A 119008-nucleotide genomic window follows, 5' to 3' on the forward strand; every position below is an offset into this window, starting at 1 on the left:
CCCACTGCGCTGTACTTTGTTGAAGTCACAACGGGTTGGACAAAGAAACAGAAAAAAAGAAACTCCTTCTGCCCCTCCACCCTGGGACTGTACCAACATTTTTAAACAAAGAAACAGGATACAATATGATTAGAAATACACTATTTTGAGCAAATATGTTTAAGCCTACTTTACAATACCCCATGAATGCATTTTCAGGTTAAAGTTTTAACGGATTTTCAGTATTCCACCTACGAGGATTTTCATGACCTTAGAGGATTTTCTTCATCTATTTTCTAACTTTTAATAGTCGGTTTTGCTTCTTCCTTTAGCATCTCTGCAAGCCGTGCACCCATAGCGAAGAAATACAGTCATAAAACTACAGTATTGATACCTCACTTGCAAAGTCTTAAAGAAGCAAAGGATAGTCTGAACTGATCGAAGAGAAAGGCATGATAGGAGGTAGTTCAGTCAACAGCTTATCCGTAGTTATTTGATACCTTGACAGCAATCGCAGAACGGAATTTTATATATTCATCATCGACCAATAGCAGACAGGAATCCTAGAGACGTAACTACGTAACAAAATATCTAGTAAAATAAAACATCAGCTATAAAAAATATTTTTGTGGGAACAGAAATATGTTAGGCAAAATATGTAAAAATTAAGTATGTAACTTGGTTTATTTAGAATACAAATTCCAAATATGATTATATAAATAATAATAATATTCGAATGTAAAGTTCATACTCAGGTAAAAAAAATATTGGGAGCTAGATTTTTAGAAAATCCCCCTATGTTCCTGTCTGGAGCCTTCGCTTTGAAAATGAGAGTCCACTAGTGATCCCAAGAGCCAAGAAGAAATCCGCCAGTGTTTTCCATTGGGGCCCTGGTGCTGTGGAATGCTCTTCCCCCTGAGATTGTCGTGGAATAGTTAGTCAGAGCTTGCTGACAGAATGAGGACACGCTTTTTTAGACAGGAAATTCTAGAGTTACTGAGAAACCGAGTTTAGAGAAACAAATGTCATTTCTGACGTGAAACGGAGGGTATAAGAGCTAACGTCTCCGAGAGACGAACGAGAAACGCTGTGGAACTTTGATGAATTTCAATAAACGGCTTTCTCCTTTTCTCTCCTATCGTCTGCATGTGTTTTGGGGCGAGGCCCATATACGTTCGGCTCCAAAATAATTCGATCTGCAACCTCAGTGGAAATGTTTAAACCTAATCTTAAAACACACTTCTATTCTATAGCATACGAATAACCTCTATTTCCTGTTGACGAAATCTATGTATTGCAACATCTAGTGCAGCTTGGTCATCCTGGAAGGGAAGTGAAAGTGAAAACATTGTAAGCAGTTTTCTGTATCGCGGGATCTACTGTATTATTCTTACCTTAGTTCCCTTTAAAAGGGTTGTCCTTACCTTGAATTTTGTGGTCTGGTTGTAGCTGAACCTACCCCGGACTATATCAACCCTGAATCAACTCTAAACTTCACCGAAGTCGAAGAAGTTATCCAGAAGATAAACATCACGACACAACTCGTCGCTCCTACTGGTAAGAGGACCGATGAAATCTAAGTATTTGAAGTCTTTCATCACCGACAAACCAGTTTTTGTCTCCATTGTAGGACCGGTTGATGGTTCCGCATCGCGATCGGGTGACCATTCGGCCAGCGGAGATGTTTCAGGGGACTCCAGTGGGAGCGGATCTTCTGGTTCTGGATCGGAAGTTTCCTTCAGCGGAGACTCCGGCGTCCAATCCGGAGATCATTCAGCTTCTGGTGACCCACAGGGAGCCGAAGGAGGGAGCGCCATTTTCACCTCGGGGGACTCCTCCGGTGCTTCGGGATCTGGTTCTGGTTTTGTGGCATCAGGATCAGGATCTGCCAGCGGCAGTGGGGACTTCAGAGACAACATTGTGATCAATATCGTAGACGGAAAAGAGAAAGAACTGGTGATCTCGACACAAACGGAGCAGGAGTTAGGTAGCGGAGTCTTGTGGACTTCGGGTTCTTCAGGATCCGGAAGCGTGTCCGGATCCGGACTTTTGTCTGGGTCAGGAAGTGGATTTTCTGGTGTCACCTTTACAGACAATAACGCCATTGACCTGACGGTTATGCAATCTGGAGATCAGGAGTTGCAAGGATCTTCTGATATATCCGGATCAGGATCTGCATCAGGATCAGGACTTTTGTCTGGGTCCGGAAGTGGATTTTCTGGTGTCACTTTTACAGACAATAATGCCATTGACGTGACGGTTCTACAATCGGGAGAGCAGGAGTTGCAAGGATCTTCTGATATATCCGGATCAGGATCTGCATCAGGATCAGGACTTTTGTTTGGGTCCGGAAGTGGATTTTCTGGTGTCACTTTTACAGACAATAATGCCATTGACGTGACGGTTCTACAATCGGGAGAGCAGGAGCTGCAAGGATCCGCTGATATGTCCGGATCCGGATCGATATCTGAATCTGGGATTTGGTCCGGGTCTGGCATCACTTTTACAGACAATGGTGGCATAGAGGTAACAGTTCATCAGTCTGGAGAACAGGAGTTGCTAGGATCTGCCGATGTGTCCGGAACAGGATCGGTATCCGGGTCAGGGATTTGGTCTGGGTCTGGCTTCAGTGGATTTTCCGGCATCACCTTTACAGACAACGGTGGCATCGACTTAACAGTTAGTCAGTCTGGAGAGCAGGAGTTGCAAGGATCTGCTGAAATGTTTGGATCGGGATCGGTGTCTGGATCCGGTTCTGGGTCAGGCATCGATGGATTTTCTGGCGTTTCTTTCACAGAAAACAGTTTAATCGACTTGACAATCCAACCGCCGGGAGATCAGGAGTTGTCTGGACATCATCCGCTTGTATCAGGCTACCCCAGCGGTTCTTCAAGTGGTTTTCCATCCGGTTCGTCCGGTAGTGGTTCAACCTCTGACACGCCTTCACAGACCGAAAGCAATGTGGTCTTCCTAACAGACGACGGTGTCAAGGAAGTTACAATGTCTCCTGTGGATGGTCACGCCGAAGAAGGACGCGGGGTTGTCGAAATCAGCGGAAGTGGTTCTGGAGTTCATCTTCAAATCTCAGGCAGTGAAAGTCCAACGACTGCTGGATTTTCTGTTTCTACAAGGACCTACCCAGACTACAACGGACCATCTGGGCAACAGGAGGAGGCGACGGTCCTGGTTCTGACTCCGGACCCAACTTTGGTCAGCCCGACCGCGGCACCGTCCGTTTCACCGGCTCCAGAATCAGAAGACGGTACGTAGCTTGCGGTCCTCTACCGAAAATACCTGAAACTCATACTTCTGGTTTTGCTTTAATCCTGAAAGCAGTCCACGGTTGTCCCGAGGGTTGGTTGGAGTTCCTGGGAAGCTGTTACCTGCATTTTTCCGACAGGCACACCTGGTCGGACGCCGAACAACGTTGCCGGGAGCTCGACGCTCACCTGGTTAGCATTACCTCTGAAGAGGAACAGCAGTTCCTCAACTGTAAGTGTTTTTTAGCATGTTTCAGGGACTGTAGACCCCCAGGATATAACATTATTTGATACTGAGGTGAGGATTGGAAGGTGAAATTGCTGTATGGCGGGGGATAGGAGCCTATGCTTATTAGCTAATATGTTCGCCAGGCCTCGTGGCCAAGAGGATCAGACCCTGAATCATGGCCTCCTTTGTCCCCGTTGTCCCAAGGGCAGAAAGGGGTTCGCGCTTTTCTTTTAAAAGCTGTTGATGTCAGTCACCAGAGGCGTGTCCTGTGACCGGTTGGATTTCCTGTTGATGCCTTTCAAAATAAAGTCCTGCAATTGGTGGATTAAGTGATAATAGGCGAAATATCATTCCGACACGCCATGACATAAATCCTTTGGCACGAAACATAATATAGATGCAAATCACAAATCTTTTCATCACATATGAAAACTTTGGAGTTTAAAAAGTTATATTTTTAAAAAGTATAAAGAAAGTACTACTTACATGTGTGCATATGATTGAATAACGTAAATGAATGCAAATTAACTTTGGATTACCTTTGGTGTGACAAGACGGAAGCTGGTCAAGTGGAGTAGAGGGTGGATGCAGAGAGTGGGAGGAGTATTCTTTTGGCCGCTGTATCCTGGGGGTTCTACTGTAGCTCAACAAATTAGAATAGTTTTTGCGTACTTATTTATCGTTGATGCAGTATAGTGGGGAAAATGTAGTAACGAGGTTCCGAAAAACTCATATACTATATTGTAGATAGAAATGTCATAAGGTGGGGTCACTGTATTTCGGGGGTCCGCTGTAGCTCAACATTTTAGAGATGACTTGCTTAATAAATAGTTGTTAATGTAGTATAGTGGGGGAAATGCCGTCAATAGGGGCTAAAAAATATTGTACATAGTACCGTAAAAACGTTGTGGGGCGGGGTTGCTGTATCCCGGGACCTACTCTACCTTAATATTTTAGAGACTTTTTTTGCGGAATCGTTTGTTGTTGATGTGGAATTGAGGGTAAAATGTCGTAAATAGTGGCTGAAAAACATATTCTACATTGTAGAGTGAAAATGTTGTAAGGCGGGGTAGCTGTATCCCGGGGGTAGCCTGAAGCTCAACATTTAAGAGACGTTTTTGCGTAATTACTTGTTGTTAACTTGGTATAGTTGGGGAAATGCCATTACCAGGGTTCGAAAAACGTATTCCACATTGTAATGTAAAAACGTCTTGAGGCGGGGTCGCTGTATCCTGGGGGTCTATTATAGCTCAACATTTTTAAGATGTTTGTTGTGTAATTATTTGTTGTAGACACGGTATAGTTGGGTAAACGATGTAACAAAGGTCCAAGAAAGCTTGTATTTTACTTCGTAACGTGAAAATGTGGTAAGGCGGGGTCGCTGTATCCTGGGGTCTCCAAACATTTTGCTTTTTTCCCCCCAGCGAAAGGCCAAGACTACGAATGGATCGGTCTCAACGACAAACAAGTCCAGAACGAGTTCCGCTGGACGGACGGCAGCGCTTTGGTGAGTCCTCGCTTTCATGTCTCGTTCAGTTAGTCTTTCGACGTATCCCGCATTGTCTTTTTGCGTTTGGTTTATTTAAAGCCTGGGTGTCAAGAATGCGGCCCGCAGGCCGGATCAGGCCCGCTGGGGGTTTGAATCGGGCCCGCTGGCATTCTTGGAGAAATCGTCCCAAAATATACGCAGAGAGGAGATGTGACAAAAAGGGAACACGCTTTATTGCATTCGGGACACGTTCAAAGTTCTAGGCGTTCAACATTGATATTTATAGTGTTCTCAAATAAAGTTAAGATATCTCGTGAAGGTCGTCGCCTCTTGCAACAACGTCCTCTCACGACCTTCACCAGATGCCTACCTAATTATCATGATTCATTATCCACATAACAACAGCATTCGCTGAAAGAAGCACAAGAGAAAGTTAGAAATGGCTATACCGGATGCCACCAAAGCCTTTCTTGGTTTGTCCAGTTTGCGTCCCAACATGTACTGTCTTGTCTTCCTTTCATGTTTTGTTAAGTCAAAGCTTGCTACATTTCACGTTCTTGTCATCTGTAATGTTTCCCCAGTTAGAGTTTGTTCAGTTATATTTCTTGTCCTGTCCACGTGCCACTCTTATTGTGGTACAGTCCGCATATAGCAGAGGCGGTCACACTATGGCCCGAGGGCCACATGCGGCCCCCAAGGCTTTTAAATCCGGACCTCCAATCAAAATTGGTCAAGATATTATGACACAAGTAAATGAAATACAGAAGAGAAACATACAAGAGAAATAGTACAGAAAAACGACGACAGCGATGCTATATTACAAAAATATGACTACTACTACTACTATGACCCCAGAAACTCTACAAAAATGCAACTCAAATACTACTTTGGAAATACTTCAAAAATACAGGTAGTATTACAGAAATACTACAAAAAATACACTATGGAAATACTACAAAAATACGTCAGAAATACAACCAAGGAAATACTACAAAATACCACAGAAATATTCCGTGTCATGATTACTGATGTGACTTAGCTGTGCCCGCTCATTTGGCACCACCCGCCACGGGTTCTGATCGGCTCCCTGTCACTATTTGAACCCGGTCCTGTCAGTCCCCTGTTGTCAGTCAGTCTGCGAATCTCCGTGTATACTAGGCAAGCCTTTTTTCGACCCTGAATCCCGCCTTTGCTCCAGTTTGTCTTCAGCTACGATCTGTTTGGATCCTGAACCACGTCTGCTCTCCCATCCCGGTTCACGACCCGTTTCTGACCCCGACCAGGTTTTTGCTCACCTGTCCCGTCTATCGACCTGTTTTTCCATCCTTGACACCGTCAATGCTCGCTACGGAAGATCCACTTCCATGTTCGGATCACAATCCGAGTACGTGAGCGACTTGCTTCCTGCGCCCAGCTTCCTGCAGCCCCTTATCTCTCTTTCAATAAAACTTGTGGTAAACGTCACGCAAGTGGGTTCTGTTCCCGTTCTGGCCCTGACATTACCGATTCATATCAGAAATTCTCCTATGGAAAAACTCCAGAAACACTATAATTAAACTTCAAAAATCAAACTACCGTAATACTAATGATTGCAGGAATATGTTTGAGGAAATACAACTACAGTAATATTACAAAATAAAATATCAGATGAAGTGCTTAAAAACAGGGAATTTATATATTGTCTTGCTTTCATTTGATAAAACACGTAGCTGTCTGCATGTCTATTTAAAAAGGAGATATTGGCAAGGTCCCCCAGGACGGGTCCCTCCTGTCCATTTCTGACGCTTCTTTGCGTCGGTCCTTTTGGAACCGGAACACGAGATTCCCCGAAGGAGATTCGAAGTGATCGGCCATTTTGTGTCCCTCAGACGTACGAGAACTGGAGACCCAACCAACCCGACAATTATTTCAACTCCGGCGAAGATTGCGTGGTCATGATCGGCCACGAAGCCGGCCAATGGAACGACGTCCCCTGCAACTATTACCTGCCCTTCTCCTGCAAGACCAGACCGGGTAAGAAGTCCTAGAACTGAGATCTTAAAGTGGTCCCCTGTGGCCCCCTCAATTTGATGATTTTATTGAAGTGTAATACTTGAAGTGGCCTCTAGGGGCCCCCAGTGGCATTTTCCATTGCGCAGGACCAGAGAGAATAAAACGGAAGAAATGACTTTCTTCATTGAATTGTGAAAAAGTGGCCCCTAGAAGAGTCTCTACCTCCCCGTATTGATTTATATATTCTTTATATATTCTTCTTCTATGGTCAGCAGGGTGCGGAGCGCCCCCATTGGTGGATCACGGCTCAGTGATGGGCGTGGCCAAAAGTCGCTACCCAATCGACTCCAAAGTGCGCTACCAGTGTGAAGCGGGCTACACACAGCGCCACCTAGCGCTCGTTCGATGCCTGGAAAACGGACAGTGGGAGCTTCCTAAAGTACAATGTATACAAAGTAAGTACACAAAACATGAGATAGAGATAGATAGATAGAATGGATAGAATGCTAGATAGATAATGTCTAGACAGATAGATAGATGTCTAGATAGATAGATAGATCTTTAGTTAGATAGATCTTTAGTTAGATCTAGATAGGTATATCTTTAGTTGGGTCTAGATGGATTTAGATAGATCTTTAGTTAGATCTAGGTAGATCTAGATAGATGGATGGATAGATCAAGATAGATAGATCTTTAGATAGATTTAGATAGATATATCTTTAGTAAGATCTAGATATATAAATAGATCTTTAGTTAGATCTAGATAGATAGATCTTTAGTTAGATCTAGATAGATAGATCTAGATGGATAGATCTTTAGTTAGATCTAGATAGATAGATCTAGATAGATTGATGGATAGATCAAGATAGATAGATCTTTAGTTAGCTATAGATAGATGTATCTTTAGTAAGATCTGGATATATAGATAGATCTTTAGTTAGATCTAGATAGATAGATCTTTAGTTAGGGGTTTTGGGGTTTTTAAGGGTTATTGATCTATCTTCGTTATTCATTATCCATTATCCGTTATCAGTCAGTTCATAATACGCTACAAAGCCTAGGAGCCGGGACACTTACTCTCAGCCAAAAGGCCAAGCTAAGGTCCTAGCCCTAAAGCCTTGCTGCGATCATTGCGAATGCACCGTTCCCGGAGGTACTGCAATACCGGGCCGATGCGTGGAGTGGACAGAGCAAGCTCATATTGTAAAAGGCAGATAGATAGATCTAGATGGATAGATCTTTAGTTAGATCTAGATAGATCTTTAGTTAGATCTAAATGGATAGATAAATATAGATAGTACTAGATAGATGGACAGAGATAGATATAGATACATTTTAGTATGATTTGTTAAAAAAATTAATGAAAGTTCAGTAAACCCTCAGGATCCGGCATCCCTGCCTTATGTTGTTTCCACTTTACAGCAGGGGTGGGGACACTTCTGGATTTGGGGGACTTTTTTAGTATTTCTAGTTTTATGATATTACTTTGATTGTCAATCGTTTACGGTCATAATACTTAGCGAGGGTATCCATTTTTCCACCGTCTTTGTATTTCTTGATAATTGGAAGCTTCATTTCCATGGTTGTCATGTTTTGCTTCTCCACTGTAAGTCTTGGGACTTAAAGTTATTTAATATACGACAAAGAAATTACAGCGTAGTATCTCACTCTTTCTTAAAGTCTTTATAAGATATTGAGAGAGAACGGCATCATGGGGTGTAGTTTAGCACAAAACGTGTAGAGAAAATTGCTCTCAATCCATTTGGTTCAGAATCTAATTCTGTGGTTACTGATTCGGCCAGCAGGCGGTGCTCACGGTTTCCCACATAAAATGGTTCCAAATAGCCTTATGTTGTGTATATAGACACACGACTAAACAATGCTTGTGGTTTGTTTCCAACAAACTATGTTTTATTTACAAGACAAGGAATATTGAAACAAATGAAAGAATAAAGAACATTGTTGACACAAGAACATGCATTGTTAGCGAGGGGGGAGAAGTGTGGGGGGTGTCTTTTAGCAGAATGAAAGAACTGATCAATATACCCAGCTTTAAGATAATCAACTTATTTAAACGATCAGGAATGATTTCATAGCATGCCATTTTGCTCTGAAACTTGGCCTTCTTTGTCTGCACGGTCTCAGGAGGGCAAAGGCCAATCAGGGCTCCTTTTTCAGAAAAAAAGAGGCAGAAAAGCCTTCGCACCTCTCCTTTAAAGGCTGGATGATGTCAGTCACCAGAGGCAAGTCCCGTGGTCAGTTCACTTCCTGTTGATGCTTTTGAAAATAAAGTTCTCCAATCGGAGGATCGTTATTGTTGTCGATAATGGGGAGAACTTCATGCGAACACACAACGAAATAAATCTTCGCTCATGTAACATGACACTTATGCAAAACCATTTGTTATTGTCACGGTTGCCATGGCGCCCAATTGGTCCCTGCCGTGTGGCGCCAGGTTCTATCACAGTTGCCACAGCGTTTTTGCCTGTGTTTTTGCTTTTGTTTTGCCAAGCCCTGTGAGTCTCCGTTTTGCCTGTGTTTTTGCGCTTGTTTTGCCAAGCCCTGTGATTCTCCGTTTTTGCCTGTGTTTTGTTCTCACCCCGATCCGTTTGATTTTGACCACTTCCTCATTCCGATCAATCTACTTCCGCGACCAACGATCTCCGGATCGAGTGTGCGCTCGTTCCTCTTCTCCCCAATGAACTGTGAGTAACGTTACGCGAGTGGGTTCTGCTTCCTTTTTCCGGTCCTGGTTCCTGAGAGTTGTTAATGTGGTATCGTGGGGAAAATGCTGTATCCCCGGGTTTCACTCAACTTTTTGGAATCCAAACAACAATTTTGACTGTTCCTCAAGACCAAAACCAAAAAAAGAACCTCCAAAACTACCAGGCTGTCTTTTATGTTTCTACTTGCCATTGAAAGCCGATGCTAACGCGGAGCTCATTGTCAACAGGTGGCGCCAACAGGTTACACAAAAGATCGGCCCCCAGCCGAAATCGGCGGCAGACGGGAAGTCCATCTGAGCAGGACTGAATGAATTCCCAATGAGGACCCCTGGAGTGGAACCCCAAGCTGATGCCTGACCAAAAATGAAGCATTTTGCCCAACTTCTGATGTAAATACAAGCTCTCAAATACGTTTAGACCCCCCCCCTCTATGTTATTTATAGAATCTAATTTATAGCCGTTGAGGAATCAACACAACATAAGGTTTGGGATCGCTAACGTTAGCATGTTGCTACACGTTTTTTGTACTTGTTTTATCGTGACTACTTTCAATTCTGAGGATTAAATGATGGCCATGAGCAGTTTGCTGAAATCTCTGATCTAAACGATCATTTCGAAAGACAAAACTCAAAAACGGATTGTTCGGATGAGAGCGGGGGTCTCCAAGTCGAGTTGGGGGCCGCCTGCGCTTGGGTCCGGGTGAGGTCGGGGACGAATCAGGTTTCCGCGATGATAGTGTCCTTTCTTTCGAATTTGTGACACAAAATTAGATTAAAACGTTGTATAAAATATAAAAATCCAACAATTGGTCGTAGATTAAACCATAATACACTAGGGCTGCACTTAAAGGGACAGTGTGTCAGTAAAAATTAATTCATAGATCAATTATGCATTTTTTTTCAACAAAAATTTTGAGATTACCATCAAGGGATAGAGACCTTTATGAAACATGTTTTTCTGCAGTATTTGACCTTACATCTCAAACTCAATTTACCTGGGGGGCCACCAGGTCTGGGGTCTGGGTGAAGGGGGGGCCAGATCGGGATTTCCACAGGGGGGGTCTGATAAAAACAATCCACTATTCTTAAATGTCCTTTTTGCAATTGACTACACTTAATAACATAAACAGTGCTAAAAATATTGGGAATTAAATCGAAAATCATACAATCAATCATAGAAAAAAATCCCTGTTTTGTGTGCCTAACCCTAATGAGACAAAAACGAGCGCTACAACGCGCAAGGAAGAATATAAACTACAGACACTGAAAGTGACCAAAACGCACTTTTTCCCTCTCATTTTTTGGCCTGGCCTTTTGAGAAGGAAAGGGAAAAAGGGGGTGGGGATCAACCGTTGGGTAAAAAATGAAAAAAAGAATGGAAGAAGAAAGAAAAATGAGAGGAAAAAGGGACTCATAAAAAACAGAAAAAAACGTTGGGAAAAGAAGAAAAATAAAGAAAAAAGGTACAAAAAAAAGATGAAAAGGAAAGTGAGAGAAAGAAGAATGACAAAAATCAAAACACTGTCCCTTTAAGAACAGCGGAGTGTTTTTATCAGAGCTGTTTTTGTGGAGGACCCCGCGGGGCCCAGCCTCACCCGGATCCGACTCAATTGACTTTGGGAACCCCGCTTTATACGAATACGAGAAAATGATTCGTCTTAACGAGACAAAGACAAGAGACGATTGATGTCACGGACGTTTTGAGGGCTGGGGTTTTTTTTCCACTTTTGTCTCGCCCAATAAAAGATCAAATATGGCCTTTGGTGTTATTTCATGACGTGATCATATATATATATCTCATCTCATCTCGTCAGCTGCACCGCTTATCCTCAGTAGGGTCGCGGGGGTGCCGGAGCCCATCCCGGCTATCATCGGGCAGTGGGCAGAGGACACCCTCAACTGCTTGCCAGCCAATCGCAGGGCACACGGGGATAGACAACTCACTCGCTCATTCGCATCTAGGGACAATTTGGACCGGCCAATCCACCTGACATGCATGTTTTTGGAATGTGGGAGGAAACCGGAGTGCCTGGAGGAAACCCACGCAAGCACGGCGAGAACATACAAACTCCGCACAGGAAGTCTGGAGCTGGATTTGAACCCACGTAGGAGGTTCCCAAGACATGAAACACGGTGGAGCAGTGGTTAGCACGTGTGCAACACAGTTCTGAGGTCATGAGATCGAACCCCCTGTGCGGAGTTTGCATGTTCTCCCCGTGCTTGCGTGGGTTTCCTCCGGGCACCCCGGTTTCCTCCCGCATTCCAAAAACATGTCAGGTTGATTGGCCGAACCGAAATCTCCCTAAGTTTGAATAAGCAGGTGAGTTGTCTGTCTCTGTGTGCCCTGCGAGATAGCTGGGATGGGCTCCAGCGCCCCCGTGACCCTACTGAGGATAAGTGGTGCAGATAATGGATGGATATATATCCTCCTTGATCTCATCATATATATCTCTATGACGTGACTTGTTTTGTATAAATACGCTATACAGTTATTCAATCATTACATTTTTAAGTAGTTATTTGATCTCCGTTATTAATTACTTTTTTGATTTAATGACTAGGTATTTAGTTATTTAATATAATAATACAATAATAATATAATATCATTTAATATAATATTGTTTTTTAACAAGAATCCTTCAAAGGATACGCTTAATAATGATATATTGTCAGGACCAGATTGGAAACAGGACCCACTCGCGTAACGTTTCTCACAGGTTTTATTAGAAGAAGGGAAAGGGTTGCGTTCACGATCCAGGGTTTGCTGGACGCAGGTCGCTCTGAACGCGGAAGTGGGACTTCCGGGGCGAGCGATGGCGGTGTCGGGAACGGAAAAAACGGGTCAGTAGCCGGGATGGAAGGGCAAAAACACGGTCGGGATCGGAAACAAGTCGAAAGCTAGGAGAGGAGAGTAGACGTGGTCGAGATCAAAACAAGTCGTAATTCGGGACAGAGAGCAGACGCGGTTGAGATGAAAACAGATGGTAGCAGGAGGCAAACAGGAGCAAAAAACAGGACAGGCAAAAAAGGGCTTGCTGTGTAAAAATGGAGATTCGCAGATGGACCAACAAAAGGTGACTGACAGGACAGAGCTGAAATACTGAGAGGGAGCCAATCAGTCAACAAGCTGCAGCTGGCGCCACACGGGCGGGGCCAATGGGGCGCCATGGCAACCGTAACATATAATATTGTAAAACTGTCTAGAATCTAATTCGATGGTTATCAGTTACACCAGCAGGTGGTGCTCACGCTTTTACACACAAATTGATTCGAAATAGCCTCATATTGTATTTTTAAATAATAATATTTTTGATAAGATAAGCAAAATGTCTATTTTCTATTGATGGGTTGATTATTATATATGCTGCATTTATCGTCATTATTTGAGTAGTGTACATAGAGTATTTAGTTATTGGATTACATTTGATTATTATATATATTCTTAATTATATTTTTGACGATTATCATTGAGTTATTTTATATAATACTTATGAAAAAAGGTCTTATTTGGTGTAAATGTTTCCATTTTTACTATATGTATCAATAAATTTTCCCTTTACTTGAAAAAAATACTTCAAAAAAATAATGAAAGAATGCAAAAGTTTGCGATACTAGATACACAAGATGATATCATTTGAAATACTTAAAAAAATACTGATAATATATTCCCAATAATTTCCCAGAAACATAGAAAGACAAAATTCGAGACCGATACTGCATTCGGATACTTTTAGGATATTCGATATTTTTTGGCGAATACGTTATAAAATAAATACCAACCAAATGTTTGGTTCTCAAATTTTATTTCTTAGTTCTTTCATTTCAGGTTCCTGGAAGTACCGGTATTCGATACTAAGAAAAGATACCTGGTATCAAAATTCTTGTACTAGCATCGGATACTATCGAATGTACGGATACTTTGGAAACGATACAAGATTCTGGTATCAGTAACCGACACTAGAAATGAACAAAATGTCCATTCGGGATCAGAATTTCCATTTTAACGGCAAAAAACAGCAATGCTAACATTAGCTTACGTAGCGACGTCGCCCCGCCCACCAACCATTTGCACCAATCAAATCGAGCTAAAGAAAAACATTAGCTTACGTAGCGATGTCGCTCCGCCCCTCAGACATTTGCACCAATCAAAATCGAGTAGAGCTACGGAAAAAACATTAGCTTACGTAGCGACGTCGCCCCGCCCCCCAGACATTTGCACCAATCAAAATCCAGTAGAGCTAAAGAAAAACATTAGCTTACGTAACGACGTCGCTCCACCCACCAGACATTTGCACCAATCAAATCGAGTAGAGCCAAAGAAAAACATTAGCTTACATAGTGACGTTGCCCCGCCCACCAGACATATGCACCAATCAAATCGAGTAGAGCTAAAGAAAAACATTTGTCGTGAATGTCGTACAATATGGAAGACGCTAAAGCTGGCGACCAACTCCCAAGCTAAAGCTAGCGCTCATTAGCTAGTTAAGGCTATTGCTCGTTAGCTGGCTAAAGCTAGCGCTCGTTAGCTAGCTAAGAGTAGCACTGCTTTACCTAGCTAAGAGTAGCGCTGCATTAGCTAGCTAAGAGTAGCACTGCATTAGCTAGCTAAGAGTAGCGCTGCTTTACCTAGCTAAGGCTAGCGCTGCGTTAGCGATAGCAGTAGACGCCAAATTTGCGCCGACGAGGCGGGAAACCGAAGCTACGTACGCCCGGCCGCGGCGGGCCGCAGTTAGCGCGCGGCTCAACGATGGGATAGCGCACGCTACCGTCGGCGAGCCAACCGGCGTCGCAGCGGTCCAGGCCTTCTAGCTTCCACGCGGCGTAGAGCTGGCCCACTTTGGCGAGCTGGCTAGCGTCGGCCGCGCATGCTAGCAGCGCTTCCGTGAAGTTGAGCTTGCTCGGGGTTTCCAGGAAGTAGACGCTTCCTGCGGAAAGAAAGAAGCTGAAATTAGCTTTAGGGCAGTTAAGAAGACAATGCTAATTAAGGATTAGGCTAAAGCTAGCTTTTAGCAGAGAATAAGACAATGCTAATCACTGGTGAAGATAAAGCTAACTTTTGACACAAAGAAGCACTGGACAAGATGCTAGTTTTTGCGTTGAAAAGTAGCTTTTACCTCAAATATAGCAACGCAAGTTTTGCTAGTTTTGTTGTAAAAATGAAGAAAAAACAACTTGATGCTGCAGTTAATTATTCCTCCCCCTTCTGTCACAGTTGACAGTCTTTTGTCAATCAACTACGATAACTTTTACATGTTTGGGTGCTTAAGAAAAAAAATCCGATACCGTTTTCCTAAATGTGCGATTTGAAAAACATCGCATCACGCATGATGGTGATTGTAGGGGGAGGAATGAGTAACTGAGCCCTTTTATATTGTTTGCATGTATTCCTTGTTCAACTATGGACACTTAATATTGTTTACTTGTAGTTAAGGCAAACAGATTTTCCATCTGTGTTTATTTCAATAAAGACCAGATCACATTTGATGGTCGATTTCAGGGGGAGGAATAAGTACCTATTCTCATTTAAATTTGGTAACATTTAAAAGTTTGGGTGCTTTTAGTTCAACCTGTCGATGTTTTTCATCTGATATTGAAAATAAACAGATCACATTTAGTTCATTATTCCTCCACCTACTGTCAACCAATCTTTATTCAAAAGTTTAACTTGTAAATAAAACATTTAGTTACTTATTCCTACCCCTTCCGTCAGTATTTGCATGCTATGCTCATTAAAACATAATAACTTCCGAATATTTTGTGAAAAGTGATTTCAATTGCTCTTTGGTTCTCCTTAGGGAGAGGGTTCTGTTACTTATTCCTCCCCTTCCTGTCAATGTTTGCTTGCTCTCGTGAAAATATCGAAAACTTCATTTGTTTTCTGAAACTCGTTTTCGATTGCTCTTTGGGTCTCCTTAGGCAAAGCGTTCTGTTACTTATTCCTCCCCTTTTTGTCAGTGTTTGCACGCTCTCCTCGTGAAAATACTGAAAACTTCATTGTTTTCTGAATCTTGTTTTCAATTGCTCTTTGGGTTTCCTTAAGCAGGACTTCTGTTACTTATTCCTCCCCTTTCTGTCAGTGTTTGCTTGCTCTCCTCGTGAAAATACAGAAAACTTTATTGTTTTCTGAAACTCGTTTTCGATTGCTCTTTGGGTCTCCTTAGGCAAAGCGCTCTGTTACTTATTCCTCCCCTTTTTGTCAGTGTTTGCACGCTCTCTTCGTGGAAATATTTAAAAACTTAATTTGTTTTCTGAAACTTGTTTTTGATTGCTCTTTATGGCTCTGCAGGCAGTTAGTTCAGTTACTCATTCCTCCCCCTTCTGTCAGTGTTTGCACGCTCTCTTCATGAAAATATCGAAAACTTCATTTGTTTTCTGAAACTCATTTTTGATTGCTCTCTGGGTCTCTGCAGGCGGAGGGTTTTGTTATTTATTCCTCCCCTTTCTGTTAGTGTTTGCTTGCTCTCTTCGTGAAAATATCGATAACTTCATTTGTTTTCTGAAACTCGTTTTCGATTGCTTTTTGGGTCTCTGCAGGCAGTTGGTCCAGTGACTCATTCCTCCCCCTTTTGTCATTGTTTGCATGCTACCCTTGTCTGATACAGGATTAGGATTAAAATATGAGTTACTTTTTAAAGAATAGAAGTAATCCCGAGTTATATTACAAGCGATCTGACCTTTAACGGAGGCGGCGAAGCAGAAGGCGTCGAAGCGGCGGAGGAGCGGATGGGGACGGCCGTAACTGCGCACGCCTGGCGGCGATTCCGTCCCGCCGCACGCGTGCCTGGGGGCCGTGACGGGGTAGCGCACCGTGCCGTCGGCCAACCAGCCGGCGTTGCACCAGTCTAGCCCCTCCCCCCACGCCGCCATCAACTGCTCCCACGTGGCCAATGAGGCGTCCTGGTCTTGGCACGCTCGCCGGGCATCCTCGAAGTTCAACCAATAGCGGCCCTTCGCCGAATGGTAGGGGAAAACCACACCTGCTGGCGGGAAAGGGAAAAACTTACGGGTCTTTCCCCTTGTTCTCTCCTCTCCCTATTGTTCCATTCTGCTTACTTCTTATAAGTTCTTTTCCTCTTGTTATTTTCATCTTTCCTTTTTTAATTTCTTCTTTTCTAATTTTTTTCTGCTTCTCTGTTTTTCTTCTTATCCTTTTCTTTTTTCCTTTCATTTCTTTCTTTTTTCCTCTTCCTTTTTTTGTTTTTTTTTATTTCCTTTTCGTCCTTCTTTGGGTCTTTTTATATTGTTTTTTTTTTCCAGCAGTTTTATTTTCTTGCCTTTTCGTATGTCATTCATAGCACCGGTGGCCTAGCGGTTGGAATTCAGTGATCTTCCTTGTTTGATTCCTGATTTGTTTTTTTTCCTTTTTGTCTTTCTTTTACTCTTTTTGTTTTATTTTTTCCTTTTCAGCAATTTTCTTTTCCTGCCTTTTTGTAGGTCATTTTTAGCACCGGTGGCCTAGCGGTTGGAATTCGGTGCTCTTCCTTGTTTGATTCCTAATTTTGTTTTTTTCCTTTTCATCTTTCTTTTTGTTTTATTTTTTCCTTTCTTTCAGGCGATGTTCTTTTCTTGCCTTTTCGTATGTCATTTATAGCACTGGTGGCCTAGCGGTTGGAATTCTGTGGTCTGCCGTGTTTGATTCCTGTTGCAAAGTGACCTCAAACTGGACTCATTTCTAATCCAAAACGAGAGGAATAAAGTTTTCCTTCTATTATTCATGAAAATGATTCCTTGATATAGGCCGCGGGTGTTAAAGCTGTGGGGCGGGCGGGGTCCTCTCACCTCGCAACTCCAGCTCCACGGTGACGCTCTCGTCCTCCAGACCGTCGATGACCTCGCAGCGATAGCGCCCCCTGTCGGCGAGACGCAGACGCTCGATAATGAGCGACGAGTCGCCCGGCGCCGATCGGCGGAGGCGAACTCTTCCCCGGAAATCGCCATAGCTGCGGTGGCGCTCGCCCAACGCCACCATCACCTGGGTACACAATTTCAACAAAGAAGAAGAAAATTTTAGTTTCCAGAGTAGAAGAAGACGATGTTTGTTTTTGACGTTAGAGAAGGTGATGCTAGCTTTTGGGGTAATAGACAAAGCTATTATTGTGGTTATGTCGGAAAAATTATGCTAGCTTTTTGGGTAAAAGACAACGACAATTTTTGGTAAAAGACCATTTTTTCGACTCAGGGCAACAAGTTAGCATAGAAGACGAGGAGGTTACTTTATAGAATCTAAAGCTAGGTTTTGGCTACCTGCGTTTCCATGGCGAGGGACGCCGCCTCCTCATTGGCCGGCAACCGGGACCACTTGACCCGTGTCTGGCGAGGGATGCCCACGTGGGGTAGGTAGTGGAAGCGGCAGGGCAAAGTGACGCTGCTGCCCCTAGTGGCCGAAACCCACGACTGCGGGGACTCCACGTGAAGGCGCGCGTCGTTGAAAGAAACTGCAGAAAATAAAATAAAACTTTTTTTTACATTTGTAAAACAAAAATTAAAACACAGATTAACATTTTAATCATTCACTAAAGAGTCTTACATACAAATTGTTTTATGAACTAGGTTTTATTATTATTTATTTCCCGTCGTGTACCCAGAAGTTAAAAAAGCATGCAGAATGTGTTAAAATTGAATAACCCATGTAATTAGTCATAACACATGATAAATAATTGGAATCATTGCCCAAATATTTTAAAAATTAAATTTAAGTTAAGTACAATAATAACGATTAGATTTTAAAATGTGACGTGCATACTCTCTCTGTCGGCGTTTCCATGAGTGACGTCACGATAGTAGAAGCCATTGTTGTAGTTCTTTTGGGCGTCAGCGGCGGGCAGGTGGACAATCCCGCAAAGGGCCAGCAGGAGGCGCCAAAGACAGCGGAGCATGTCGCTGAAAGACAAAATTGCCTACAAATAAAGATTATATGTCAAATTTACATCATTTTCTTACTTTCTCAATGAATTAATCCGTATAAAATATGCAAAATATGAATATTTACGGAGTGATTTTAGTCTTCCAGTAGCAGAGAAGAAGCCATTTTTGAGCACAATTGAATTTTATTTATTTTATAAATATTATGTGTTAATCTTTTATGATATCATTTATTTTTATACAGTTGTTTTCTAAATATAGTCAGTCATCGTGCATTTCATATTTATATTCTAAAATGTATATGACAAACGCCCTTATTATTGTTATGTGCCATTATAGTTTAGCTGAAAGATGTTATTTATTTTATATGCATTTTCAATGAATTATTTCTAATATATGATCATTCATAATCATTTATTTGTTGTCCCCAATAAGCATTTTCAGTTTCATTCAAGTTTTTGATATTACATCTAATGCAATTAACGTATTAGACAGTCTTTGTAATATAGTAATACTATGAAATTGTAATCATAAAAATTATTGTTATTTATAAAGTAAACTCTTTCGTTTACCCTTTGAAATTAGTGAATGATACAATCTTTACCAACATTAAATGATGTATAATGATACAATTAGTTCATTCAATTGGTTTATTTATACATAGATAGAGAGAGAGAGAGAGAGAGAGAGAAAATACAGAAAAAGAGAAATAGAGAGAGAGAGAGAAATACAGAAAAAGAGAAATAGAGAGAGAAAATAAAGAGAAAAGGAGAGAGGGTGAGAGAAAGAGAGAGAGAAAAATACAGAAAGAGAGAGGAAGAGAAATACAGAAGAGGGAGAGAGAAATACAGAAATAAAGAAAAAATAAAGCATGAGAAAGAGAAAAATACAGAAATAAAGAGAAATAACGAGAGAGAAATAACGAGAGAAAAAAAATACAGAAATAAGAGAGAATACAGAAATAAGGAGAAAGAGAGAGAGAGAAAATACAGAAATAAAGAGGAGAGAGAGAGAAAAAAAAATACAGAAAAAGAGAAATAAAGAAATAAAGAGAGAAAAATACAGAAAAAGAGAAATAGAGAAAATACAGAAATAAAGAGAAAAATACAGAAAAAGAGAAATAAAGCGAGAGAGAGAGAGAGAGAGAAAAAATACAGAAATAGAGAATACAGAAATAAGGAGAAAGAGAGAAAATACAGAAATAAAGAGAAAAGGAGAGAGAGAGAGAGAGAAAGAAAAATACAGAAAAAGAGAATTAGAGAGAAATAAAGAGAAAAATACAGAAAAAGAGAAATAGAGAGAGAGAGGGAGGGAAATACATAAAGAGAAATAGAGAGAGAGAGAAATATAGAAATGAAGAGAAATAAAGAGAGAGAGGGAGAGAAATACATAAAGAGAAATAGAGAGAGAGAGAGAAATACATAAAGAGAAATAGAGAGAGAGAGAAATATAGAAATGAAGAGAAATAAAGAGAGAGAGGGAGAGAAATACATAAAGAGAAATAGAGAGAGAGAGAGAAATACATAAAGAGAAATAGAGAGAGAGAAAAATATAGAAATAAAGAGAAATAAAGCGAGAGAGAAAAATACAGAAATAAAGAGAGAGAGAGAGAGAAATAAAGCGAGAGAGAAAAATACAGAAATAAAGAGAGAGAGAGAGAGAGAGAGAGAAATACCGAAATAAAGAGAGACAGAAATACAGAGAGAGAGCGAAAGATCTGCATTCTTTTCTGAATATAATGAATGAATCAGTAGAATCAAATATCCAAAACCTAAATATTTATGTGGCAGTGGAGTGGCAAAAGCAGGAGCAATTCTAGAGCAGAAAAAGAAAAAAAAATGGAGTGAAAAGAAAGGCAACTTACCGCGAGAGGAGGAGTATCGTCCGCTTGTGTTCTCGACAATGGGGACAAATACGAGACCTGCGCGCGCGTTACCTGGCTCCGCCTCCTCGTCGATGACGTCATCGCAACACGCTTCACCATTGCCCGGTGCTAGTCAGAGAAAATCCTTTTTTCTTGGATCAAATCATAAATAAGTACAATGATTTTTTCCCCCCACACATTTGTAGGTTTAATAATATTAGTAATATGATTATGACTCGATTATTGAATTCATTTTCACAAGCTTCAAAGGTGCCAATTTAGCCACTATTTGTAGATTGATTTCAATTGAATTCATCTTTTAAATCATTATTAATACAAGTCGTAGTATTACAGTTACTATATTATTGAATCATATGATATGGATAGATTTGATCATTTACTAGTTTCAATTAGGCAAAGCAAGTCAAAAGTTTATTTTATGAATAACAATAATATGATTATACTTCTGAGTATTATAATTACTATTTTATATTAGAGATCAATATAAAAAATGAGTGAAAGTGGTAATTGGGACATTATAAAATAACAAATACATTATCATGAATAATAATACATTAAATTATTAATAATTAAAAAATACATACAAATTATAAATACAATTGATTAGATATTTTAGGTGAACTACAATATTAAATAATAATTAAAGATTGAAATATAAATAATAAATTATAATTACGACATAAAACAACAAATAATCACGTATACAACAAATATGCTAATTAGATCTTTCAGGTGGACTATATTATACATAAAAAAAATATATAAATATTGAATGATAACTGTTTTATATTTAGAAAATATATATATAATTTTTTTTTTAAATAATGTGAAATAAATCATAGATGATCATACAGGAAAAAAATAATATACATAAAAACGATTAGGTCTTTCGAGTGGATTTTATGCTTTTTAGGATACAAATATATAATGATTATAAATAAATAAATAAAAATAAAATAAATATAAGATAATTAAATTTTCAGGTGGACTATGATTGTAAACAAGTAAGTGAAGTAACAAAATAAGAAAAATAAATATAAATAAGGAATTATGATATCAATAAATGAATATTATATAATTACAATATGAAAATGATGAAAAACACTAAATATAAATCAAATAAATGCCTCTTCCAGGTGGTCTGCATTATCCCCCAAAAATTGATAATATAAATTGTAAATAAATATATATTAAAAATAGATCAATATAAGATGGAATCCAATAATGAAAAGGTTTAATAGAAATGATAAATACACCTATAGTAACAAAATAATAACTATAATACAATAAAGAGTAAATATTCTTAGTCATTGAGGAAGACTCTGCAGAAATCAATTCTCCAGCCAACTCAGCTGTTCGTACTTGTTCCGGAGCGTTTCTTTTGCCCGGGGCCACAAATACCAGCCAACCCCCCCCCCAATTGTCATAATGGGCCGTCGTTGGGTCGCGAGACCCCCTCCCCCTGACCCCTTGCCGTTTGGTTTTGCAACCCGGACGTCTTTTTGCCTGACGACCAGTGTTCCCTCTAAGCTGCGCGCATGCGCATTTGCGCACTGCTCGCACATTCTCAGCGCACGAGAAAATCGAGCCGGCGCACAAAAATCAGGGCTCAAAATTACTCATTAAGAAACGACTTCAGTCAAAGTTACGGTTTATGAAGGTAAAAATACGCAGGTTCCCCTGACGCTGTGTTCGAAACGCGGTGTTTGGAAGTCGAAGGAGAACGAAGTTGAGTAAAGTCAGTAGAGTTGGTCGAGAAACGGCTTCTTCGGCTCGGCTCACTAAAAGGAACCGGCTCTTTCAGGTCCCAAACGGCTCTTCAGGTTGTTTTTGCTTCTTTAATGCCTACACGACCAAATATGATGTAAAATGATGCAAAAAATGACTTAACGGAAGGGGGGAAATAGAACAAAAAAGGAAAAAATACCAAAATGAAAAAGTAGTGAAAAGCTGAGAAAAAAAGAAACAAAGGGAAGAGAAAAAAGAAGGAAACATTTAGAAAAAAAAACAGAAAAAAAGAAAAGAAATGTGGGAAAAAAAGCAAATAGAGAACAAAAAGAAAAAAGTAACAGCTCCGACAAAATGAACACAATGAGATTTTTTTTAAAGGAATTTAAAAAAGGGTAGAAAAAAAACATGGGAAATAGAAGAAAAAGTTTGTGTTGCATTCAAATAATTTCCAAACATATTAAGTCAATCTTGTTGCCAACATTGTACTTCCACTCAGAAATGTAATTAAATACAGTTCTGTTTCGTGCAACCGACTAAGTAAGCCCCCAAAAATGTTAGTATGATGCCACAAAATATATCAGGAAATAAAAAGAAATGGATATCTTGTGAAAAAATTGTAAAAACAAATGACGTTTGTAAGCCATTGTGAGTCAATTCATTCAAAAGAGAAAAATCATTTTGCATTGCCGGAAACTCAGCAAAATGTCAAGTTTTGGACATGTTTGATAATGAATTATCGTGCCACACTTGGGATTGCCGTTGCTCACTGTTGTTTCAAGCGTTGCTCAACGGCTTTGTGTGAACGCTCAGACCCGTAAGGAAAATGACAGGGAACATTGGTGACGACGCTTTCATGACCGAAGCGGGGAAGGGGAATTAGAGAGGAAGACCCTTTTAAAACCACCGTTTTCGAAATATGGGAAAGGGATCGTGGGAAGAGTTGAGAAAGATATCCTTAACCCCTTCACGATTTCTCTGTTTTTGCACATTTATCACTCACAAAAGTTTCAGACCACCAAAGCCATCGAGACAATGCCAGGAAATAGAAAATGCACTTTGGAAATGGTGATTCCATTTTTGGGGTTTCATTCCCTAAAGTTATTGCCCCCTTTTCTGGCCACCTTTGGGGCGGCAGTCGCTCAGGAGGTAGAGCGCTCGTCTTGGGATCAAGGGATCCCAGTTCGAATCCCGGCTCGTCCGTGTTATATCTGGAAGTGTCCTTGGGTAAGACACTGAACCCCTAATACCCCCAATAAGCAGGTGAGCGTCTTACATGGCTGCAATACAAGGCCGCTATTGGGAAATGTGGAGCACATTGTAAAGCGCTTTGGGAAGTCATTGACTATAGAAATGCAGATCATTTCATTTCCATGACACAAATGAAACGTTCCCAATAAAAAATGATGGTATCTACCGTTTTGCGCAAGTCGAATGTTCGTATGTAGGGGAGCGTCTGTATAGCATTAAAACAAAAAGTCTGAGGAGCCGTAAGAAGCTATCTGCAGTGAGCTGAGCCTAAAAGCGGCATTTTTCTGAACCGCGAGATTTGTAGGGGGCGCTGACACTTCCGAAGACACACGAGAATGATTGAGAGCAGGCGTGTCACTGTCATTTTCGCACACTTTTTCTTATTTTTTTTTGCTAGTCTATAGCAGTGTTTTTCAACCTTTTTTGAGCCAGAGCACGTGTTTTTTTTTTTTTACATAGGAAATATTTTGTAGCACACCACTAACCAAAATAATGTCATAAAATGACACTGAACAGTATGTCTAATTACAATATACCGTATTTTCCGCACTATAAGGCGCACCTAAAAGTCTCAATTTTTTTCAAAAGCTGACCATGCGCCTTATCATACAGTGCGCCTTATATATGGCTCAACATTAAATCCGCAAGGTCTCGCAACTTACGCAACAGCCGCCGACTCGATTTTCCCCGATCGTGGAGTAGTCCGCGGTGTATGCTGGGATTTATATACCGGCGTTTCATTGGCTAACCAATGTGTCAATCATCATTTGAATCGATCGCTATTGGCTAAAGTTATTCGGACAGGCTAGAGGACCGAAACAAACCCTGCAATTGGCCGAAAAAGATGTGTCAATCATCCGTTAAATCGGTCGCTATTGGCTGAAGTTATTCAGAGCCTCAGATAGGCTAGAGGGCCGAAACAAACCCTGCAATTGGCCGAAAAAGATGACTGAATAGCAAGCTTGCTAAACTACGTCATCAAGAAACATGTTTCATTAGTCTGTATTTGTAAACATTTGACTCTCCTGGATTTACGACACTCACGGTTGTAAGAAGACCATGATTGCGTATCATTACTGAACGTGAGAACTTAGGTGAGCTATGCGGCTTTATATTTTCCCGGTGTCTTGTTTTAGAACCATCTTGATGTTGCTGTGATGAGTTGAGTGAATTCAACTCAATTCCAAGTGTTTATTGTCATAGGCACAGTAAAGTTGCGAGCGAAAAAGAAAATAGAAACTAAGGAATGGTTGGCATTTCTTGAATCCCAAGACTTTAACCTTCCGAATGATATTTGGAACGATGAATTTGAGTGACATCGTACGGACACCGCATCCGCACGTATTCTCGACGCGTATTTGCTTCTTTGCAAGCTTTGGGAATGTTAATAAGTTGGACTGAACTATCTGACTCTTTTGTCCACTTTCCCATTGTAGCGCCTTATAATCCAGTGCGCCTTATCTATGGAAGATATAGGACCAAAAACTATTTTTTGGGGGTGCGCCCTATAACCCGGTGCGCCCTATAGTGCGGAAAATACGGTAATTGATTATTCCCCCATTTTTTACAGCAGACACTTGACAATGACATCATATTTGCAGAAAATAATTCATAAATGTTTTATAAAATTTTAGAAAGTAACATTGGATCATTTCTCACGGCACACTAGTGTTTGAAAATGGTCGAAAATCACTGGTCTATAGCACCCGACTGCCAAGAAATATGGCAACAATTTCAAGCACTTCACCCAAAACTCAAGCATTTTTGTTATTGAACACATGTTAAAATCGCTTTTACATATTAATACATGTTAATATAGCTTTTTCAAGGATTTCAAGCACTCGTACCAACCCGATGATAGATAAATAACATTTAAGATCCCATATTCTTAAGAGAGACTAAAAATTGGGATGCTCACCTCAAAATGGACATTTAACAACGGCTGGAGAAAACGAGTTCCTATTCGCGTGTGGAAACAGAGAAAGAGCACGCCGGAAGAAAAGCTCTCACGTGGTTCTTCTGATTCTTTGAGCTATTTATGGAAAAGGCAGACAAAAGGAAAGAAGCGCCTCTGCATTTCCCATCGAATCTCATCTCATCTCATTAGCCGTACCGCTTATCCTCGTTAGGGTCGCGGGGATGCTGGAGCCCATCCCAGCAATCATCGGGCAGTGGGCAGGGGACACCCTGAACTGGTTGCCAGCCAATCGCACGGCACACAGGGACAGACGACTCATTCGCCCCATTCACACCTAGGGACAATTTGGACCGACCGATTCACCTGAAATGCATGTTTTTGGAACGTGGGAGGAAACTGGAGTGCCTGGAGGAAACCCACGCAAGCACGGGGAGAACATACAAACTCCGCACAGGAAGTCTGGAGCTGGATTTGAACCCACGACAGGTTCCCATGACATGAACTGTGCCGCACAAGCGCTAACCACTGCGCCGCTGTGCTGCCCTCCCATCGAATCCTATCGCATATTTTCAATAATTCTGAAACACAATGCAGGGTTCGTAAAAAAATTCAAGCACCTTTTAAAGCACTTTCAAAACTAATTTTCCCAGGACTGCTAAAAAAAAAATCCACCTTAACTTGATCCCCAACCTAATTTCCAATCCTTAAATTGGTTTAACACTTAACTTACAGCACCCGACAAAAAAATGTCAAAAAAATTGAAATTGTTATTCGTTTTGTGGATTGGCAAATATTTTCATGTATATGTCATTTTTTACAGATCCCCTGCAAAACATGAAATGACTAAACAATCTGATGCATACGGTTTAATTAGTATTAATAATATATCATTAAAAAAAACTGAAAATTTGAGGCATCGGTGGGAGCCAAAAGATACGATTTTCTAAATAAAGCTGTCCTCTTGCACCAACCATTAGGGGGCGGTGACACTTCACATGACAGAGCAGGTGTGTCAGCGTCATTTTCAAGTCAAGTTTATTTGTGACGCTCTTAATCACAAAGAGTTGCACAGACCACAGATTATTGCAAACCACAGACTATTCTGACAGCATCCCCTGATCTAAAACCTACAGGAGGGCAAGGAAAAACTCAAAAATCTTAGGATGAGTCGAGTCAAGTCATGTTTATTTGTAGAGCCCTTAATCAGAAGGAGTCTCAAAGGGCTGCACAGACCACAGAATATTGCAAACCGAAGACTATTATGACACCATCCCATGATTTAAAACCTACATGAGGGTAAGGGAAAACTCAAAAACCTCAACATGAGGAAAATGAAGAAACCTTGAGAAAGGACCGCACATGAGGTCATCCCCCTACCCTATTTTCCATTTGTCTTCATTTATCGAGTAGGCTACAGTCAGACGGCCAAGTAACATGGCAAAGGCAACAATTTCAAGCACTTCACCCAAGCATTTTCCAGTCATTGAAAACACAGCAATAAAATTCAAGCATTTCAAGCACTGTCGTCCAGTTTAAGACCCCTGCTCTTCGTAGAAGAGCGTACCCAGAGAACTAGAGTTGTTCTCAGGGTTGGGTAGGGTTACTTTAACTGGATTACTTTCAATGACTTTTGGATTACTAATACCAAATATGCTCATAAAAGACAAAAGAAACTAAATATGAATAAAATTACTAAATTTTACAGACTTGGGGAGTAACAGAATCCATGGAACGGCAAAAAGCTGTTTGGATTGATTTTCATTTTGTTTCCGTCGCATTTGATGTTCGTTTTGCCGGAGATCAAAGCCAGGAGAGAAAGCTTACCACGTGTTGTGAGTCATCATTTGATTCCTATTTAGTTTCTTTTGTCTTTTATGAGCATATTTGGTATTGGACTAATCCAAAAGTCATTGAAAGTAATCCAGTTAAAGTAACCCGACCCAACCCTGGTTGTTCTAACCTGGAGCCGTTTCCAGCACCGATGTTCCCCCACAACCAGAAATTGGCCCCGAGGACCACCGCAAAGTCAATAAAGCTGCTCCAGAGGTTAAAGGCTTAGAAGAAGAAGAAAAAGGAGCCCCCTCCCTTGACATCTCGTTTCACCGTCGGCAAGGATGAAACGGCGCCCCCCGCCACCCCAGACAGTACTCATTACCGACAGCGCCGTACTTTCCCGACTATGAGGTGCACCCGAACGCCACAAACTGGCCTGAAATTCGAACGAGTGCCTTTCGAACTTGGCGTCGTTACCGTGTTTGCGAAATCACAGATCAACGGCGAAAACAACGATTCTCGACCACCGAGAACGAGGTTGCTTATTATTCACGGTTCGGCGATGGCTAAGCCCGCCCTCAAACGCTGTGAGCCAATCACAGTGCGTCGGTTTCACTTGGTTCCCTTTGTCTTGCGTTTCAAACTTTAAAACGGTCGAACGGGGTACATGCGGAAACGATACCAAGTATCCCTAAAGGCTGGGTGACTATCACCAAACGGCAAATCAATGAAGTCAAACCAGTTCGCCGCGGTAGCCTCTATCTCGGTATGTTTTTTTTTCGTTGCAAAGGAAGCGAGCGGTTTGATGCTACTGTGCACATGCCGCCTGAGGATTTCCCATCATGCATCATTCCGGTCAGGGGTGAATTTGAAATACACGTGGTCTTAAAAAACATCGGATTTCATGTGGTAGTTGTAGTGAAAGGAAGTCCGTCTCTTTTTAGAGAACCGGCTTTTTCGGCTCAACTCGTTCAAGAGAGCCGGCTCTCCGACGGCTCACTTGCTTTGATGCATTATATTACGAATTACGATCTTGTATAAAGAAGTTAAGAAAAAAATGAAGTAAAAAAAGGAGAACATGAAAAAAAGACGGGTTTGTGGATATCCCTTTAATCGGTATATTACCAACAATAATTTAATGCAGAAAATGAATGACTAATTTGAGTAAGAAAATTCTACTTAATTTTATTTGCATGTATTTTTTCCTTCTACAGTGGACGTCCAAGCGACTTCATTTTTTAACTTTTTTTATAATAAATCTCATTCATGTCGAGCAACTCAGGATCTCACAACAAAATGTTCATGAACAATATATATGATATAATGAAACACATGTTAAACTACATAATATAAACACGTTTGAAAGAAAAAAAATATGGTGTAAGATTATTTGGAGCCCTGGAGCGCAACAAGTATGAAAATCACTTTCCCTAATGCTGTTCTCTACATCAGTTCAGAACGACCGAATTACTTCCCACAATGCCTGTATCGTCATTCCGTTCACAAACCGGTTTAATGTCTGACAATAGTCTAGCAGCCTGAACCCAATGACTACAAATAGTGTGATCATGAGAAGACCTTATGCCTCTTCATACATCTGTATGGTATTCTAGTGGATAGGATCCGGCACTTTCCCTGCAGGGACCCGGGTTCGATTCTCATCGCATTCAATGCGATGGTGATGAGGGATTGATTTTGACTGATCAATCACGGCATATCCCAAAAGACTTTTTTTGTGGTGCGCCTTATAGTGTGGAAAATACGGTAAACTCACCGTGGAGTCCAAAAACCTCGACGGGACTTTAATGAGGTGGAGAAGATGCTGCCGGATTAGTCCTTCCCTGGGGACCAGGAAATGCTAAACAGCCAAAAATGAACCCTGGCGTGGCTTTTTTTCCCCTTTTAAATGGAAAAAACAATGAAATCAGTCAAAAACTAGATGGAGAACATCCAAACATTTATTATTTCTTTTTTTTAACCGTACAAAAGTGAAAAGAGTTTTGGGAACACTTCACAAAACCAACAAGGAAGAGAATTGAAGCATTGTTATTCCACTGTCTTCTGCAACCCCCCTCATGCATTTTTTACGAATAAGCGGGGTTATGGACCCATAATTCCTCATTTACATGGTGTCGATTGAGGGGGGGGGGGCCTCGGTTCGAGCGGATTAATCTTGGTTTACCTCGGCATCGCTTTTCTCTCTCACCAAAAATATGAAAAGTGCCATCAAAGTGGATGAAATGTCTCAGTAGCATTCGAGAAGGGGAGGGGGCCGCTCATGGGAACGCCTCGATACGTCTAAAATACATAACTCGGCTGAAAGCGTCGCCGTGGTAACCATTTATAGAAACAGTTTATATACATCCGGAGCGGTTAAACCCCCTTTGGGGAACGACAGCGCCCTCTAGAACTAAGGATGAGGCAGTGCAGGCACAGGTACGAATATACAACAAAAAACGGGGCGTGGCGGGGTGGTCCGGCCTACTGCTCGCATCCCAGCAGCTCCATGCGCAGGGTGATGCCCTGGTGCCACTCCCAAGGCAGGATGCGCACGAATCGGGCAAAGATGGCCGGCTCGAAAAGGTTCTTTTTGTGCACGTTGTTGTCGCTGTTGCCGGGGAAGATCTGACGAGGGGAAAAAAATAATCATCAATGTTAGGAAAAGAAAAGCAATGACGGGCGGTCCCTACAGTTTAAGGTGAGTTCAATTGATTTGAAGAAGTTATTTCTGATAGGAAAGAGAGTGCAGATGGGTTTGGAGGAAAGGGAGAGTTGGGTGTCATTTGTGAAGCAGTGAAAAGAAATGTTGGATTTAAGGAAAATATGGCCTAGGGGGAGGAGGTAGGTAATGAAAAGAGGCCCCAGGTCAGAGCCCTGGGGCACACCCATAGTGACTAGAGGGTCGGAGGAGGATAAATTGAATTTTCTGAAATTAGTGGGGTCTGTAAGGGCCCGGTCACACAGCCGTTTGCGGCTGAATCACGGCCAGAAATTTCTGCCTTTGAGGCGGACGCTATTGGACGCATTGAGATCGCCATTCAGACGAGATACAGCGGTGCTTAACACGAGGTCGGAAATTCGCGCGCGGGTGGCAGCGCGAAAAAGTTTTGCGCTGCTCAATTCTTAAGAGCGCGGGTACACAGCCTTGCACGGGCGTATTGAGGCTGAACCACGGCCAGAGATTTCTGGCCGTGAAGCAGACGCTGTCAGGTGCTGTTGGACGTTTTGAGACCTCCATATAGACGAGATACAGCAGTGCTTTACTCGTGGTCGGAAATTCACACGCTGCTCAAAACGTGTTAACCGCGGGCGGCACACGGGTTAATGACGCGGAAATGACGCGGAACGACGTGCTCTGGCCGCGGCCAGGGCGTGGGTACACATGGGTAGGACGGGAAATTTCAGAGGGTAATCGTGGGTGGAGCACGGTAATGGCAGGTTCTGCGCCTGTATCGCGGTGTTATTACGTGAAATTAGCGTGTTACGCGTGTGACGTCAAACGCCTTTCTCCGCGTATATACAGCGCGATTTGCCGAGCACACGTCAGTTGTGCTCGAGACATCAAGGGGTGGACATAGATCTTTGTCACCGTAGTGACCTCGTCTTAATCCATTTTTATTTCTTGACATTTATTTTCAAGATAATAAAATCAAAATGAAAAACTATTACAATAATAACATATCGGCTTCTTCGGTGCCATAGCTTGAAATCTTGATCTTCACGGGACTGTGTCTTGAGCGGTTATGATTTCTACAGCCCGGTGTTATGCCGAGAAATACATCCCTGCCGAGATTTGCATCCCCTCGCTACTACAACCACTTTTACCTCGTTTTATCTCACTTTTAGGGAATGTAATGGCGAACATATGACCAAAACCACTTCGTCTTGGATTTGTTGGGAATGTAATACAACTTAAACCATTCCGTCTTTGTTTTTGTTGTGAACGTAATCAAACGGTAAATCCTCCCCCCCTCGCGTGAACGCGCATTCTGCTGCGCTTCCAACGAAAGCGATCGTATTCTATATAAAACGCTTATCAAAACTATAAAGCGAGCTAATTATAACAATTGGGAGATCCTAGTCTATATAACGCGTTTATTTAAACAATAAAGTGCGATCGTATTCTACAAAATGCGTTTGTTAACGCGGATGAAAAAGTCACCAACGTCAATGCACGCTTCCAACAAAAGCGTGAGAATGCGCGTTCACGTGAGGGGGGGGGGTGATTTTGCGTATGAGTCGGATTTGGACACAACACCGGCTCGGGAGCTTTTATACCCGTGGTCCACATGAGAAAATGACGCAGAAATGACGCGATGAGGAAGCGGAACATTCGCCGGCGTGTTTTGGGGGCATAACACCGATGAACAGCGGGTTGGCCAATTTTGCGCATTTTCCATCGCGGGCAACCACGGGCAAAAAAAACAAAACGCAAAATTTTACCCGCGATACAGACGCAAACGGCTGTGTGACCGGGCCCTAAGGCAGGAGTGGAAATATTGGAGGGGGTTATAAGTGATGCCAATTTAAGAGTCTGCTGAAATAAAAATTCGGGTTACAAGAAAGATTGGGCTTAAAAAAAGCCAACCTGACCCGGCCTCGGGTATAAAAACCCCGAATCAGACCGATGGACTTGATTTGAGGGACCGGGCTTGAGTAAAGCCGAATTTTCACATCATATTTGTGAGGCGGAACGACCTTTTTGGCCGACTCTGAAAACAATGGGGTCTCCCTGCCCATCTTCCAAGCCAGACTTTGCACAATAATGGGTAACTTTCGATTCTATTATCATGAAAAGCACTTCTAAATAATAATCACTTTTACTATTATTATTTGTTCACATTTTTATCTAATCGCGTTTACTATCCTCATCCTCTTTCTTTGTACCACCTTTAAAAAGATAATCATAATAATTGAGAATAATCTAAAGTGGACTCAATTGAAATTGAATACGTATGTTTCTCTTTAACCCGTCATGAAATGTGAATATTAGTTTTATTTTGAAATCATTTTTGTACATCTATTATAAATTCTTTTGATAATATATTAAAATGACTCTGAATCCATCGGTATGTTTTGCCCTGATGCATTGTATTTATAAGGCAATCATTTTTACAAATTATTTCTAAATGTTTCCGTGGTGCAGTGGTTAGCGCATCGGCCTCGCACGCGAAAGGTTCCCGGGTTGAGACCGGGCGGAAGCGTTTGTTGGATTGGAGAGGGATGGGCGCCGCCGGGCTGCAATTGCCCAAGACGCACCACGGAAAATGCTGCCCCTACCACACATGTGCTTCATGGATCCAACCAACCCTATCAGTATACCCTTATTTGTAATACTTATATATAAGAAGGGTCAATCAAAAATAATTCTTTCTTTTTATTTTATTCATTAGCAAGATGCTAAAATGATTGACATATATATTGCTCTTTTCTTAATACTCATATACTTTATAACAGGGGTGTCAAACTCATTTTAACTCGGGGGCCACACGATAGAACAAACATTCTGTCGGGGCCGGACTAGTAGATTAAAGAGAAAGAAAAAGAGAGAAAACAGAAAAGAAAGCGTGAAGGGTAGAAAGAAAAAGAGAAAGAGAGAAAGAGAGAAAGAGAGAAAAAGAGAAAAAGAGAAAAAGAGAAAAAGAGAAAAAGAGAAAAAGAGAAAAAGAGAAAAAGAGAAAAAGAGAAAAAGAGAAAGAGAGAAAGAGAGAAAGAGAGAAAGAGAGAAAGAGAGAAAGAGAGAAAGAGAGAAAAAGAGAAAAAGAGAAAAAGAGAAAAAGAGAAAAAGAGAGAAAGAGAAGAAAGAGAGAAAGAGAGAAAGAGAGAGAAAGAGAGAAAGAGAGAAAAAGAGAAAAAGAGAAAGAGAGAAAAAGAGAAAAAGAGAAAAAGAGAAAGAGAGAAAGAGAGAAAGAGAGAAAAAGAGAAAAAGAGAAAAAGAGGAAAAAGAGGAAAAAGAGAAAAAGAGAAAAAGAGAAAAAAGAGAAAAAGAGAAAAAGAGAAAAAGAGAAAAAGAGAAAAAAGAGAAAAAAGAGAAAAAAGAGAAAAAGAGAAAGAGAGAAAGAGAGAAAGAGAGAAAGAGAGAAAGAGAGAGAAAGAGAGAAAGAGAGAAAGAGAAGAAAAAAGAGAAAAAGAGAAAAAGAGAGAGAAAGAGAGAAAGAGAGAAAGAGAGAAAGAGAAGAGAAAGAGAGAAAGAGAGAAAGAGAAAGAGAGAAAGAGAGAGAGAGATACAAGTACAGTGTCTTTGTTCAAGGCACCTGACTTTGGCAACATCAAGTTGACATTTTTCTACCTGCAGCTCGTTTTTCTCTTGCGCTTCTCTGAGTGTTGTCTCGCGGGCCGGATTCAATCCCTTAGCGGGCCTGATCTGGCCCGCGGGCCGCCAGTTTGACGCCTGTGCTTTATAAGCACATCAATGAATCTATTATCTGTAGTATAACTCCTATTCTAATAATATTAGATAATACATCAGGTTATCAATTTATAAATTATTTCTCTCCTCTAACCATTAATTACATGACTAATAACCTTTATTTACAATCCTATCAAATAATTCTATGAAATAATTCTATAAAATACTACATTTAGTATGAATACATGACTGTGAAATTGTATTGATAGCCAATCAATTATTTCTTCAATATTTACCGCCAATTATGATACTTAAATGACTTCATACTTCATTATAGCTCTTTTTATTTATAGCCTGTGAATTAATGACTCCTTAATCATTTTTCTTTTCTATTTTTCATTATTTGTAATACTAATGATTATTAGTACATCAGCTGAATCAGCTAGTTATTAATTTTATAATTTCTCTATTAAATAATAAAAATACTTTTGAGGAATCAGTACGATTTTTTACAATCCGTTATTTCTTTATTATTATTCTATTTATTTTCTTGAACAATAATCTTAAAATGGACTACAAGTACGACTTCTGCCTAGCACTCAAAAATGAAGTGGCCGCAGAGACTTTTCCTACACTGCCCTCTAGTGGAAGATTATTGAATTGTCCCGCAATGGAGGAAAAATTTATAGGAAAAAAATGGAAGGCTTCTGTTGAAGTGGCAGCAGAGACTTTTACTACACTGCCCTCTAGTGGAATATTATTGAATTGTCCCGCAATGGAGGACAAATTTATAGTAAAAAAACTAGAAGACTTCCGGGTTCCCTTAACTGGGTGACATTGAACTGACCTTGTCCTCTTTGGTGACCTGGTCCTTCAGAACGGTCCAGGTCTTGCCGTCGTCGCTGTGGGCCACTTTGAAGGCGGAGACGAACTGGACCGTCCCAAAGTCCTTGGCTCCCTGTGTGATGATCCCCGTCAGCTTTTTGGGGGACTTCAGGTCCACCTGAGAAGAAAGACGTTTTCGTTTTGTCTCCCGATTGGAAAGTGCGAGAAAAAAGTTGAAATGGTCTGCATTTCTAGAGCGCTTTTCAAGTCACTGAAGACCTCCCAAAGTGCTTTACAATGTGCTTCACACTTACCCGTTCACACACACATACAACAATATAAAAGAAAAACGAGAGAAAAGAAGAACAAAAGGAGAAAAAATGAGAATAGGTAAAAAAAAAAGAAAGAAACGAAGGGAAAATGTGAAAAAAGAGAAAAAGACAGAGGAAGGAAAAGAGAAAGAAAGAAGGAAAAGGAGAAATGAAGAAAAAAGGGAAAATGTGAGAAAAGAGAAACGAAGGAAGAAAGTGAAAGAAAAAAGAAGGTGAAAATAAAGTAAGAATGTGAAAGAAGGTGAGAAAGAAAGAGAGAAGAAAGAAAGAGGAGAAAGAAAGGAAGAAAGTGAGGGAAAGAAAAAAGAATAAAAGAAAGTTATAAAGAAAGCAAGAAAGAAAGTGAAATAAAGTAAGAAAGAATGTGATAGAAAGTGCGAAAGAAAGAAAGACACAGAGAGAGAAGAAAGAAAGAGGAGAAAGAAAGGAAGAAAGTGAGGGGAAAAAAAGAAAGAAAGAGAATAAAAGAAAGTTAAAAAGAAAGCGAGAAAGAAAGTGAAATAAAAGTAAGGAAGAATGTGAAAAAAAGTGAGAAAGAAAAAGACAGAAGAAAGAAAGAGGCCAGAAGAGAGAAAGAGAAAAAGAAAGATGGATAAAAACACATTTCAAGTTGCCTCGTACACCTTTTTTCATGGGCCAATTCAAGCACTTTCAAGGCCAATTCTTAAGGAAGAAATCAAGCACCGTACAAAAGCACATTTTTCTTGTTGACTTTGATGACCAAAATTTAGGTGGCTATCTTGCTGCTAGCACATATTTTGTTCCATTTTGAGCTGTTCCTATCTAGGATCTTTTTGTGTCAATGGGCTATAAACTAACATGAATTCCGCCACACTGCCTCAACTATTGACATCATACTTATTTACAAACGCGAAAAAAGGGCAGGCAAGTCCGGCCTGCGGGCCATTTACAGCCCCTAATCTTTTTATTTACTGGCCTGGCCAGTCTGCCTCATTTGCCAAGAGACTGTTCCTTTTTTCACAGAATAGAATATCAAGAGGCACTGCCAGACCAAAATGCTTGCTGTGAAAAGGTGAAGCAACCGGAAGCAGTTTTAATGGCACAGCGGCGCCTTTTACAAGGTCCTGTGACTGCAAACCTTTGACGGAGGGTGAATGTTTCCAAGACTGTCATGAAAACAGTCGCGAAAAACTCGATTGTCCCTCTCACATTTTCTGCTTAACAAATTGGCCCCCCACTTTCTCAAAAGTTTGGACACCCCTAATGTAGCCTGATAATTGACTTTAACACAGAAGACCAAAAAAGAGGGCAGCACGGCGGCGCAGTGTTTAGCGCGCGTGCAGCACAGTTCGGAGGTCATGAGATCTAATCTCCTGTGTAAAGTTTGCATGTTCTCCCCGTGCTTGCGTGCGTTTCCTCCGGGCGCTCCAATTTCCTCCCACATTCCAAAAACATGCATGTCATGTTAATTGGCTGGTCCAGTATAGGGTGTCCCCTGCCCACTGCCTGAAGATAGCTGGGATGGGCTCCGGCACCCCCGTGACCCTACTGAGGATAAGCGGTGCAGATAATGGATGACTATTTTCATTTATATTTCATGTTTTTTTTTCAGGGATCCCTGCTAAACATAAAATGACTAAATCATTTGGTGCATCATTATTGATAATAAATCCATCTATTATCTGCACTGCTTATCCTCAGTAGGGTCACGGGGGTACCGGAGCCCATCCCAGCTATCTTGGGCCAGTGGGCAGGGCACACAGAGACAGACAACTCACTCGCTCATTCCCACCTAGGGAGATTTTGGTTAGGCCAATCAACCCGACATACATGTTTTTGGAATGTGGGAGGAAACCGGAGTGCAAGCAAGGGGAGAACATGCAAACTCCACACAGGAGATTCCATCTCATGACCTCTGAACAGTGCCGCATACGCACTAACCAATGCGCCGATGTGCTGCCCGCATGGAGGCTTATGGGAGCCAAAATAACCAGCCCTCTTCAGTGAGCCAGTTTTCTATATAGAGCTGTCCTCCCGGGTGCGACCAGTAGGAGGCAGTGGCATTTTTTTTCATGCACTTTTTACAAATTTCTTGATGAGAGTCAGACTGACGGGAAACGTGGCAACCATTTCCAGCATTTTCAAGCACTTGATCCAAAATCTAAAAACCTTAGGTCAAAATCCAAGCATCCGGCATCCCGAGAGTCTTTACCTGCAGCCACTCGGATCTGCTGTTGGTGGCGGCGGTCCAGGCGTTGCTCTTGCCTTGTTTGTCCAATCGGGCGAAATGAGGAGCCCAAGAGAAGGCCTCCAACCCCCACGTGCGGAAAACGCTAGAAGCCGTCATCTGCCCGTCCGCCACCAGGCGGGACTTCAGCCCCATCGGCTCAGAGCAACCTAATAAAAGGGGGCGGGGACCATATTTTTATAGATGCCAAGGTGGCGCTAAAATCGCATCGACCCAATAGCTTCATCGTTCACAGACAAGAGGTTTTTTTTTTCCCTTTTTTTGGGGTGGGACCCAAAAGAGGAAGAAAAAGAGTGAGAAAGACAAAAATAGAAAAAAGGCAAAGAGAGAGAGAAAGGGGAAAAAAAAACCAAAGAAAACGAATGAGAAAGGATGGAAAAAAAGTGAAAAGGAGAATGCAAAAAAGAGCAGCAGGGGGGAACCCAAAAGACTGAAAGAGGAAGAGAAACAAAGACTGAGAAAGACATAAAAACAACAGAAAAAGGGGCAAAGAGGGAGAGAAAGGAAAAACAAACAAACAAGAGAAAGAGCATGGGAAAAAAAAAAGAGTGAAAACGAGAATGCAAAAAAGAGCAGGAAGAGAAACAAAGACTGAGAAAGACAAAAATAGAAAAAAACTGAAAAAAGGCAAAGAGGGAGAGAAAGGAAAAACAAACAAACAAGGAAAACAAATGAGAAAGAGCATGGAAAAAAAAGTGAAAAGGAGAATGCAAAAAAGAGCAGGAGAGAAAGAGAGGGAGGAGAAAAAGAAAGAAAGCAAAAGAAAACAAAAATGTAAAGAGAAAAAAAGATCGAAAACGAGCGAGAAAGACAAATAGAAGACAGAAAAAGGGCAAAGAGGGAGAAAAAGGAAAAAAGAACAGGAAAACGAATGAGAAAGAGCATGTAAAAAAAGAGAAAAGGAGAATAAAAAAAGCAGGAGTGTAAAAGAGGGAATAGAAAAAGAAAGAAAGCGAAAGAAAACAAAAAGTACAAAAAGAGGGATCGAATAAGAGCGAGAAAAAGGGCAAAGAGGGAGAGAAAGGAAAAAACAAATAAGGAAAACGAAAGAGAAAGAGCATAAAAAAATAGAGTGAAAAGGAGAATGAAAAAAGAGCAGGAGGGAAAAATAAAGAGGAGAAAAAGAAAGAAAGCGAAAGAAAACAAAAAGACAATAAAAAGAGGGATCGAAAAACAGCGAAAAAGACAAAAAATAGAAAAAAAAACAACAATGGAAAAAGGACAAAGAGGGAGAGAAAGGAAAAAAAAACAAGCAACCGAAAGAGAAAGAGCATGAAAAAACAGAGTGAAAAGGGGAATGCAAAAAAGAGCAGGGGGGAAAAATAGGGAGGAGAAAAAGAAAGCAAAGGAAAACAAAGGTAAAGAGAAAAAAAAGAGGGGTTGAAAAAGAGCAAGAAAGAAAGCCAGAAAGAAAATAAAAGGAGAGAAAGGGAAACCTTTCAAACCCCTTAGTGGAATATTGGACCACTGGATGGCACTGCATTGTTCGAAAACCAGTGCCAAATGAGCACTGCGTAGCAGCAAGACATTAGACAAACATGGTAGATATTCCACTATACAAATCAAACACATTTCTCCAGCTATCATCTTTTTTCTTAAATATCATAATTGCTAGTTAATATATTTTTGCATAGTATTCAATGTTTTGTTTTATTTCAGTACCTCTAGGGGGCAGTCAATATTCCGCACTGTCCCTTTAAGTGATTTACCGTCCAGTTCGCATCCCACCAGTTCCATTCGGAGCGTGCAGGCCTTGCGGCAAACCACCGGGATGATGCGAAGGTACTGGGCCACCACGGGAGGATCGAAAATGTTGGTCTTGGTGCCCTCGTTGTCCCCGTTGCCCGTAAATATCTACGGCGACAAAACCGGAACGAAAAAACAAACGGGTGTCAGAAAGAAACGGACACGGAAACGAAAAAATGACTTTTAGTTCGGGTGGGACGTCACTTGACCTGGTCAAGCGGAGTAGCGGGTGGATGCAGAGGGGAAAGGAGACAGCGGATTCGAATGGAAACTGGTTTTAGGGATTGTCACACCCTTAGAAGATTGCCTTGGCTAATTCTAAGCATCTTTAAAAAAATGAAGCTTGCAACTACGCCTCGGGCTTTTGAGAATACTACAATGATACATAGAATAGAATATCACCTCAAAAAAGAAAAAATTAAAAAATAAACAAAAATTTCTGGCTTTTGTTTAGCAATAGCCGTTACTATGGCGACAGAGATGCTGATTAAACATGATTCAAAAGGATGGGTGCCGAGCGATTATGGGATTTCTGAATTGGGATAAGGCTTTTAATTTTTTGCGGCTTGGTCCAGACAGGTTTTTTGGTTTATCAACCCCTGGGTGCCAGCCGGACGGGGTCATCGTGGCCTGTGCAGTCCTGAGACATTTTGGGATTCAGGCCGTCACATTTAAATAGGACTTGACTTCAGGTGCCTCTTCATATTTTTGGAGCATTGCAAGCTTCGTTTCCATGGTTATCATGTTTTTACTTTTCTCTATAGCATCACTGCAACCTTTGGACCCATATACAACAAATAGTGTCCCAAAATATTCCGCTAACTCACAAAAAACAAGTCTTTGTGGACCATGGAAATTCTAAACTGAAGGGAGAACACAGCATTGTGGGAAGTAGTTCAGCCGATTGGTATATTTATGGTGCCGTGAAGCAGACCCCTACCAGACCAGCATTTTCGACCAATAGCAGACAAGTATCTAGAGACTCGGCTTGTTAAACGCATCAAACCTGCAAAATAATGTGTCCGTGTCTTATCGTGGGGCAAATGCCGAATAGTGAAAGCTTAGGGGGGTTACTGTAATGGCACTCTCACATGGTCTTTCCTCTGATCCGGGGTCCTGTAGATGGTGTAGGTGGTTCCATCCAGGCTGGAGGCCACTTTGAAGGCCTTGACAAACTCAGAAGTTCCCACCCGACTGGCGCCCTGGGTCACCATGCCCGTCAGACGCATTTTCCTCTGCAGGTCCACCTGAAAGATCATCCGCCCCAGATAAATATTAGGGAAAATACATACAAAATGGCTGGAAATTTGAAACACGTTTCCTATCTCTGATCTCTGATCTTTTGGGCTGCTGTAAACTGACATGAATTCTGCCACTCTGCTTTAACAATCCACGCGCAGCTTCTATACGTCAAACTTGTTTACAAAGGCTGCTGATCCTTTGCTTTTTGTTTGACTTCGTTTAAATCTTTTTTTGCGTGTTTTTCAGAAGATCAAGAGTCTAAATTGGTTAAAGGGAAAGTGTGTATTATTTAGGGCATGGTAGTGGTAGAGAATGTCATTCAAAATGAGAATTAACAAAGTATACCTCTTATGAACATGCATTTCTTTCATTGACATAACATGAGGCTTAGCTAGATGGACATGAAATCATTGTCCATTATCTTCTTGATATGGACACTCAAAAAACGGTCTGTTTTTCCTTTACTTTTTTCTATTTCCTTTTTTTTTGCCTTTTTCATCCCTTTAATTTTTATATCTTTATACTCTTTTTGTCCCCCCCTTTTTTCTGTCCATTTCCTAGATTTATTAGTCTTCCCCCTGTTACCCCACCTTCTGTCATTTTTACCCTTTTTTTATACCTTTTCCTGTTATCCCGTTTCTTGTCTTTTCCCTACATTTTTCAGTCTTCCCCTTTTTCCCACCTCTACCCCTTTCGTTCACCTTTTTCCTTTTTTACATTTCGTCCCCCTTATATCCTTTTTCCATTTTTCACCCCTCGCCCCATTTTTTTTTTTTTTTTTTTTCCTCTGTCGGCCATCTTAGTCCTGGCCGCGTGACCCCCCTTCTCAAGAGGGGAGCTTGTGCGCTTCTCCTTTTAAAGTGATGATGTCACTGTCACTGGTGGCGGGTCCTGTGAGCGGTGAATTCCAAGTGATTTTTCAAAATAAAGTTCCCTTCCTTGTACATTTTTCTTTTTTTCCCCATCTTTTCTTTCCTTTTCTTTTTGTAAAGGCCAGCCCAAAAAAAAGAAAAAAAAAGCTGCTTTATGGTCACTTTAGTCTGTTGTTTGTATTCTTCCTTGAACTTAGTAGCACTCGTTTTTGATTAGGCGATAGAATACAGCAACGTCCAGTGGTCAAATTATACACAGTGTACATTTAACTTTGACATTAAGGGCAGGGGCCACAAACTAACATCCTGGGAGCCCCAAGTTTAAGACCCCCGCTCTACGATTAGGTTTTTGGAGAGTCTGACCTCCAGCCAGGGGTTTCTATCGTGAGGCGCGGGACTCCAGGCGTTGACCAGGCCCTTCAAATTGAGGCGGGCCAACTCGGGGCCCCAACGTTGCAAGCCCAGGAAGGTGTAGCGCACCGAAGAAGAAGAAATCTGGGACTCGGCCACGCCGCCGCCCTCCAGGCCCAGCAGAGAAATGCAGCCTGGGGCACAAAAAGTCCTTTTGAGGCCATTTCAGGAAGAAATGCTATTTTCAGGTCGCCCCTGATAGAATAATTGGAAATCTATAATGCATTAACTACAATTCTGAGCATGAAATAGAACCTTACAGTTGAATAGTATTTCCTTACTTCAGAGAACCATTACACTTTTGTTTGATGTTCCTTGTTTTATGATGGCGTTTCCCTTTTTGTCACGCAACAACTCTGACTATAGTTTGTAATAGAATAAAAGGAGTTTGCCACGGTTCTGGTCGGATGATAAGCAGGCCCTGAACTGATTACATCTCCTCATGAGCTTAAATTATATGTCTCTTGTCTCTCATTCAATGTTTACCCTACACAGGAGATCAAAATAAGAGAACAACTCATTTTGAAAGCATACCATCTTCACTGTACCACAGTTAAGACGATTTACTGCCTACATCATGGTACTACACAATTTGTTTCACAAAAAGACTAAAGGAATTTCAATTCAAAATAAACTATTTTACCGAAAATGATCAAAATTAGAGAACAATGACTTTGGCATTGGGAAAAAATCTTAACTATGATTTGGTCCATTCTTCTTCCAGCCTCCACCACACTTCAGCGATTATAGAAGATTTCTTGACCTCAACTTTGTCACTATGGATTTTCCAGAGGTTCACTATAGGGTTGAGATCAGGACTCAGAGTAGGTCGTGCCATTCATTCATGCAAGTTTATTCTTGAGCTGTTTTGGTGTGTGACATGGAGCATTGTCCTGCATGAAGATTGAAGGCTGACTGGGCCATGAACGCAAGTAAGGAAGTAGGTTCCCTGACAGCTTGTTCCAAACCAAGCCGAATGTTATTACTTCGCTGACATTTAAACTCGGGGAAAACAAGCCTGGAGTTTCCTGTCCAAACAAATGTATCCTCATTACGTCGATAAGCTCCGACTTCCGCAACAGAACCACGAGCGGTTGAAGGTCCTGATATACATTTGCGTTCACACAGCCGTGTAGCTCCTTCAACTTTCGCTGACTTTTTGACACACTTTGAGTTTAATCTTTCTCTTATGCGACACCGAACATTAAGCTGCCCATCAGACCAGAAGTGAACTCAGGAGCAGTTCTCGGTCTCTTTAGAAGGGCCCACCATCTTGCAGTCAGTGAAACTGGCAGTTCAAATGCCATTTAAATAGGGGTTGACGGATCATCAAGGAACTTCGCTCCATGTGCTAGATAAGTGAGAAGCACCTGAAAGGTTTCTCTAATTTTGATCGGTGCATTTTTTGACAAAATACAGGTGTGTTATTGAAATGCCTTTAGTCATTTTGTGAAAAAAAGTGATGCAGTACCAGGATATAGGCCATTTTTCACAACTTGAAACGCAATAAGACAACTCATCGCAAAAAACCCATTGTTGCAAAGTATTAAGGATTGATCATCAGAATATATAACTGAACTTTAAAATGAAGTTTATTATAAATCATATATATGACATCTGCCATCAGTATGTACCTGTATTTACTCATCTTCATTCATGCAATGTTTGCATTGCCTCGTCTGCTACAAGCCACGTGAACTCCTCTTCCCACCATGCTTCTCATGTACGTTTACGTTTTGTAGCGTCATAAATTGTGTTAGCTTCTTTTGAATCTTACTTCTGGGGCTGAAGTTTTGGCTCGATTCCTAACCACTTCTCCGTTTTTCTTTGGAAAATGATATGCAAATGAGCAACCTTATAATGCTCGAGAAAGTCCGGAAGAAGGAAGTTATTCGATGCAGGCTTCTGAATTGCTGCAGAGTATGCAAATTGCCAAACCAACCGAAATTTCCAAACTGAACGAAGATTTTGAAATCGGAATATAGTTGTTGGCTAGGGCAGCACGGCGGCGCAGTGCTTAGCGCATGTGCAGCACAGTTCATGTCTTGGGAACTTCCTGCGTGGGTTTAAATTCAGCTCCAGACTTCCAGTGCGGAGTTTGTATGTTCTCCCCGTGCTTGCGTGGGTTTCCTCCGGGCACTCCGGTTTCCTCCCACATTCCAAAAACATGCATTTCAGGTGAATCGGCCAGTCCAAATTGTCCCTAGGTGTGAATGAGCGAGTTGTCTGTCCCTGTGTGCCCTGCGATTGGCTGGCAACCAGTTCAGGGTGTCCCCTGCCCGATGATTGCTGGGATGGGCTCCAGCACCCCCGCGACCCTACTGAGGATAAGCGGTGTAGCTAATGAGATGAGATGAGTTGTTGGCTACCCGGGCGGAGAAGTTTTGTAAGTTGTATGCCCGACGTAAAAGATGCACTGCATTCAACTGCGGAACAGTGGAGATGGTATTATTTCAAAATGATTCAATTGTTTATAGGTTGCTCTCCAATTTTGATCCCCAGTGTATATATATGGCAATTCCACGCACATTTAGACCCCTATTAAAGGGTGTTATCGAAGCAGAGTTAAAAACCTTGTAGCCAATCAGAATGCAGAAAACAAAGCAAACCGGTGAAAAAGCAAGACTAAAACATGAACGCTGTCATCGCCAGGGTCAACAATCATTTACGTTTTTCGGTTTCCCTCAAACGCGACTTACGCAGCTGACAGTTTTTGCCGACGTAAGGGGACGGACAGCGACAATTGAAATCCCCGTTCAAGTCCCTGCAGCTGCCTCCGTTCTGGCAGGGCTGCCTGGCGCACTCGTTCACGTCTGCGGATGAGAAATACAGAAAATCATTTTAGCACCAAGCCCAATCGTTGACATCTATTGGATTTGGTGCCGATTTTAATGTGAGTTGATATCATGCTGGGGAGAGAACAGCTAAGAAGGAAAAAGCAGGGACGGCTATTAATATTATTACGAGACCGATGATGGGAAAAGTGGAAAATGGTGCGCTTATGTGATTCATTTCCAGCCTACGCCCTGTGGAGAAGACACACCATGACATTTTCCTTGCGGATGAGTCGAAAAAGGGGGAAATCAGGCCACGGTGCAGGTTCTCGTGACGCCACTGGGAGGCGCTAGTGGGCATTCATCAGATTGTTCCATCTCACATGCTTTAAAACAGGGGTGTCAAACTCGTTTTAGCTGGGGGCTACAAGAGCTAGAAAAAAAAAAATCTCACGGGAGCCGGACTAGAGAGGGAGAAAAAGAGAAAGAGAGGGAGGGAAAGAGAGAGCAATAAACAGATAGGGAGAACAAGGGAGACAGAGTAACAACAGTAAGAGAAAAAGAGAGCGCCGAATGGAGATATGAATGGAGAAGGGGGAAGTGAGTTATAGAGAGTAAAAGAAGGTGAAAAAAGAGAAAGATAAAAAGAATAAGAGAAGTGAAACGACAGAAAGAAAGTCAGCAGGAGAAAAAGAGACAAAGTGAGGTGAGAGAGAGAGAGAGAGGTCGAAAAAGGGAAATAAAGAGGGGGAGAAAGAAAGAGAAAAATAGAAAGAAAGAGAAAAATAGAAAGAAAGAGAATTAAAGTGTAAATTAGAGGGAGAAAATAGAAAGAGCACAAGACAGAGAAAAAGAAAGAGAGTGAGAGAGAAATAGAGAAAAGAGAAAAAGAGAAAGAGAGAGTGAACAGGAGAAAGAAAAAGAAGGAGAAATAAATAAAAAAAGAAGCGATTCAGAGAGGATTGGAGAAATACGACCACAATTGTTTTGCAAGTGTTAACTGGCTTTGGTGACATCCGGTGGAAATATTTAAAACCACAGCTCATTTTCCTCTTGCGCTTCTCTCACAGTTGTCTTGCGGGCCGGATTCAAACCATTGGTGGGCCTGATCTGGCCCGCCAGTTTGACACCTGTGCTTTAAAACATGCAGGAGCAAGCTCAAATAGATGACGTCATATGGGGGGGGGCGCTAGGAATTCACTAGGGGGCGCCAGCCTGCGAAGGTTAAGACTTCAAAAGATAAAATAAGATAGCTCGTCAGGATTAATAGGAAGAAATATTCACATCATAGTGCTTTAAATTTGGCCTAAGTTATGAATGTAATGAAATAGAATAGTATGTGGTAACAATAATACAATGGAGAGATGAAATAACATTTAGCAGCAACACATTTTTTTAAAAAGTCACAAAATCATAGATTTTCACAATTTCATTTTGCAAAACGAAAAAAAAAAATCTCAAGTCACAAGAACTGTATTTGTGCTCTTGTTTAGGGTGGTAATGGCCCTGGGGAAGAAGTTGCCACTAATCATAGAAATATTAAAAAAAAAAAAAACACGGGATACAAGAAATCCGTTCTGAGGTGGGTGGGCAAGGTGAAATTGCCATTTAGCGGGGGGTAGAAAAACACTACATTAACATTTTAAAGTTATTAAAAAAAAATGGAGCCTTTGAACCTCCACAAATTCCTCAAGATTGTTGTTTCCCATTTGCTATTGCGCCTCCACATCCAATTTTTTCACACCGGCAACAGAAGACTCATGATAGATAGATGTATAGAGACAAATAGAGATATGTGTCTAGAGACATGGATGTCCAGAGAGACAGAGACAGATAGAGATGGGTGTCTAGAGAGATAGAGAGATGCCTAGAGAGAGATGGAGATGTAAAGAGAGAGAGAGAGATGGAGATGTAAAGAGAGAGAGAGAGAGAGACAGAAAGAAAGAAAGAAAGAGAGAGAGAGACAGAAAGAAAGAGAGAGAGAGATATAGATAGAAAGAGAGAGAGAGATATAGATAGAAAGAGAGAGAGAGATATAGATAGAAAGAGAGATAGGTACTTTATTCATCCGGGTAGGGAAATTCACACTTCCAGCAGTATCCTTGTGTCGAAAAATAAAATAATGAAATAGAAGATATAGAACAAAAAAATACCCAATAGTGTGTAAATAAAGAGCATTTAAATAGTGCGCTAGAAAATACACACAGTCATAAAAATAGGGTAATATGCAAATGTGGGGGTGGGGTTTAATGTGGGCTTTTACTCCCCCGGGTGGAGTTCAAGAGCCTCATGGCATGAGGAAGAAACGATCTCCTCAGTCTGTCCGTGGAACACACATATTGATAGCATGGTGTTGACGTGTATTCCTCATTTGGATCTTTTAAAAAAAGGTAAAGAAGTTTTTTTTTTTGTTTTTTTTTGCTAGTGGAAAAAAGGAGAGAAGCAGCATGCGTGTTTGCAAGCAGAAAGTTGTAAATAAGGGGAAGGGGACAACGCAGCAAGCACTTCCTGCCGAGGTTACCTGTTCTTGAGCTTAAATCGGCCCCGGAAATACCTAAAAAGATGCCACACAACAAAAAAAAGACATAAAATCCAGCAATGTGATTGTGTACATTAACACGCAGGCGATATTCTGAATGGAAACAGAACAATGCCGGTATGCGAGAGTATTCCAATTGAAGCCGCAAAGCACTGTGGGACTTGTAGTACATAGACGAATGACACGCGAGAAGTCCAAAACACTTGCTAAAACAGCCTTCTGTGTAATGGTTAATTGATCTGGAGCATAGTTTTTTTATCTCAAGGCTTTGGCGCATCTCTTCCGTTGGTATCACGCCTCTGGGAATTAAATCGGTGTGATAAATCCCGCGGCGAAAAATACCACTGATACATCCCTCCCCATAGACTGCAAGTCCACAGTTGTATCCATTTATGTATAGTGGAAATCACAGTTGCATCCATCCGCGCATTATCCTTTATTTCATTTGTGTCATGATGTCGCTCTCGCCCTTGTAATCCGATTACTCGCAAACGCCATGTCTACGAGGGTTGTCGGTTCGGGATTGCTCCAAAATCTAATATTCCCTTTCCAATGGGATTATTGACTATTGAGGAGTAGAAATAAATGTATGAATAATATCTACAAATGTATCCTATAAAAATAAATGAACATAAATTCACCATGCATAACCTAATGAGATAGCTAGATACTTTATTCATCATTTATTCACACTTCCAGCAGTATCCTTGTGTTGATTATTAACAGATGAACAGGATGGCCTCGGGGTGCTGTGTTGTAGTTTGGCAACAGCAGAGTGGATGACGTCACACGCTAGGCCAAAAGTTCGACGTGCCTGCGGCAGGTGGAAATCTATGACAAAGTCAATTTGTTCATATTTTTTGCATGCCTTTTGTCAATTATTGAATTGGTATTTATTTTGTCGTGTACTTTTGATTTATTTGATATTTATTTTGGTATTTATTTGGTTGTGTTTTGTCATGTTCTTGTAATCTGAACTGTGATCTTGTGCTTCATTTTTTTCCCGGTATTTCTGTTTTATTCAGTATTTATTGCATAGTTTGTCATTTTTATTTTAGTATTTTGTCTCCAATGATGTCATTTATTTATCTTGTCATGTCATTTTGTAAACTATATGGAAGTTATTGTTTATTTCCTCACAACGACATGTTATTCAAACGAGGGGGCGGGTCTAACTGCCTGATTTTGTTTACCTATTGGTTGATTGATGAGCCAATCGTCCACTGCAATGCCTTTCTTCCCCATTAGGATGAGGGAAGCAAGACATTAGCAGCCGATTCATATGTCATCGATCGACTTAAATCGTTGGAATGATATTTTGCTGAGACAAAATACATTTAAATAAATAAAATGCACGGTAAAATGCCAAATGACAAAATGTATAATGACATGAATCAATTGCATTGGTGTCAGGCATCAGAGGCAACATCATAAAAAAAGAGAGAAAGACAGACAAACAGAAAATAATAATAATAATAATAATATAATATTTTCTTGTATTGTCATTCTGTGTAACAATGTACACAGAACGAAATGTCGATTGCACCTGACCCGTTGTAGCGAGCTGATGCAGCCGCAGCCAACAGAGGGCGCCGCCGACCACTTTTTAAGTCTTAGGAATGACTCGGCCGGGGCGCGAACCACCGACCTCCCAGTCTCAAAGCGGGCGCCTTACCATCTAGGCTACTGAGCTGGTATAAGAAAGAACAAGAGATAGTGAGAGAACAGAGGAAAAATAAGAGACCAAGAGAGAAGAAAATATGGGAGTGCAAAAGAGAAAGACAGAATAAAAAAAGACAAGATATCGGAAAGATATTGAACGAAAGAGTGAAGAGAGAATGAACGAGAGAAAAGGACAGACAAAGAGAAAAGAGAAAAAAAGGATGAGTGAAAGTGAGAAAAAAAAAGAAAATGAGAGGGGTTGAGAGACAGAAAGAGAGAAGAGGGAGTCAAAAAGGGGAAGAGAGCAAGATAAATAGAGAGTGATAAATCGGAAAAAGAAAAAAGGTCAGAAATAAATAGAGAAAAAAAGAAAAAAGAGTGAAAGTGAGAAAAATGAAAAGAAAAAGATGAGTTGAGAGTCAGAGAGGAGAGGGAGTAAAAAGGGGAAGAGAGCAAGAGAAATAGAGAAAGAGTGATTAATCGGAAAAAGAAAAAAATTCAGAAATGGAGAGAAAAAGAGTGAAAGTGAGAAAAATGAAAGAAAATGAGAGGGGTTGAATGAGAAAAAGAAGGGGAAAAGAGGAACAGAAATAGAGAAAGAGTGAAGAAGAAAAAATGTCAGAAATAAGAAAAAGAAAGAGTGAAAGACTTGCAATGGAGGGCGATACAAATCCACATGAGTCGCCACCAGTTGCTTTGCCAGCGGCGCCCAACTTTGCCACCATCAAGTGGACATCGTTATAACCGCGGACGATTTTTCTCCTGCGCTTCTCTGGGTATCATTTCCCGGTCCAAATAAAAAACCTCGCGTCATACAAATTCCTTTTTTGTGTTCATTTATTGACGCGGCTTGAACCTTCTGTGTGGAGTTTGCACGTTCTCCCCGCGCTTAGGGACCAAAGAGCCCCGACGGCAGCCATTTTCACTCTCGGACTCACCGTTTTGACAGTGGACGCCCTCGAACCCGGGCTGGCACTGGCAAACGTATTCGCCGAAGACGTCGCCGCGTCGAGAGACCCCCGTGGCGGCACAGACGCCATCGTTCTTGCAGGGGTTGGGCTTGCAAGGACCTGGAGATTACAAAAAAGGATTTCATTTGGGCCTTTTTATCACTCACTAAAGGTTTCACATCACGGAAGCCATTTGAATGATCACACAGAGACAAGACAAAGACTGCAGGCTTTGCTAACCTCACATTAAGACACTGGCCAAAAATGGCCTCCATGAGAGAGTTACCAATCGAAAACCACTCTTGTCACATAATAACACATTTGACTATAAAGGATTTTATACATTTGACTATAAAGGATTTTAAGAAAATGGGTTATGAGTGATACGAGAGATTGGGAATAGTGCGTCTAGAACACAGGTGTCAAACAGGCGGCCCGCGGGCCAGATCAGGCCCGCTAAGGGATTGAATCCGGCCCGCGAGACCACACACAGAGAAGCGCAAGAGAAAAACAAGCTGCAGGTTGAAATATGTACACTTGATGTTGCCAAAGCCAGGTGCTTCTCACAAAGACACTGTACTTGTATTTCTCTCTCTTTCTTTCCCACCCCTTTTCTCCCACTCTCTGTGTCTCTCTTTTTCTCTTTGTTGCCCTTTGTCTCTTTCTCTATCTGTGTCTTTTAACCTCTTTTGCTCTAACTTTCTTTTGTCCTTTTCTCTCTTCTCTTTCTCTCTTCATACCCTTCGCGCGCTCTTTTCTATTTTCTCTTTCAGTCTTTCTATTTCTCTTTGGATTTTTTTCTTCCTCTCCCTTTCTTTTCCCCCTCTCTCAAAACTTTTTATCTTTTGTTTCTCACGCTCTCTCCCTCTCTCTCTTTTTCTTTCTTTGTCCCTCCCTCTTTCTCTTATTTCTTTATCTCTCTTTTTCTTTCTCTTTAATCTACTCGTCTGGCCCCCGACAGAATGTTTGTTCTATCGTGTGGCCCCCCGAGTTCAAATGAGTTTGACATCCCTGTTCTAGAACTATAGTTAACCTTGTTGTTATTGTTGCTATTCTTATATCATAAGTGTTATTATTAATATTACTACAATTGTTGTTATAACATTGGTGTATTTGGTGGGGAAGATGAGCATTTTCTTCTTACTACCCCTTTCCAAACATTATGTAACGTTATTTTGTTGTTGAGTTATTGTTTTTGTTCTGTTTTTATTTTAATGTTCGAATAAAGTTTTCATTCATTTATTCATTCAGGTCAATTATGTTTAGCAACAGGGGGGCAATGACTTCGATTATGTGAAACCAATGTGAGTAATAAATGTGCAAAAACAAAAATTAAATCTGGAAGGGGGGCAAATACTTCTTCACGGCACTGTATAATACTAATAATTTTAGAACGCAGGTTTCGAACTTTACCTTTCTCCGTCTCGTTGCACGTTTCTCCCGTGAAGCCGTCCGGGCAGACGCAAAAGAAGGGGGCTCCTTCTCTAGCCACGCACGTGCCGCCATTGGAGCACACGTTGACCTTGCAGAGATCGCCTGTGCACAAACAGTCCAAGAAAACCGGAGTTTATACATACTTTCTGGATTATTTTTCAGGTAATACTTATTCGAGGGCGACACAACACACTCTTTTGTTCAACAGCAGGGCCCGACAACTTTTGCTGGTTTACCCCTGCCGCATCAAACAGGTGACCTGCCAATCCCTTAGAACGCGTCCAAACATCCCACTATCCTTTTACAACACCTCTCCACTCCTTCCTATCACCAACAAGAGCTCTAGCTTCCATTATATTTAGACCTGCAGTGCACTCATAACACCATCCATCCACGTCAATGGCGGCCTTTCTCTTGGTCTCCTTCCATTGACTTCTGTTCTGTATATCCTCTTCAACATTCGCTCCTCATCCATCCTCTCCATGAGTACTCTCTTATCAACACGCTTGTTCCACTACTACTCCAGTTCTGTCTCTCACAATTTCATTCCTCAATCTATCCAATCTTGTCACTCCTAACATACTCCTCAAACACTTCATCTCAAAAACATTTCATTTTCCTTCTTAAATCTGCGTTCAGGCTCCAAGTCTCTGCACCATACAACACAGTCGGCACAATCACACTCTCATACGGTCCCCTCTTAACATCCATACTCATACTCTTGTTGCTCATCACTCTCCTCAGAGCACCCAAAACCTTGTTGCCTTGATTCACTCCGTGCAATACCTCGCACTCCATTCCACCAACTGCAGCCACATCACAACCCAAGTACCTAAAGCTTTCAACTTCTTCCAGCACCAGTCCATGAAACCTTATTTCACGTGAGCACTTCATCACCTTACTCTTCCCAACATTCACACATAACTTACGCCTATCACTTACTCTTCCAAAATAAGGAAATCTAACAAAAAAAAATCTCAATGGGGAAATTACCGTATTTTCCGCACTATAAGGCGCACCCCGAAAAAAAATGTTTTTGGTCCTATTTTTGACATACATAAGACGCACCGGATTATAAGGCGCTCCAATGGGAACGTGGACAAAACAGTCAGATAGTTCAGTCCAACTTCTTACCCCCTTAACATTCCCAAAGCTTGCAAAGACGCAAATACGTGTCGATAACACGTGCGGATGCGGTGTCGGTACCATGTCACTCAAATGCATCGTTCCATCATTCGGAAGGTTAAAGTCTTGGGATTCAAGAAATGCCAACCATTCCTTAGATTCTATTTTCTTTTTCGCTCGCAACTTTACTGTGCATATGACAATAAACACTTGGAATTGAGTTGAATTTAAAAATAGACACTTCATTCCATCCATTATCTGCACCGATTATCACAGAAACATCGAGTTCAGTCTGAAACAGGATGCAGGGACAATATAAAACCCGGAGTAGCTCACCGAAGTCGTTGTGTTCATAATAATGTACAGCCAATGTCCTCATATCCGTGAGGGTAGTAAATCCAGGAGAATAAAATATTTACAAATACAGAATAGAAAAAAATGCTTTCTCTATGCCGTCAGCCTCGTGCTATACGCATTCATCTTTTTCGGCCAATTGCAGGCTTTGTTTTGCCGTTTAAGCCAATGCCAGCCTGTAAATGATAAAAAGGATCCGCCCCCTTGACCTCGAATAACTTTAGCCAATAGTAATCCATTCAACTGATGATTGACACATTGGTTAGCCAATGAAACGCCGGTAAATAAATCCCAGCATACACCGCGGACTACTTGGCGTTCGGGGCAAAATCGAGTCGGCGGCAGCAAGTTAGTTGCAAGACTTTGCGACTTAATATTGATCCCTATATAAGGCGCACTGTATTATAAGGCGCATGGTCAGCTTTTGAAAAAAAATAAAGGCTTTTAGGTGCGCCTTATAGTGCGGAAAATACGGTAATTATAATACATCAAATATAACCTTCAAAAAATACAAGATTTAAGAAAACCCAGCAATCATCTATGTCATCATTATTACTTATTTGTTTCTCAAAATGTTTGTACCGTTCTCTTTAAATTGTAATCTCCGATTTTTTGTCTTTTTCCAGAGAAAGAAGTGTTAAATCGCCGCTGCCATTCTAAAAAGATTTATCTCCATTTTTGGCCATTTTTTGCATGAAGGGAATGTTTCCGACAAAAAAGGAAAAAGCAATTTAAGATGAAATTTCATTTCAATTTAAGATACATTATATTGAAATAACAGTAACGATATACAGAATAGAGTCGGAGACGAGAAAGGTAACCATTAGAATTCTCTGCATCGTAATTAGCAAGGACCCGATTGCCGGTTTGGTTCTCCAGTGACGCCAAAACAAGCTAACAAAAACGCCTCACCTCCAACAAACAGACATCAAAGATTAGCCAAAATAAGCTTTCCTAGACGTTTCCTTCTCGGCCAATTTGGAACGGGGTTAGACCTCGTGTTCCAAAAGCTGCAATTAGAAGCCATAAAGTGCAGTTCGCTTTCGGATTATAGCGCATAAAACCGGACGCCGTCGACGCGGGTTCCGAGTCGGAATCCGTTCCAGACCAGGACACTTGAATGCTCTGGGTTCAGACATCTTTTCCCAAACATTGGACGCATGGTGTTAAAAGGCAACGTCTCTGTAGCTGATTCTATACCCGTGTTTAACACTACACAGGGCACACCGCACAGTAGGACGAGGGTGCCCTCTGTCTTACGACAACAAAGACAAGCATTCACGTATTTAAAAATACAATGCATGCATAATGGAGTTTACTTGCAGTAAAATGAAGTATTGATGACCAAGTAAAAAACATGCATGGAAGCGAGCGGCAGCCTTTCCAGCAGCTCCATGTTATTTTGCTCTTTTTGTGATTTATTGTTTTTATTGTCTGCTTCTATCTTCGGTGTTTTTCGTCCCGTTTGACAACGACACTTTGGATGACGACTCCTTGCCCTGAAGAATTCTCGTGCCGGCGTGATGAGGGGGCCCTATCGTGGATGCAAAGCCGGAGCTAAGGTAAGGCTAAGCGGCTAGCAGCGATTTAAGCCTTCGGTATTGTCCGTAATCATGGTACCAAATAAGGCCGACGAACTGGCTGTGCTGGTGAAAAACAAAGCGTACAGAGAGTGCAGTTTACTGTGTTTTACGGAAACGTGCCTCACGTCTAGCATACCGGACGCTAACGTGGAGCTACCCGCCTTTAGCGCTGTTAGAGCAGACAGAGACACAAAAGCCTGCGGGAAGCGGGCTTGTATCTACGTGAACACGAGGTGGTGTAACCCTGGGCACAGAGATTTCCATCTGCTGCAGGGACGTCGAACTTTTGGCTTAGCGTGCGACGTCATCCACTCCGCTGTGGCTAAACTACAACACAGCATTCCGAGGCCATCCTGTTAATCTGTTAATAATCAACACAAGGATACTGTTGGAAGCGTGAATTTCCCTATGGGAATGAATAAGGATCTATCTAACCATCTCTATCTAAGTTCAAAAAGTGATGGTGCCCCTTTAATCCGAGTGTTTAAGGGAGCCACCCCAAAATCTCATCCATCAAACCAATTCATATCAAACTAAACCCTCAAAATTCTCGTCCTGTTTCTGACCAGAACAGAATGTAAATCTAAATCTCCATTAAAAAGTTCAAAATGTCTTGCTTACAAGCACTTACCAAGGATTTCAAGCACCCGTGCGAACCCTGTACGGTCCAGCACAGATCCCCAAAACATTTTTTGCTGTTTTTAACTTGGATGACTAAAATAAAATCACCATCTTGCTGCTAGCACATAGCTGTTCCCATCTGTGACCTACCATTTTCATGTAAATAGGCTGCTATAAACTGACATAAATTCTGCCATTCTGGGGCAGTAACGCTACACGTGACAACTCGATAATAAGGTCTGGAGCCACCATTGGTGTCATTTTTACACACTTAAAAAAAATCTCCATTAAAAGCATGGGTTATAGAGTCAGATTGCCAGGAAATATAAATAAAATGACTTCACCCAAAATACAAGCTACTTCAAGGATTTCAAGCACCCGTACTAACCCTGTATGCTATAGTCGCAACACTGAACCTTGAGGGAGTTTTGGACTTTCTGGCCTTCTCCATTGTGGAGAAAAAAAAACTTCCTTTGGGAAATCCTGCTGCTACGCAAAGTGAAGGAACCGAGACCCCTATGAAGAGATTAGCAACACGTCAGTCGAAGCACTTGAAATGATTTGCTTTCCTAGAAAATTCCAAAAGAAGGCGCCAGGAAAAGCCTGTCAAGGTAAACAAGATCCAGCAGATAGAAGGAGAAATACTTTTCCTATCTTGTCCTTGAGCCAAACATGTCGCAAGAGAATCCCATGATATCAAGCATGCGGCTCGCGGGCAGAATAAGGCCCGCCAAGGGTTTGAATCCGGCCCGCGAGACGACACCCGGAGTAGCACGAGAGAAAAATGAGCTGCACTTATAAGGATGTCCACTTGATGTCTCCCTTTTCTCCAACCCTCTGTCAATTCTCTTCTCCCTTTCCCTTTCTCCCCTCATTTATTCCCCCTTCTCGGTTACTCTCATTCCTCCTCCCCCCACTGTCCCCCTTTTCCTCATATATTAATTCTCTCTTCCTCCCTCCCTGAACAAAACTTGAAAGGAAGACGACGCGGGACACACATCCACCCATGGATATAACAAAAAAAAGGGCGTGCCGAGACAGTAAAATCATGAAACAATGTTGGAAGACTTTCCGGCGGTAACTGCACAAAACATGAAAAAAAAAGGTTGGAACACTAGCTAACTGAACAATACATGAAAGAAAGAATCCCAAAAAAATGTGGAAGCTGTGAGTAGTATCTTCTATGCTCCCAAGAACTGAGACATCATATCTTGAAGTCCTCAAAAACTAACTTCTACAAAAGCACAGAACATTACGAACAGAACATGAAATAAAGGTGTAGGTCTGAAGGAAAATAATAATGAAATGTACTCCTCTTGCTCCACAGTTTACCTTCTCTTCCAGGAAGACAATTTAGACAACAACTATCAGGAAGGAAGGGAGGGAGCCTTGTTTCAAAACGAGGTCAGAACATTCGGAGATTACAGTAGAAAACGTCCGAGCCCATATGCAACACAAACTTTCACTTTTCGTACACGCTTTTCTGGCCAAATTCAAGCACTTTCAAGGCCAATTTTCCCCAATTTCTCCTGTACCATTAAAAGCCACAAAATACAGGGTTGGTGCACCCTTTTCTAGCCAAATTCAAGCACTTTCAAGGCCAATTTTCCCAATTTCTCCAGTACCATTAAAAGCCACAAAATACAGGGATTGTGCACCCCTTTCTAACCAAATTCAAGCACTTTCAAGGCCAATTTTCCCAATTTCTCCAGTAGCATCAAAAGCCACAAAATACAGGGTTGGTGCACCCTTTTCTAGCCAAATTCAAGCACTTTCAAGGCCAATTTTCCCTAATTTCACCTGTACCATCAAAAGCCACAAAATACAGGGTTTCTGCACCCCTTTCTAGCCAAATTCAAGCACTTTCAAGGCCAATTTTCCCAATTTGTCCAGTACCATTAAAAGCCACAAAATACAGGGTTAGTTCACCCTCTTCATGGCCAAATTCAAGCACTTTTTAAGCATTTTCAAAGCCATTTTCCACAATTTCTCCAGTACCATTAAAAGCCACAAAATACTAGGTAGTTGCACCCTTTTCTAGCCAAATTCAAGCACTTTCAAGGCCAATTTTCCCAATTTCTCCTGTACCATCAAAAGCCACAAAATACAGGGTTTCTGCACCCCTTTCTAGCCAAATTCAAGCACTTTCAAGGCCAATTTTCCCAATTTGTCCAGTACCATTAAAAGCCACAAAATACAGGGTTAGTTCACCCTCTTCATGGCCAAATTCAAGCACTTTGTAAGCATTTTCAAAGCCATTTTCCACAATTTCTCCAGTACCATTAAAAGCCACAAAATACTAGGTAGTTGCACCCTTTTCTAGCCAAATTCAAGCACTTTCAAGGCCAATTTTCCCAATTTCTCCTGTACCATCAAAAGCCACAAAATACAGGGTTTCTGCACCCCTTTCTAGCCAAATTCAAGCACTTTCAAGGCCAATTTTCCCAATTTGTCCAGTACCATTAAAAGCCATGAAATACAGGGTTCGTGCCAAATTCAAGCACTTTCAAGACCAATTTTCCCTATTTCTCCAGTACCATCAAAAGCCACAAAATACAGGGTTTGTGCACCCTTTTCATGGCCAGATTCAAGCACTTTTTAAGCACTTTCAAAGCCAATTTCCACAATTTCTCAAGTACCATTAAAAGCCACAAAATACTAGGTTGGTGCACTCTTTTCTAGCCAAATTCAAGCACTTTCAAGGCCAATTTACCCAATTTGTCCAGTACCATTAAAAGCCATGAAATACAGGGTTCGTGCCAAATTCAAGCACTTTCAAGACCAATTTTCCCTATTTCTCCAGTACCATCAAAAGCCACAAAATACAGGGTTTGTGCACCCTTTTCATGGCCAGATTCAAGCACTTTTTAAGCACTTTCAAAGCCAATTTTCCCTATTTCTCCAGTACCATCAAAAGCCACAAAATACATGGTTTGTGCACCCTTTTCATGGCCAAATTTGAACACTTTTTAAGCACTTTCAAGGCCAATTTTCCAGGACCCTCCAAGCAAGAAATCCAGCGCAGATCAAAAGAAAGTTTCTGTCGTGGTTGTTGACTTTAATGACTATAATAAAGTGGCTATCTTGCTGCTAGCACATCCTTTGTGCTATATTGAGCTGTTCCATCTAAGGATCTTTTTATGTCAATGAGTTGCTGTAAACTGACATGAATTCTGCCATTCTGTGTCCAGAATGCTACGTCACACTTGTTTACAAACAGGGAAAAAGCTTAATAGGGTAATAATGGAATTCAATATGCGGGGAAAAAAAGAAAGCACTGTATGTGTAAAAAAGCAGAAACATGAGCGAAATTAAAATCAATCTTAGACTGATCTTTTGCTTATTTTAATTAACATATTTTGCTGGTTTTTAGAGGATTCGTGTCTAAATTGGCTAAAATTGAATTTTAAATAGTTAATTACTTTGCGTTTTGTATTTTTTTATAGCACTGTAGAATTAATATTTTTAAATTATAGTTATTTGCATTTTAAGGGATTTTGTGTTCATTTTTAAATCTGTTCAGTGTGTATAAAATGTTTGAGATCTGTATTTTAATCAACCTTATATGTATATTTTAGAAATTCCCTGCAAACAAAGATGAAATTGCTCATTTTTAAAATCATTTGGTGCTTCATGTTTTAGTATTATTGATAATTTACCGTATAATTAGAAGCACCAAAATCTGAGGACACCATTTGGGGCTCCTCAGTGAGCTGAGCCAAAAGAGCCAGGTTTTCTAAATAGAGCTGTCCTCTTTGGGTGTGACCAGTAGGGGGCAGTGAGTGATTTGACGCTGTCTATCAAGCCAGACTGCCAGGAATAACGGCAATGGCGATCATTTCAAGCATTTGCAAGCACTTCAACCAAAAATCGAGAATTATCCAGATTAAAATTCAAGCTTTTAAGGATCTCAAGCACCCGTACGAACCCTGTGAAACACATTTCAAGTCGGCCCAGAATCTCCACCTCCGTGATTAAAATTCAATCTTGAAATGTCATCATGGAGGTTTTGTGGTTGTGCTCAGCGAGTTCCTGAGCTTGGCACATTTCCCGGCAGTGAGTCACGGTCTAGGACTCCGCCCGGGACCTGGACCCGGCCTCTATAACGTGATTTGGCAAAAACTTAATCCTGGAGGAATGAGAAGTCTTGTGACCCTCACAAGGAGACAAAAAAATGGAAGAACGAGGAGGATCTAGAGCAGAGCTGTCAAACTCTCAATTCCTCCGTCGCTCTGCTTTTAAATCCTTTTAAGATTTGGCGATATCATATTGTATTTTTGTCCCGAATTTCCTCTCGCATAGGTCCCCAAACATGGCATCCCTAGAAATGACCCGTGCGATTATCAAGAAATACAAAAAAAACTACCCTCACCAAGTTGCACGGCTGTAACCCATCAACTTTCATGACTATTATTAAAAATAATGAAGCGATTAAAGCAGGAAAATCTTTTAAGGCCATAAAATTCCTCGCAAAAGTGAGTTTCAATTCTAATCCATTGTGCATCCACCCGCTACTCCGCTTGACCAGATCAAGTAAAGTGACACTTAATTTATACAATTACCGGACGTAAACTCGATTGAAAAAAGCGACGGAGATCCTCAAATAACCCCGACTGGTCCATTGCTGCAAGTGAGCTTTGCCTAATCCGTTAGCGACGTAACCATCTGCTGCAGCGCTCGTAAATAAATAAATAACGAGGTGAGCGCCAGATGCTAAAAATAAACCCCATATTGTGAGGACTCGCTCGATGTTTCTCGGCCACACAACTGGATCCGTTCCGCCGTATTTGGAATATTCTCTTGCTGAAAAATGTACTTTCATTTCTAGTCAATATATTTTTTGCAATGCCAGGAGAAAAAAATGGAATATTTCACATGGAAAATCTGAAAATGGCTGGCCTGATATCACAAAACCTCGCATACAATCAGACAATAATTAGCTATCCATTACTTCTTGTGGAGACAGTATTTAAAGCGGGGCTCTTCGAGCTTTTTCGAGCGTCGATCTACTTATTAGGGCAAAGAGAAAGAAAAAAAGTGAAAGAACGAGAAAGAAAAAAAAAGAAAGATAAAGAGACTTGCCATGTCAAATCAATATTAATTATACAAGTATTCTAAAAACACAAGTTTATTTGACAATGTATTTATGCTTATGATTCAAATCGATATATTTTTTCAATGATTTTTTTTTTACCATTTGAAGGTAAATAATACACACTGTCCCTTTAAATTCGAACGCCATGTCTGTTTGACTTCACCAAGTAGGTTTGAATCAAAAACGTGAACACTTAAAAATGTGTGCCTTCCACAGCTGATCATGCTAGCGAATGTCGTCGAGTCCCGTGGTTCAGTCACCTTCAACGTATTTTCCACCGTTTCCTTCTCAAACCACTTCTATTAACACAGGGGTGTCAAACTCATTTAAGCTCGGGGGCCACATGATAGAACAAACATTCTCTCGGGGGCCGGTTTAGTGGATTAGGAAGAAAAAAAAAGAGAGAAAGAAATAAGAGAAAGATAGAGAGAGAAAGGTAGCGAGGGTGGGACAAAAAAAAGAGAAAGAGAGAGAGAGAGGGCGTGAGAAACAAGAGATAAAAACAGAAATAGTGAGCGAGGGGGAAAGAAAGAGAAAGAATGAAATCTTAAGAGAAATAGAAAGAGAGAAAAAGAGAGAAGAGAGGAGAGAAAGAGAGAAAGGGGAAGGGCAGAAGGGGAAAGCAAGAGAGAGAGAGAGTGTAAAGGAAAAATGAAGAGAGAGCAAAAGAAAAAAAAGACAAAGAGAAAGACAAAAAGGAACAAAGAGAAAAAGAGAGAGTGAAAGAGAGATAGAAAGTGAGAGAAAAATGGAGGGAGGGAGAGAGAGAGAAATACAAGTACAGAGTTTGTGAGAGGCACCTGGCTTTGGCAACATCAAGTGGACCTATTTCAACCTACAGCTCTTTTTCTCTTGCGCTTCTCTGAGCGTTGTCTCGCGGGCCGGATCCAATCCCCTAGCGGGCCTGATCCGGCCCACGGGCTGCCTGTTTCACACCTGTGTATTAGCATATGCCTGCAGGCTAGGCCTTCTTACGAGCTGCTATGGTTATCGTTAGCTGATCTGTGTCAATAAATCTTGCTTTTGCAATATTTGGGGACTTTTTGTAGATTTGGTCAGCCATTTGCATCCAGCTCCACTATTTTCACATGTGCTCACAAAAATGGCATTTTTAGGAATGTTCTTGCAACTTAGAACAAGGTTTACTTCACTTTTACAGACTTTAAGCCACTCTCAAAGGATCGGAAATGACAATCGCTTCAGCACAGGGTTCTTACAGCGTGAGGCAAGTTCAATTCAGGACTTTTGAAATCCAATTCAAGACCAAGTCAACAAAAAATAACAGATTGTGACAAAAATACCACATGATTCGGTCGAAAAGGGCTGACTATCACTTTCATACCAGGAGGGCAAGCAATGACCAACCCAAAATCTTACAAATAGTTGAAAAGTCCCTTTATTCCTGTTCTAGACATTAGAGGTGATAAAAATCTGCAGGCAAAAACAGTTGTCGAGGACAAGATTTGGTCCCGTTGATTATTTCCCTGTAGGGAAGGCGCAGTCGATAGGGAACATGGGGTAGATTGAGTCACTTCAGGCTGATGCCAATAAACCTCCCACACAAAACCGACCTGTTGGTGTCTTGTTGTGCCAGCTGCCATTTGTTTAGCATTTGTTTAGCACGGGTGCGGGTGTTATTAGCAACAGGGGCTGACGTTGACCTAGTCCAGGGGTGCGCGCTCACACTGTGTCAGCATGTGAGCCACTTAAAAAAGCCAAAGTCCAAATGATCTACCCACCACACACACCGGGATGCACGCCTAAGTCAAATACATTTCACCCAAATTTTAAAAAAATCTATCAAAAATAGTAATGCAGGTCTTTTTTAAAATTGCCAATGTTTTTGTTTAATAAAAACACCCCGTACGCAAATTAGGCAAATAGTTACATTTGCGGTTAATTATCAAAATTCCAACATATACCCAATTAGTAATTAATCATAAAAGAATCGTAATAAATTAAACTTTACATGAAACAAATACATGCTAAAATGAGATGACAGCACAATAAACAAAAGAGAACCACATCATTCAAAAAAACGAAGAATAAAGAAAATAATGAACATTTTCTATGGCGTTTCTTGAAAAACTGATCTAATGACGTCTGCTTTTGCCGGCATTTGACAATCCGTGGGAAATGCGCAAGGGAGCCGTAGCGATAGCCTGACTTTTTAACATTTTTTCCAGGCGATTCCTTTCCACAAATTCTTTGTGGAAATTTGCTAAAATGTATTTATTTTGGGCCGATTGAATGATAGCTAAGGTAGCATAGCGGCGCAGTGGTCAGCGGCACAGGTCTGAGGTCATGAAATGGAACCTCTAGTGTGAGTTTGCATGTTCTCCCTGTGCTTGCGCGAGTTTCCTCCGGGCACTCCGGTTTCCTCCCACGTTCCAAAAACATGCACGTTAGGTTAATTGGCCGGTCCAAATTGTCCCCTAGGTGTGCCCTGCGACTGGCTGGCAACCAGTTCAGGGTGTCCCACTGAAGCCTGAAGATAGCTGGGAATGGGCTCCACAACCCCCGTTACCCCACTGAGGTTAAGCGGTGCAGATAATGGATGGATGGATAAATAAAGTGTGCGGTGCAGGACCACCAGGCTCCGCAATAGTCTAGTCCCCCTGGCCATTAGACTGTTAAATGGTCAATCTAACATATAGTTAACTTAAATCTAAACGGCTGCTAATCTGACTTTTTGCACTACTGGCAGTTTTTTTTTTATAGCTTGCCACTCCTTGCACATTGCTCTCTGCACCATTGTAATTACAGCGTTATTGTTACAGTGTTAATGTTACTGTGTACCTGACTTGGTAACCTGACTGCCCATTTTGCACATCTGGTTAGCTACTCTTCTTGCACTATCGGCACTATGGTAAAATACTATACGTAGCCAAAATACAATACAACATTATTTATATCTGTACATTCAAGGAAACTGTGGGGGTCAGATGCATCGACATTTCGTTCTGTATACACGTGTACTAGAATGACAATAAAGTAGATCTGAATCTGAATCTGAATGATAGCTGCGTCCCCCTCTCGACATCTTGCCAGAACCCCTCTTCGTCTGTGAACCCTGAACAGTGACGGTGACACGAAGAGCATGCCGGGATACACGCATGCCAGGCAGATTTAAAGCCATAGCCAGTTCTTGTACGTTGGGGGAAAACTCTTGAAGCAGTTCATAGCAGCAGCGCGTACTGTACTGTGTTTTTGACTTTGTAAACTAGAGGCAATATTTTCCTGTTAAGGTACTTTGTGACCTGAAACTTTGGTATGTAGAGACATTTGGAAGTACAGTACAAACAGTTTCATCTGCAAATATATTTTAGGCACTTCTACAGTAGTCTATAATCCTGACGCAAATGTTGTCAAAATCAACCGTTTTCTATAGTAGATTTGAGTTGTTTCTGGCGTTTAAAACGAGAGCAAACTGTTTTCATCTCAATCTATTTGACATTCAATGCAAGTCAATGAACCTGGAGCACATTTTTATCCGCCGATAATTCGGCCTCACTTCCTGTCTCTAAAAGCAAAACAATTATGGTCGGTAAAAACCATTGAAGTATTTGACCGATGAAAGATGCCGAGGGAACTGCAGTGACTGGAATCACGACTCCAACCTCCACACAAAACTTTAAATGTTTATTTACATTTCAATTTGATTTGGTAACCGCCTTGAACCCAACAAAGTCAAGATAAATTGAAATGAGCTAGCCGCTAACCTTCTACGCTTCCTCGGTTTATGTTTAGTCTGGAACTATTCCGTTTTCAACCAAGGACAAGCATTTGTTTTGAATTTTTTGTACCTTAAAATAATTCTTCAACAATGTTATCTTCTGTATTCCTCTACTCGTCGAAACGTTTCGTAAAACAAGTTAGGAAGCAATAGTAGTCTTTAGGGGCGGCCATTTTGAGAACACTGACGGATGATGATCACGTCACAATTTCCCCAGGGTGTTTGTGACGTCATCTTTACGCGACAGAGGTGTAAAATAGCTAGCTATCGCTTCTTAACTTGTGTTATATATTAATTAAAATTTCGTTTTTAGAATAATGCGAGACCAGAAAATGTGGGAGTAAATCCAAATCTTGACTTCAGCTACAATAATAATACATTTTAAAATTATTAATGCTAGCATTGTGCACACAGCTGATACTCGCTAATGCTAATGTTTTTGTAGCCATGGCAAATGTTAAACCATGCACATTTCGACAAATGTTTGCACTGTTTGAAATGAGTATTTTGCTTTTTTTGCAGAAAACATAAGGCAAATGGTCAGATGGGGCAAATAGTCATCTCAAAACATTTTTTTATTTATTAATCATGCTAACTTTGTGTACACCGCCGCTAGCCGCTAATGGTAATGTCTTTGCATTAATACCCAACGTAACCATGTTAATTTCGCACTATTTTAATTAAAACTTGTCCAGAGTGGATCCTATAATATAATTTTAAAAAGAAAATGAAAGGAAAATGGTCAGAGATGTGCCAACGACTAGTAAAATAAAATAAATGTTTTTAACGCTAGCATTGTGCACACGGCCACAAGCCATTAATTAATGTGTCAATGCCCAAAAGGTTAATTCATATTAATTTCGACAAAGCTTTGCCCTAATTCAATTAAAATATTTCTAGAAAGTATATACTAAATTTTTTTATAAAGAAAACCAGAAAAAAAACTCATATGTGCTTGTCACCCATCGTAATGAAACATGATCAAATAAAGATTGAGAATTTTGAAACAAAATGCTTATACAATATTTTTGCCATTTCATCCACCCTTATAGACACAGAATAAAAAAAAAACATTCTTAAAGCATTTATTAATTATTCTTCCTAATTCTTGACATGCAAGATAAAAAAGTCGAAAGATAATCGGCCCATTTTCACAGATCGGCCTCAATGTGTTTGATGCATTCAAGGGCGAACAAAGCCAAACGCCAGCGGCATGTCGTTCACGCCGGACATGTGTACAATGGCTCACTCTGTACTACAAAAGGGGACACAACACACGACCATCGCTTAAGGGGGTTGACTTTCTAATCTCGTAGATAAACCTGCGGCTAATGTTTGATTTTTGCCCAAGAATAATTGGACAAGTGATTTGCCCTACGTTGAATGAAGTCACCTGAACGTCTCATTCTCAGCGTCCTGCTTTTACGACTAAAATGGCAGGAAATTGGTTTTAATTCCGTCACCTAAATAAGACATTAAACCACGACTAGTGGTTTAAATGGTAACTTTCATGCCTGAAATTGAAACGGAAAAGGTGGTTAACTTACCGTTGACGCCGGGGAAGAATTGAAGTGTCGCAAGTTGCAGGAAAAAGAACAACAACGCTTGTTCCTTCATTTCTGACAGCCTCTCATATACCGAAAAACGAGGTAATAGTCTTCTTGGGGGCGGGGAGGATAATATTTTTATTGTACTTCTTTTTTAACAACTCGTGTGATTTTTCGGCGTTCACACGGAGCCTGTGCCCAGAAAGCAACAAGCCCCGGTTTTTATAGAGTGGGGCACGTGCGTGTTAGCGGTCAGCCAATCACGAGCAGCCCCTGATGTGATAACCACGCCCCCAAAATGACTCTAACACTGTTGATAGGGAAAACTTGTTTATGGTGAAAGTCACGTGTCTTTCGTTGACCTACGGAAGCCTGACAAAAACTAAATTAATTTTGCTATTATAAATTCAGAACGCATATATAAGGTAAATAAAAGTAAAATAACAATGAATAAATAGTATGATAAAAGATAAAAAACCGCATATTAAGTGCTTTATGAATATATTATAACCACCTCTTTTAATAACAATAAAGAATATTCTATTCTATTCTGTTTTAAGCGCCGTCAGTATTAATTGTTATTCAAATAAGTGGGCGGGCCAAGGTGGATCGAACTATTTGCCTATTGGTTGAGTGTTTATGTATGACTCCTTGATGTTTAATTGCATTTATAAAATAAATTTAGTATTTTATTATATTGTATTCCGTCTCTTATTTTTGTAATGTATTTTACTATTGTTTTTATTACAGCACACAGCTGAGCTCTGCGTGTGATACTAACTTCTTTTACCACTCTTTCCTCCTCTAGCCACTCATGTTAGCCATTTAGCTGCTTGTTATGACTTGCTTCCAATGTTATTGTTAGCTGGTCTTTTTCGTGTCACTCGCCTTCCACAGCTGTTCATGCAATCGAATGTCGCCGAGTTCCATGATTCAGGCATCTATGACTTTTTTTACACTGTTTTCTTCTCTAACCACTCATGCTAGCCACTTGGCTTCAGGCTATGGCTCGTCGCTATTTGCATCTGCTCCTGCTTCTTCCCTCAGTGTCACTCGCCTTCCACATGTGGAACTTCATCAAGTTCTGTGATTCAGGCATACTTGACCTTCTTACACGGATTCCTTCTCTAGCCATGCAAGTTAGCCACTTGGCTGCAGGCTGTGGCTTGCCGGTAACATTATTCTTAGCTGGTTCGGCTTCATCTTTCTGTGTTACTCCCCTTCCACATCTGGAACGTCACATAGTTTTGTGATTCACACATTTGGTGCTTTTTTCACGGTTTCCTTCGCTAGTTACTCATGTTAGCCACTTGGCTCTAGGCAATGGCTCGCTGCTAATCTGATTCTTAGTTTCTTCTACTTCATCCTTCTGTGTCACTTGCCTTCCACATCTGCAACGTCAACGAATTCTGTGATTCAGGCATTAGGTGCTTTTTTACTAATTCCTTCTCTAGCCACTCATGTAAGCCATTTGGCTTCAGGCGATGGCTCGCCACTATTCGAATCATTAGCCGCTCCTGCTTTGCCTGTCTGTATGACTCGCCCTCTGAAGCTAGAACGTGGCTGAGGTCCGTGATTCTGGGATCCGGCACTTTTTCCCCAATGTTTCCTTCTCTAGCCACTCAAGCCTGACAAATTCTGCTTCGATCTTGCAATGATTTACTGACCTTTTCAGTTGATTCTTCCACTATCCGTAAAGTGAGCTTCGTATAACAGCCTTGACCAAGAGTGGTGAGTTATTACACACTGTCGCTTTACCTTTAATGTTGACTTTCAAGTCGTTTTCCTCGTGACTACATTCCTAAGGGGGGAAAGAATGCACTTCTAATTGAAGAAGACAGAAACTCGTTTTGATCTTGATCTTCGATAGACGAAGCTAAAACATTTTTTGGGAAATATCCCCATCATTTTAATACTTTGAATGCGTTTATTTGATTTCAACTTTGCCAATAAACAACTACTTTACAGTAATGTATTGAGCAGCTCTAATCGGACCCTGTAGACAGTACTATAGCGCCTCCTACCGGCTAATACAAGTATGTCTATTGCAGAAAGTGGAAAAATAATGCAATATATCGCGAGATAGTTTCATTTTTTTGCATGACGGTTTCTTTTAATCCCTGATTTTTTTTTCACAAAAGTATAAAGGTTACTAATACTATAAAAGGTAGTTGAAATTGAAAGAAAGTACAATGATAACAATAAAATGTAGAAATTCCAGTTGAAAAGCGAATTTTGAGCTGTATGCTGGTGACATGATGTTGAAATATATATTAATCCAAACAAATGTAGCAATTAACTCACCAATTGACGCAAGATGCCGTTTGACACATTTTTAATTGAAAATAAGTTGGATTGTTTCCCCAAATATCTGCTAAATAAATTGGTCGGTCTCTGTGACTTCACATATCTACAGTATCTATCTGTCTGTCTGTCTGTCTGTCTGTCTGTCTGTCTGTCTGTCTGTCTGTCTGTCTGTCTGTCTGTCCGTCTGTCTGTCCAAACAAGGTGACATTAAATAGAGTAAATCTGTCTATCTATCCATCTAGCTAGACAGCTGTCTATCTATCTATCTATCTATCTATCTATCTATCTATCTATCTATCTATCTATCTATCTATCTATCTATCTATCTATCTATCTATCTATCTATCTATCTATCTATCTATCTATCTATCTATCTATCTATCTATCTATCTATCTATCTATCTATCTATCTATCTATCTATCTATCTATCTATCTATCTATCTATCTATCTATCTATCTATCTATCTATCTATCTATCTAGACATCTAGACATCTAGACATCTATCTATCTATCTATATATCTATGTATTTCTGAACAAACAAGGTGACATTGCATAGAGGATATAATAGGAGTTAATTGATCCCAAAAGCGATTTTGTGACATTACATATAGAAAAAAAACCACAAGTAATTAATGAAGTAAAAACAAACTATTTGTGAAGTCACAAAGAGAAAATAACGCCAGTCAAACGCTTAAACAATGAAAAAAATATCTGTGACGTCACAAAGGACTGTAATCGCTTAATCAAAGATAAACTAATTTTGACTTTAATATCGGAAATAATGCGAGTGGGTCGATCAAAAAAGAGAAATTATTTGTGATGTCATACAGAGGAAAAGAGATATTTCTAACATCAACCAAAGGAAATAACACGGGTAACTCCATGTTTTAAAACTATTTGTGACGTCACAAAGAAGAAATGACGCGAGTTCACAAAAACGAAAGTATTTTTGACGTCACACAGAAGAAACAAAAAAGGCAAACTATCAGTGACCTCACGCGAGTAATGTATCAATAATACATTTTAAATACATTTTAAAAAAAAAACTACAAACGAGCGCCAAAATTAAAGTTAGAAGTGAACTACTCGTGTTGCATTAAAAAACAGCAGGAAATCACGCTGTCAATAAGGTGAGTGAAACTTTCCCCACAACTTTCGCTGCGGGATATTTATAAAAATGAAAAAAATGTAGCGTGGCTCATCCTTTAGGGTGTGTCAACTCATAACCGTCATCATTTGTCATCAGTAGACATTTAACTTGGATCGTGGGCGTGGTAACCCACGAGTTTTCTTTTCTTTTCTTTTTTTCTTTGCGTGGGCTTGAACGCATCCGGAGTGGCTCCCTTTAGCCGGGGCTGTAAACACGAGCGAGGGCGGAACCGAAGAGAAGCGCTTACGAGGAAAATACGATTTTAAATTCTTCAAAATGAAACGTTTCTCCTTAAAGTGTCGTTAAAGTTTAGTGACGTCGAAAAAAAGGGGTAAAGAAGACGAGTTTGGAGCGCTTCTGATGCCATTGAACTCGCCGCCGAACGAGCGAGAAGCCAGCAACAGGTATTTAAAAACGTTTCATAACTTTTAATTCTTGTTTCATATATTTATTATGCTCATATAAGTTGGTAAAGTATTAAACTCACTTCGAGTAAACACAGATATTTATTTCCTGGTTTAAAGTTACTCCCAGTGACGTCACGACTCATGAATTGACAATGAACTCACACAGAGGCTTCCGAGGGTCACGTGATTTCTCAAGAGCCCGTCATATTGGATTACAAGATGCTAATTGTTTTTTTGTGGAGCAAATGCAGTCCAAAAACCTGTTGTTTTGGGGTTTCCTTTTTCCAAACTGGTCCATTTTTAACTTAAAATGTAATAGACACCAGGTCCGGTCAGTCTCTTTTTTTTTCACTGTTTCCAACTCTAGCCACTCATGTTAGCCACTTGGCAGCAGACTGTAGCTCGCTGCTATTGTCATTGTTAGCCGCTTTTGCTTCGTCGTTCAGTGTCACCCACCTTCCACAGCTGAATGTCGCTGTGTGCCATGAATTAGGTGCTTTTTCCCCACTGTTTCCTTCTCTGGCCACTCATGTTAGCCACTTAGCTGCAGACTATAGCTCGCTGCTATTGTCATTGTTGGCCGCTTTTGCTTCGTAGTTCAGTGTCACCCACCTTCCACAGCTGAATGTCGCTGTGTGCCATGAATTAGGTGATTTTTGTCACCACTGTTTCCTTCTCTAGCCACTCAGGTTAGCCACTTGCCTGCAGACTGTAGCTCGCTGCTATTGTCATTGTTAGCCGCTTTTGATTCGTCGTTCAGCGTCACCTACCTTCCTCAGCTGAATGTCGCTGTGTGCCATGAATTAGGTGCTTTTTCCCTACTGTTTCCTTCTCTGGCCACTCAGGTTAGCCACTTGGCCGCAGACTATAGCTCGCTGCTATTGTCATTGTTGGCCGCTTTTGTTTCGTCGTTCAGTGTCACCTACCTTCCTCAGCTGAATGTCGCCGTGTGCCATGAATTAGGTGATTTTTGTCACCACTGTTTCCTTCTCTAGCCACTCAGGTTAGCCACTTGGCTGCAGACTATAGCTCGCTGCTATTGTCATTGTTAGCCGCTTGGCTGCGAGCTTTGGCTGCCATTCTAAGTGTTATAATTATAACAAGGTGCCTATTTATTCTGATAGTCTTTTATTTTATTTTTATTTTACCCTGGAGTGACATGTCTAATCTCCTTGCATACAATGTTTCACCACGTTCATTTGTCAATTAAGACAATTCAATTGAAATCAATTTATTTGGAAAGATCTGGAACCGGAACCACGAAGTGAAAATGACAGTAATTGGAAATAAAATCGTTTCAAAATTCAACAAGGTTCGTACGGATGCTTGAAATCCTTAAAAATGTTTGAATTTGAATGCTGTGTTTTCAAGGTTAGGGAAACGCTTGAATTTAGGGTGAAGTGCTTGAAATTGTTGCCATTGCCAAAGTTATCAGCAGTCTGACTCGATAGACCACAAATTAAATTGATAATTGTTTTTTAAAGTGTGTCAAAGTGACGCCTGCCTTGGCAACGGGATCCCTGCAAAACACATGAAATACAAATTGAAATATTCACAGATCTACAAAAGATTTTTGTAATATGCAAAACTACTTTAGTTTTTTTAACACTGAACAGATTTAAAGTCAAACAACAACACCAAATCCCTGAAAATGTGTAACAATAAAATCAAAATGATGCTATACTATAAATAAATGATAAAATCAAAAATGAAAACCTTTTTACAATTCTATTGGAACCAATTTAGACACAGATTTTCTGAAAAACTTGTATTATACTGATAAAGCCATTTATGTGTTTCTATTTTAGCTGCGCGTGCATTGTTAAGGCAGAATTCATGTCAGTTTATAGCAGCCCATTGACGCAAATAGATCATGAATAGGAGCAGCTCGAAATAGCCAAAAGTACCGTATTTTCCGCACTATAAGGCGCACCGGGTTATAGGGCGCACCCCGAAAAAATAGTTTTTGGTCCTATTTTTGACATACATAAGACGCACCGGATTATAAGGCGCTCCAATGGGAACGTGGACAAAACAGTCAGATCGTTCAGTCCAACTGATTACCCCCTTAACATTCCCGAAGCTTGCAAAGACGCAAATACGTGTCGAGAACACGTGCGGATGCGGTGTCCGTACGATGTCACTCAAATGCATCGTTCCATCATTCGGAAGGTTAAAGTCTTGGGATTCAAGAAAGGCCAACCATTCCTTAGTTTCTATTTTCTTTTTCGCTCGCAACTTTACTGTGCATATGACAATAAACACTTGGAATTGAGTTTAATTTAAAAATAGACACTCCATTCCATCCATTATCTGCACCGCTTATCACAGAAACATCGAGTTCAGTCTGAAACAAGATACAGGAACAATATAAAACCCGGAGTAGCTCACCGAAGTCGTTGTGTTCATAATAATGTGCAGCCAATGCCCTCTTATATCCGTGAGGGTAGTAAATCCAGGAGAATAAAGTACTTACAAATACAAAATAGTAAAAAATGCTTTCTCTATGCCGTCAGCCACGTGCTATACGCATTCATCTTTTTTGGCCAATTGCAGGCTTTGTTTTGCCGTTTAAGCCAATGCCAGCCTGTAAATTATTAAAAGGATCCGCCTCTTGACCTCCGAATAACTTTAGCCAATAGTCATCGATTCAACTGATGATTGACACGTCTTTTTGGGCCAATTGCAGGCTTTGTTTTGCCGTTCAAGCCAATGCCAGCCTGTAAATAATAAAAAGGATCCTCCCCTTGACCTCCGAATAACTTTAGCCAATAGTGATCCATTCAAGTGATGATTGACACATTGGTTAGCCAATGAAACGCCGGTAAATAAATCCCAGCATACACCGCGGACGACTTCGCCTTCGGGGGAAAATCAAGTCGGCGGCTGCTTGCTTTAGTTGCAAGACTTTGCGATTTAATGTTGATCCATAAATAAGGCGCACTGTATTATAAGGCGCATGGTCAGCTTTTGAAAAAAATAAAGGCTTTTAGGTGCGCCTTATAGTGCGGAAAACACGGTATGTGCTAGCAGCAAGATAGCCCCCTTATTTTAGTCAACAACAACAAAAACGTTCTTTTGTCCGGCGCTGGATTTCTTCCTCAATAATTGGGCCTTGAAAGTGCTTGAATTTGCCGTAGAAGCGCCCGTAAACTCCTGAGTCATGTGTCTGGCAGCTGATTTTTTTTTTTTTTCGGCCGGACAAGAGAATTTCCTCAGACAAGGGCCGTTTGGCTAACGTGCTAGCACGCACGCTTCATTAGCCACAAATCTTGATCCCTTCGCGTACAACATTCTTCATTTCTGCATTTTTTCCTATTTTTGAGTATGATTTCCATACCCTTCTCTATTTTGTGTACTTTCAGGGTTTTTGCCATACTTTTACAATCTTTCACGACGTTTGAGTACTTTTTTCTCCTGCTCAGTGTTTTTCCATACTTTTCACTATATTTGATTACATAATAGTCCTTTTTCCAGACTTTTCGCTATTTCCACGCCATTTTCTCTTTATTGCTACTTTCAGTGTTTTAGTCATACTCACATTATCGTACTTTTTCCGCATTTTTCTTTTTTCACGACTCTTTTGATCATTTTCTCTTTGTTTCAGTGTTCTTTTTTCCATACTTTTCCGTATGTTTTCACTATTTTTGCACCAAATGCATATTGCACAAACCCTTACCATACCAAAGTGTACGTAACATCCTACATGCCGACATTTCTTGCGTAAATTTTGTGTCAATTAGAACTATAACTTTATCTTCTTGGGTTTTTTACCTCACTGTGAATGTGTGAAACTGGAGTGTCATGCCCAATTTCGTTGTCACAATATGTTAACCCATTTTGTAACAATGACAATAAAGGTATATTCTATTCTATTCTATTCTATTCTATTTTCTCCGTACATTGTCCATATGTTTGACTATTTTTCTTTCAGTGTTTCTTTTCTATACCTTTAACTACAATTCAGTACTTTCTCGGTACTTGAAATACCTTTTCCATATTTTTCCTTATTTTGCACTTATTTCCTGTGTTTTTTCCAATATGAGTTGTCACTATGTTTCACTACTTTTAGTACTTTTTCCATACTTTTCACTATATTTCATTAGTTTTGATACCCTCTCCATACTTTTCACCATTTTCACTACTTCAGTGTTTTTTCCGTAGTTTTTACAATGTTTCATGACTTCTTAGTACTTTTTCCAAACGTTTTACTATATTTTACTATTTTCACCACTTTTAGTACTTCTTCTATACTTTTCAATATACTTCATAAGTTTCATTACCCTTTCCATATTTTTCACTACTTTTCAGTCTTTTTTTCCATACTTTTTACAATGTTTTATGACTTTTTAGTACTTTTTCCAAACGTTTTACTATATTTTACTACTTTCACCTCTTTTAGTACTTTTTCCATACTTTTCACTATATTTCAATAGTTTTAATACCCTTTCATACTTTTCACCGTTTTTCGCTACTTTTCAGTGTTTTTTTTTCACATTTTATCATGTTTCACCACATTTTACTACTTTTCAGTGTTTTTTCCATACTTTTTACATTGTTTCATGACTTCTTAGTACTTTTTCCAAACATTTTACTATATTTTACTACTTTCACCACTTTTAGTACTTTTTCCATACTTTTCACTCTGTTTCATTAGTTTTATTACCCTTTCCATACTTTTCACCATTTTTCACTACTTTTCAGTGTTTTTTTCCCTACTTTTTACGATGTTTCATAACTTCTTAGTACTTTTTCCAAACGTTTTACTATATTTTACTACTTTCACTACTTTTAGTACTTTTTACATACTTTTGCTATATTTCATTAGTTTCATTACCCTTTCCATGTTTTTCACCATTTTTCACTACTTTTCTGTGTTTTTTTCACATTTTACAATGTCTCACTAATTTTCACTACTTTTCAGTATTTTTTTCCATACTTTTTACAATGTTTCATGACTTCTTAGTGCTTTTTCCAAACGTTTTACTATATTTTACTACTTTCATTATATTTAGTTAGTTTCATTACCCTTTTCATACTTTTCACCATTTTCACTACATTTTAGTGTGTTTTTTCACATGACACAATGTTTCACTATTTTTCATTATTTTTCAGTGTTTTTTCCATACTGTTTACAATGTTTCATGACTTCTTAGTACTTTTTCCAAACGTTTTACTATATTTTGCTACTTTCATTACTTTTAGTACTTTTTCCATAGCTTTTCACTATATTTCATTTGTTTAATTATCCTTTCCATACTTTCACCTTTTTTTTTTACTTTTCTGTGTTTTTTTCCACATTTTACAATGTTTCACTATTTTTTACTACTTTTCAGTGTTTTTTCCATACTTTTTACATTGTTTCATTACTTCTTAGTACTTTTTTCAAACATTTTACTATATTTTACTACTTTCACCACTTTTAGTACTTTTTCCATACTTTTCACTCTGTTTCGTTAGTTTTATTACCCTTTCCATACTTTTCACCATTTTTCACTACTTTTCAGTGTTTTTTTCCCTACTTTTTACGATGTTTCATAACTTCTTAGTACTTTTTCCAAACGTTTTACTATATTTTACTACTTTCACTACTTTTAGTACTTTTTACATACTTTTGCTATATTTCATTAGTTTCATTACCCTTTCCATGTTTTTCACCATTTTTCACTACTTTTCTGTGTTTTTTTCACATTTTACAATGTCTCACTAATTTTCACTACTTTTCAGTATTTTTTTCCATACTTTTTACAATGTTTCATGACTTTTTAGTACCTTTTACAAACGTTTTACTATATTTTACTACTTTCACTATATTTAGTACTTCATTAGTTCCATTACCCTTTTCATACTTTTCACCATTTTCACTACTTTTTAGTGTTTTTTTTTCATATGACACAATGTTTCACTATTTTTCATTACTTTTCAGTGTTTTTTCCATACTGTTTACAATGTTTCATGACTTCTTAGTACTTTTTCCAAACGTTTTACTATATTTTGCTACTTTCATTACTTTTAGTACTTTTTCCATAGCTTTTCACTATATTTCATTTGTTTAATTATCCTTTCCATACTTTCACCTTTTTTTTTTTTTTACACATTTTACAATGTTTCACTATATTTCACTACTTTTCAGTATTTTTTTCCATAATTTTTACAATGTTTCATTACTCCTTTAGTACTTTTTCCAAACATTTGATTTGGCCCAACCTAACCCAGACCCTACCTCCGGTGGCCCCCAAGTCTATTGAGACTTCCCGGTGGTTGTTCTCATCCAGACGTCAGGGACGGAGAGAACCAGAGGCTTTCCAAGCCTCGTGACTTCGGGGTGGCCAGGCCCAATTGGTTCGCGCTTCTCCTTTTAAAGTGATGATGTCACGGTCACCGGATCAGGTTTTGTTGATGCTTTTCAAAAACAGTTCTCCAATTGGTTAACTCTTTGGAGGTGTTAGCAGCGGTCGGGAAATCCTTTTGTGGCAGTGCAGTTCCCCTACAAACCTTTAGTGATGAATCGTATGGTCTCCTGTCCTCAGTGGCTCCCATGTCCCCGCTGGCGGAGGGCGGCTCGGAGCTTCCGGACGTTTTTGATGGCGTGAAATTGGCGGCGGCGGCAGCGACCCTTTTCTACGTCCTGGTGCGTTGCCTCAACCTGAAGAGTTCGCCCTGCCCTCCCGAGATCAGCCACCAGGACACGCCCTTGAGCCGATACCTGCTCAAATGCTGCCCCCTCTTGACCAAAGAGTGAGTAGAAAGTTGTGTAATTTTTGGGAGAAAATGCTTGGGTTTGACGTCGATTCGGCCAGCAGGTGGTGCTCACGGTTTCCCACACGAACAAGTTTGTCTCTAGTGTCATTTATCACGAAGGAAAATATTGTATTTTGGCTTTAATAAATGATCGATTTTGCAATTCATTGGTAACGATAACGATTGATCAGTCCAAAAGAAAAATATGTATACACACAAATAACTGATGCACATGGTTTGATTCTAACAAACTAAGTTTTATTTACACGGCAAGGAAAATTGAATCAAACCAAAGAATACAGAACATTGTCGACACAAGCACTCGCGGTATTAGCTACGAAATACGGCGACATCTAGTGGTCAACTCATACATGGATTCCCTTTACCTGCAACTCGCTCACATTTTGGATTGATTTTCATATCTAGTCTTGACAGTTTTTGTTTTAGATTTTGTGTATTAATGTTTCTAAAAATATATCTGAGAACAGTAATTGATCAGAGGTGGAAAACCTGATTGGACCCACCCTCATCCAGACCATAGCTCCGGCGCCCCCGAGTCAGTTGAGTTTGAGACCCCTGCTTTACAGCATTTACCCAAATATACCACAGTAACAGCAAATTATTTTGCGTGTTCTAAAACTTGGACATTATGAAATAGTTATGCGAGTTTTGGTTCTCAGATTCCTGTCTGCTATTGGTCCAAAATACCGGTCTGCTATTGGTTAACATCATGGCATCTTGAAAAGGCCCATAAGCTGTTAGCTGAACTCCCTCCCACAATGGCTTTCTAGCTCTTCATTGTGCTTTGTAGAAACTCCCTTGAGTCAGCGCTAAAATTGTATTTTTTTTGTTCTGAATTAATTTACTATGATGCTAAATGGGAAAGAAAAAACATAATAACCATGGAAATAATGCCGATGAAATACAAAACAAGGCACACGCAGTGTTACACTTGCTAAAAGGGAAATGATTACAAATAGAGGTGAAGTGGAAGTTTCAATATCAGTTTTCATTTGAATCTGCCATCTCCTTCCCCCGTGTGCATCCACCCGCTACTTCACTGAACCATCTAAATTCTCACCCAAGGTAAATCTCATTTCAATTATCTTTTCCATGTGTGTTTTGATTTAGTAAGTTCTTAAAACAACTACACGTATATTACATGGTAAGTAGTACTTACATGTAATATACTGATATCGGAATCTTTTTATCTGGGGTACCAGAGGTTTGGACCGCATTCGGAAAAAACTGTAGGTTTCTATCCTTGATTATTCACCAATATCACTTTAAGACCCCCGCTTGGGAATGGATTTATGTTGCAGTCCCTGGGGTTCTACTCTATATTTGACTAGTTTCATTCAGTGGGCCGGAATCTAAAGCTTAAGGGGCCATGAGTGGCCCAAGGGCCGCTTCTTGCTGGACTGGATCTGCACAAAAACAAGTGTGGAGTCAGTGTCACGATGTAACCCGAGGTATTCTCCCCCGCCCCGCAGATACATTCCCCCCCTGCTGTGGGGCAAGAGCGGCCACATCCAGACGGCGCTCTACGGCAAATTGGGACGAGTGGGGACCCCCCGGCCCCGAGGGGCCCGCAAGATCCTCCCCATCCACGACGGGGCCACGGCCAGTTACGACGTCTTCCAGCCGCTGGGCCCCCACTGCACCGGAGGTCCTTGGCTAAAAATAGACTAACCCTCCAAAAATATCTGTCATTTCCAGGCTATTAGGAGCGGGGTTCGTACGGGTGCTTGAAATCCGTGAAAATGCATGAATAGGTCAGGAAAATGCTTGCGTTTTGAGTGAAGTGCTTGAAATTGTTGCCTTAACGTGTTTAATGGAAGTCTGACTCTTTAGAGCACACCATCAATTCAGAAAATGACGCCGGCAGGCCTGCGCTCAGTCATAAGAAGCGCCACCGCCCCTCACTGGACAGCTCTATTTAGAAAACCATCTCTTTGAGCTCAGCTCACTCTTTCGGGTTCCAAAGAGCTCCTCTGATTTTTTGTGATCTTTTAATGATTTACTATCGATAATAGTAAACCGTTAAGCACCAAATGATTCAGTCATTTCGGGAAATAGCAATTAAAATATTCACAGATCTACAAAAAATGTTTAAAATATAAAACAATTTGAGCTTTTTACATACTAAACAGTGCACTGTGGAAGCAGAATGGCAGAATGTATGTCAGTTTATAGCAGCCCATTGACACAAAGGGATTCTAGATCATAGCTGGGAACAGCTCAAAATAGCACAAATGATCTGCTTGCAGCAAGATGGCCACTTCTTTAGTCATCAAAGTCAACCAAAAATATATTTGTTATTTTCGATTGGCGCTGGAATTTTATCGAAGGTACTGGAAAAATCCAAACGATGTCCTTGAAAGTGCTTAAATTTGGCCATGAAAGAGGTGTAACAACCTTAAAAACCCCATTTTAGTAAGAAATTTTAAAGGGGCAGCTTATGAGATCAGAAAGAGCTAGTTTTCTAAATAGAGCTGTCCTCTTAGGTGTGGCCAGTAGGGGGCGGTGGCACTTCACATGACAAAACAGTCTTCATTTATTGCAGGGGTGTCAAACTCATTTCAACTCGGGGGCCACACGATAGAACAAACATTCTGTCGGGGGCCGGACTAATAGATAAAAGAGAAAGAAAAAGAGAGATAAAGAAATGAGAGAAAGAGGGAGGGAAAAGGAGAGAGGGCGGGACAAAGAAAGAAAAAGAGGGAGAGAGCGTGAGAAACAAAAGATAAAAAGTCGTGAGAGAGGGGGAAAAGAAAGGGAGAGGAAGAAAGAAATCCAAAGAGAAATAGAAAGACAAAAGGAGAGAAAAGAGAAAGAAAAGCGCGAAGGGTAGGAAGAGAGAAAGAGAAAAGAGAGAAAAGGAAGTTAGAGCAAAAGAGGTTAAAAGACACAGTGAGAGAAAGAGACAAAGAGAGACACAGAGAGTAAAAGAGACAGAGACAGAGTGGGGGAAAAGGGGTGGAAAAGAAAGAGAGAGAAATAAATACAAGTACAGTGTCTTTGTTCGAGGCACCTGGCTTTGGCACCATCAAGTGGACATATTTCAACCTGCAGCTTGTTTTTCTCTTGCGCTTCACTGAGTGTTGTCTGTTTGACACCTGTGATTTATTGCGTGTTCTGCCAAGAAACACGGCAATGGCAACCTTTTCAAGCACTCCACCCAAAATACCAGCATTTTCCTGACTTTGAAAGCAGATCCTTGAAATTTGAGGATTTCAAGCACCCGTACCGACCCCGTGTCCGGAAAGTAGTCTAACTCGCCGTGGTTTTTTTGTTATTTTCCGCTTCCCTCAGCCGACACCACCGTGGCCATCTGCCCGGGAATCGCTAACCACAGCGAAAAGAACTACATCCGAACTTTCGTGCATCACTCGCAGCGGCGGGGATACCGCTGCGCCGTCCTCAACCACTTGGGGGCGCTGCCGGACGTGGAACTCACCTCGCCCAGGATGTTTACTTACGGTAGGAGAAAGAAAGAACCGCGCGAGCCCGTCTTTTTCTCGTCGATTCAGCAAACATGAGCTCATCTGGAGATCAAATCTAGCTAGGTTGGCATTGATGGTTATCAATATCAAAGATGCATCCTAGCTAGAATGCAATAGAGGTCAAAGAGCCCTTCTAGCTAGGCTTACATACACAGTTAGAGATGTCTCTGATCCATTCTAGCTAGGTTGCCATTGACAGTTATCAACGTCAAAGATACATACTGGCTAGACTGCCATAGATGGCAATAGATGTCAAAGATCCATTCTAGCTAGGGTTCCATACAAAGCTATAGATGTCTCAGATTGGTTTTAGCTGTGTTGTCATAGACGGTTAAAGAAGTCAAAAATCAATCCACGTTAGGTTGCTGTTGAGGTCATAAAAGATGCATCCTAGCTAGAATGCATTAGATGTCAAAGATCCGTTTTAGCTAGGTTGCCATTGAGGGCTGATGATATCAAAAATTAGTTCAAGCTAGGCTGTCATAGACGACTAAATAAGTCAAAGATCAAATCTAGCTAGGTTGCCATTGATGGTTATCAATGTCAAAGATGCATCCTAGCGAGATTAAAATGGAGGTCAAAGATCCATTCTAGCTAGGCTTCCATAGACACGTATAGATGTCTTTGATCCATTCTAGCTAGGTTGCCTCTGACAGTTACCAATGTCAAAGATACATACTGGCTAGACTACCATAGATGGCAATGGATATCAAAGATCCCTTCTAGCTAGGCTTCCATACACAATTATAGATGTCTCAGATTGGTTTTAGCTAGGTTGCCATTGAGGGCTATTGATGTCAAAGATCAGTTCGAGCTAGGCTGTCGTAGACTGCTAAAGAAGTCAAAAATCAATTCGAGCTAGGTTGCCATTGATGGTTATCAATGTCACATATGCATCCTATTTATTATTATTATTATTTATATTACAATTTAGGTCAAAGATCCATTCTAGATAGATTTACATACACCGTTATAGATGTCTCTGATCTATTCTAGCTAGGTTGCCATTGACAGTTTCCAACGCCAAAGATACATCCTTGCTAGACTGCCATTGATGGCAAAGATCCCTTCTAGCTAGGCCTCCATACACAGCTATTGATGTCTCAGATCGGTTTTAGCTAGGTTGCCATTGAGGGCTATTGATGTCAAAGATTAGTTCGAGCTAGGCTGTCATAGACGGGTAAAGAAGTCAAAGATCAAATCTAGCTAGGTTGCCATTGATGGTTTTCAATGTCAAAGATAAATGCTAGCTAGATTACAATAGAGGTCAAAGATCCATTCTAGATAGGCTTCCATACACACTTATAGATGTCTCTGATCCATTCTAGCTAGGGTGTCATTGACCGCTATAGATGCAATCATCTATTCTAGCTAGGTTGCAATGGACAGTTGTAGGTCTGGAAGACAAATCCTAGCCTCGGCTGCATTCGAGAGCTTAAAGCGTCAATTTACATTTGAGCTAGGTTGCCGATGACCGCTATAGACCTCAAAGACCTATTCTTGCTAGGCTGCCACTCACGGCTATAGACGTCAAAGATCAAATCTAGCGAGGTTGCCATTGATGGTTATCAATGTCAAAGATGCATCCTAGCTAGATTACAATAGAGGTCAAAGATCCATTCTAGCTAGGCTGCCTTTGACAGTTAACGTCAAAGATACATACAGGCTAGACTGCAATAGATGGCAATGATCCCTTCTAGCTAGGCTTCCATACACAGCTATAGAGGTCTCAGATAGTTTTTTAGCTAGGTTGCCAATGAGGGCTATTGATGTCAAAGATTAGTTCGAGCTAGGCTGTCATAGACGGCTAAAGAAGTCAAAGATCAAATCTAGCTAGGTTGCCATTGATGGTTATCAATGTCAAAGATGCATCCTGGCGAGATTACAATAGAGGTCAAAGATCCATTCTAGCTAGGCTTCCATGGACACTTATAGATGTCTTTGATCCATTCTAGCTAGGTTGCCATTGGCAGTTACCAACGTCAAAGATACATATTGGCTAGACTACTATAGATGGCAATGGATGTCATAGATCCCTTCTAGCTAGGCTTCCATACACAGCTATAGAGGTCTCAGATCAGTTTTAGCTAGGTTGCCATTAAGGGGTATTGATGTCAAAGATTAGTTTGAGCTAGGCTGTCATAGACGGCTAAAGAAGTCAAAGATCAATTCTAGTAAGGTAGCCGTTGAGGTTATTAAAGATACATCCTAGCTAGAATTCATTAGATGATAAAGATACATTCGAGCTAGGTTGCCGTTGGCAGTTAACGTCAAAGATACATACTGGCTAGACTGTCATAGACGGCTAAATAAGTCAAAGATCAGTTCGAGCTCGGCTGTCATAGACAGCTAAAGGAGTCAACGATCAATTCTTGTTAGTTTGCCGTTGAGGTCCTCAAAGATACATCCTAGCTAGAATGCAATATATGTCAAAGATCCATTCTAGCTAGGCTTCCATAGACACTTATAGATGTCTTTGATCCATTCTACCTAGGTTGCCTCTGACAGTTATCAACGTCAAAGATACATACAGGCTAGACTGCCATAGATGGCAATAGATGGCAAAGATCCCTTCTAGCTAGGCTTCCATACACAGCTATAGAGGTCTCAGATCAGTTTTTAGCTAGGTTGCTATTGATGTCAAAGATTAGTTCGAGCTAGGCTGTCATAGACGGCTAAAGAAGTCAATGATCAATTCTAGTAAGGTTGCCGTTGAGGTTATTAAAGATACATCCTAGCTAGAATGCAATAGATGTTAAAGATCCATTCTAGCTAGGTTGCCGGTTATAAACATCAAAGATCCATTGCCGTTGACTGTCTTTGAGTGAGGAATTTTCAAAATGGGCCCCCTGCTTCAGATGGGATTTCGAGAGATATGTCTCTTTAACAAAGACCAGACAAGCTTTTCTCTCCCTTATTCTCTTCCGATACAACGAATGTTTTTCTGCGTAGTGCCCCCTGGTGGACGACAGAAGGATAACGTTTGTTTTTTTCCATATGTGAGGCTGCACGTGGGAGTTTGCGGCCATGATGGAGGAGGTGAAGCGAGCGTACCCCCTGACGCAACTGGTGGTGGTGGGCTTCAGTCTAGGGGGCAACATCGTATGCAAATTTCTTGGCGAGGATCCGGCCAATCAGGAGCGAGTGCTGTGCTGCGTCAGCGTCTGTCAGGGCTACAGCGCCCTCAGGTGGGTGGAGGGGATTTTCTTCTCGACTCGAATACCGACGAGCTATTGATTTTTTTGTTTCGGGGTTCGTACGTGTGCTCGAAATCCTTAAATGCTTGAATTTAAATGTCATGATTTCTGTGTCGGGAACAATGCTTAGATTTTGGGTGCAGTGCTTGAAAATACTTGAAAATGGTTGCCATGACCGTGTTTCCCGGCAGTCTTATTGGAAAGAGCATGCTTTTATACGAGGAAACAGAAATCCTGCTTAAAAATAACGCTGATGTTGGCTCCAGTCCTCATTATTGAGTCGTCATGTGGAGCGGTACTGCCCCCTACAGTCGCATCCAAGAGACAGCTTTATCAGAGTAGTCATGGGAAATCAGTCTCTTTTTAGAGAAGCGGCTCTTTTGGCTCGGCTCACTGAGGAGAGCTGTCTTTTTCAACTCCCAAACGGCTCCTCAGATTTTTTTGTTTTTTAAATGATCAATAATAGTTCACAAGTGTGTGCTAGCAGCAAGATAGCGACTTCTTTGCTGGATTTCTTCCTTAAGAATCGGCTTTGGACGTGCTTGAAGCGGCAGTGTGTAATTATTCAGCACCAGAAGTCGTTGTCGTGTAGTATGGAGCTGAAATGTCCGCAACAGAAGACTACGGAGGCCCAAACGATAGAGAAGGAAACGGCTGAAAAAAATGCCAGAATCCTGAATCACGGAACTGAGGAACATTTAGTCCCGGAAGGCAAGTAACACTGAAGGATGAAGCAGATAACAATAGTAATAGCGGCTAGCAGCGGGTCACAGCTTGCTGCCAAGTCTTTAAAGTGAGCGGCTAGAGAGGGAAACAGTGGGAAAGAAGTGCCAGATGCTTGAAACACAATTACGGGACTCTGATGTTTGCTTACGTGAGGAGCTGTGGGAACTGAATAACGATTTGAAGCGGCTAACAATAACAAAAGCTGCTTGCCACAAACCATAGCCTGCCACCAGGTGCCTAAAACAAGTGGCTAGAGAAGGAAACGGTGTGAAAAAAAGCAAAAAATGCCTGGATCACAAAACTTGGTGACGTTTACTTCCATTAGTAGCTGTGGAAGGTGGGTGACACTGAAGACGAAGCAGGAGCAGCTAACAATAACAGTAGCGGCCAGCAACAAGCCTCAGCCTACCCCTAATTGGCTAAGATGAGTGACTAGAGAAGGAAAGAGTGATAAAAGTGGGAGATTCATGAATCACGGTGATGTTCACTTGTGTAAGGCGAGTGACACTGAAGATGAAAAAGGAGCTGCTAACAATAGCGGATGACAATGAGCCATACCTTAACACAAAGTGGCTAACACGAGTGGCTAGAGACAGAAACAGTGGAAAAAGTGCCAGATTCCTAAATCACAAAACTCAGCAAAGTGTGTTTACAGGCAAGTGACACTGAAGGAAGAAGTAGGACTACCTAACAATAGCATCTAATGACGAGCCATAGCCGGCCAGCAAAAGCCAAATCAAGTGGCTAAAGAAGGAAACAGTGAAGTGAAAAATGCCCGAATGATGGAAATCGGTGACTTTCAGCTGTACAAGGGAAATGATTTGAAAGGAATAACAATAACAATAACGGCTAACGCACATCATAGTCTGCTGCCAAGTGGCTAACATGAGTGGCTAGGTAAGGAAACAGCAAAAAAAAATAAAAATTGCCAGATGTCTGAATCTTGAAACTCCGCGAAATCCAGCTGTGGAAAGGAGGAGCAGCTAATACTAGTGTCTAATGATGAGCTATAGCTTGCCGACATGTGGCTAAAATGAATGGCTAGAGAAGGAAATTGAAAAAAAACTCTGATATCCAATTTTTCTGTTTCCAGAGCCCAACAAACATTTCTGCAGTGGGACCAATGCCGCCGGCTCTACAACTTCGTCCTGGCGGAAAAGATGAAGAAGCTAGTCTTGTCTCACAGGTGAGCTTTCGCTATGTCGTTAGCGGCTACATCAATAGCGGCTACTTCAATAGCGGCTACATGGTTAGTAGCTAGATCATTAATTGCTACATGGTTAGCGGCTACATGGTTAGCAGCTACATTGTCAGTCGCTACTTCGTTAGTTCCTACATGGTTAGCTGCTAGATCATTAGTTGCTACATGCTTAGCGGCTACATGGTCAGCGGCTACATGGTTACTGGCTCCATGATCAGGGGCTACATGGTTAGCGGGTACATGGTCAGCGGCTACATGGTTAGTGGCTACATCATTAGTTGCTACATGGTCAGCGGCTACATCAATAGCGGCTACATCAATAGCGGCTACATGGTTAACGGCTACATGGTTGGCGGCTACATGGTTAGTGGATACATCAATAGCGGCTACATGGTCAGCGGCTACATGGTTAGTGGCTACATCAATAGCGGCTACATCAACAGCGGCTACATGGTTAGCGGCTACATGGTTGGCGGCTACATGGTTGGCGGCTACATGGTTAGTGGCTACATCAATAGCGGCTACATGGTCAGCGGCTACATGGTTAGCGGCTACATCAATAGCGGCTACATCAATAGCGGCTACATGGTTAGCGGCTACATGGCCAGGAGCTACATCGTTAGCCGCTACACCGTTAGTCGCTACATGGTCAGCGGCTACATGGTCAGCGGCTACATGGTCAGCGGCTACATGGTTAGCGGCTACATGGTCAGTGACTACATGGTCAGCGGCTACATGGTTAGCGGCTACATCAATAGTGGCTACATGGTCAGCGGCTACATGGTCAGTGGCCACATCAATAGCGGCTACATGGTCAGCGGCTACATGGTTAGTGGCTACATCAATAGCGGCTACATCAACAGCGGCTACATGGTTAGCGGCTACATGGTTGGCGGCTACATGGTTGGCGGCTACATGGTTAGTGGCTACATCAATAGCGGCTACATGGTCAGCGGCTACATGGTTAGCGGCTACATCAATAGCGGCTACATCAATAGCGGCTACATGGTTAGCGGCTACATGGCCAGGAGCTACATCGTTAGCCGCTACACCGTTAGTCGCTACATGGTCAGCGGCTACATGGTCAGCGGCTACATGGTCAGCGGCTACATGGTTAGCGGCTACATGGTCAGTGACTACATGGTCAGCGGCTACATGGTTAGCGGCTACATCAATAGTGGCTACATGGTCAGCGGCTACATGGTCAGTGGCCACATCAATAGCGGCTACATGGTCAGCAGCTACATGGTTAGCCGCTACATCGTTAGTCGCTATATCGTCAGTTGCTACATCGTTAGTTGCTAGATCATTAGCTGCTACATGGTTAGCGGCTACATGGTCAGCGGCTACATGGTTAGCGGCTACATGGTCAGTGGCTACATCAATAGCGGCTACATCAATAGCGGCTACATGGTTAGCGGCTACGTGGTCAAAAGCTACATGGTTAGTCGCTATATTGTTAGTTGCTACATGGTTAGCTGCTCCATAATTAGCCATTTTTTTGCGCAGGGACAGCTTGCTGGGCGTGGCCTCCAGCAACATTAGCGCCGCCGATCTTAGCCAATTGTGCGCCGCTACGTCGCTCATGCAGATCGACGATAGCATCATGAGGTGAGACCCCCGGGATGCGGCGACCCCGCCTTAAGACGTTTTTGCGGGAAAATGGCGGTATGCTATTGGCTGAACCACCTCCCACAATGCCTCTCTCTCCAGTGGTAGGGTCGCTTTAAAAACAAAAAGCATCGTATAGCCGCATTATCTGCTTTGTTTAGCTAGTGCTAATGCTAAAGTCAATGCTAAAAGCAAATTAGCAGGAAAGATCTCGTTTTGGACAGAAGTTGTGTGATGCTAAAGGGAGAAGCAAAATGTGGGTGGTTTAGCTAAAGCTAATGCTAAAGTCAATGCTAACATTAGCAGGAAAGATCTTGTTTCAGATGGAAGTTGAGTGATGCTAAAGGGAGAAGCAAAATGTGGGTGGTTTAGCTATCGCTAATGCTAAAGTCAATGCTGAAAGGGAATCTCCTTGAGGTTTTTTCGAATGGAATCATATATTGAATCTGTTTGAAGCGATTAGTTTTATACTTAGTCATATTTTTGTAGTACTTTTGTAGAATACTGTAGTATTTTTTGTAGTGTTTCTGTGATATAGAATATGTCATTTTTTTTAAAATTGTATTTATGTAGTAGTATTTCTGAATGAGGTGTTTTGGGCTATTTTTAGAGCAGAATTTTTGTAGGATTACTATAGTTTTTGTAGTACTTTTGTAGTAGGATTTTTGTTGCATTTCTAGGGAATCTTTGTTGAAATACTGTAGTTGTATATTTGTAGTATTGATGTAATAGCATTTCGCCAGTAGTATTTCTGTTGTTCGATTTTTCTAGTATTTTTGTAGCAATACTGATCAAGCATTACTATAGTTTTTGTTGTACTTTTGTTGTAGGATTTTTGTTGTATTTCTAGGAATCTTTGTAGAAATACTGTCGTATCTTTGTAGTATTTATGTAATAGTATTTCGTGAGTAGTATTTCTGCAGTTGGATTTTCTAGTATTTTTGTAGCAGTATTTATGTAGTATTACTATATTTTTGGTAGTACTTTGGCAGAAGGCTTTTTGTTGTATTTCTTGGAAGTCTTTGTACAAACACTGTCATTGAATATTTGTAGTATTTATGTAATGGTATTTTGCGAGTGGTATTTCTGTAGTTGGATTTTTCTAGTATTTTTGAAGCAGTATTTTTGTTTTATTACCAAGTTTTTGTCGTACTTTTGTTGTAGGATTTTTGTTGTATTTCTAGGGAATCTCTGTAGAAATACTGTCGTATCTTTGTAGTATTTATGTAATAGTATTTCGTGAGTAGTATTTCTGTAGTTGGATTTTCTAGAATTTTTATAGCAGTATTTATGTAGTATTACTATAGTTTTTGTAGTAGGATTTTTGTTGTATTTCTAGGGAATCTTTGCAGAAATACTGTAGTTGTATATTTGAAGTATTTATGAAATAGTATTTCGCGAGTGGTATTTTTGTAGTTAGATTTTTGTAGTATTTCTGTATTATATTATTGTGGATGAAGTTTTCTTTTCAAAATAAAGTTAAAATATGATGGGGTGCCTGTTTTTAAGCACTTCATTTTTTCTTGAGTTTTATAGTATTACTCTATTTTTGTCGTTTTTCCATTGGTGTATTCTTGTAGCAGGATTCTCTAGTATTTCTGTAGGTGTAGTGTGTAGTTTTTCTGTAGATTTTTTTGGGTAGTATTTCTTTAGTAGTATTTCTATATTATGTTATTACTTGAGTATTCATGTGATATTGTTTTCTTTTCAAAATAAAAGTAAAACAATATATTAGGTCGCGATGTGGTACTATATTAGTAGTACTGGTATATCTATCGTCGTATTTAGATAGTGGACATACAATTTAGCAGACTTATCAGGAGTACTTTATTGCTAAAAGATGTCATTCAATTTGAAAAGCAAAAAACATGATAACCATGGAGACGAAGCTCTCCGCCATAAACGGACTTTTGGTTTTCCACTCCAGGAAGTTCCACGGCTACGCCTCTCTGGACGAATACTACAAGCAGGAAAGCTGCCTTCGCTATATGCACAACGTGAGACTCGATTTTGTTGTTGCCGCGTATCCTGGCTAAGGTATTTAGCGGCAAAACTGGAAATTGGCTCAGGTGACGGTGCCGCTCCTCCTGATCAACGCCGACGACGACCCGCTCGTGCATCGCTCGCTGCTGGACGTCCCGCGCACGCTAGCAGGTCGGTGGTGTCCCTTTCCGGTCGGCCTAGCGGTCCCTAGCGAATGTCCACCCCTTGCAACGCTTCTCCGCATGATTTTGTGATGTAACGCTCTTTAAATGATGTTTTTAAGATGTCTTTTACAGGAGAGATGAAGAAATTTGTGTATCACAAGAAGGTTATGCTAAAAAAGTGACCTGATCAAAAGAGGAAAAGGACAAAAAGGAAAAAGGAAAGAGAAAAACAGGGAAGAAAAAAGGAAAAAAGTAGGGAATCAAACAACAAAATTAAAAAAAGTGAATAGGAGAGAAAAAAGGGGAAAAAACTAAAAAAGAAGGAACATGGAAAGAGAGAAAAAGGGAAGAAAAAAGGAAAATAGGGGGGAAGCAAACAATAAAATAAAAAAGAGAAAGAAAATAGGAGAGAAAAAAACAGAAAAAACAAAAAATGGAAGAGAGAGAAAAAAAACAAAAGGAAAAAAGAAACACAATCAAAGAAAACAAGAGGGAAAATAAGTGAAAAAAAATGAAATAAAAGAGACTTAAAGAAAAAATGATGAAAAAAAAAGAAGAATTTTAAAGAGTGGGGAAAAAGGGGGGGAAATGAAAAGACAAGGAAAAAACATGAAAAACTGAAAAATCAGTAAGGGAAATAAAATGAAAGAAGAAAAAAGAAAACGAGTAAAAAAAGAGAGAAACAAAAAAGGAGGGAAACATTTTTGAAACACGATGACGGACTCATAAAGTTTTTGTTTTCAGCCAAGATGCCCAACGTCATCTTCGCGCTGACGCAACACGGCGGCCATCTTGGCTTCTTTGAGGGGGCGGTCCTCTTCCCCCGTTCCCTCACCTGGATGGACAAAGCGGTGGTGCAATTCGCCGACGCCGTCTGCCAATGGGAGAGCGGGGGGCCCCCCGTCGCCCAATCGGAGAAGGCGGGGGGCGGAGCCTCGCTCTCCCCTTCGCCCCGATGGAAATACGTGTAAAAAGGCCGTTTCTACCCGACTCTCGCCCCCGGGATATGGCATCGATACTTTCCCGTCGTGAAATTGCCTTAAAGCGGGGGAAAGATACCAACGCTAATTAGTTTATGTTTTAAAAAAAAAGGTTTGTTGCAGTCATTGTGATTTGCAAAATTCTGGCAACAGAATACCCCCGGGATACAGCGTCGATCCCTACCCCAGTGGGGGACCGTATCACAAAATTGCCTTAAAGCGGGGGAAAGAAACCGACGCTTATTAGTTTATGTTTAAAAAAAAAGGTTTGTTGCAGTCATTGTAATTTGCACATTTCTGGCAACAGAATACCCCCGGGATACAGCGTCGATCCCTTCTCGGGTGGGGGATTGTAGCACGAAATTGCCTTAAAGCGGGGGAAAGATACCAACGCTAATTAGTCTATGTTTAAAAAAAAAGGTTTGTTGCAGTCATGGTAATTTGCACATTTCTGGCAACAGAATACCCCCGGGATACAGCGTTGATCCCTTCCCATCGTGAAATTGCCTTAAAGCGGGGGAAAGAAACCGACGCTAATCAGCTTGTGTCTTTAAAAAATGGTTCATTGCAGTAACTGTAATATGCACATTTCTGGCAACAGAAATACCCCCGGGATACAGCGTCGATCCCTTCCCATCGTGAAATTGCCTTAAAGCGGGGGAAAGATACCAACACTTATTAGCTTATGTTTAAAAGAAAAAGGTTTGTTGCAGTCATTGTAATTTACAAATTTCTGGCAGCAGAAATACCCCCGGGATACAGCGTCGATCCCTTCCCGGGTGGGGGACCATATCACAAAATTGCCTTAAAGCGGAGGAAAGAAATCGACGCTAATTAGTTTATGTTTAAAAAAAAGGTTTGTTGCATTCAATGTGATTTGCACATTTCTGGCAACAGAAATACCTTCGGGATACAGCGTTGATCCCTTATCGGGTGGGGGATCATATCACAAAATTGCCTTAAAGCGGGGGAAAGAAACCGACGCTTATTAGTTTGTTTAAAAAAAAGGTTTGTTGCAGTCTATGTGATTTGCACATTTCTGGCAACAGAAATACCCCCGGGATACAGCGTCGATCCCTTCCCAGGTGGGGGATTGTAGCACGAAATTGCCTTAAAGCGGGGGAAAGAAACCGACGCTTATCAGCTTGTGTCTTTAAAAAAATGGTACTACAAAAACATGACTACAGAAATGCAGTACTACAAAATACTACAAAAATAGTGTCTCAGAAATACTGCTACAGAATTATGACAAAGATGAAACTACAATAATACTACGGTAATATTACAAAAATACTACAAAAACCCTGCGTCAGAATTACTACTATGGAAATATTACAAAAATGCTACTTAAATACTACAAAAATTCTGTCCTATTACAAAAAAGCTACAGAAATACTTTTTAGAAAATAATTAAGAAAAATACTACTTTAGAATTTATACAATGGAACGATTACAAAAACCTACATCTTATTCTGCACCACAACATGAAAACGTCTTTATGTGAGTATGCTGTATCCCGGGGGTCTACTCGACATGAAATGCTGGGAATATTTCTACTTTGCTGCAATTTTTCTTCAAGGTGAAACAAAAGTATTGGAGAAATGCACCCAAGATACTACTTCATAAATAACATACTGCAGAAGTACTACAAGATTCTACAGTAAAATAAAACAAACTTCTATGGAATTACTATTACAGAAATCAACAAAATACTACAGAAATACTTCATTAATAATATTGTAACGATAAATATATATTATAGTAATACCATAAAAATATGGCAGAAATACCATCATACTAAAGAAACTATCTAAAAATACTACATGACAAATATTACAGAAATACTAAAAATAATACAAAATAATATTACAGGAATACTACAAAAGTACTACAACATAAATACTACAAAATCACTATTTTACAAAATTTTACAGAAATCTATACCACAGAAATAATACAAAAATACTACTATGAAAGTACTACAGTAATACTCAAGTTTTACCACCTACTGCTACAAAAATACTGCAGAAATACCACAAAAGTACAACAGTATTACTCAAGATTTACAACATAAATACTACCCAAAAATACTACAAAATCACTATTTTACAAAGTTTTACAGAACTCTATACCACAGAAATAATACAAAAATACTACTATGAAAGTACTGCAGTAATACTCAAGTTTTACCACCTACAACTACAAAAATACTGCAGAAATACCACAAAAGCAACTACAGAATTACAACAAAAATAATACAGTAATACTGCAGATTTACTACATGGATACTATAAAAAAGACGTACTGTACTGCGTAAATACTACTACCGAAATAATACAAAAATACTACTTAAGAATGACTGTGACGTTAATATCACAAGATGTATCTGTGTTAATGCTGTAAGGAGGGGTAAAAATACTTACCTTATTCCACAGCATATTATGAAAATGTCTTAAGGTGGGGGCGCCGTACCCCGAGGTCTACTGTACGCGCAAGGGTAGGAATACTGCATTTCTACTTTATTGCAATTTCTTAAAGGGGAAATGTGTAAAAAAGAACGTCATTCCTGTCCAAATGGAGATTACTGAACAAGATTTGAAGCATGCACTTTACACTCTATGCAATTTTTGCTAATATAAATAAAGATTTGATCAAACCAGAACTTTTACTTCCTGGTTGTTTTTTTAGGTGGGCAAACTACGGCCGGCGGGTTTTTTTAATCCGGTCCGCCGAACCAAAATGGTCAAAATATAACGATTTTATATATATATAAATAGTAAGTTTTACTGGTAAAAAAATGGTGCCGGATTTCTCCCCGTTCTCCCTTTTTTGTGTCTACTACAAAAATACTACTACAGAAATCGCAACATAATTCAACAGAAATACTACAAAAATATGACGACAGACAAAACACAGGCAAAAATACCACAAAAGTACTACAGAAACCGTGTGGAGCAGAATGGGCACCACCAGGCTGTACATGCCCAAGACACACCACAGGAAATGGTGCCCTGACCACCCAAGGGATTTAGGGATACAAACTCAATAAATTACTACTTATACAATATAAAAATACTACAGAAATACTCCACTGTACAACAACATTAATATTACAGAAATCCGTCAAAATATTACAAAATTATTACTACAGTAATACCACAAAACTAATACTACAAAAAATACTGGGAAAATACTACTACAGAAATCCAACAAAATACTACAAAGAACAACTACTGTAGGATAACAGAAATGCTACGAAATACTATCACAGTAATACAACAAAATACTACATGAGTAGTACAATAGATTACAAACTAATACTACAAACATATTACTAGGGAAATACTTCTACAAAAATCCACCAAAATACTACAAAGAACAACTACAGTAGAATTACAGAAATGCTACGAAACACTATTACAGTAATGCAACAAAATACTACAGAAGTAGTAAAGATACTACAAAATAATACTACAGAAATACCACAAAAATATTACTAGGGAAACACTTCTACAAAAATGCTAGATAGTACAAGTAATAATACAGAAATGCTACAAAAACACTTGCAGAAATCTAATAAAATACTATAGAAATTTTACAAGATACTACAAAAATACAAGAGAAATGCCACGAAATGAATCTTACAGAAATAATTACAAATATTTCTTGGGGAATGTTACGACTGAAATCTGACAATATACTAGAGCAGAAATACTACAAAAATATTCCGACTATTATTTAGATCAACCTAAGTTTTGTCAATTACTATGTTATTACGACAGTGTTACCCATTTGTACTTAATATAAGACAATCCCTTGAAAAAGTACATATTTTGGGAGGGAAAATAAGGATTTTACTGTATCATCAAAATAAATCCTTTTTCAGTGACTTGCACCTCAAAGTTCACATTTCGTGTACAGTACACATTTTCATGAATGACAAAAAATAAATGCACAAAAACGGTTACACAAAAAATAAAAACAATTTACAGTTAAAAAAAAAAAGGGGGCCACGTTTTTTTTCCTCTTTGGTCATCGTCAAAATCAATAAAGTTTTCCCCCAGTGATTGAGGTTCTGGCGTCAGGACTGTCATACAAATGTTGCATCCACAGCGACCAGACGACGAAGGTGCCGCATCGGAGTCAGATCCGGTTTCTCCTGCGACCGGAACCCCGAATGTTCTCCAAAAACCTGACCGTCGTTCCAGATATTTTGCCCACGAAATGGACAAGACCCTGCCTCGTTTTTGGGGAGATGTGACGTTGACAATGCCTCCTTAAGGAAATTCCCCCAACGACGCCATTTTTATAAAATCCTGCGTTTTTCCAAGTCAATACAACATCAACATCTGTTCTACTCCCCACACGATTCCTTTTCTCATGTTAACTAGAAGCGCGCGTTTTTCACTTGTCAACAATGTCCTTGGTTTTTTTGATTTGATTTTCCCTGCCGTCTAAATAAATCGTAGTTTGTTTGGTAAGATTGTAAATTTATTAAACTGAAATCTGACTCCGAAGACACTTCACGTGTCTCGTCTAAATCCTTTCGGTTGGAATATATTCAAAAGTCGGAGAAATTTAATCAGCCGAATGACGAGCGTAGTCCACGCATCCATTTATTTAGCCGAATCAAAGAGTTGAACAAATCGGAGCTCTCTGCCGTGCCTAAATTACAATCGTGTGCAGAAGACGACGAGGTTCCAGGGTTTTCCCGTGTTATAACCCATGCCGATGAACTGTTCACGCCCCGTGACCAAGCCGCTGTGATTGGTCTGCGCCGTCGTCGATGCAAACTTCCCAATCCTGATTTGAGGAACGGGAGGAGGGGTGACAGGCACATACTCCCAACACCCCAGGCGAGGTGATAAGTCATTGTTATCTGCACAGACTGAAACCAAAGACACATTCCAACGCAAAGGAGGTTTACAACAACCTTCTAAAGGCTGAGGTCAAACTTAGGACAAGTATTTTTGAGTATAAGTGGAATAAAACAACGTAGAAAATTGTGTAACTTCAGTTTAGAACCAAACTGTGTTGCATCATTTAACTTGTTTTTCCTTTAAACCGATTGATCTTTAATATCAATGAACTGCAGCTCAAATACAACATTTTGACTATAAAATATTTTATACGACTGAATACAAGTTACATCTATTGAGTGCAATGAAGATTTTCACCGAGTAGGCTTAAGTTCAATGACGGGTCACGCTGATCCGAATGCGGAATGCTTTGTTTAGTAGGCAGTGTTTTGATAAATGCTCTACTGTTTTGAGCTTTTCCAGACATCGAGACGAGGGGTTGGAGCCCACGTGGGGGCTTCCCTGGCACGCCCGTGGGAGGAGCCGGCACACCTGTTGCGAAAAAACATGGGCCGAGAGACGAGAAAACGAGAGAGGCTTGACAGAGACTCGAGCGACACTAATTCGGCCATATTGGACGGAGTTCACTTAGTTCAATTGTTTAAGAAATTAAATCTGCCCTCGTGTGGAAATAGAAAGATAGATAATTAAGAAAAGAGCATGCATTGTTAGGTGAATGTAGGTTGTGTTTGGTTAATGGAGTCAGATAACTCATTTGAACAATTTGGTAAACGCTACATTTGAATATTTACTCCCATCATTGTTCTTTTTTGTCTCCGTTTATTTTTGATTTTGATACAAAAGACGGGCTTTATGTGTCCCACTGTGAACACGAGACTCGAATTGCTTAAATGTGTCGGCTGGCACCAGAGGAGGCAAAAGGCTCGATTATCAGATGATTTTTTTATTTAAAAAAAGAAGTAATAAAATATGAAATAGAGGAAGCGGGAGTCAGTGGTCGGCCAGGTCCACTCTGCAGATGGGGCAGGTGGTGTTGTCCTGAAAGAGATTTTTTTTTTTTTCAATCATTTGAAGAAAACCAAACGCTAGACCCCGGGATACAGCGACACGGCCTTACGATGTCTTTTGGGCCCCGCGTTACAGCTTCCCCCCCACTATAGAGCATAAACAACAAATTCAAAGTCAAAGTTATCAATATTCACGCGTATGAACCAATGTGTCGGGCAGAGGACCGGCTTCCCGACAGCCCGCGAGACAAAGCTGAGAAAAGCACAAGAGAAAAACGAGCCGCAACCACATCACTACGTCGGTGAGGCAAGGCTGTATTTGAGGACGACCATTGATCAACCAGAGACCATCCAACCCTCTCGATGTTATGCGACTCGGAAGTCAAATATTACGCACCGTCCCTTTAACGCAGGGTTGTCAAACTCATTTTAACTCGGGGGGGCCACACGATAGAACAAACATTCTGTCGGGGGCCGGACTAGTAGATTAAAGAGAAAGGAAAAGAGATAAAGAAATAAGAGAAAGAGGGAGGGAAAGGGAGAGAGGGCAGGACAAAGAAAGAAAAAGGGAGAGGGAGAGAGGGTGAGAAACAAAAGGTAAAAGTCGTGAGAGAGGGGGAAAAGAAAGGGAGAGGAAGAAAGAAATCCAAAAAGAAATGGAAAGACAGAAGGAGAGAAAAGACAAAAGCAAGTGCGAAGGGTATGAAGAGAGAAAGAGACAAAGAGCAACAAAGGAAGAGAAAAAGAGAAACACAGAGAGTGAAAGAGACAGCTGGAGACAGAGAGTGGGTGGAAAAGAGAGAGACAAAGAGAGAAAGAAAGAAAAAGAGGAAGAGAAAGAGAGAAAAAGAGAGCAAGAGAGAAATAAAAAATAAAAAGACAGAGAGAAAAAGGGAGGAAGAGAGAGAGAGAGAGAGAAATACAAGTACAGCGTCTTTGCTTTGTTGGAGGCACCTGGCTTTGGCAACATCAAGTTGACCTATTTCAACCTGCAGCTTGTTTTTCTCTTGCGTTTCTCTGCGTGTGGTCTCGCCGGCCGGATTCAATCCCTTAGCGGGCCCGATCCGGCCCGCGGGCCGCCCGTTTGACACCCGTGCTTTAAGGGCTAAAAAAGGTTCCGACCTGCAGCCAGCGGTCGATGCAGGCCACGTGGTAGTCGTGGAAACAGGGCAGCATCCTCAGCTCCTCGCCGTCGTCGTAGTCGCCGAAGCAGATGCGACACCTGGCGCGGGGATTGTTAGCGTTAGCCTAGCCTTAGCCTAGCGTCGGGAAAGGCGAGCGGGCTTACTGCGGGTCGCCGGCGCCGGCTCGGAAGCGCTTGACGGGGAAGCGCAGGACGTGGGAACGCGCTAGCTTCTTGGACACGGCGGCGCCTTGACGCTCTTCCAGCGCTAGCAGGGCCTGCCGCGCGGGGCATCATCAGCGCTAACATGCTAACCGACTAACGCGCGGAAGCTCACCTCGTAGTCGTCGCCGGAGAAGTCGTCCGGCGTCCTCCGCCGACGTCGGCGCAGACGCGTGGACGAAGGAGAGTGGCCGGACGCCTGAAAGAGGCAAAATTAGCGACCTGCCGCCATTTTAGGATCGCCGTAGTTTCCGGACTATAAGACGCACCCCGCCAAAATAAAACAAAAATTGGCCGGAAAGACATAGAATGACGATCAGGGTTCGTACAGGGTGATTCCCTCTTTCGCAGGAAAATTTTGGTGCCGTGATTTTGAAAAAAAAATCAACACTGATCAGTTTAACACTGAGAAGGAGATAATGGTCAAGCTCAGGAATGAATACAGTAAAACCTCGCAGGTTCAGAGCTTCGCGGGTTTAAAAAATATACCTTACCTTCTCAATAAAAGCATTTATTGACTTGAGCAAGCACGAGCTTATATCAACTGAGGACACGGTGTGGACACTCTTATTGTGAAGGGGAGGGGGAGGCCCTGACACAATGCTTAGTCATGGTGAGTTACCGCTTCGCTCACCCCCCTCCTTTACCTCCTCCCACCTCACCCCCTTCTTATGTGGCGCTCAGCTTATCATGGAGGAACTCGGCGACGCGACGTAAGTATAATCTCTTCTGTCACATTTCAAGTTTGACTTTATTATATATACTGTATACCTGTATATGTTTTTTAAGCATTTTTGAAGGGGCGCCGCTACTTCGCGGATTTTCAGTTTTCGCCGGTGGTCTCGGTCCCCATTAACCGCAGGATTACTGTACAATGAGAATGAGAGCTGGTTTTCTTAAACAGCGTCTCCGAATGTTTTCCACCCAGACATTTCCTATTCTAACATTTTACCCACAGAGCTTCTTTTTCAAATGTTTTGTTCATGCACACATACATTTCACACTAAAATTGAGCACGGGTGTCACCAAAAAGTTATCTGAATTTGAAATATGTTTAAGGTTAAATTATTGCAAACTTCAAGTGAATAACAAAAGTACTTTTTAGGAACATTTTGCAGATTTTAGAGAAAGAGAATCACTCTACACCTGTCGTGGAATAATGAAGTCTGAGCTTATCGACATAATGAGGACACACGTGTTTAGACGGGAAATTCCAGGCTTGTTTCTCCCGAGTTTAAAGAAAGAGAAGCGATAACACTCTGCTCGGTTTGGAACAGCTTGCGAAGCTGACAGGAAGTTGGCTGGGTCACGGCGACTTTTGATGGGAAACATGTGGACGATTGCAAAACGGTATTGACTGAGATAAGTTAATTGTGAGAAAAACACTGTCAATTCTTGGAAGCATGCAGCAAGTAAGAGAAAAACAACCCGTGATATGGCTGACGCTCCGGAGGGTATAAGAAAGCTGATTGTCTCTTAGACGAATGAGAACGCCGTTTGAACGCTGACGAATATCAATAAACGTGTATATTTTTGGGGTGTGGCATATACGGTCTGCTCCAGAACATCTTTTCCGTTTCCAAAATTCAAGCCCCCTTTAAGCACTTTCTAAGCCAATTTTCCAACATCTCCAGTAGCTGGCATTTGGGTCTCTTCACCTGTCAACTTCATACAAACTAATGCCATCTTCCGTCACGAGGGAAGAACAAATGCCACGGCAACGCGGAGCCACCAGAGTATTTTTACGTTCCCTCTTTTATCGTGTCGTCTATAGATTCAGACTGCCGAGAAACTTGGCAACCATTGCAAGCATTTACAAGCACTTTGCCTGAAATTCAAACACCTTCTAAGCATTCTCAAGGGTTTCAAGCAAGACGAACCCTGTCCACGCCTTGCTACTACATACTGTAACCATCAATGAATAAATGCATCAATTTCAGCAGTGATACCCGATTTCACAGTCATCATGTTCGCATCCTTTCTCTTACAGTAGTCTTAATTTCATGCCTCCTATTTTCCAGTGCGCCTTATAGTCCAGAAAATATGCAAATATGGCGCCAGAAAGAAGCAGATGATGCAAAACAACCTGCTACAATTTAAGGAAGATAGAAGCTCAATTATGAGCAACAAACTTCATTGACGGCACAAACCAACAAACTGCAATTTAAGGAATACCCCATCTTTCAGACTGTTTATGGATTTTATACATTTGACTATAAAGGATATAATAAAATTAACTACAAAGTAAGTACATGTACTCAGTTGGATGCAGTAGAGAGATTCACAGACTGTTTTTCTTCAAGGTACATTAGAAGGTTGGGCTGTCTGGAATGCATCAGACGTATTTTGATAACAGAATTCCTGCGAGTGCTGACAGGAGAAGGCCAGACGCACAAGGACAAACATCGCAACGCCCTTCGGCGAGGAGGTGGTGAAGCTGGCACCTGGGAGGAGTCAGCACGCCCATGGGAGGAGCCGGCACGCCAGCTTGTGAAAAGACGTGGGAAGATTGGAGAAGATCGAGGGAGAACGAGAGAGACACAAATTCGGCTAATTTGATGGAGTTCACTTAGTTAAATTATTTAAGAAATTAAATCTGCCTCCGTGTGGAAATGCCGGTCTCTTGTCCGTCTTTTCACAAAAAGAAACGAGCATGCATTCTTAGGTGAATGAAGGCTAGGTTTGGTTAATGGAGTCAGATAACTAATTCAAACAATTTGGAAAACGATACATTTTAATAGTTTATTTCCTATCACTATAAAGCCTTAAAAACCCCAAATGGGTTGGAAAGTGCTCCTTATACTCCGATGCACTTTGTGTACCATTAATTAAGGTGGAAAAAAATTTAAATGTATCGTTACAATTAAATGTTACTGCAAACGGTAACTGTTCTGCCTTTGAGAAACAGACAGAGTAGAGGTCATCTGATTATTAGCACTGATATTTGGATATTTGACGGATATCATACGACAGGACAATTATTTAGGCTCAGATACAGCCGAGCCTCTCTCCCCCTCTCTGTCTCTGATGTGTCCACCCCCTGCCTTCTGATTGAATAAGCGACTAATAGCTGCTATTTTTTGCCCGCCTCCCAAAGAAATCGTATTAAAAAAAAGCACAAGTCAATCTAAAAACATGAGCACGAAAAGAAAAAAAAAAGTTCCCTCACCGAGTGTTGAAGTCGATGTTGGTGGTGAGACTCCGCCTCTTCGTAGTCAAAGTGAGCCTGCCCACAAAGCAGATGATTGGTCACGGGTCAAGAGGGGGTTGGAGCCGGCCACGCCCACCTGCAGGCTCCGCGCAAAAGCTTCGTCTTCCTCCATCTGCGCCGCTCGGACCGACAAGTCGCCATCGCCGTCGTCCTCGCCCGTGGCCGCTTCCTGTCCCGCTGCGTTCGCAAAATAAAATCCATGCGTAAAAAGGACGTTGACGCTACATCGCAGATCTTCAGTCAAAACACACAAAACTGGTAACTCTTCTGGATTCAAGAATTCGTATCATTATACAGTGTCTGAAATAAGGTCTGCCCGGACGCCCGGGGCGTGCATCTTTTACGTCGGGCGTACAACTTACACAACGTCTCTGCCTGAAGATTTTTTCAAATTAAAACGTTTTGCTTATTCCGATTTTGAAAACTTTGTTCGGTTTGGAAATTTCGGCTCTGTAACTTCGGCAACTGCCAATTAAAGCAAACCAAATACCATGTCTGTGTTGCAATCTGGCACTATTCTACACGGTATGGTTTGCCCTGCTGTCTCGTCTAGAAATATAGTCCTTATGATGCTATCACGGTTGCTGCAACAATAAAAAAAAACTTAACACAGAAATTTGACTTTAATTAAAAATCGCCATTGTGGGTCTAAGAAATCGCAATTTATTTTGTGCAAATTGTGCAACCCTATCACCCGACATTTTTGACATGCCTGGGTTAAAATCCCCGCAAAAGCTCCGATCAGGGTTCATAGACTTTTTTCATGGCCAGATTCCAGCACTTTCGAAGCACCCTTTCATGCAACTGTCCTGATGCACCTGTAGAGGGCGATGGCGCTTTACATGACAACGCCATCAATCGCATCTGCCCTGATGTGCAGACTTCATTTCTTTTTAGTGCTCTTCGTTTAATGCAGGGGTGTCAAACTCATTAGCAGGGGCACACACCTCAGAAAAAAAATCCATAGGGGCCGGACTGGTAGATCGAAGAGAAAGAGATCATGAAAGACAGAGAAAAGGAAAGAAAAATAGAAAGATTTAGAGAGCAAAAGAATGACAGACGAGAAAGTGAGAAATAAAAAGCAAAAGAAAGAAATAGAGAGATTAAGAGAGCAAAAGAATGACAGAAGAAAAAGAGTGTGAAAAAGAGGGAAATGAGTGAGAAAGAAAAGGTGAGAAATAAAAAGGAGCGAAAGAAAGAAAGAGAGATTAAGTGAGCAAAAGAATGACAGACGAGAAAGAGTGTGAGAAAGAGGGGAACGGGTAACATAGAAAAAGTGAGAAATTAAAAGGAGCGAAAGAAAGAAATAGAGGGATTAAGAGAGCAAAACAATGACAGACGAGAAAGAGCAGGAGAAAGAGGGAAAGGAGTGAAAAAGAGAAAGTGAGAAATAAAAAAGAGCGAAAGAAAGACATAAAAGAACAGTAGAAAAATTTGAGGTTGAGAAGATAGAAAAACGAAGAGAAAGAAATTGAAAAAAAGGGTAGAGAAAAAGTGTTAGAGAGGAAAAAGGGGGAGAAGAAAAAAAATGAAAAAAGAAAGAGGGAAAGACAGAAAGAAACGCAGCTCTAGTTGCTTTGCGAATGGCGCCTGGCTTTGGCGCCATCGAGTGGACATATTTCAAACCGCAGCTTGTTTTTCTCTTGCGCTTCGCTCAGCGTCGTCTCGCGGGCCGGATTGAAAACCCTCGGCGGGCCTGTGTTTTTGACACCTGTGGTTTAATGTGTGGTCTATTGAGACTGCCGAGCAACGTGGCAAGAATTTCATTAATTTTTCAAGCGCTCTGGCAAAAAAATAAAAATCAAGCACTTTCAAGACCTGGAAACACATCCTTAAAATTCAAGCATTTTCCCGTGCGGACCCTTTCCGACAGGCGAGCAAAGGATAGGGCTGACCTGCCGAGGCGTCTCCGTTCAGCCACCTCCGTTCTTCCGCCGTCAGGAAGGACAAAGAATCCGGCGCCACCGACGAGGACGAAGAGGACGACGATGACGAAGAGGACGACGAGGACCACCAGGAGGACAAAGACGTTGAGGACGTCGCAGAAGACGAAGACTCGTCCGTCCAGTTTGGGATCGGAGAGCCGACGGCCGCCGTCCGACGCCTTTTTGCGGTAAACTTTCTACGTTTTGCCGATCCCGACGCGCCGGCAGCCGGGGAACGACGCGCGCTCACCTGAGGACATCCAAATTGCGCCACAGACATTCTTCAGGACACTGGGGTCGATCGGCTTTTTCATGGCATAATTCAAGCACTTTTTAAAGCCTCAATGTGTCATATTTGCCCTCTAGATGGCGAAACTAGAGCCAAATGAGCACAGCGTTGCAGCAAAATGGCAGCCAAACATGGCGGCAACCTCCCACTATGTAAAAGGAATACCAATTTCTCCACTTATGACTATTTATCAAAATTAAAATTGGTTTAGTATTCAAATCAATGTTTTTTTACTGGCTGAAGGTTTATCTGTACCACAAGGAGGCATTAAGTATTACACACTGTCTCTTTAAAAAGTTGGAAGTAAAACATTTTCTCAATTAAGTATGTGTTAACAATGCCCAGTCGAGTTCAAAGAGCCTTTATAGATGTTTTCACCCACTGCACCTATCTGCTTTTACCTTGTCTTTATCAGAGCTGCTTGGGACTTGCAACGCATTTGCAGGAGGGGGGGTAGAGAGTGATTTCATGCGTGTGCTTGCAGTTAACTGTTAGTGTAGCGTGAAAATGGTGAAAGTAAGAAAAGGTCTTAACAAAAAACCCCAAAAAATGAAAGAAAGAAGAGTTTATCTCGAGCAGCCTGACAGAGGCTGCAATGAGGATTTAAGCCTGTAGATGGCGTCAGAAAATAGGACATTTTCAAATACCGGACAGCACCTTTTAAACGGGTGCAGGACGAGGAAAGTGTCATTTATGTGTGAACTAAGCTACTCTAAATATGAACTGGTCATCTGAGCCACTATTATCGTCCTAACTCATGCCAGCGGTTGGAATCTTAAGGGAAGTGTTGGCGTCATTTTTATGCAGACTTTTGTCTTTATCTAATGCACCATCTATTAAGTCGGACTACAGGTTCAAATTCGAGTGCTTTTTAAACCATGAAAACACGATAAAATAAAAGTATTTTCAAGGACTTCAGGCACCCGTACGAACCCTGATAACAAAGATACGTGGGACTCACTGAGGTGGACGCGTCCTCGGCGAGACGTGTGCTTCTTCTGCGCTTGCGGAGCTGTGGGCTGAAGAGAAGAAGAAGAAAAACAGGTGAGAACAATGCTAAAAGAAAATTTTTATTTTTTGTTAAACAAAAGGAACACTGTCACCAAAAAGGCTGTTAAACATAGTCCACTTGCACAGATGTAGCAGACTAGATCATGTCTTCTACCGTGGGATTGGGACCTGACTTTACAAATGTATCAGTCTTCATTTTATCTCTGAAAAGTGATGGGTCCCAGGGACTCACATGCTCAAAAATCTCTGGGTCCCAACAGAGATCTATGGCTCCCCAAAATTTTGTGTTATCGGGAAATTGTAAATCAGCGACAAATATATAATATAAATCTATATATTCATTCAGTTTTAATCATCACAGTTAATCAGTAATACAGAGCAGTTATCACTTCAGATTTTTCAGTTCACAATATTGTACATTATACAAAATAATATTGATGAAATATTTATATATTCATGTAGTTTTAATCATCACAGTTAATTGGTAATACAAAGCAGTAATCGCTTCAGATTTTTCATATAGAGTTCATATATTCTTCGTGGTTTGCTGTGCCGCCACAGTTGTAATGCCTTCTCAAGGTCCAATCTATTATCATCCTCCTCATAGCATAACCAGGAGTATAATTGAGTCCATTTTGGCAGAAAAGTCCTTTTCTTCCTAGTATTATTTGTTTATTTTCTTTCGTCGAATCGTTCGCTTCAACACATGTGTTTTCCTTGCCTTCACGGTCTTCTGAAGAATTTCTCCGCCGTTTTTTCCTCCCGGAATTATTGACGTTGTTACCACTTTCTGTGTTATGTTTCGACTTATTACCGACACTGAAGAAATGACCAATTTTTTGTTGATTTGCACCGAATACCAACTGTTTTTTCGGAGGCATACTTCTCTTTCACTCGACAACCACCACAACAATGACGTCATCTCGAAGCAACGAGATCTCGTTTGCTGAGATCGGCGCGAGACCCAAACAAGAATGGCGGAATGCCTGACGAAAAGTTTGGAGTGCGGCAAATCTTTGTTAAAAAAAAAAAAAAGAAGTAATCGGCTAATAATGACAATTTGGTGTCAAAAACGATGCGTCCCGGGGACCAGAACACTGATTTATGGGTTTCAGCAGTGACATTGTCAATGGAAACAGGATCTCCCAATGGCATGAATGGAGACGGCTTGCTGATGCCCACTGCGCTTCAGCAGACTGGTGGGCACAGGGAAGCGGGGGGCCTGGACATAGTGGGAGCACTCAGCCAGCAAGAAGATCACCTGAACCCAACTTTTGAAGGCGTCGTCGCACCACTTCAAGTTCCTGGTCCTCCCAAGCCCTGCCGAACCTGTTCACCTGGGGCCTGATATACTCACCAGTGTGTCAGCTTTGTAAGAAAAGGAGATTGTTACAAGACATCCTCGGCGGTTGCTTGAAGGCCTTGGGAGATGATAGGTATGGGTGGCACCACGACCAGCGGACACAATGTGCGCTGGCAAGCGCCAACATCCAACCCAAAGCACAATTTCATTTGTTCAAGCGGGAGAGAAACCTCAACCCTTCAAGAAGACTCAGGGGGGCCTGCCCACGACTGCTAGGAATCGGCACCTCAAACAGTTGCGATTCCCAGATGTCATCAAAGCTGATGTCTGGAGCAGGCAAACAGAGGGCAAAGCGCGCCGATCCCGTATCCGAATACCCGAGGAATGGCTGGAGTGCCTGCTGCAAACCTATGGAGGTGGGCTGCAGGGGCTTCGCAAGTAGGTCTTTACATCGGGTCCTGGGGGTCCTTGGGATTTGTGGACAGCACGGGCAAAGAGCCATCAATAACGTTGCGGGTGAAACTGAAAAGGCTTCTGGTCAAGGAGGGGGGAGTCATGGCAGAGTGCGCTACCTGAACCCAAGTCGGGGAGTGATCACCCTCGGCTGGGTCACCCGGAGTGGTGAGGGTGACTGACCAAGACCCGAAACACCCAAGGGACAGTCGCTGACAATGTATCCAGGAGGCACCGTAAGGTGAATTTTGTAACAAACAAGATGAATCGGTTTCATGGTCATCAAATGCAACCAAACCCTCATGAAGTCAGCTTTAACTGCCATGCAGGAACACTCACGATAAGTCAATGTTCAGAAATGTACCGCATAGTATAAATGAAACAGAAAATAAGGCTTCAAAATGCAAACGATGAAGTTGCTGTACAGTACAAAGCTTTTAACAGAAGAGCAGCTTCAGCGACAGACTGCTGTCACAGTCTTGTTCCAAGGACAGACCGAGATCATTTCTTCCTCATGCCATGAGGCTCTTTAAAGCCCATATTAAACCCCAACCCCACATTTGCATATTACCCTAGTTTTATGACAGCGTGAATTTTCCGTAGCACTATTTAAATACTATATACCGACACGTTGTATTGGGTATTTAGAATTCTGTAGCTTTTATTTTATTATTTTATTTTGCAACACAAGGATACTAAGGACAGGTTTGGGTAGGGTTACTTTAACTGGATTACTTACAATTACTTTTGGATGACTCCAATACCAAATATGCTAATAAAAGACAAAAGAAACTAAATATGGATAAAATGATGACTCACAACACGTGGTAAGCTATCTCTCGTGGCTTTGATCTCCGGCAAAACAGAAAATGCGACAGAAACTAAATTAAAATCAATCCAAACAGCTTGCCAACATCATTTTTGCCCTTCCATATGTCCTGTTACTCCCCAAGCCTGCACAAAATGTAGTAATTTTATTCCTATTGAGTTTCTTTTGTCTTTTATGAGCATATTTGGTATTGGAGTCATCCAAAAGTCATTGTAAGTAATCCAGTTCAAGTAACCCTACCCAACCCTGACTAAGGATCTATCTACTCCGGAGTGCCGCGTCTAATCTCGTTGTAAACAATGACAACAAAGACTGTATAAGAGTTTGTCTGGCGTGAGGTTCGGTTCGTAAGTACCTGGGCGTCTCCGGGACCAGGAACGACAAGTCGTCGTCGAGGAAAGCCCGGTCCAGTGGGTCATCTTCGGAACTGCTCCAGTCCAGTAAAGACTCCATTCTCAACATTCCCCGGACTCTAAAAAGCAAACGGGACCAAAAGCCGACACCATCGCTAAAAAAATAAACACAAAGAAAAGAAGAGAAGAAAACTATCACTTCAAATGTGCTAAAATTCAAACCACCCGGAAGTGCTAGCAGTTAGCATCGCATGGAGGCAGAAGCGGTTAGTTTATACGTAGACAACCAAGTAAAGTAGAAAAACACACTGACCCACGCGGACCCAAGTGAGTATCTTAAAAAATATCAAAATTAAAAATAAGACTTTCTTTTTGCGTTGAGGGCGAAATTTGCAAGCGGGTCAAAAGCAAAAACACGCAAGGTTCCCGCTCGGCTAATTCCGGAAGTGTATTCATGACTTCCGTTTTCGATCTTTCAAAGTTTACGCACACAATGTCCAGTGCGAAAACATTTGACAGGAAATCGTTTGATTCGTTCGATGCAGAGGTTTTAATTCATGCGTTTATTACTTCTCGGCTTTATTACTGTAATGTATTGCTTGTCTAGCATCAAAAATTTGAAGCTGGTTCAGAATGCGGCAGCTAGACTTTTGACTAAGACCAAAAAGTTTGAGCGTATTACTCCTGTATTGGCCAACTTGCACTGGATCCCATTCCACTTAAGATGAGACTTTACGGTTCTCTTATTAACATATTAATGTTTGAATGGACTTGCACCCTCTTATCTCTCTGATTTGATTTCCCCCTATGTTCCTGCACGGAGTCTGCGCTCGGAAAATGCCGGTCTACTTGTGACTCCGAGGGCCAAGAAGTCTGCAGGCTTGGGGGCGTTCCATCCGGGCCCCGGTGCTATGGAATGCCCTGCCTCCGGAGATAAGATCTGCAACCTCAACGGAAGTTTTTAAATCGAGGTTTAAGACGCACTTCTATTCCAAAGCTTATGATTGATGCCCACCTCATATTCTGTATTGTCCTGTCTTTTTCCGACCGCCTGCCTGGTGGTGATACGAAGGAGAAGGACGATTTGAGATGAGTCAGCGGACCAGCGTTTGACTTGAAGCATGTGAACGCCTGCATCGACCAGCCGGCAGAGATGGGAAGCTGCGTCGTGACCGTCGTAGACTTTCTGGACTGGTTTACAAACTGGGGGCGTCGTTGCTGTCATGCACTTTCCAGACAAATTTTCAACATACTATGCTTGTGTATAGTAATGCTAATTGTGATTCACCCTGGTCATCCTGGAAGGGGGATGACCACTTGTGAGGCCCCTTCTCAAGGTTTCTCTTTTACCTCACGCTGAGGTTTTGAGTTGTTCCTTGCCCGCATGTTGGTTTAAGATCAGGTCATTGTAATCGTGTGCAGTCCTTTCAGACATTTTTGTGATTAAGGGCGTCATAAATAAATTTGACTTGACTTGACTTCTACATTTGAGTGTTCGATAAGAAAACGTGAAACGCTGTAAAGTGGGCGGGGAGTTGGAGAGCCACGCAAGCACGGGGAGAACATGCAAACTCCGCACAGGAAGGTTGGTAGCTAGATTTGAACCCTTGACCTAAGAACCGTGCCGTAGACATATTAACCACTATGCTGCCGCGCCGCCCCTCTTTAGAGTTATTGTTTTTTCCCCTTTTGAATTTGGATAAGACTTTTCCCTCAGTTATCACGCTTGATCGGTTCCATAACCGCACTGTAACACGGTTGATGTTTACTGGAACGCGCAGTTTCCCTTATCCGGGATAATGAGATGCCGCAAAGCACTGTGGGATCTGTATTGCTGAGACGAAATATGCACGCAAGGTCCGGCTTACTGGCGAAATTTCATGTGTATTGGTTTCTCCTGGAAATGTCAGTTTTATTGTGTTTCGTGTGTTATATTACACACATATGTAACGGGTGTAATAATAACTTTTGTTTTGTTGAAATTCCTGCTGAAAAATGTTGTATAGTTTTTGTGTAGGTGTCCTGCAATGATGAGTCCAACAGTGCCATATTTTTGCAATCCGGAGATGGAATAAGAGCTTGCTCTGTCCACTCCACGCATCGGCCCGGTATTGCAGTACCTCCGGGAACGGTGCATTCGCAATGATCGCAGCAAGGCTTTAGGGCTAGGACCTTAGCTTGGCCTTTTGGCTGAGAGTAAGTGTCCCGGGCTCCTAGGCTTTGTAGCGTATTATGAACTGACCGATAACGGATAATGGATAATGAATAACGAAGATAGAACAATAACCCTTAAAAACCTGTACATTCAAGGAAACTGTGCGGGTCAGATGTATCGACATTTCGTTCTGTATACACGTGTACTAGAATGACAATAAAGTAGATCTGAATCTGGTTTGGGGTAAGGTTTGGTTTTTGACATGTGACCGGAAGGCGGGGTTTGTTGGCAGTCTAACAGCGAGCTGTCAACGGTAAGACACGATTTTTTGGTGCTCCGAAAAAAAGTTAATTTTAAACATTAAAACCACAGCTGACAAATCTCTCAACATGCACAGTAATGTGATTGATGTTGTCAAGCTGTTTGGATTTATTTTCGTTTTGTTTCTGTCGCCTTTTATGTTAGTTTTGCCAGACGTTGCATGTTGTGCTAAAATGCTAATTCCCCTTATAGATCAAAGCCAGCAGAGAAGCTTACCACGTGTTGTGACTCATTCATTTGCAGGTAAATTGTAGCCGTTTTTATACTCATTATTGTTATTATTTCTATTTTCTCATATATATAAAAAGGATGATGTTGGTTGAAATTCAGACTAAAGAAAAATGTTGAATTAATTGTAAACATTAAAAAACTACTATACGATCTCTTGTTAAAAGTATCTTGTAAAAATGGATGTAAAAATGTATTGTGATGGTTGATATTCTAAAGTGTATTTTATTTAAAGTGAAAAGAAAGCTCTTTGATATGTTTTGGGCAGTCTACAACAAGCTGCCAACGAGATCAAAGCCAGCAGAGAAGCTTACCACGTGTTGTGTTGTGACTCATTCATTTGCAGCAACTGAAATAAAAAACCTCATCATCCAGTCCGGCGTGAATGTGGACCTTTGGTGGGAGAGGTACACCGCAGTTACACATATATACTTTGCTATATTCATGAATTCCTTCCAAATATGCCATTAAAAAAAGAATAATGGAAATAACATGTTTGTGATGATTTCTCCCATTGAATATGAACCCCACCCCCAAATTCTCCATTTTTTTCCACTAATCATTCATGTAAAACAGGGGTGAGCAAACTATGGCCTGCAGACCACATGTGACCCACAAGGCTTTTTCATCCAGACGAAAAATGGTCCAAATATAATGATATGTACAATAAAGTACCAGTAACCAAAAATTTATATTTGTGGGTGCCAGCTTTGCCCCGATTGCCCTTTTGTGTCTACTATAAAAATACTGCTTCGAAAATACGACAAATTTAAATATCAAATTTAGTGCATGAAAACAGGGACCAAATGTATTATCTCATTTTCATTCTGAAAAGAAAAAATACAACATAAATACTACAAAATCAGCAATACTGTGACACAGAATTACTAAATAAATGCAACTACAGTACCTTTACAGGGATACTAGACAATTCTACTACAGAAATACTACATAACTGCATATTAAAGTAACTGCTAAAACATGGATCGAATACATAACTACTTTCATTCTGAAAAGGAAATCAATACTACAAAAAGTTACCTCTGCTGAAATACATAAATACTGCAACTGCAGTAATTCTACAAAAATAGTACGGAACTAAATATCAAACTAACTGTTAAAACATGGATCAAATACCTAACTATTTTCAAAGGAAGAAATACTACAGAAATACTACGAAAAATTATCACTACTGAAATACGTAAATACCTGTACTAATACAGAAACACTAAATACTGCAACTACAGTAATACTACAGAAATACTTCAAATATACTACTACACAAAAACTACTAAAATTATACTACTACAGTAAAACTGTAATACAAAAATACTACTACAGAAGTACTACAAAGATGAAAATACAGTAGTTTTACAGAAATACTACTAAATGAATACTATTACAGCAATAATTAAATTGTCAGGACCAGAACGGAAACAGGACCCAATTGTGCTACGTTTCTCACAAGTTTAATAAAAGATAGAGGAAGGGCTGCGCTTCAGTGCTCGACAGGCGCGGGAAGCAAGTCGCTCTCGTACTCTGATTGTGATCCGAATACGGAAGTGGATCTTCCGTAGCGAGCATTGGCGGTATTGAGGCCGGAAAAACAGGTCGATAGCCGGGACAGGAGAGCAAAAATGTGGTCAGGGTCAGAAACGGGTCGTAAGCCGGGACGGGAGATCAGACGTGGTCGCGATCAAAGACGAGTCGTAACCGGAGACAGACGGGAGCAAAAACAGGACAGGTGCAAGTCAGGGTCGAAAAAGGCTTGCCTAGTATACACGGAGGTTTGCAGACAGACTGACCACAGGGGATTGACAGGGCGGGGTTCAAAGTGACAGGGAACCAATCAGAACCTGCGGCGGTTGGCGCCAAATGAGTGGGCACAGCTCAGTCACATCAGTAATCATGACAGAAATACAGAATTCCTACTACAGAACCACAGAGGTAATACAAAGCTATACATAAAATGAAGTGCTAAAAACAGGGACCTATTCTACTGTAACCTTGAGCATTTCAAAACCAAATTGATAAACTAATGAGTAATATAACATGTAGTATGCATGTATTTTTATTCCTAGATGAAACAAATTGGATAAATCTCCAGGAGCTCCCCCTTTAGAATCACCTCTATAATCATTGTGTAGTTATAACTAAATTATGGTTGCACTCTTGTTGACAAAATATAAAGACTAATAAATATAAAAAATAAAGTGTTTATATCTAATATAAAGTATTCACATGTAAAATAAAAACTATACACAAGCGGGATATTGAACTTGAAAATCAGGGTTCGTAACTTTTTCATGGCCAAATTCAAGCCCTTTAAAGACTTTCAATGCCAATCTTTCCAGTAACACTAAAAGAGAAATCCAGTAGGAATTGTGTTTTACAGAGCCAAAATACATCTGCGATTTAGATATGGGATTATTAATCTTGCCAGTGCATTTATCAAGACATGATTTTTAAATCGTGAGTAAATTGCCAATATATTATTTTTCTCTCCATTATAAGTGTTGGGGGGAAAATGATAATACGTAGCTTCCATTTTCAGTTGCAGGAAGTTCTTCGCATTACAATTTACCACCGAGAAATGCTACCTTCATTTCTTTGCATGGCCAATGATAAATGTCCAGGTTTTATGGCACGACAACTCGGCTCTCGTTGCGCTGTGGGCTTTATGTTCAGTGTCAGGTTGGGAAGAGCAAGGAAAATGAATGTTTGGTAAACAGGAGTGTTTTCCTGACTCTAGCCACCTCCCACTCAGGGGATATGAATTCTGTGTACAATCTATAATATAATTCATAATATAATGGAGGCTAGAGCTCTTGTTGGTGAAAGGAATGAGTGGAGAGGTGTTGTAAAAGGATAGTGGGATGTTTACAGGTGTTCTAAGGGATGAGCAGGGCACCTGTATGATGCGACAGGGGTAAACCAGTGAAAGCTTTCGGGCCCTGCTGTCGGACAAGAGTGTGTTGTGTCACCCTGAATCGAGTGACATGGCCGCTTTCTTGTGTCCTGTTTCATCTGGAGGGACGAAAGCATGACCGACTTAGGTGCCTAACTTGTTTGGGTGTTTGGGCTGGCCATGGTTCAAAAAGTTTTGTGTGTGTTTTTTGCTATTCCCCCCCCCCCCCCTTTATTTTCTTTGTTATTGTATGTGTTTTGTCTTGCTGTCGGTCACCCCTCTCGAGGGATATGACCAGGGTAGATTCTATAGAATAGAATCACTATCTGTTTAGGTGTTGCATGCACCTGTAGTATTGGACACGACCTATAGGGGTTGACAACACTTCATAGGACGATACCGTACAAAAGAATGGCATCTGCAGGTTATCACAAAGGTAGAAGTAATGCGATGGCAAAACAAAGCCACTAGAGAGCATTCTCATCTTAATTTTTTAAGCAGACTTGTTGGGAAACACAGCAACAACTACAAGCATTTACAAACCCTTAACCCAAAATTCAAGCACTTATCAATCTTGAAAAACACAACATTAAAGGTTTAGCATTTTCAAGGATTTCAAGCACCTCTGTGAAATGAAATGACCCTGAAAACTATAACATGGTCAACACGATAACTAAAATACCTTCCATTTCTTACCCACCCCTGAGATGGAACGACAGACAAATAAAAAATGAGAGTCTGTCCTTCCGATATTAAAAATGACGCGTAAGGAATTCAAGATTTTGCGCTTTTAATTGCCCAATGCGGAATAAAACGTGCGCATATTGTTGTAACACAACAGCGCCACCTGGAAGCTGCTCAAGCGGGGAGAAAGCAACGACGACGCGTTCCGAGTCGTCTTCTCAACAGCAAACAGCAGAAACGGTGTGGCCAGACAAACAAGAAGTGGTGGAGAATGGCAGAGCAACCTAGAAGAGCATGGTCTGCAGGGACTTGCGCACCGACGCCATTTCCTGTTGTTGCTGCCGCGAGACACAAGGGAGCATGAGACGACGGAGCGCCACCTGGCGGCAGGAAGACTCACTGTGTCCATGAGGATTTTCTTCTGCATGGCGGCCATTTCCTTCCTCAGCTCCTGTTGGGCCCGATGCAGGACATCTTCTTGGCTCTTCTCCATCTCCTCCATATTCTGCACATTTCAACATGACCACTATGGTCATCCGGGCATCTCATATTTATCTTTGAAATTAAAATAGCATTATTTGAGTTTGGGCCTTTTTTCCTCCACAAGAAAGTGAAAAGCTGCTTGTAGATTTTTAAGGCGAATATTCTCGTACAACATCGAAAATCCACTGTGCCACCTCAATGTGTTCATTTATGGAAGCGTTTAGATCACACGTGTGAAACTCGTGGCCTGCCATATCATTGTAAGTGGTCTGCGAGAGCTCAAACTGAGCATCTAAAAATAAATCGGTCAAGAGTACTCTGACCGAAAACTACAATTCCCACAATACCTCTGGACTACGATATCCGCAAAGTCATAGCTCACTAGAAGCCAGCATCTCATCCCGCTCCGAGACTGGGAGGTCGCTGGTTCAAGCCTCTGCCGAGTCATACCTAAGACTTAAACATTGGTACCCGTTGCCTCCCCGCTTGGCGTTCAGCATTAGGGGTTGGAATTGCGGGGTTTGCTCACCTAATGACTAAAATGGCTGCGCCCTGATTGGCAGCGGCTGCATCGGCTCGCTACAGTTTAACTGCATGGGTCAGGTGTATCGATATTTCGTTCTATGTGCATGGTTACAAAGAATGACAATAAAAGTAAATTCTATTCTATCGTATTCATGACAATGAGTGGAATAGAGAAATAATAATAATAATAATTTCCTTTGTATTGTCATTCTTTGTAACAATGTACACAGAACGAAATGTCGATACACCCGACCCGTTGTAGCGAGCCGATGCAGCCGCAGCCAACAGAGGGCGCCGCCATTTTACCAATGTTATAAGTCTTAGGTACAACTCGGTCGAGGCGCGAACCAGCGACCTCCTTAAAATGTAGAAAATATCTTTTGATTTTGTAATGCAGTGATGCCACTACATACGAGATTAATTTGCTCCCGGATCATGCTTGTATCTAGAATTGCTCATATCCCGTACATGTTTTCTTAGTACGAGGCACTAAATAACACAAAGTCTAATTGAAAATCTCTAATTCATATCAATTTAAAAAAATGATCTACCATACATATTTTAGATCAATATGCTGAAGAGTTTCTTTAAGTAATAAACGTTATAAGAGTTCCTAGCTGTATAAAAGCAGGTTTTGTAATTTCTCTATTATTGAGTATGGTTTATTTTCTTATTTTGATTGAGTCTTCCCCAGCAAGGTAAAAAAGAATAGGGATAGGAGGAACTTTAAAACCTTCTACTTCTGCCAACTCCCTTTTGATACATGTTTATGTACTGTATTATTATATTGTACAGCTGTTTTTGTGCAAATATTTTGCCATTTCCTTTTGTCAATGAATGGTTCATTTATTTTGTCCTGTTTGCAAATCCAAAAGCAAAAAATGACAAGACCTTGACAAAAGACTTGAAGAGCTCTTGCATGGACTCCAATTTCTGGTTCTGAAGAACTTTGCCCTGCTGGATCAACTTCTGCTGCTGACGCAACAGATTCTGGACACACACAACAACAACAAAAATAGAGAGTTTCTTTATAAGTCGAAAAAGTCGCATTTAAACTAGTCACATATCATATTTTGTTCGTTAATTTAAAAAAAAAAAAAAGATGTTGGATATGAATATAGGTGCCTCCAATTCAGTGCTTCTCTATTTACTGTTAACAACCGCCCCATCCCTATAAAGGTTATAGTTGTTCAATAAAAGTGTTAAGTACACCAATGTCCGCTGCATCACACTGTTTTCTAACATATGCGAGAATTAAAAAAGAAAGAAATATGGATTGACTTACAACAAAGAATGGCTTTATTAACTGTAACAGAAAAAAATTAAAGCGCATTATTTTACTATAAACATTTTTGACTAAATCAAACCATACACTGAAAAAGGAAATTACATACAAGCAATAAATAATAATGCATCAAAACAGATAAACATTATTAACTCTAGAGCCCAATATAAAACTGCAAAAGAAAATGTATAACAAATAATAAGTCCTGATTTGCATCCCACTATTTGAGAACCACTGCTTCAATCCAAGTGTTGCATTTTGACGCATAAATTATACAAATAGTAGGTGGGAAATTGTAAATCACTTTTCATGTTGATGACGTTTGCCACTCCAAATCTGGCTAAATCAGACTTTTTAATCTGTCACACTAAAAACCCCAAAAGGTTATTTTAAGTGCTACTATGTTATCTATGACAATAAATGGTCTCCATTTCAAGTCAATGAAGACCTCCCAAAGCGCTTTACAATGTGCTTCACACTTTTCCCTTTTACACACTAACTAACCAATAGCAGCGTCAGCCATGCAAAGCAACTACCTGCTATCGGGTGCATTAGGGATTCAGTGTCTTGCCCAAGGAGACTTCGACATATAACACGGAGGAGTCGGTAATTGAACCTGCAACCTCTTGATCCCAAGATGAGCGCTCTACCTCCTGAGCTAAAGATAATTCTAGATCTACAAATCAATATTTATTTTTGTTCCAGAACCACTCTTGTCCTCCTTCATAGAAAGTCATTTCATTAAAAAAAAAAAAATACACCTGATGTGTGAAAAAGCCCACATTCGAATATTTTAAATGTCATGGCTGCATTTTTCTGTACAGTACAGGTGTTTTTCTTTGCCAGGAAAACGTTTTTGTTGGTGAAATGTTGAACTTGTGTGTTTCAGTGGCAATGTGTATTAGTGCGCATACGAAAAGTTTCTCCTCCTGCTCCTTCATCTGCTCAGAGTCCTTCTGCCACTGCTGCAACAACGCCAACAACTGCTGAGAACACTCCTGAGTCATCTTCTGCCTAAAAACAAAAAACAAGCACAACATAGGCCCAACCAATGTCCAGCCCCTTCCCACTCGAGTGGCCGGTGGACACCCGGTGCCAATTGCTTGGGGAATTTTAAATGGCGTCGTGCCCCAGCACACCTGAAGCCCTTTTTTCAGCGCTACTCAAAATTGTTTACATCACGTCTTTCAGATCATGTGACCATTCAAGACGGCGACTACGGCGATTACGAAAACAGGTACACGTTTACTATGGTGCCGAAAGAGAACACGAATGAGGGCTGCATGGCTTCAAATGTGAGCCCTATACTTCTATATGACAGTGCCAGGACAACCATACCGAGGAGAATAGGGCCATTTTGCAACACAGATGTGAGAAGTTGTATTTTTGTGTTGTTGTTTATAATTGCCTCAGTAACAGACCAAATTCGCTTGTCATCGTTCCTCGATGATCATGGGAAAGTGGTCCGCGACCAAACAATGACTCAGACAATATAGAAAGGGAACATTATCATTTTTGATTGATAACTCTTAAGTAAATAATTTATGTACGTTACAATTAAGAATTGATTGATTTCTTTGTTTTTGTGCTGTGATATGAAAAGGGGGGATAGTAAATTAATCCTTTATTATGTTTCTTTGATACCGTACACCTGCAAATCATTTTGCTGAGCAGTCCAGGGCTGTTTGTTATTTTGTCCATTATTACTATGCACTGTTGCCTGTAATTTGAATTATTCTGCGCGATTTACTTTTTGTCACAATTGGCCAATCATATATCTGTTCTTTGATAACCACACCACTTAGGGTTGAACTGCTTTTTGTAAACTTGAAGGTTTAGTTTAGAATAAAGGCTCATGGGAGGGCTGTTCAATAGTTTGGACTTTCTCATCTGAAGGCTTCTCTCCCTTTCCTTCTTGCGAGTTTAAAACCCATTGATGTTTTCACTCTTTATTTGGATAGTCCACTAAACTTTAAACTTAATAAGTTCCACAGCTGTTTAAGTTTGATGTAGAAATTGAGGAATTGGTTTGTAGGTGAAAAGGTTTAAATATTGTGAGTAAGCAGTAAATATTGAACAAAGCACTGTTATTTATATGAACGGTGTTGGCAAAAACATTAAAAAAAAAACATTCCAAAAACATGCATTTCAGGTTAATTGGCCAGTCCAAATTGCATCTAGGTGTGAATGAGTGAATGAGTTGCCTGTTTTTGTGTGCCCTGCGACCGGCTGGCAACCAATTAAGGGTGTCCCCTGCCCACTGCCCGAAGATAGCAGGGATGGGCTCCACTTCAAAGCGGCTGGCAAATGGGCACACCTCTGCTTGTGGTAGTTGTTCCACAATTGCTCCATCTTCTCCTGCCCCCCATTCAAGTAAGTCTTGGTGAGACTTTCCAGACGCTTGCGCTTGGTCAGCATCACCTTGTTGATGTCGGCTGCACAAAAACCTCCGGGTGAGTAACAGGGAAGGCCTTCATCAAAATAGCATAGGGTTCCTACAGCTTAAAGCAAGTTAATTAAAGACTTTTAAAGACATGTCGTTGCCTTTTGAAATCAAATTTAAGATCAAGTCGACAAACAAACAATCAGAACAACAGAAAAACAAATATTTATTTTCAAAAAACACCGTTGCCATGGCGAAAAACAAACAATTTGCAGGCATGGTCCAAAGTAAACGTGTCCGTCCCAGGTTTCTATGTGTTTTGTGGCTAGACTTAAGATATGCGTCTGACTGAAACCACAATACCATTTTGATAGCTCCGTTATTGTGATCACCACCGATCGATGAATCATTAAAAAAGACAATTGATACATTTTATTCAGTCTTTTTAGTTCAAACAGAAATGTTTAAATCTAAGCTTAAAACACACTTCTATTCTATAGCATATGAATAACCTATCTTTTATGTTGAGAATATCAGGGGAGGGTGTCATATTAGTCTGTAATAATAATTTGTTTGTTTGTTAGTTTATTCAACCAATAATCTTCACATTCCAGGGATGGCAGACCGGTGCCCACAATCTTTTCCGCTGTGCGGATTACAGAATTGAACTTCGACAGATCTTTCTTTGTGATTCGACCAAACAATAATAGAATTTGCTAAAACACTTTCAATAATCCCACGATAAAAATTGACTAGGACTTCCTGATGAACATCGTAGGAGTTCAACTTCCTTAGGAAGAAAGTTCTTTGGCGTGCCTTCGTTAGAATTTTCTCAGAGTTCAGTGCCCAGCTTAGATATCCTGAAATAAAAGTCTCGAGAAGTTTGAAATGTTTAGTTAGTTTACAATAGTCTGATCTGTGCAGCCCTTTGAGACTCTTTGTGATTAAGGGCTATACAAATAAACATGACTTGACATAGATATTAATAATGTGTATACATTTCTAAGACTTTTGAAATTTAGATGTAAGACATTTTAATGCCAATTAAGGCATTGTTTTTAAAATAAAGAATTAAATACCTTTTAAGACTCTGCAAAGATATGTGGGAACCGGAGTACATTACCTTTACAGTTTTTGCTATCCTTATTACATAACGCAGTTACATGTGTTCTGTTACTCCCCAAAACTGACTACAGTGTATATCATTTTAATGTTTTTATCCACTACAGTGAGCTCAGAAGTCTTTAACTAATTAGCATAAGTTTATATTCCTCGCCATACGGCAATTTCAATTTACGATCCCCACCTTTACTGTACTTGATATAGAAAATGTCTCCAAAATGCTGATATTTCAGTATTTGAAATCAACTTAGTTTAAATAAGGGTTTTCTTACCTCCAAAGCGCTCCAACATGTTATGAACTTCACTCCTACGCAAGATGGAGCTCATTAGCCATTTTATTCATGAATTATTTTTAATTTAAAGAAATAAAGAGAAAAAAAATGAAACTACCCGACAACAACCGTGGAGTCTTCATCTGGGATGTCAACATTTGGTCTTTTTCTTGAAGCTGATTTTGCCACATTTGAAGTTTTTTCTTCTGAAGTCCAAAATAAGAAAAAGAGCTCAAGATTGAATGCAAATGAGATGCTAACGAAAGCTAACGCTAACGGCGAAATTACCTTCCTCAAGTCCGTCTTCCGAGCCAAAGTCGAGGGACTTTTTTGAAATGGAAGGGAGGTCAAATACTTTACTATTGTGAGCTTCGTCGTTCAGCTTTTTCTTAGTTCTCCTGGCGGCCGACATTTTTCGAGCTTCTTCAGCCGACTGACAGCTAATGCTAGCTTATGGCGCCGATAACAGACGAGCGGCTAGCAGCTAATGCTAGCTAAGCAACAGGAGATAATGGCGTAGATAAACGCGCCCCAGTTTGGGATAAAAGAGCTTTTCCTGCACGATTCAAGTCCCACCGCCGCGCTTGATGGAATTTGAGATGGCAGAGCTGAGATAACTTTAAAACAATTCAAAGTATAAGAAGATAAAATAAGGCGAGAAAGGGCGAGCAATCTTTGGCTTTGCTTTCCCCCACAAGTTCGCTATCGAATGGCGCCTTTTCTCTTGATTGATCATAAAGTAGTTTCGCTTCATAAACACTTTCATTTATAAAAAAGTTATTGCTTACTTTTTTTTGTAGAAATAAATTGATGTTAATGTTATGTTTGTATCCGAATGAAAAATAAAAAATGTTAACTTTGACCGTTTACCAGTATCCAATCAGATGTTGACTCAATACGTAAATCCCGAAAATACATTCCATTCACTTCCATTCCACAAATTATTTTTGTTTATAATAATACACCCTTCAGGTTAAAAATGTCGGGAAAAAATGTTAAAACGTCATATTGTCAGATATATATGCTTAATTGCTGTTAAGATTGTCGAGAAAAATTGTTCAAACCTCACATTGTTTATTTGCTGTTAATAGGGTCAATAAAATGGTTCAAACCAAAAAATTTAAACATAAACATGTCGATGAAACCTCATATTGTTAGAATATGATATAATGAAATTATGAATGTGTTTAATTGCTGTTAAAAATGTCGACAAAATTGTTCAAACCTCATATTGTTAGAAAATGATACAACGAAATTGTCTCATCTCATTAGCTGCACCGCTTATCCTCAGTAGGGTCGCGGGGGTGCTGGAGCCCATCCCAGCAATCATCGGGCAGTGGGCAGGGAACACCCTGAACTGGTTGCCAGCCAATCGCAGGGCACACGGGGACAGACAACTCACTCGCTCATTCACACCTAGGGACAATTTGGACCGGTCAATTCACCTGAAATGCATGTTTTTTTGGAATGTGGGAGGAAACCGGAGTGCCCGGAGGAAACCCACGCGAGCACGGGGAGAACATACAAACTCGGCACAGGAAGTCTGGAGCTGGATTTGAACCCACGCAGGAGGTTCCCAAGACATGAACTGTGCCGCACATGCGCTAACCACTGCGCCGCCGT

General features: G+C 40.8%; 6 protein-coding genes and 1 pseudogene across 13 annotated transcripts in view; 3 read left to right on the plus strand and 4 right to left on the minus strand.

The window, feature by feature from the left end:
• acanb (aggrecan b) overlaps positions 1-10085 on the plus strand; it is a 20417-nt gene extending 10332 nt beyond the window's left edge. Inside the window, exons 11-18 of the mRNA XM_088339155.1 lie at positions 1429-1536; positions 1610-2312; positions 2721-3241; positions 3313-3471; positions 4893-4975; positions 6826-6970; positions 7222-7404; positions 9903-10085. Coding sequence (XP_088195281.1) covers positions 1429-1536; positions 1610-2312; positions 2721-3241; positions 3313-3471; positions 4893-4975; positions 6826-6970; positions 7222-7404; positions 9903-9982 — 1982 coding nt within the window. The 3' untranslated portion in view covers positions 9983-10085. The remainder of the gene's footprint in view (positions 1-1428; positions 1537-1609; positions 2313-2720; positions 3242-3312; positions 3472-4892; positions 4976-6825; positions 6971-7221; positions 7405-9902) is intronic.
• Positions 10086-13460: 3375 nt separating this feature from the next.
• On the minus strand, positions 13461-25378 carry hapln3 (hyaluronan and proteoglycan link protein 3). 3 transcript variants are annotated; one of them, XM_088339503.1, is made up of 8 exons: positions 25319-25378; positions 20401-20529; positions 18418-18554; positions 17919-18109; positions 17454-17646; positions 16349-16654; positions 14301-14599; positions 13461-14225 (listed from the first exon to the last, which is right to left on the minus strand). In XM_088339503.1, the coding sequence occupies exons 3-7, from the start codon at positions 18548-18550 to the stop codon at positions 14322-14324; spliced, it is 1101 nt and encodes a 366-aa protein (XP_088195629.1). In that variant the 5' UTR covers positions 18551-18554; positions 20401-20529; positions 25319-25378; the 3' UTR covers positions 13461-14225; positions 14301-14321. The 3 variants fall into 3 exon arrangements, with proteins under 3 accessions (XP_088195629.1, XP_088195628.1, XP_088195627.1); XM_088339502.1 differs by lacking the exon at positions 25319-25378 and having other exon boundaries at positions 20401-21047; XM_088339501.1 differs by lacking the exons at positions 20401-20529; positions 25319-25378 and having other exon boundaries at positions 16349-16651.
• A 3649-nt stretch (positions 25379-29027) lies between these two features.
• On the minus strand, positions 29028-64683 carry LOC148362074 (lactadherin-like). Of its 2 annotated transcripts, XM_088339504.1 has the most exons (11): positions 64498-64683; positions 50416-50538; positions 48991-49122; positions 46373-46405; positions 43777-43890; positions 41030-41211; positions 39644-39799; positions 38516-38660; positions 36771-36955; positions 34288-34443; positions 29028-29716 (listed from the first exon to the last, which is right to left on the minus strand). In XM_088339504.1, exons 1-11 carry the CDS (start codon positions 64565-64567, stop codon positions 29573-29575), a joined length of 1440 nt encoding a protein of 479 aa, XP_088195630.1. In that variant the 5' UTR covers positions 64568-64683; the 3' UTR covers positions 29028-29572. The 2 variants fall into 2 exon arrangements, with proteins under 2 accessions (XP_088195630.1, XP_088195631.1); XM_088339505.1 differs by lacking the exon at positions 46373-46405.
• Positions 64684-67795: 3112 nt separating this feature from the next.
• LOC148362075 (monoacylglycerol lipase ABHD2-like) lies at positions 67796-88771 on the plus strand. 3 transcript variants are annotated; one of them, XM_088339509.1, is made up of 10 exons: positions 67796-67937; positions 74895-75102; positions 76599-76774; positions 78421-78588; positions 81616-81799; positions 83628-83720; positions 85245-85346; positions 87274-87343; positions 87416-87500; positions 88238-88771. In XM_088339509.1, the coding sequence occupies exons 2-10, from the start codon at positions 74903-74905 to the stop codon at positions 88462-88464; spliced, it is 1305 nt and encodes a 434-aa protein (XP_088195635.1). In that variant the 5' UTR covers positions 67796-67937; positions 74895-74902; the 3' UTR covers positions 88465-88771. The 3 variants fall into 3 exon arrangements, with proteins under 3 accessions (XP_088195635.1, XP_088195632.1, XP_088195636.1); XM_088339506.1 differs by lacking the exon at positions 67796-67937 and adding an exon at positions 68119-68361; XM_088339510.1 differs by lacking the exons at positions 67796-67937; positions 85245-85346 and adding an exon at positions 68119-68361.
• A 5449-nt stretch (positions 88772-94220) lies between these two features.
• LOC148362076 (uncharacterized) lies at positions 94221-105501 on the minus strand. Of its 2 annotated transcripts, XM_088339511.1 has the most exons (10): positions 105333-105501; positions 105022-105174; positions 102032-102089; positions 100752-101031; positions 98933-99033; positions 98815-98871; positions 95761-95844; positions 95589-95701; positions 95423-95522; positions 94221-94331 (listed from the first exon to the last, which is right to left on the minus strand). In XM_088339511.1, the coding sequence occupies exons 2-10, from the start codon at positions 105126-105128 to the stop codon at positions 94284-94286; spliced, it is 948 nt and encodes a 315-aa protein (XP_088195637.1). In that variant the 5' UTR covers positions 105129-105174; positions 105333-105501; the 3' UTR covers positions 94221-94283. The 2 variants fall into 2 exon arrangements, with proteins under 2 accessions (XP_088195637.1, XP_088195638.1); XM_088339512.1 differs by having other exon boundaries at positions 105022-105483.
• A 1564-nt stretch (positions 105502-107065) lies between these two features.
• LOC148362077 (U2 spliceosomal RNA) lies at positions 107066-107154 on the plus strand (annotated as a pseudogene).
• A 4250-nt stretch (positions 107155-111404) lies between these two features.
• Positions 111405-118257, minus strand: sycp3 (synaptonemal complex protein 3). Of its 2 annotated transcripts, none has more exons than XM_088339514.1 (8): positions 117674-118257; positions 117504-117588; positions 117386-117420; positions 115926-116043; positions 114523-114622; positions 113215-113313; positions 111716-111820; positions 111405-111653 (listed from the first exon to the last, which is right to left on the minus strand). In XM_088339514.1, exons 1-8 carry the CDS (start codon positions 117795-117797, stop codon positions 111600-111602), a joined length of 720 nt encoding a protein of 239 aa, XP_088195640.1. In that variant the 5' UTR covers positions 117798-118257; the 3' UTR covers positions 111405-111599. The 2 variants fall into 2 exon arrangements, with proteins under 2 accessions (XP_088195640.1, XP_088195639.1); XM_088339513.1 differs by having other exon boundaries at positions 117504-117591; positions 117674-118255.
• Between the last annotated feature and the right edge of the window lie 751 nt (positions 118258-119008).

The sequence above is a fragment of the Urocampus carinirostris genome, chromosome 7 (assembly GCF_059441175.1).
Source record: "Urocampus carinirostris isolate Australia breed hairy pipefish chromosome 7, RoL_Ucar_1.0, whole genome shotgun sequence".
Lineage (NCBI taxonomy): Eukaryota > Metazoa > Chordata > Actinopteri > Syngnathiformes > Syngnathidae > Urocampus > Urocampus carinirostris.

Bases quoted from the DNA above. Each gene is read 5' to 3' on its own strand.
- hapln3 (XM_088339503.1), bottom strand. From the start codon at position 18,550: ATGCTCCGCTGTCTTTGGCGCCTCCTGCTGGCCCTTTGCGGGATTGTC. The intron at 18,110-18,417 runs GTATGCACGTCA...TATTTTCTGCAG, and splicing joins TGGAAACGCCGACAGAGAGA to TTTCTTTCAACGACGCGCGC. The intron at 14,600-16,348 runs GTCAGATCGCTT...TTCTTTCCGCAG, and splicing joins CTTCGCCGCCTCCGTTAAAG to GAAGCGTCTACTTCCTGGAA.
- sycp3 (XM_088339513.1), bottom strand. From the start codon at position 117,797: ATGTCGGCCGCCAGGAGAACTAAGAAAAAGCTGAACGACGAAGCTCAC. The intron at 114,623-115,925 runs GTGTGCCCATTT...TTTTGTTTTTAG, and splicing joins AACAACTACCACAAGCAGAG to GCAGAAGATGACTCAGGAGT. The intron at 113,314-114,522 runs GTATGCGCACTA...GTGTGTGTCCAG, and splicing joins AGCAGGAGGAGAAACTTTTC to AATCTGTTGCGTCAGCAGCA.
- LOC148362074 (XM_088339504.1), bottom strand. From the start codon at position 64,567: ATGAAGGAACAAGCGTTGTTGTTCTTTTTCCTGCAACTTGCGACACTT. The intron at 46,406-48,990 runs GTGAGTCCGAGA...GCATCTTTTTAG, and splicing joins GGGCGTCCACTGTCAAAACG to GTATTTCCGGGGCCGATTTA. The intron at 29,717-34,287 runs GTCAGTTCAATG...TCCCCTCGTCAG, and splicing joins AGGTCACCAAAGAGGACAAG to ATCTTCCCCGGCAACAGCGA.
- LOC148362075 (XM_088339509.1), top strand. From the start codon at position 74,903: ATGTCCCCGCTGGCGGAGGGCGGCTCGGAGCTTCCGGACGTTTTTGAT. The intron at 75,103-76,598 runs GTGAGTAGAAAG...CCCGCCCCGCAG, and splicing joins TGCCCCCTCTTGACCAAAGA to ATACATTCCCCCCCTGCTGT. The intron at 87,501-88,237 runs GTCGGTGGTGTC...TTTTGTTTTCAG, and splicing joins CGTCCCGCGCACGCTAGCAG to CCAAGATGCCCAACGTCATC.
- LOC148362076 (XM_088339511.1), bottom strand. From the start codon at position 105,128: ATGTTGAGAATGGAGTCTTTACTGGACTGGAGCAGTTCCGAAGATGAC. The intron at 99,034-100,751 runs GTCAGCCCTATC...TTGCGAACGCAG, and splicing joins GAACGGAGACGCCTCGGCAG to CGGGACAGGAAGCGGCCACG. The intron at 95,702-95,760 runs GTGAGCTTCCGC...CCCGCGCGGCAG, and splicing joins TCTCCGGCGACGACTACGAG to GCCCTGCTAGCGCTGGAAGA.